At 42.2% G+C, this 129,612-nt stretch overlaps 2 protein-coding genes across 2 annotated transcripts; one reads left to right on the forward strand and one right to left on the reverse strand.

The window, feature by feature from the left end:
• Positions 1–20,061: 20,061 nt before the first annotated feature.
• On the forward strand, positions 20,062–109,437 carry LOC133967752 (aerobic glycerol-3-phosphate dehydrogenase-like). The gene is made up of 4 exons (XM_062403396.1): positions 20,062–20,190; positions 23,609–23,764; positions 108,764–108,889; positions 109,279–109,437. The coding sequence occupies exons 2-4, from the start codon at positions 23,663–23,665 to the stop codon at positions 109,324–109,326; spliced, it is 276 nt and encodes a 91-aa protein (XP_062259380.1). The 5' UTR covers positions 20,062–20,190; positions 23,609–23,662; the 3' UTR covers positions 109,327–109,437.
• nr4a2a (nuclear receptor subfamily 4, group A, member 2a) lies at positions 95,354–100,702 on the reverse strand. Its single transcript, XM_062403387.1, has 8 exons — positions 100,565–100,702; positions 99,945–100,046; positions 98,855–99,779; positions 98,258–98,387; positions 97,907–98,070; positions 97,312–97,514; positions 96,963–97,141; positions 95,354–96,835 (listed from the first exon to the last, which is right to left on the reverse strand). Exons 3-8 carry the CDS (start codon positions 99,719–99,721, stop codon positions 96,579–96,581), a joined length of 1,800 nt encoding a protein of 599 aa, XP_062259371.1. The 5' UTR covers positions 99,722–99,779; positions 99,945–100,046; positions 100,565–100,702; the 3' UTR covers positions 95,354–96,578.
• Positions 109,438–129,612: the final 20,175 nt, after the last annotated feature.

Consider the following 129,612-nt stretch of genomic DNA (forward strand, 5'->3'; position numbering starts at 1 on the left):
CTCTGTGCTCGTAACTCAACGGGTTGTTCAATACTGCAAGCACAAATACTATTTCTTTGTTTTCAGACATGAACTTGGGTCAGTACATATTCCAGAGTTTTCCTTGCTCATATGAAGAACATAGCAGAGATAGTCAGACGAGGAGTGGTGCCCGGGTATAGAGCACCAGACACATGACATATAAACCAGTCTGTGGAAATCACGTCTCTTTGTTCCCAGCACATTAGCGCCGCCCTTATCGTTAAAACCCTCTTATCTCTTTTCTCTCCACGTTGACATCTCCATGGCATCTTTGACATATATGAAACCTCTTTTTTCGCTTCCATCACATATTAGAAGCGTCATCATCATTCCCACTGCCTTACTTTGAATTGTCCAGACATTTTAAAGCTGTATTCTCATGTTTGCTCCCTAGGGGGTTTGCAGGAAGCAACTGATTCGGACATTAGCCTTCTCACATAGATACAGTACATATATTTCCTCTGGTCTTATTTTCCCCTTGATATGCAGCGATATGGTTGAGTTAACCTGGAAAAACTAGTTTGTAAAAAGACAAAGCGTTTTTCACGCAGCCCCACTCGACTGCAGGCTGTGAAGTGAGACCTCAGAGAGGTGGGTGAGCCGCCGTAATAGTTTAAACACGGAGATAATAGTGCCCACTTTAAGACAGTCTCTCCTCGAAGGCCTTTGTACTGTTCCTCTTGGTTTGAGACATGAAAGGTGGCAGAGGAGGTTGTGTGAGGAATGCAAAGAGCAAGAGAGCAAGACGGAAAATAAATTCAGGACACGCTTGCTTTCTCACTGTGGCACCTTTGGTCAATCCTGGCATGAAGTGGGTGCATATATCAGACTGTCAGTTTCAGAGAGTTACAGAGAACAGTGCATGCACCATCATTTGATACGAAGGCGATACAGTTCGAATGTGAGAGAAGTATTTCCTGAGTTCAGCGACATCTTATCTTATAGTTTGACATCATCTTCAACATCCATCAGGTACATGTTAAAGTTGTGGTACAAGATTGTGGAACCTTTTTTTAACACATCCACAACAGCCGCAGCTTGAGGAATTGTTTTCAGGTCGTTCGTCTTTTTCTCTGTTTGTTCTTTTTTTTGCAAACGTGATATATCACCAACTCCTTGAGGGATCTCAGACTCAATGGGGAACTGGCTACAGTTTGGTGGTCTGGCCTTAGCTCAAGAACTCATATACTGACTGTTACAAATGTATGAATAAATTGAAAAGATGAAGTGAAGACATCTCATAACTAACGGGTCAAAGGTCAGCTTCACTGTGACATCATTCTCGTGGTCTCATGAGGTGCAAGGGCAGTTCTGTTTGACCAAGGAGATTACAGAGACTTGTTTTGACTGAATACGGAACAATTTATATTAGTCATTTTATAAAACAGAAGGTTCACTATTAATATTCAAAAGCCCATTAAAATCACAAAATAAAGAATAAAATGAACACAAGTTTGAATTAAAAAGAGAAGATTAGGAGAGGATGTAAAAGTCCATTTAAAAGACGGGGGGGGGGGCATTACATATTGATTACAGTTCTTTATGTTACTTCCTATAGGTATCGATGAAGGTGTGTTTTTATTCCCCTTCCCTCAGACACATCCTCTTATCACTGTCTTCGTCACCTATCAAAATCCAGCCGATTTATATGATACATATTTTGGGACAGCACAAGTTGCATCTATAGACATCGCCATGTTGGACTGACCGTCAAGAGTGTGTCACTGGGTGTGGCCTCCTGAAATCTGCAGATTAGTCTCGAGTCCGATTGACGAGAAACTAAATCAGATTTCAGGGCCTCTGTCGTGATGTTGGAGCTGCAGAGGCTCCTGTGTCACGAGCCCTGGGTTTGATTTACCGAGGTGCAGGTCGTGCCGGGAAGCTGAGTGTTCACTGTAGCTCGAGGCGCTCATGATCCAATCATTCTCAAATAAGCGGGTGGTATCACGGCTTGTTGTTCAACATGCCTTCTGATGCTGAGCAGGGACGGTCACTGCAAGGGAGAAGGAAACAAACGGCATTCTAAGTATACATTGATGTACTTAAATTAAGCAATTGACCATGAGTCTCATCCATCCATCCATCCATCCATCCATCCATCCATCCATCCATCCTACTTATCTCATCCCAAACCGTTTCCCTTCCCTGACTCTGACTCTCCCTCAGCCTGGTCACCAGTAAACCCTCTCAGATCAGCCTATGAGACACATCTTCACTTCAACCCCTTCACTCAACATCCATTCATTTCTCCTCAACATCCGATACATAATTTATATTCAAACCTTTAAATCACACATATTTAGGGCGTGTCCCTTGCATATCCTGTAAGACAGGTCACCGGCTTAATACACCAACAGCCATTTACACTCACATTCACACCTATGGACAATTTAGAGTCTCCAATTAATCCCTATCTGCATGTTTTTGATACGCGGGAGAAAACCCATGCAGACCTGGAGAAAACATGCAAATGTTAAAGAGAAATTTATGAACCTGGTCAATTTAACATATTCAGATCGCAAATGATAGCAATATTATTTATTTAGGTTTTCTATGAAGCAAATTTAAGTGAACTCGGGACATTTTCCTTTTAAACTTGGTAGTCGATTTCAGATCCCCCGAAGATCTGCGCCGCCCGACGACAGAGCAGAGTGAACAAAAGGCAAAACTGACAGGGAGATGAGAGAAGTGCATTACAGGCGGCGGAGGAGGAGACCCCAAATTGGTGAGTGGGATGAATAATGCATTTATCTCAATCCTTCCAATCCTGTAAGTTTTAGCGAAATGACAGTGATCAAAGTTGAGTCTGGAAGGGATGGCATTAAGGGGGAGATTAAAATGGTTGGGAGAAGTGTAAAAGAGAGCACCAGAGGATATTTCTGTCTCTTGTCAGATCCTGTCAGGACTTGTTTTACATTTACACTTTCCCGCTTCATCCCTGAGCTCTTATCCTGGCAATACAAATAGGTTTGATGATTCAGGGTGGAAACAGCTGCAGCAGCCCTAATGCTTTGCCGATGTCGAGACGGCACGCCGCACCGTGTTCTGCACTCTGAGGTTTGCATTGGAAATCAGTACCCCCCCACACACACACCCCCGTCGCTTTGTGTATTTATATTCTCTTCAGTGTATTGATAGAAGTTTGCTTCATATACGGGAAAAGAAAAGGTGGAAAGGACAAATTACGCTAAAAATCTATGCACAGACACAAACACAGCCCTGCATATTTTTGCATGGACAGACACACACACACACACACACACACACACACATACACACATGGCCACAACAGATGCCTTCTCTCTGGTGTATTGTATTTGTAGGATAACAGGCCGGTGTGGGCGTCCACAAAAGAACTCAGTTTGCACCTGAGTCAAAATCCATCTCGGCTTCAGTCACCGACAGTGCAGGGGAGAGAGAGGCTGAGGAGGACACATCCCATTTCTGTGGCCGACGCTTTATCTGCTCCCTATTTCTCATTTGCTTTGAGATCAGGCAGCGGCTGTTTACCTCCTCTGCCAGAAAGAGAAACTGCTTTGAGAGCACGTCTTCTTTTTTCCAGCCATGGGAAGCCAACGCGTGTCAATCAGTTGATGCGAGCCTCAGCAGAAAATGATCTGAAAGTCATTAGTAGAGTAATTTGGCACCGAAGAATGATAAATGGTTTAATTTAAATCCTTGTGCGTTGTGGTGCGTTATTACTGCTTTGTGTCTTCAAACAAGCACGATTTTGACGCGTGAAAATGTATGAAACACAAAAATTCGAGTCTTGACAAATTACCCCGTCATTAAGTCATTGAAGTGATATTGCAGCATGAGCAAAAAAAAGAAAACACACCGGGTTTGTGCATGGCCACGAGGAGTGTCTCTGCAAGCTGCAGTGAACCTTCATAAATCCCAGCACCTTGTGTTCATCCATGTGGTGGATGTTGAGCAAAATGACTCTTCATACTCGAAGGGCACCAAATAATTGTGGTGCTTCAGGCAGAGCCGGTAGTACTGGAATAAAACAAGTGCTCTCGCCCAATCCGTGCCTGCTAAGAATAGGCCTGTTCAGACGAGGGAGGCGGATGCTCGGCTGCAGCCTCGGCTCCGTGGCTGCGGAGACAGAACCTCGCTCTGCTCCTCTGCGAGCACGACAATACAGCGCACAAAGACTTTTTGATTTCGCACACAACCTTTGTATTGTCTCATAAAATGATTTGGACGGATCTACTGCGAATACAGAGAAAAAAATCCATAAAGGTAATTTGTGAGTGATGCTTTTATCCCTTTTATCCAAACTGTGTGATGAAAAAAAGATCCATTACACACTTACAGTTGCTGATTGTGTTTGATTAGTCTTCAAATACTTCTATCTGTAAAATAGCAATTAATTACATGTTTTTAAATACTTCATAACAAGGGTTTCCCCTTAAGCACTTGTTTCCTAGCAACTGCTACCAGAATGCATTGCATCCGCACGTTGCCAGGACTTAACAGGTTTCCATTTCGATGTAGATTTACATTTAACCGCATGTGTTCTTTTTCTATGAGAAGGAGTCGGTAGGTTTTTCGCTACACATTTTCAGCCGCAGGAGGAAAGAAAAGTCCACGGGAGATCTCAGGGTGGTTCCACTCGGCCGGGCAAAGCCTCCGTCCTGCTGCTGGTCATTCACTCTATCATTGTCTCTTCGCTGCCATGTCAGGGTCTGCTCTGTCGGCAGAGAGATGAATATTTCAGAGGTCTACACTGTGTTCCATTTGTTACCGTGGTTGTAAACAGCGCTGGGCTCTTCCCCTGGTGGTCAGGTGTTCAGACGCTACCAACGAATACCTCTAATTCTCTCACCTACTTAGTTATTGCATAATTAAATACACCATAGGCTCACATGCTGTTAGGTATCACTGTGCTACAAAATGTTGCTCTCGGAAAAACACAAGAATCGGTTTTCTGCAACTACCGAGAACGTATCTGACATTAAAATCTGATCTCATGTTTCCTCAGTTGAATTTCTAAACATCCGGATGGCTCATGATTCAGATGCCGATCCGTCAGGAGATCCCGATGCTGAACGTCCATGTGCTTACATCCTACATGGATTAGTGAGAACGTTCCCATGCATGTAATTCATAATGCACTTCACCCACATCGCATGCATTTTTGATGCTTTAGAAAAAGAGAGCACGCTCACAGCCTCCACTTTCCCTCACAACGGGAGCCAAGCCTCCCATCGGCGTTCAGCCTCAGGGAGCTGATTGGACTAAATGTTGCAGAATGAAGCTCTGTTTTCTTTCCCCTCTGCGTCCTTCCCTGGCTCGTCTGGGTCATGCGAGCACAAAGGAGATCAATTGTCTTTCCCCGCTGTTGCTTTCTGAAGGTCCGGTGAGAGGTCGATAGGTGACAGGTGGATGGGATAATGAAGATAAAGACATGCTGAGAAAGGTAATGTGACCCTTGACACCAGGTCCCTGCTGGTGTGAGGTGTGTCCTCAGAACACGGGCTAATTCAGCGGTGCGGACGTGTTTTCTGCTGTATTAGTGAAACAGATCCCTGATTTAAAAAAAGGCTCATTGTTGTTGAGTCAGAGGAGCTGGAGATCTCCATGCATACCGATGTGTTAAAGCACAATTTGCAGACTGCTCGCTTTTACCGGCTAATCTATTAAAAAACAAAAACTCTCGAGGAGTGTTGCTGCATTAAAAAAAAAACACCCGATAATTGGTTTGCTGAAACTGACACTTGACCCATCTTCCCTATCTCTCCATCTTCACCGTTATTAGAGAGCTAGACTGAGAGTTATATCGCGGAGAAATAATCTTAATTGGGGTAGGATGGGAAGTAGGCTTCCTGGAGGCAATGAAGCCGAATGTGGGCGAGTGTGTTAGCTTTCACAGCAGCGCGTTTGAAGGGTATATTCAATTATGGGCTACTTGTCAGACGGAATAAATCATTCAGCAACTGTAATGCATAATGCAGTCAAACAAAACTTTACTGCCGAAAAAAAAAATATTCCCACACTGCAGGAGTAATGACCACGGTGGTTTGGTGGGGCTGCCGTATCATCAAGTGTCAAAACACATCATCATTGAGAGGGAGGAAAAAAATGAACATTATACTGCTCAAACACAATAGGACCTGAACTGTGAGAAGGAGTTGGGGCTTGCCATGGCCAATAACAAAAAAGATTCCACGTGTAATGCAGCTAAGCATCTCTAATAGCTAATAAACACATATCACATAGCTAACAACACAATTACATTGTGTCCTTTCAAAAAGGCACCGTAAATAACCGCATTTAGTTTTTTTTGTTGGTGGCATTCACATGAGCAAAGTGGTGTCCTACCATTTTGTCTCACTGAAGCAAACGGGTGATAACTGCCCCCTCAACAAATGCGCCTCTACTTTTCACAGCCAATAGTTGGGGGCGTGCGATGTACACAGCGGATATCAGGGTCAAGTCTTTTGTTCGCCAAACACTGTTTACAGCACGACTATTTTCTTTTATCACAGGAGTGGAATGTGTCTACACACAGCAACAAACACAAAACGCTTTTCTAGTCGTTTCGGGTCTAGACGACATTTTGGCTAATCTCTATTACCAACAAGCAAAGCCTGCTCAAACCTGATTGGTCAAATTAGAAACAGAAACCAGAAGTCTTACGGATTATGTACATTTACATGAAGAATCTTTTTATAGACATTACAGGCCCCCAAACCTTCTGGTGGGTTTAATAGCCCATATATATGGGATAGATAAATAGCTATCAAGCCTAAAGCCTGAAACATGCTTCTGCGTTTTCACGGGCCCGTAAGCGCAAGAGCCCTTCCGGGTCCCTTACGTGCTTACGTATCCCTCCTTACGTGCTGACGGGTGTCGACCCCCTTTTCTAAAATTTACGGCAAAGCTCCGCAAGCTCACTCAGCCCGCAAAGGCTGTGATTGGTCTGCTCTACATCCCTTCTGGAGCTGCATTTCCGGTTTCATGCCCCATAATACTGGCAGAAATCACGGAAGATTTAGAAGAACGAATATGGACCAAATAGAAGAGCACTTGGCAGAAGATATCCGATAGTATGATAGCTTGTATAACCTGTCACTGACTGGCGGATTTGTCCGTCAGAAAAAGGCTACAAGGAGCCGCAGTGGCTATGTAAATAAACAATCGACGAAGAAGAAAGAAGGCGTCTCTAAGGTCGTCTCGACAAAAAGCATTACTCCGCCTAGTGTTCTGGCGCGGAATTGCTTTGTAAGACGCGCAACGGTTGGGGAAGCATGAATGAAAACGAGTCTTGCGCCACAGCGGCGTGAAAAGACGCAGACGCAGTCGCAGAAGCATGTTTCAGGCTTAAGAACAGACTACTGAACCTACTTGTTCGATTATATTTGGGGGCAGTGACAGATCTGGGTTTTCTCTTAATCAGGGGCCATTAAGGAGCCACACTTTAAACAGATATCTAATTCAGGTGCACATTTAAGTAATTCCTTGTTTACTATTTGCTTTGAGTAAATTGCTTTGTTCAAGGACATTGTTTACTTAAGAACAGCTCAGATTATTTTATTGAAAAAAGACCCCCCATCAGATTTCAGAGTCCAGTCCCCCCTGCCCCACCCCTTGATTCACCCCTGTATAAAGGACAGATGTGTGTTAAAAACACCTATTCAATCAACCTATAACAAATGGTTCATAGTCTGTGAGCAGTGGACTGACAAAAACCAGGACCTTCTCTCGACATGTGAGCTGATGGGGAAACAATCTGACGTAATAGGTTTTGAAAGATTGACCAAGTCACCGACTCTTCAACTCCGTGAAGAAATGAATCGTACGAGCATCGGTTAAAAATGTATAAGGGTTTTTTAAATGATTAAATGATTTACCTCACTTGGCAGAAGAAAATCTATTAAGGCACATTACTCTTCTTGAAATGGATTAAACCCCTGAGCGCTTTCGGGAGAACTGCTGCAAACTGCTCTGCCACCTCTTATTTAAACTGACAGGCAGGTTTGAGGGCAACTGTCCCCTGAAGGACAAACATCCACCGTCTGAACCTGGAGAGCTGAGCTGCTGTAAAGGCAGAATGTCACACACACAGCAACAGCTTGTTTACAAAGGTGAAGCAAAGATCAGCACAGTGAGGGGACCGCGAAACCAGAGGGAATACATCAAAAGACGGGCTTGTGGGTGTTGGGATTCTTGCTCTGGTCTCTCACACCATTCTCACATTTTTTACATGGTTTTGTGTTTTATCAATATTTGGAAAAAAAACCTCTCTAAATGTGTTGATCCAAGGTTTGTGACACGGAGACAGAAAAAGATGTACCCATCCAAACTTCACTCACAACAAGCTGGACGCTTCCAAAAAGCTGTTGCCGGCGTTGCTGTGTCATCAGTTGGGCGAATTATTCATTCTGGCTCAGCTCAAAATATGCTTACCATCTGTTCCCTCTTATTCCAGTGCCCAGCTCATGGCTCATGTTTAATGTATCTGTGCTAATGGCTTCATCCCCGTATCGCACAATGCCCCGGCTCGACATCACTAACATCAGCGAGAGCATTAAAGGAGGGAAACCTTGGCTGAAAGAGAGCCTTCAAAAACACCCTCGTATCATTTGCTCCATCGCCCTCAGAGTTGACAATGACCATGAATAATCGTCCTTCTGAAATAAATCACATAAATTATAGGCCATTACAATCTGCAGCACCGTGCTGTACAAACGGCACATTATCAGATGTGACATGTTGGTAACATGTCAGTAATTTCCTCAACACTGCGACTGCATTTATGATCTATTTAAATCCTCGGCGCGGCAGGTCAAGTGTGACTCACTCTAATATGATTATCCCCCTGAGTTATATATGAGGGACATATGGAAGTGGAATGTGCGGTGGTCCTTTCGGGGCACGTTCGCTCATACACACAGCCATAAAATACAAAACATGCACATCAACACATACTGTCCACCCACACACATACTGCACTGTACTACGCCGCACAATGTGGAGGCTCACTACACATTTGATGGTCACAAATCAAACAGCGAACACAATTTCACAAACAAGCCGTCTCCATAAGTTGCTTGTGTGTATGTCCCTGAGCAGAATGTGATAAGGTATGAACTGTCGCTGACGCACGCTGAAGGCTTTCTACAGAAGAAGGGGAAAAAGAATGTGTACGTCTCTAAAGCCTGTCAAACGTGGAGGTCTGCATATTACAGATAAGTTGCATCAACAAGAAAGCTGGAGCCAACGTGGTGAGGTCAGGAATTATTTGACTTGCCGCCTCAGCACGACGTCCAAGTAGACTTCTTCTAATAGCTTGTTTTTTCAAATCAGCAGAATGAAATTCAATCAGAACTAGAAGCATTTTGTTGGAGAAGTAGAAAAGAGGCACATGTTTGTCCCTTGTCTGTCTTTATCTATACCCTCAATGAATGCTATGATTTTTTTGTGTTTGGTTGTGTGTTAATTAGCAGTATTATTCAAAAACTACTGAACGGATTACTACAAAACGATTATCAGGGAAAGACCTAGGTGGTGAGGCAAGTATTATTTTTTCACTTTCTTTAACAGTGCTAGACTTTTGTGCGTTTTACTGACATTTGACTGATTGCTTATGTTGACATGTATAGATTTTGATATATATATATATATATATTTAAATATATATTTGACCTATTTTACAGCTAAATTAGAGGGTTTCTTGTTCGATGCCCTGAAGACCGACACGCTCTCTCACATCGCTGTCAGGACAAATGATCCTGTTCACCCGGGCGTCACGTTTCTATCACCGCCGATCAGCCAGAGCCAATTAAAGCACATACTCATTTGACGTGGGAGTGAAGACTGATTGTACCCATAAGCCAGATGTTAGCAGGTTTAAGTGGGTTTTGGGATCTGTGGAAAAAGGGGCTTAAGTGTATGTGACTGGAAGCAGCTTAAAGGGACTACTTGGCCTCGGCGGAGGAATACGCTCTACTGAGGGTTAATCTAGTTTGCAGAATAAGAAAGAAAAAATTAGACTCTGGAGCCAAGAAAATAATTGTTATTTTGTTAAAGGACTTAAATAATCATTAATAATGACATCTAGTTGGCAGTTAATTTCCTTAGTCGGCCAAATGTTTAATCTCTGTTTCATCCACGTCAAAATAACTAATAATATTTTTTTACTTTTGCAAATGCTTTGGGACACATACAATCCTCTGTGTTGCCAAATCCTCAGCAGGAGGAATTTCAAAAGGCAATCTGTGATGTGCTAAGCCAATCTTCCGATCGCCTAATGATAGCCACTCTCATCAAAACATAGTTGAATATGTTCAATTTCATTTTTGTGATCTGCCGCTGCGCAGTGTCGGCTCTGGATGAGCAACCCATAGGGGCCACATCAAATGGCTCCGGCTTTGAGGAAGATGAGAGAGTAGCATCGGCGTAATCTCTTGCTCCCAGAAAGGGTCTTCACTACTACCTTTAATCACCTCGCTTCAAATTCTTACTGCTGACTCACGCTTCCTCGTCTCATTTTATCCTCGCCCAAAGAGAAGTGCACAGCCTTGAAAGGAACCACAGCGGACCGCCGAGGTGCCTCATTAATACCAGACAAGGCCAGGTCCAGGACATGTGCCTCCTAATGGCTTAATTAAGAAACACTGACGGGTTGCTTTGCAAATAGTGCCGGACATCTCCTGCCATTTTCTGACCTGAAATTTTAATCTACCCTCGAACCAAAGAGACATTATCACTGCGTTAATTAAAGTCACGGGACAAATACAAAAAAACGAATTCCAGTTGTTGCATTGAAAGAAAAATACATTCAGAGAATAGACGGAAAACATTTTACTCATGCTTAGAGCCATTAGTCACAGGGGTTCCAGTGTGTATGTGTGTTGTGTGTGTGTGTGTGTGTGTATGTTTAAATATAGACACAGATTTGAAGAGAATCTTATCTCAGTGGGATAATATGGTAATATCAGTGTCACATTTCCACCCTGCAGTTACTGACGCTAAATAGCGATTAAGCTTGTAAGATGAGTGTCGATTCATAGGGGGAAGAAACTGCAGTGCACACTCACTTAACATCTTTTAATAACTTAATAAAGTGGCCAGTTCAGACGCAGTCGGTGAGTAATCCTGTCGGTGTTACCTATACTGTACATGAGAATGGTTTTTTTCTGCCTCCAGCAAGTGGCGGATTTAAGATTCTTTTAAAATTGTCATATTTATCGTTAGTATTGCTAGTAGGTAGCTAGCTTTGTTTTTTTCAAGAGTACTGAAAGGACAGGGCTAATTAAGCTGCTCGCAGTCATGCACTGAACATTCTCCGGAGGGTCTGTTTGTGAGAAAGTGAGATCCTGCAGACTAAGAACTCAAAACTGCACGGAATGAACGAAGGAGCCGATGTGAGAACACAGCAGGAGATCCTCAGCAGGATTCACCACAAGTGAGTGGGTGTATGGACGACATTTCCATACAAAAAAAAGCACCAGAAAAAAACAAATATCTTAGGATGAACAATCTGTGCCAGACAAGTAGAAGAATCCAATGAGGATGTCAAGAGAGCTTTTGGTGATTAGTGCCGATAAGCTGATGTGCCGTAAACAAAATCTCGCTGCAGAATTAGCACATTGCTCATTGCTCCGCCTGCTGTGCCACCTCTCACCTGAAAGCTGTGGAGATTTCAGTGTCGTTGTGAACACGTCTGAGCAGAGAATCTCCTGCAGCATTGTTCATGTGTGAAAGGCAAACTGCAGAGAAAGTCCAAACCCAATTCTGTGCACATTCACATTTCCCTTGTGAAAATGGCTTTTTTAGAACCTTCCTAGATCCGCCGCTGCCTCCACTATAACAAAGTTTTTCAGGTTTTACAGTGGTTACATGAAGAAGAACTGTCCCTGAGTTCTTTCAGTGCAGATTCGGACTGTAGGTAGAACACTGTGCAGCAGCGAGTCACAAGACAAGCACAACAGACTGTCAGTCTGCAGTGAAGTCAGCCAGATGGGAGACAACATCTCCTTCACCTCGGGGAAAAGAGCTGGACAGAAACAGGTGAAGGAGAGGGCGAGAAGGTGAAGGAGAGGAGAGAGAGAGAGAGAGAGAGAGAGAGAGAGAGAGAGAGAGAGAGAGAGAGAGAGAGAGAGAGAGAATAGTAACAGAATAGGAACAGAATAGGAAGACATAACTACAGGTCTGATACGATGATGTTAAACGCTGCACTCATGGGTCTAGGTTAGCTCGTGATGATGGGAGGGGGAGGTTTACTAAGAGAGATGAATAAAACAAAACCAAGTGGACGAGCAGCATAGGTGAACACAGTGCCGGCAGATGTTCAGGGGCCTCCAGCTGTGCGCACAGGGGCTGCAGACCCCGGGGTTCAGTACAAGTTAGACGATGAAGTCGCTGATGCTGCTGAAGAATGTATTTGTGCACGGACATATGACTCAGGGCACTAACCGTGGTAGGGCTGCCAATACATCACCCGGGGATAAGGTTGAGGTGAGGGGGGTCGGACAAATAAAAATATAAAAACTCCACTCCTTGCCAAGACCAAAGCTTTGAGGTCTGCCTACCAGCCCACACGCAGACCGATCCCAGCACGGTGATTCAGAGGGAGCTCGGTCGCAATTTCACAAGGCAGCAGGAGTCATGATCTCCTGTCCCGCAGAATATATACTGTCTGTCAGCCTCGTGATGAGGAGCCTTTATATGGCCCATAAATTTCACAGCCGGACTCAGGCAAGAGCAGTACATGGAATGCCCGGGATTCATCACCTGCAAACAGATAACCCCTGTCCCCGTCTCAATTCCTACTGCCCTCGGCTCACAGCTTTCTATTGCGCTCCTTTTTTTTTTCTCTTTTCATACAGCCTTTGCCGTTGCGTTTGATTGCTTGTTTAATGGCGCAGCAGTGCACAGCCACAATACACCTGACAGGGGCCGTGGTGGGGACGTGTTGTGTAACACCGTGATGCATGCAGTCACCAGCCTCGTCATGACAGTCGAGGTCCCTCAGTGAAATTATCCTCACTTATTAAAAACGTCTATCAGGAGCGCGGCACGGTTAATGAAAGAGCTGAGGTCAAAGCAGTTCTTCCAGCAGAGCATTTCTTCTATTCAGAGCAATCACCGCTGATCAGTATTTTTTTCTTTCTGCCTCCACTGAATGAACCACAGTCCTTACATTCCTGCATCGTGTTGATTCTCCTGACACACACATGGGACACACACATGGGAAAGCCCTGCTGTAAACCACCCTTTGGATCTGCCCCTGTTTAACACCACGCACTGAAAGAACGGGACACGAGGACAGCACAGTTACAAATGCACCATAAATCTTTTAACAAAGCTGACATGGAAATTGCAGAGCAGATTATTAAAGGCGCCCGTGCGTCGGGGAAGTACTGTACAGTACATTCAAGAGGCGTTGCTAGGAAACACTACTGCTGGGTGAGTCAATGAGCAATCCACAGGCTCCATGAGGAGCTGCAATCGAACAGACAGCCCCAGCAGCCACACAATAACCTCAGTCCACATGGTCACTGCAATTATGCTAATTAATATCGTCCTCACAGCCGACAATAGAGAACGTGGTGTTTCGCTCGCGTACCCACGCCACCTATTTAAATCAAGAAAGCTGAGGTTTGAGAACATGCTTTCTCAGGCAACGTGGAGTCAGTGCACAGCGAGAGCTTGATAGGGCAACACACCAGTGATCACACCGGGGAGGGAAGTTCAGAGGGAGAAGAGGGAAAGGGAGAGGGTGTCACATTATCAGGGAGAATGTTAGAATGTGTTATATTAGCGGACACGCAGCAAAGGTCAGGGGATCGTCATGGTAGGTGAAGCGCTGACCTCCGTCCACGCGGCTGTCACTTTACAGGCAATTTATGAAACTGGCCTCCTCCCCTCCCCCCCGGTGGTCACAGTGTGTTTGGCTGAAAACATGATGCCTTCATAACTGTCTTGTATAGGCTCAGGAAAATGTCATATCACGCAGGCGCGCACGCACATAATAATGCACAGGCAAAACACACACACACACACAAAATGCACACACAGAGAGGAGATAATGAGTCGCCTATAATGAGACACAGTTCTCTTGTCAGTCGAGCTCTGTCAGGTGCAGAAGATTTTCCATTTTGATGTGGCGCCCGGGCCACCTCGCTCTGCAGGGGTTGGGAGGGAAGTGTTCTGCTCTCTCCTGCATAATACCTCCTGCTATTCACACTGTACACCTGGAACCCAATTCAGATTTGTGCGGAAATCATTCACAGAACACAGCACCAGGAGGATGTCAGGCTGGTTGTAATACAGAACTTGCATTTGCACGCCTGGACTAACACACATTAAAAACACATGTTAGTGTTATTTTACACACGATGGAGCTGAATCGTTTGTGCAGGTGTTTGATGAAAAATGGATGAATTTCAAAGCCTCAGTTGTCCTCACTTGCAGTGACGGATCTAGGATTTTCTTGAATCAGAGGCCATAAAGGGGCCACAGTTTACACAGAGGGGCCAATTATACTGTACATGCGCCATCCTTACAGAATGCCTTGTTTAATTAGATGCACATTTATGTCATAAGTTGTTTACCATTAGATTTATAGGTTTGAGCAAAGCCAGGCATCATCGACTATGTTGTAGAAAAGTTGTTCCTTGTTCAAGCACATTGTGTACAATAGCATTGTTAGTAGTGACACATTTTTTTTAAACTGCTGACAGGATAGAGGCACTGCAGGAGCCAATTAGATTTTATCTGGGTCCATGCCCCCATAGCCACACCCCTGGATGTGCCCCTGCTCACTTAGATATATAAGTTTATTACAACATACATCTGGCGACAGACCAAATGCTTAGTTTAACATTCATGTGGATTGTCAACCATTTTAGTATTAAACCATATGGGAGGGAGCAGATAACATGTCAGGTTACTTGATGATTTGTTATTCTTTTATTAAGATTGACGACATCTTGTTTCAATGCCAGGGACAGGAGGGCCACTCCTAGCACAAAACATGAAACATCATTATGTTACGTATTCCAATTCTTCAAGGTTCGTCTTATCAATAATAAAAAATCAATCAAAATCTAAATCTGTCAAAATCGAATGCAGAGTGTTGGGAGTGGAAATCACAGGACCTTGGTTGAAAAAGCTCCTGCACCGAATAATTAAATCGACTTTATTTCAAAGAACAAAAAGAGAAAAAACTTCCATTGTTCTGATCTCAATTAATGTTTAAAAAGCAACTACACAAAAGATGACTTCCAGTAATGAAGTCTGAGTTTCTACAGTCGCCCTGCTTCAGAATTATCCTCTCTGGACAGCTGGATTGTTTTCCGGTCTTTAGTTACATCAAATAGATTTTTATGCATTTCTATGTTTCGTCTCTAACTTACATTCAGCATCTGTTAATTCTTCGTTCACCATATTCATATAACACTCAGCACAATAATACTTTTCATCTTCCTGAATCGTCTATAACGAGGTTGTGTTGACACTTTCATTCGTCATCATAGATATTTCTAAACACAATATGTCTGCTTCTGTCTGTTCCTCTCTGAATAATAATAATAACGAATAATCCACTGGCACCGGCGAGACTCTGCGTGTTTACAGCCGCCGCTCTTCATAAAACATAAAGCCGGGGACCTATAGCGTGTGTAATAAGGAGGGGAATGCAAGATAATCCTTCAGTTGAGTGGGAACACATGGAGGCTGCAGGATGTGAGCGTGTTAGCATCATGCATCTTCATTTAAAATGACAACACCGAGCTTATGCAATATTAACTCCAGGTACAGGAAGAAAAGCAGCCGACCTGAAAGCAGTCAGACGATATCAGATGGAAAGAGATGCTCTTACACGAGTCAGATTCTATCACTGCAGAATCATGCAGTGCCTCCTGAACTGATTGGCTGTTGCAGTTGATTTATATTTTACACGTGAAACTAACATTCAGCCCAATCACTAGAGCTCAATTATACGACCAATACACAACAAGCAACACGTCCCTAAGTGAAAATAGAAACCAGCTTCAACTTGTTTATAGCAGTTCTGATGAGTGTTGGTCTCATGCTGAGCTGAGAACGCCCGGATCAGACCACAGGTTCAGTTATTACATTACTAGAGCAACAGTGCCATCTAGTGCACAGAAGATAATCTGTAAGCATCATTCCACATTTCAGACTGAGGGACTGCGAAGAAGAATTTTTCTTTTCAGTTGCAGTTATATTCTATATATATACAGATAGATAGATAGATAGATAGATAGATAGACAGACAGACAGACAGACAGACAGACAGATAGACAGACAGATAGACAGACAGACAGACAGATAAACAGATGGACAATGTTTTTTGAGAGAAGATTCCATATTCATTCACTAGACTGGCACTCAGTAGAGCTCAACAGAGCCGTAGGTTCATCTCTGATCCATGCAGCTTCCTTCTACCAAGTCGTGTGGTTATTGGTCCAGTAGTTTTTTACATAAACCTGTTGACTGACAAATCAGAGGTGAAAACATAACCTCCTTAGCAGAGGTAATAAAACCTCCACACATTTATCAAGGAAATGTCACCAACATTAATAATAATAGAAACACAACAGGAAATTAAAAGTAGAATGAAATGTTTCAGAATATCTAAATAGGTCACGGGTAATTTTCTATTGATCGACTTATCAATTCATTTATTAAAAGCTAATTTTCCCCTGCTACTTAGTCTATAGGGTTTTTAAATAGTGTTTTATTTACATTGTATATATTGCTTTTTTTTGTTGTGCACTGATTGCTGGCTGTACATCAAATTGCCCTTGAACGATATTAAAGATTGTATTTTATGGACAACTTTAGTTAATCACAAGCTGCACAAAGCTAGAGCAGCAGAGGATCCCAGCAGCCAGCAGGGGGCAGCCTCAGGACATCACGTCAGACTGTGATTCTTGTAAGGCGTCCGAAGACAAGGTTAGGAGGTACTGGGTTATTCTCTAACAATAGGTTTTTAAAGTATGTTAAATCATCCAGTATCTAAAAGCCAAAACTATAAAAGTAACTTTTAAGTAAGGCTGTCAAATATCATCATATACTCGCCTCACCTCTTGGTGATCCGTCACTTTTAGCGTCTTTTCCCACAATCCCCAGGTGCACTACGTCACACACTACAAACTTTCCTTAAAGGGGCAGGCCATACCTGCAACACAACACAACAGCTCTCGGTCTCATATACATATGGCAAGAGAAAGCAGAGAGGGATTTTTACACACTGTCTGATAAAGATTCCGACAGTGAAGGCAAGGGGTAGTGATGGATAAGGTTTTCTTTAACAAGTTAAGTCTTTCATTCTCACTTTCCACCTTAAAACTATGAAATGAACTGAACTATGAACTAGTTCAGAATTTAAATGGTGCACTGTGAACGTGAACTATTCATGGTTACTTGTATGAACTGAACTTTCAACTAGTTCATGAGAGGTGTGAACTTGCACAACACTGCTGACAGCACTGTCCCATTGGCACAACTATGAGCAAGTTGCCAGTATAGACCGTGCACAATCAGTTGTTGTCATTCATTTTCTGTCTTTCTTTTTGAGCTGAATTAGAGTTAAGGTTGACGTGAGCAGACTTTCAGTTTCATCAGATATTCAATTGGTTCAGTTTTTCCATCAGTCCTGCTGTGCGATGCCTGTTACACCAAGCTTCAGCTCGGTGGTATTTCAATACTTTTCCTCTACTGCCACCATGTGGTAAGAATTATTTTGTATGAAAACTAATGATTTGCTGTGAAAGACCTCTTTACCTTTACTGTGGAGCTAGTCTCAGGTCAGATTTGGCAAAAATAAACTTGACTGATTGCCACGTAAGATGATCACCAGCCACAGCTTGTATCAACAAACTTTACACACTTTATAAAATTGACTTTTTTAAATATTTCTTTAAAGTATTTAGCAAAACATATCTTTGGAAAGATAAACTTTCATTTATTCTGGTTGTCCATTTTTGTTACCTTCATGTGGATTATTGTAAAGCACTTGGTAGTTGTGTTTTTTTTATTTCTGTTATGTCTGTGGTTTCATTGTTAATCCGAGAGAAAAACTGGAAATAGTTTTTTTCCTTATCTTTTTTCCTCTTTACTTTTTCTCTTGAGCTATATCAGTGACACACTCTGTGACAGTCCTGCAAGACGAATGGGTTTCCCCTTCTTGGCGTTTAACCCACTCACCACATGGAGTATATACCTGATGTTGTCTCTGTCAGAACCTGGTCCTGTTAAAGCTGCTTTTGAGGCAACTAAACTCTGCCAAAGTGTAGTAACTTCATCCAGGAGCAGTTGTCCTCACAGCTCAGTCAGTTTACGGGCTTGTTTCCAGCTGTAATGATGATTGTGTCCCTACGGCACACTGACCTTTACTTTTTCTCCTTTACTTCAACACAAAATAATTGTTTCACCATTTCTCTTGTGGAGTGCAACTCTCTGTATCTAGCTTTTCTGTTCTTGATGGTTTCCAAGTTCTCATTCAGTTCTAATATTTGTGTTATCAATACAAGCAGACACACAGAAGAGATCAGACTTTATTCAACTCGTTCTTGTTTACATAACAACTGACTGTACAAACGTGGGTATCAACACCTTACTTGTTGCCAGCTTCACTAGTTCTGTCCAGTCGATGGAGACAACATGACAAAATTGTTCTGTTGAATATTTGCAATGTAACTTTCACAGAAACAGAAAGTATTTGATGATTGAGTAAAATATGAAAATCAAGACAATATTTAACAAGGTTCACTAAACACAGGAATTTACTTTCAACGCGTGTGTTATGCATTTGAATTTAAATCTTGTATATAGTGTTGTTTTAAACCCTGATAATGAATAAACTAGAAAGCAGTGAAGTTGTCATTTGAAGAGGAATAAATAAATGATGCTAAAATAAATTGGAGTCAGCTTAAGAGCAATTAAACTTGTAAGAAATACTGAAGTAAAGTAATTGAAGTGTGAGTTTAAAAGTGAAAATAGGCCGATGTATAAGTTGTTATGTAGATGGTGAAAATAATTGAAGTGCACGTACTGAAAACCATTGAACTCTCAGGTTAAAAGAGAGAAAAAAGCAGAAGAATGATCAGTTAAAGAGTTGAAGTGAAAGCACATTACATTTTATGATAAACAAAAAGTGCTGGGGATACGTAAAGTGTAGAAATGCACGTGTTGACAGAAGTGGAATTGACAGTTCAGAGCTAGCAGGAGACGAGTTAAACTGTCAGTTGAAGCGTATCAATCGGCCGATGTGTCAGTTGACATGTCCGTCCATTATCAGACTGCACCACTGATCCAATGTGACTCGCGAGGGAGCTCGGGCCGATCCCTGACATTAGTCCAGCGGTGGAGTCCACTCTGGACACGTCTCCAGAGCATCACAGGGCCAACGTACCGAGACAGACATTTACACTCTTCACACCTATGGTCAGTTACATCAACCCAACCTACAGATTGTTGAAGTGTAGTAAGATAGGGGGTTAAATGCTTTATATGTGGATGGAGTCCCTGTGAGTAACTGACTTCACTCTTTGTGGATAAATTAACCTTTGTTATGTTACATACTTGTCTTGCAACATTAACTTAAAATATCTTTAGCAACTTTCTTTCAATATTTTTTTTTGTGCACACGCATGCCTTTCATGTTGTTTGAACCCAAATGTTTTATTTGTTTGTGTCAGTGAAATAACTGGCTAACTGATTAAGAATGAAGAAGTGAGGGATGAATAAAGAGAAAGATAGAGATAAATAAAGTTGTAAACTAACACAAAATATCCTTATGACCCAACCAAAGCAGACACACAGCTAAACAAAGAAACAAAACATACAAATCACAAATATGAATAATATATATTTTCTCCTCTATTATTCTCTTTTCTCCTGTACGAATAAAACAAAATTATACATATTTAGTATTCTATAATATTACGTCTTTATGTCTGAATCAATTAACGCAATAATGTAATTGACATTTTAGTGACGCGTTTTGTAAGGGCATTAAGGAAGTACGTCACTTCCGGCTGCCTGTCAGGGACAACACCGGTCATCAGAGTGGATGTGACGGCTTTCTTTAGTTTCATGTCAAGTTTGACGTCAACGTGTTTCTTCTAAACATTTATCAAACGTGGATAAAACCCGCTGCGACGTGGAGATGAATTCAAAACTTCGGTAAGTGATGAAAACGCTGAGAAGTTCTAAGTTAGTTTGTGTTCATCAAGTGACCGCGTGCAGAGGTGTCAAAGGCAACGTTAGTTAATTAGTTAGTTAGTTAGTTAGTTAGTCAGGTAAGAATCAGTTAAGTGTTATCTGTCTCTTATCGATGTCGCTATAACCCATACCTGGAGGCCTGTCACTCACCTGTTCAGACCACCTGTGTTCAAAATGGAGGCTAAAGCTAAATATGTTACATATAAATTACTTAAAATGAAGATCACCACACCATGTGATCATTGTTTGTGTATCTTATATTGATAAAACCAGGCTGTTACAATGTTGATGAACGTGTCACCTACATTCTCAACATGGTTGGGACTATTTTAATATAACTGCTTTTGTGTGTTCAAGTTTATTCATATTTACTTTTCAAGCTTTGATTTCCAAGCACGTTGTTAACTCTGTTTTTAAAAAGGTGCAATATAAATAGTTCTATTATTATTATCAGTATATGTTATATAGTGTGTTCTTTGACTGGCTTTTAAATAGTTCTTCTTGTTACTTTCTTTTAACTTTTCCCGTTTGGTTGCCATACATGTTTCATTTTAACATCGGAACTGTGCTTTGAAAGGGGTTATTCCAATTAAGTTTATTTTTTATTGAATAAAAATTTTTGGTTCCACTGTCTACAAGCTGATAGAAATGTACCAAATGTCTTCAGCCGCTCTGCCTTTGTGCCTTTGAGCATTTTTAAAACACTGTGATTTATTGTACTTGTCAGTTCTGCTCTCTCCTCTCAGCTACTTTTCTACAAGCTGCGAAAACCCCATTTATTAAGCCTATAGCCTGAATGGCTCAGTAATTAACAGTTATTGCTCCATACTGTATAAACCCCATTCTACTCAGCAACTTCTGCTTCTCCTCCATTCATTTCACAATTAACAGTTTTAAATGTGCTCCTCCAATACTTGAATCCGTTCTTATATTGATTTAAATATTGATTCTGGCCCAGTTTCACTTCTGGTGCTGTGTTCAATATCGTTGGCTTTAGTATATTACGGTACAGCTTGAAAAAGGTTGGACTTTCTGGTCAGTGGACAGATGAAAAGCAAAATACACAGTCAAGACAATAGTTCTGCTTCAGTCTCAGGTTTATGGGAGTAGAACATAAAACAATATCATTAAAACAATATGAAATATATATTTTTCATCAACAGCAACATATCAAAAGTAAAATAATGCTTATACAAGCAAGGACCAAAGGTGAATCTTTAAACTTAAAAAAAATTCAATCTTTTGAGCATTTGACCCAGGGTGAAATCAATATTTGGTGTGAAGACCATGACAGTGAAGAAGATGATATACCACCGTTTACAGAGCCAGGCAAGATATCCTCTAGAAGCAGTCTACACTTTGTCCACTAGATGTCAGAGAGCTCCCAGAGTTCAGGATGAACATGGCAGCGTCCAGCTCTCAGTGAAATCATACTTATAACTTTAGTTTACCAAACATGACAGAACCCAAAACAATAAAGACGTATGTTAAAATATATTAAATTGTATTTTAACGAAAAAAATATCCAAGTGATTTTAATTACAACCTCAAAATCCTAAATTCTGTTTTAGAATATTATGTAAAAACACAGGCCATCCGGACCACTACAAAAATTCAGAGATGGTTAAAAATATCAAATAAATAAAGGTCTGCTATGATAAAAAGGCCCCTGTTATGGACTTCAGATGCAAAAGTGCCTTGACTTTATAAATTCATTCAATCTACAACATCGACCAAAAGAGGGAGACATTACATTAAAAATAAAGAAAACATATTTGTTCCAAATGTGAACCCTTCACAAACATGTCTCATACAAGCTCACACTTCACATCCCTTTAGATCTATACGCCACAAGTTTATAAACCCAATCGGTCTCCAGATTATAGTATACGTTCAAATATATAATTTATATCTTCTTCCTTTTTTTACACAGTTGCATATCCTCTTTTTTTCCTAAAATATAGTTCCCTTGACTCTTGTGCTATCAGCAATGTGAAATTGTGCCTTTGCTTTATGTTCTTGTCGATCTCTCTGGCCAATGCAAAGCCCTGTGAGCTGGTCCGGGGCCCAGGAGCTCACACTCAGAGTCGTGTGTGAATGCAGTCAGAAGATGGCAATGGTGTCAGGTTATTGCTCGGCTGTCTGCGTCGGTGGTCTGGCCGGGCAGCGGCTCGGCGGTGAGCAGGGCTCCTTGCTGCCTGCTGGAGATCTTGTACTAGCTGCTTGAGTCAGCCCTAAGCCGCTCTCCCCACGCAGGGCTCCCTTCACCAGCGTTCACCTAAATCTGTCACACAGATTTGACACTGCGTCACTTGGAGTGCACTCTGAGATGACATGTATATAATGTGGAATATTGTGCACATTTACAGCCCGGACTTCCCTCAGATCATTAATGTCTTTTTTTGTTTGTTTTATTTGTATTTTTTCCATTTTGTGTAGAATATACAACTCAAGATTAGCACCTTTTGTAATTTTTTTTTTAAATGAATAAAATTAAATATTTCCATGTATTAAATGTTAAATTGCATGTTCTCATATTACATTTTTTTTTTATTTTGCACAGATTTTAATGGTCAAATAAAAACAGGTAACTGAGTGTGTTAATTATGTCAGTTTTCTCAGACTAATTGACCGGTTTTACTGTCGTCATATGTCGGCTCTCACCGATCATAGGTCTCTCTTTACTTCTCTGTGCATGCTCCAAACTGTATACTCAAACACAGCAGAATGTTTAGGCCATAAACCCAGCAACCTAAATCAACTCAAATTAGCTCCACAGCTATTTATGCATGAGAAATCCCCCTTCACTCTGTCCTGGATCTCTTCCCTGAGGAAAACAACAATTCACACTGATCTGGATTTTAGAACATATTACTCTTAGCTACCTCCTTATTGACATGCAAATAATTTAAAGATATTTCCAGTAATAAATGTCTGATATATATTTTCAATACGTAAAAAGCTCTGTTGATTCAGGCCTGTGTGACAGTCTGCTCCTGCCTGTGTCTCCTACATGAGAAGCTCCCGCTTGGAGAAAGTTGTGCGTCAGGATCGAACACAAGACAGTGGCCTGACCTCTGGGTTCACTTCTTCCCCTCACATGCCTTTCGCTCTGTGGCTTTCTTCTGCAGTGCTTACTGGATAAAGTGCTGGCTACTGGCCTCGGTGGCCAGTAAGAAGGATTTTCTCTCTCCCCAGCCGGCTTGGCTTTGCCCATTTGTACTGCACAAAGTGGTTTGAAACTGGGTTGATGATGCACATGAAGTCTCAGGTTTAAAAATAATTAAGCAGTATGTATGAAGCTGTTTGTCCACAAATATGAGACTGTGCACAGTTTGTTGTGTCTGTTTGACAGAACCGTGGTGTTTTGTGTTTCCAGGAGGCCCAAAGGAGCAGCACAGTGATTTGCTCATCCAGATGTACCTGAGGAGCCATGGATGTCCTCTCTTTTGGGAACCTCCAGCCGTTTGGGAAGAAAATAGAGGTTAAAAATCTGCTAAACGAGGAAGCAGCAACCTGGATCCTCCACATGCAGGTAATGAGCTTGATTCATTTTTGACCTTTGGAAACTTTTCGCTCCTTTTTTAAGCCCCCCTTTTTTTATTCTTCCCACACTTGGATAATAAGGAATTGTGTATTACACAGGTTTTACACTGAGGATGTGAAACAGGCTCAATGTTTGCACATGAATTACAGGCCATAGTGAGAGTTTGCAATCAGAAGTTTATTATAAATACACATCCAATTTTAAGGCTTTTCAAATGTTTTTTCTCGGGATAAAAATATAATTGCATCGTAAAAAAAATATGTAAATTTACAATGTTTTAGATTCTTTCTTAACTTAAAGGGAGACTGAAAAAACTTTTTGGCCCATAAATAATAATGCAGCGGACGCTTATTTCCTCTCACAGGTGTTTAGAGATCCTCTCTCTGATAAATCATGATTTGTAAACTTTGCCATAGACAGCAGTGACAGGTTTCCTCTGATAATGTAGAGAAATGGGGAAAGAGAGGGCCGTGCCTAAGTAGAGCTGTGATTTAGAGCAGGGAGATGCAGCATCTCTCCTTTCCAGTGGAGGCCCTCCTGGGTTTGATTTAATTCTCTCCTTGCACTATTAAAAAGGCCTTCCACTCTCTTCACTGCATGCACCTTGCTGTCATAACTGGCACAAAATCATTTATCAATGCCGCTCGTAGGCAGTGCGACTAAGGCCTTTCGCAGTGTATATTTTTCCATTATTGATTGTGTGTGTAATGCATGACGAACTACAAAGATGTGTCTCCTCCTGTGTTAGAATGACCACATTAGGGCCAGGAGATATAAGGCAAACTTTTCCTGCTTCATCTCTGAATCCATATAGCGATCATCACTCCTGCTGGAAAGGGAACTTCAGCTCTAAAAAAACCCCCACTTCCCTCATTTCACCGGCGTCTCGCTGGCCGCTGAACTCCACAGTCATCCTGGGGCTGGCCGTACAGCAAGCTGTTATTTGGTGCAATAAACTGAAAGGCAGTGAATGTCAGTGTCCCCCTTTGTTGTTTAATTTATTTTCTTTTCAAAGTGAAGGGAGGTGTCCTTGCTGTGAGAGTTAGTCATTGATGTGGCTATAGTTAGTCTGCCCCCTGCTGTGACTGTGTGTAGGAGATGTGACTTCCTCTTTCCTGCCCGTTCCGTGGCTTCGTTTGCCCGAGATGATCGTCTCACCTCGCCTCGCCTCACCCGGCTCTGCTCTGCTCCGTCTGGCTGCGTCTTTGAATGGGGACGGACGGGTGCACTCGATCAGGAGCTAAAGGTACAAGTGTGAAGTACGGCAGTGCCACACTTCCAAGAGCAGCACCGCTCTCGGGTCAAACAAGGTCCCGTAACCTTCTAACCAAAGCTGGTATTCTGGAGACTCCACGCTGTCGGGAGTCGGCTGAGATCAGTGTGTCCACATCTTTTTAAAAAGTGCCAAATTTAATGATTTAATAGCGAGTTGCCTTACAAGCCTTTAGCCCGGATTATTCCCAGGAATTTAGTCATTTGTATGATCCTTTCATGGGCTTAACAATAAAGTTATTGGTGATAGGAATGAATCTTGAGATTTCAGATTAGTTAAGAAAAGGTTAAATGCTCCTGTTCCATTATGGCGGGAGTTGTATTTAATATGGAGTCTGAGTGCAGATTATTTTTGTGTGTGCGTAATAAGCTCACACATCCACTTACATGTGTATTAAAGAGCAGGATCTGCAGGGTAGATTTGACTGGATAAGCAGACACCTTACATGCTTAAATCTCCGTGATGAGCTCTTCTGAGAATATCCCATAACTGCTGGAAAATCTATCTCATCTGTGAACAGCCTCCATTTGTTTTATTTAGTTATAATGATACTAAATAGTTTTATCAACAACTAACTAATGGTCTTATCAGGAATTGATGAAACCTCCGGTCGATAAGCTTAAAGTAAATGGAAAGAATCTATTACTGGCTGCGAGCCCTTTATCTCAGCTGTCTTAAATATTGGCACTTCCAGTGATTTGTCCCCGTTTTCTATTGATTTCTTGTTTTTGCTCTGAGGTTGTGCTGTAAACAGGGTAAATGGTGACAGATTTGAGCTTCGGAGATGATCCACGCCGAGCTGGCCACGTCGCTGACACGGTTCACTCATCAGCCGTTTGACTAATGAAGATTCCGTCGAGTGGCCATTTCGGCTTTTTGTCTGTGGAGGCTTGGTCTGTTGGTGACATCTCTCAGAAGCGGATCGGGCATGTTGTCGATGCTGCAGGAAGTACGGTTGAAGTCTGAAGATGTTGATCGGAGTTGGCAGGGGACCATGTCGCCGCGCTAATTGTAATTCATAAGTCGGGTGGCCGGAGGTGTGGCTTTTGTTGGGTTCAGGGAAACGAGCGCTTGCAGGAACAGAAAAGCATGAGTCAGAAATACAGAGAAATGTTTGCTCTGCCTGCTATTAATCCATCTTAAGAGTAAAGGAACCTATTTGATTTTCAGTGCAAACACATTTGACTTCTAAACAATTTTAGAACCACGATAGCAGAATATGTCTGGAGTGAAACTGGCAAGTTTTTAACTTACTTATTTATTTGGAAGATCTGTGTCTGTGATGTCTTCCCCAGGTTTTATCAATGCTATATCACTGCCTGGAATGCGTTGGTAAGCCCGGCCACCCAGGGGCTAGCGTCGAGCTCGCTCAGCAGGCTTTGTACAGGATGAAGAAGTCGTAATCCTCAAACAGACTTAAATTCCTCCAGAAAGGCTCTTGATCCTGAATCCACTCATTTTCTTCAAACAACTCGGCCCAAAAGAGAAGGGCTATTTGGGCATGACTGAAATCCTTGATTGAAATCTGCTACAAGTGGGCACAGACACGCGTGTGCATCCACACACACGCACGCACACACACGACCCCAAAACTCATAAGTACACACACATATACCTCCCCAGCCAGTGCCGGCTGATGGTGAAAGTCCGGGCCAGGTTGTTGAGAGGGTCTCTCTGAGCTATTATTAAAAGGTAAACTTCTCTAAGGCCAGGGAATCATGTCAATCACGGCTTGTGTTTTCGCACCGAGCCAAGAGCCTGCTCTCTCCGCCCTGTCAGACGCCGTTATCACCCTCAAAGCCATATCAGAATGCTGTTTGTTCTGCGCTTTAGTTTCACCCACACAGCGGATTCAAAAAGGTACAGGTCTATTTGATAGTGTATATTTCATTGCCGGAGAGAGAGGCTGTGTTTGTCTTGCTGTGTTTGTCAGCTCATATTTGAGCTGACGGCTCCTATTAAAACTAAACACCATATCAGAGGAATATTGCCACCACCAGGCTCTTTTAAATCGCATATTGAGCCCATGTGGAGTGGGGAAGCAATTTAGTTGTAGCATAGTTTATAAGTGTGTCTCTGCGCGGCATGTTTCTGTTTACTCGCGATTCTCATTTATTTAAAGACAGTCGCCTCCCGTCGCATATTTCATATACTGTAATAATGACTTTAGTTATATTGTAGTTTGCTATATTCTAAAAATATTTCCTTGTTTGCAATTTCACTGATTTAATATCCTCCTTTGAGGATAAGGCTGGTTTCACTGAGCTGGATTTATCAAGTCCTCAAAGTCCCCAAGTCGGTTCAGACTGAAAAACTTCATGTGCTTTTTCCGTTATGCTTAATGTTCGATATAGTTCCAGTCAGACAACATGCAGGTAAGATAGCAGCTAAACAAAGGTCTCAGGTGGTGTGTTGTTTCTTCAGTGGCAGTGAATCCCCCCCCTTACCTGCTATCTGGGATTTCATTGGCTGTGGGAGCAGATGTGACAATTTTATTGTTCATTCATTGCTCCGCATTTCATAAATAGTGTTGTGAAGTCACGATCTTATTATGTTGTTCTCTAAAACGATTCTAAGAAAACTGTTTTACCGACAATTCTGATGTGTGTCTCAAGGCATAATAGCAGACCACTGATTGTATTGAATGCCAGTTTGTCTATATTATGATTTTGCATGTACAAAATTGTTCATTTTAATGTTATGAATCCTTTTGAATATGAATTTCAGTCACTCCGATGCTTTTGAGTCATTTATTGATATTTTCTTCTACAATACTTAAATTGGTAGAGAAACAGTTACATTTTTAATATATGGTTTGACAACTAGATAGTGTTTTTTCCCCACTGTAATAAATGTTGCTCTCGGAACTCTAGATCATTCAATTTCTTACATTTTCTGAAAAACACCAGGCCTGCCAAAGGGAACCATCAGAGCTTTTTAAATCTCTCTAAACCTATGTATTGATTTTCTTTATCCAAACCCCCCTATGGATGTATAGGATATAGCCCATCTTTGTATTCTCATATGATTGCTAATTACTTTAAATACCTCCCAGATCCTCCACACTCACCCACCGAGGAAAAAGGAAAACAATAGCGAAGCGGGAGAGCTGCTCCAGTCATTAGTTAGTTTGCTGGACAAACTGCAGGATTCAACACTGTGGGTGGCTGGGGAAATAAAAAGGTACTTACGCAGGTATTGACCTTGTTGCTGGACCTACTGCTGTTTGCTCTGTGGCCAACCTTACACACACACACACACGCACAAACACACACACACATGCACACAGACACACACACAAGTGATTTTGCATCCATGTCTGAGAAAAATACAGTGAGTAATGATGAAAAGTCTCAGCAGTACGTAGATTGTGTAACAACAACAACGTGCAGGCAGACTTAAACAGAGTCATTATAATCGCTTGAAAAATCCCAGTTAACTTTTCACCGAAGACACGCTTCATTGCGTACTTTCCTCGGATGCATCTTAAGTTAGAAATAAACCAAATAAAGAGGAGGAAAGCAAACAAATAAAAAGTTGAATCTGTTCATTAGTATTCTCATTGTAGTCGCGTCTGTTCAAGAATCCGTATCTCCATATGAGAAAACAGTCCAAGGAGGCTTGTGATGGAGCGCCGTGTAAACAACCCATTACTGCAACTCTGACTGATTAACATATGATTGTAATTCATCATATCACGTGCAGCCGGTGACATCTTGCAGTGGCGTTTATTCCACGATGATACATGCCTTTGGTTCCTTTCCGACATCTCCAAAACAAACAGATCGCAAGCTGCCACTACATTTGCTTTCGATGAGTGGAGAGAGTGAGCGGGGAAATCAGGTGTGTCAGGTGATTAGCACGACGGTGCGTGAGATCCATGTGGAATCACATCAGCAACTTGGTGTCTTTGGAGAAACGCTGACAGCCGAACAGACGTTGTGAACAATAGTGTCTCTGTAATCACACCTTACAAGCATTACACTTTACCAAGCATTACCAAGCATTGCCCTGATGTCGTCAGCATTACGCAGTGGAAGCTATATATCGATATTGTTTTATTGCTATTGATTGAATTTATATTGCAATAATTCTAATTTATTTTATTGTATTGCCCTAGCGCAAGGTTAAAGGTAATTTAAAAAAAAGGATAAGATGTAATCTCAGAATTTATCAAATGGCTAACACCTCCTCTTTTTTATACCAATACACACACATACATTTTGCAAAACAAGCAAGTTTGTAAAGAGACTGTTTTCCCTCTTTCATGTTGTTTTTACTGTAATATTGAAATATCTATGGGAAGCCAGAATTAGCCCTAAACTCAAACAATATTTCAAAGTGTAAAAGTACTAGGTTATAATTAAATACTTTTTGATGAACAGAACTCTGTCAAATATATCATTTTATTCTCAATATACCGTAACTTATAAATTGAGTAGGACAATAAACTCGGTTGCTTTCCAGGTTAGCTTTGATCTATAAGAACATTGTGGAATTGCTGCTGAGAAATTAAAGTTATCTGAAACGACCGCTATATGAAAACTGTGAAGCTGTCTTGTTCTATGTGACTAGAGCGATGACAACATTTCTAAAGGTTTTCTAATTCAATCAGTATTTTTTATATTGTATGATGGGTCTAGTACCAGTTTTAGTAAATAGATTAAGGCATAGAATAACTATTTAAATGAATACCCAAAATACAGAGACCTACAGAGACAGTCATGCACTTAATGGATTCTCTTTGAATTCTCTCAGTTTTAACCAACCGACGAGTTAAACCTGCGCTTCAACCACTGAACCCTGTTTGTCTCGTGCACTGCTCGACGGTGAAATGTGGGGAGCTGAGTGGCATCACTTGGGGTGACGGTGCTCTGTTGTGCAGCCGTCTCAGGGTAGTAATGGGACGCAGTCACCGGGGGAACCCCTCGAGTGTGTGTCTGTGGGAACTGAGGGAAAACTGACAGCAGCAGGAGAGAGAGAGACGAGAGAGATTCAAACGAGTGAGCAGTAGCGGGGGGGAAACAGAGGAGCACTGGTATGGTCCTCTCTGCCACTGGAGTTGTAAAATGGAAACCTATTTCTCCCCTGACAGCTACAGTAGATTTAACCCCCTTGAGTTCAGCTGCTGATGATGTTGTGTGGTGTAGAGGTGGACCGCGGGGCGTCCCAGAGGCTTGTTGTTTCTTGTCAGAGATTAGATTGAACCAAGCGGCTCTGGTTCACTCTCATGCCTGAGAGAAGCCAACACCCTCTGTCAGTGACCACAACCTCTGAGCTCTGCTCTGTAGCGCTGCATCTCTTATTGTAGAATAATGTGCATGTTACTTTCAAATAGAGTCGAGCCGCCCCGGTGCTTTCCGTGCTGCTGCATATTTGTCAACTGTACCACACTGATGCATTGCTGGCTAACGCATACACATTTCTCCGTTTTCAGATTTCTTATGATGTCAATGTTAATTTCCCACTTTTCTCATTTCCTATATTTGTACGTTTCTAATTAGTTTGCTGAGTAGTTCTTAACTTATGTTCCAACAACCACTGAAAAGGTCAGATTTATATTGTTGGCAAGGGACTTAACGGATGTCTGACGATTTATTCAACGAACCTAATTAGACAAACTTAACTTAAATTTAGTTTTTGCTTCATTTAGTGAATCTTGCATTAGAGTATTGGTGAAAATGTCTCCATGCAAGTTGATTTTATACCTCTGCCTATAGATATAACAGGATTACACAAAAACTACCCACCTATTCCCATAAGATTTTGTGGAGTGGTGGGGCATGACCCATGGAATTATGTGCCAATCCAGGATTTTTTTTAATTTTCTTTAACATTATAGAATAAGGTGTTTTTCAATACCTTCCTGGATTTCTCAATAATAATAACTCAGAAATCTTGATGAAAAAAAATTAAATAAATAAAAATGTGGCTCTAGGGATTTTTAATGTGGCTTCCTTAGGGGCCTGTTGGGCCTGGGCAGAGGTATGAGAGTGCCTTTCTAGTTCATTATCAGTTTCAGCGTCAAGTGGATCCTCTAATTCCATTATATATACAAAGGTTGTCAATCAACCAATAGAGGTGGAACTGGATGAAAAGGCAGATAGGACAATCTTACCTTAAACCCAATAAACTGTAATTAGATTCCTTAGATTCATATAACGCTCTCCCATGTGACAACAAGAAAGATCTGGCATGTTAAGGGGGACGGATATTTATGAGTTTGTACAATTTGACGCAGACCCCTGTGAAATTCTCACAGATGGACAAAGCACAGAGGAAGCACTCGGCCGCCATGTCAGCTCCAACCACAGCAACATGACAGGAACACAGCGATTTGACAAAGTAATTGATTTTCCTTCATCAGCTGGGGAAGCTGTTTTAAGGACTATTGGGGGTGTAAGAAAGAGGAATCAGTGTTGTTGTAAAATCTGAGCTAAATAAACATTATTTACAATGTTCTTAGTATGTGTAGTCTGTCATTTATCACCAATCAAATTTACCTTTTATCTTCCCCTAAAATCCTCAATATAGACTCAATATTAATTAATTTTAAGTTTCCCCGTGTAGTATCACTCTTTAGGGTTTTGGGGAATTGTATTTCACGATTGCCTTTAGTCTGTACTTGAGTAAATTGCACTGTAATTGTCTGGTAATAAAGATTTTTTCGAAAATCACCCCCTTTGCTGTAATAATCAGTTTGATGCATGCTTGTCTGCCGGGTGAGGGAAGAGGTGAGCTGTCCCCCTCAGTTTGAGACGGAGGGTTTTAAAGGAGGAGATCCACTGAAGGCATCTGTCAGTGAGCTAAAGAGCACTGACAGCCATACGTCATCTCTGCCCGGTGCAGGCCCCTGTATTTAAAAGAGAAAGAGAGTGCGGCAGTCAAAAGCCCATAAAAGTGAGTGACTCCTCAGGAGCATCTGCCACTGCATGCACGGAGGAGATTCAATGTGAAAAAGGGGAGATAATGTGCTCACTCACTAATGGGCACCCGACTAGACACAGGCTCATTTTTCACATCATGTCATCTGTAAGGTTTGAATAAAAGTAATGGCCACAATGTGCCCGGATCTCTCCCGGCCATTATGGCTTTTGCTTCCTCACTTTTATTTGTGTTGACTTGTACAGTCGGAGGAGATGACAGTCTCCGGGCCCGTGGATCAGTCAGAGTGATGATCCGCACTGCGCTGCTCTGCCGCTGACAGGTCTCCCCTCTCTGGCAGGCATGTGAGGCCAGAATGCCGCTCTACGTCACATCAAATGCTGTAATCTGACAGAATAAAGGGATTCGCACGCTGGCGACATCACAAAACTCTGTCTTTTGTAATTTTCTGACAGAGACAGAAGGGGGAAAGGAAGGGGTTTCTACAGTTTCATGTTGTAAGAATTAGTGTCAGTCAAAGTTAAGTGGCTATTTTAAGATAAATCGGGGAGGATTTCCGTGGCATGTTTTGGGGCAATGGGCTTTCACAGACTATGCTAATGTGAGTAGATACTCATTGGTCTTTGGATGTTTTAATTTCCTGAACATTCACAGTTGCAGGACAGGGCTCGTCTAAATATCCATTCTGAAAAGGTTAGTACGTAATTAACGCTTAAATTCACTGCCACTGACAACCATGTTCAGTTCAAAGTAACAACAGCTGAGATGCTCATCTTGTCTTAAGGAGGTACAGTGTATATATGTATATATCTATAAGCATATAGATGTATATGCATATAGATATTAATATGCATATAGACATGTATGTGTGTGTGTGTATATATACATATATCTTTATATAAGTATCTGTTAGTGTATATTTATATTATCCTTATGTTTAAATGCATATATGTGTAAATATGTATGTTTGTGTGTATATAGATATAAGCATATATGTGTATAATGTATGTATAATGTATGTATAATGTGTGTAAAAGCATAATGACAATTATTAATGAAAATAATGAATTATGATTAATCTCTGTTTCATTACTTCAGGCCTCTTGTATAGATTTTTAGGAAAGAACTTGAGACGTCTTGATATAATATAGCATGAATAAAGAACTGTTTTGTGTCCGGCCTTATAAATATGAGAAGATGGATGAGAAAACAAGTGATTTCCTTATTAGGTTCAGGAGTCAAAGGCCTTCTTCCAGAGCTGTGGGCTTCAAGAGCCCAGAAGATTAAGACATATATTGGATTCATGATGGGGGCCACCAAGTTCATTTTCAAAATAAAACTGAATATTATTCACAGTCCTTTTTAAAATTCAGATTGCCGGCTGACCTGTGACTTGGAAGTAGTGTATTACATTTTCAATGAGCTGCCGCTATGTCACCAGAAGGGGAAAAATCCCATTTCTTGCTCCTTTGCCAGTGGAATTATGGGATTAGACCGAATTACAGTTTAAGGAATTATGAGAGAAACAAATATATTGTAAAGTAAAATTGTTTTCCTCTCACATGTATCCCTTTATTGCGAGGCGTTAATTCTTTAAAGCAATGGAGCTGAGGCAGATATCTGTACCGAGAAAACACTGTAGAGAGGGGACACGAAAACAGTCCTGCTTTGTAAGTCAGTGGAAATCTCCAACTGGTGATATTATAAGAGATACTTGCACACAGCTCTGGCTGATTTTCATATATATTAAAATCACTACCTACTGTGGCATATGAAATTGTGCAAACCGCTAAGGCCTAAGCTTACCGTTCAAACTTCTGATTCTCTTTTTATTCAGATTCTCCTCCTGATTCTTTGACCCTGAAAAAGGTGGCCAGTAATCTCATTCACACACTGTTTGCATCGCAGACCCCCGAGTACCCGACATAAGACCACAGAAGTAATATTGACATTGTTCAGCTGCATAAAAAGTTGTCATACACAAACATTATGAAAGTGAACGCTTCCCTCCGAGCTATAGCTCCCGGTATAATAGAAATCTTCATTTAAACCCCCCTCCAGGACAATGGAGATCTGTGTGTATATGTGCGTTCCTGCCAGAGAGATATTAGTGTTATTCAGTCATAATTCAAATTTTACTTTTACAATACTGAAAGCTTTGAGAAACCGAGGGAATATGCTGAGAATAATCACTCAACAGACCTGGTTTAAGGGCTGCACCACACATGGTAAGAAAAGCCACAACTTCAGCATGGTTAGCTCATTCCTAGTACCCCCCCCCCACACACACACACACACCTCCCCTCACCCCCTTCCATCCAACCCCCCATCTCCCTGCACCAATGCCTGCCTCATCACTCCACACAAAATATCCCACCCTTAATTGGTCTGTGCTCCTCCAACATGTTTGTAATGAAAAAGCAGCACATAATTCTTAGTTTGTTGGCTGGCAGAGCCCAATTTACAAAAGTGGAGGTTGGTGATAAGCAGAGACAGTACGGCTGTGGAGTGCTAGGAACAATGAATCACCCCGCTGCCAGGGTTGAGCAGAATATAATTGAGTCCAACATCTCTGAGCACTTTCACCATAATTAATGATAATCTGTAACAGAGGAATCTGAGATTCCAGTTCACAGAACTGTTTAATTAGGCCCAGTAATGAAAGCACAGGCACTACAAGAATATGGCCGGCCTCATGATTAATGATTTGTGCTACTGAACACAAAAGTGCTGCACCGTTAACTCCAACGGATGCTACTGTGTTTCCCTGGCATTTACAGAACACCAAAATACATATGGAGCTGTTTGCATCCCCTATATAACACTGGGTAAATACCTTTACACGTCTATATGCACAGGATCTTATTTTTATTATTCAATTATCTGGTTTAGTCTGAGTTTTTTTTCACCTCCAGTGGAAATGCTACATTTCAATTTGATATTAGATGGTTAGAATATACATTTTCAGTTATACAGATAAAATATATATAGATAGGTGGATTTTTTACATGATAATAAAGAAAGTCCCTCATGTGTATTTGTGTTTTTACAAATTTAGCTTATTTCAATGTAAATATAGATTTTGTCTCATTTTAATTGAGATGTAAATGATTCCCCAATTCTATGTCAGAATGTAAGAAACTTATATGTATATACAGGATGAAATATTGAAATGTAATAAACGATTACATTTAATCTAATGCAACCTTTGAAATGTGCTCAAATGTAGCTTGAAGCTCCTTTTCAAACATAGCACCTGTGTATTTTCTTGCCTACACAGTAAAACCACTACATACTTATACAGTTGTGATAAACCTCTGTACAAGAAAGATTGGCACGTGATGGAAAAATAAAATGTGTGGTACCATTCACTCAAGTAATAAAAAAGGACATAAGAATTGAGGTCTTTTACTTAAAAGTATGGATTACATTATTGAATGAAATGCTCCAGCTCCTGTTTGTGCCTCGCAGGCATCTTTGTGGTTATTTCCTTGTAGTGTAGGGCCAGAGTTGTGCGACTTCATATCACAGCAGAAGGCAGGGATCTGCAGTCTCTAGATTGTGCTAGACTGGCTCCACCTTTTAAACGGATCTCATGAAATGCACAGTAATAAAGTCACACCATTACAGAAACAAAATAAGATTTTTGTTTGGCATGAATTGGATTTCTACTCCAGGAAAAAGAAAAAGCTATTAGTCACTCCCTGTCAGTTTGTTGACCGCTCCGAGTTTGACGTTCTGGTGCGCTACACCTCTGAAGTTGAATTTCACACTTAGTTGCATATTTTAGACTTAATGCTTCCTTTGGTGAAAAATATGGTTTGGCAAATCAAGAGTCATGCTTAATAGAAAGATCCGGCTGTTGTAAAATAATAGGAGCGGTATGCCGTGCAGGAGCCTACCATTCATTCTGTTCATCATACCTTTCAGTAAAACGCTGTCTCCATCAGGCAGATACTTGCCCGAGGAAATGACAGTGTGAGAGGCAATGAGTGCAGAAAACCAGGCGCAGGAGCTCAACCCTCATAAATCTCTGACAAAACTTTCCCAAAATTGAGAAAAGAGAACATAAAAGAACGAGAGAGAAAAATAGATGTATTCCTGTGAAGGAAACCACTGTAACCGCCCACCCCCCAGTCCCCATGTCTAAATCATGTTCAGTTCTTTAATTCTACAGTTTCTGACCTGGATCTGGCCATCGCTGCACATGAAGGAAATTACAAAAGCCTCTCAGTCACAGCAGCCCCGGCTTCCTCCTGCACCGCGGCATTTGTCATTGCCAAAACAGCAGAGTTTAATTAAGTGTTGTGAGCAGCCTAGTGAGAAACACACTTTAAATTAAACCTCAGAACATGCTGCCATTGGTTCTTTACCTTCTCAACAATCAGCGGGGTATACGGCATAAATTTCTATCTCTCAAGGGGGAAGGCAGCTGCTGCACCTCTAGCAATTCATAAACGGCTCGCCTTCCCCAAGAGCAATCTCTATTACAGCACATTTCATTATAGCCCAGGTTGGAACCAGCAAGCAGATGAACGCGATAATTAATGTACTTTCCCCAACTAAAGATTTTATTTACTCTTGATGAATTAACGGTTGTTATCAGGGTTGAATAAAAATGTACTGCGTGTCAGTGCTCTTATGCTGGTGAAAAGAATTACATGGCAAATGATCTTCTGAGGCATCAAGAAATTCCTGGTGCCAAGCAAAGGAATTAATTCGGTCTCCTCTACAGTGATGGATGGTTTTCAGCCAGTCAGGATGTTTGATTCAATTATAAATGTGTACGATATCATGCAAGTTAAGATAAAAAGATGAGATGAGATAATTGTGGGAATTAAGGTATTAGGGCCCAATAACAGTATACGTACAAGTAGCAATAGAGTAATACAAGTAGAAACCATATAATTGAGTTGAACCAATGGGAACAGCTTAGGAAGGAGACGCCAGATGCCATTGGCTGTTACATCTAAAGCAGAGAGGGTCATTAGTTTTGAATTGAACTTATTCTTAGATGTGCCCAGCTCAACAATAGAGAACATCTAGTCACAGTGACGGCTAAATTCAACATTTATCAGCACATTCAATTAAATCTAAGATATGCAAATAACAGTTTGTTGCCTTACTAATGATATAACATTATAGTGTCACATACATATCACGTTTACATAATCTTATACCACAGAGGACTTGTCCTGACCACGGTCTCTAACCAAAAGGACATTTACAAGATAAGTCTCAAGATATTCAATATTTTTATTATTGCCATCAAATCCTATTAAGACCAAAACCAACAACGTATTGATCCGACCAACAACACGTGTGATACAAAGCCTGAAATAGCTTGTTCCTCTGCGTCAGACACTTAAGTTGTCCAAACACGATTAAAAACATTTTTTATCGTTGTACTGGACGACACGTTCCTTCATTAGGACAAACACAGCCATTTTATTTTGTGCCGATCCTGCTGCCGTAAAAATATTCATTATAATAATTCCCAAAAGCACCCAGCGGTTTTAAGGGACTATATAATCTCCTTCATGAATGGAGGTATAGATTTGTAATCCATCCTTTTAAAGATTCATATCTTCTGAATGGATCTTAATGTGAATGGAGGTCGGAAAGTAGTAAGAGAAAGACCAATCAGGTTTTTTTTAAAGAGAGTTGCTGACAGCAACAAAGATACAGAGCATAGCCACCCTTATGCGTATTGATCCTTTCCTTTCTGTATTTATTTTGCATGACAACAAGGCTTTTCCAGGCTGTTGCTGTCGAGTAAACGTGAGTAATTTTGTGCGTTCGTCCGCTCGGCTCCGGTGCCGTGTATGGCCCCTTAGAGCTGCCTCATTCATAAACTCAGTCTATCCTGGAGTTCCTAAGCAGGCCGAGTTGTTAAAAACACTCTGCTCTTGTGCCCGTACTCCATCTAACAAGCCCAGCCCGGGCACAAACACAGAAACCAATCAAACTCAGCCCACATGAACCTTAAACAAAGGTGGAGGTACATCTCCTATCCATGTAGGATGACATTTTCTTGTCCTCCCCGTAGCTGCAGCTCCTACGTTTGAGTGATCAGACAGCCATTACAAGGTCCAGGTTTATTAGCGAGACCGTACAGGCCCAACGCTCGCCGCGGCTGGTGTAATTCTCCACAAAGTGTGTCAAGTGTAACTCTGTTGACTGATCCACACAACAGCTGGCTGAGAGTCTCACACCTCTGGGCACCAGCGGGGCTGTAGCCCCTGGATGAAGCCTCGACGTGCTTCTCAGAGCTGCCTTGTTCATCCCGGAGCTGACACTCGCTCATACAAGGCAATTTCCAAGGGCTAACTTGGATAATGAGTGTCTCCTCCTCACCTGCAGTTAATATATATACTGTGCGCAAAAAAACAATTTAGTAAAATTAAGTAAGCTATGACAGAATATTAGAAAATGTGGAAATCTTATGAAAATAAAGTCAAAATTTTACGAGATTAAGAAATTATTATATATATACAATTTTTAAGAAATAATGATCATGGAGCAGACACAGTCTTTTTAAAGTCCTAATGCTTTAAAATAGTGTTGTGCTGATTAGCCAAATGTTAACAATATCATTATTTACAAAACCTATACTACAGTACAACTTAAAAATAGGCTCTACATTCCTTATTTTGACGCAGGCGACAGGCTGATCTTCAGTTTTCTTTATTCTCGCAGAATTACTACTTTTTTCTTGTTATATTGCAACTTAATTCTCAAAATCAGTTTTTTCGTTGTCTTCAACATGGCCCTGGTTCTTCTCGTAGTGACAGGAGCATCAGTTATTTGTACATTTTCCTTTGATCAGCGCTTATTTGAACAAAGACCTTCTTACAGTATTTGCATTTGACTTATTTGCCAATGCTTTGTTGTTATGGTTCTTATCACGACCACTTCTCAGCAGCTAATTGTAACTCATGGGATAGCACCAGTGTTATCACACACATGTAATAAATCTTAGGTTCAAAGACACTGGATCCTGGTGGTAGATAACTTGTAATCCTTGATGCTGCAGTAACAACATGTAACATGTATCGGGACCTATCAGGGTCAGAGTTGGACCTCTTCCATTGCTGATCATTTAAGGATGCTCCTCTGCTCTTCCTCGTTGCTTTGCCAAATGATATATGATCGCTTCTCCGCCGCTAGTTAATGTACACTATTAGCTCTGTATTTAAACACGATAATGTAATTGATTCACAAATTGATTTATTGATGTTAATTCAAGTGTTTCGTGTATTAATCACAGCAAAGAAATTAATTTAGTATATTTTATGAGCTGTTGTGTGATCAACTAATGATATGAATTAATCAACTTTAATAAGAATTCAAACACTATTGTTCGGCTAATTTGTCACTTTGTTAGGGGGGGGAAAGAACAAGGGCCTCTTGATTTACAGCACATAACTCTACTGGAGCGTTTTAGTGACTTGCACGGCTTGTTTTAGGATCCTAGACGACACACTGACTTATTAGACACACTTGTACAATCTATTTCTAATCGACAAGAGCAGCCCTGTAATAACTTCATCCTCTTTTGTCCCCAAGAAGGGTTCGGACCAAATTACTGTCAGGTAACTTGTCAAAATATAGATTTCCTATCATACAGCCATATTTTTTTTATTGTTTTAAATGACCGTAGCTTAGTTTTCAGACGTGAAAGACATTTTCTTGTGTTTGCCTTTCACATAAGAAGCAGGAGATTGTCTGGGTCAGACGCTTTCACGCCAAGAGGAAACGGTCTGGAGCGAGGTGTGCTGTGGCCCCTGGAGGCAGCACAGGTTTTTGTTCACCGCCAATCGTCACCAAAAGCTTTTGACCGTTGTCTTTCCAAATTGACCTCTTCATCTGTGCCATCTACGTTTAAGGCTCTAATTTTTCATCGTGAAATATTTGTATTCTTTTTTACATTTCTCTGTCTAGCAGTGTCTGGACATAACACAACTGTATTTTTTTTTACATTACCTCAGGCCGACATTTTTAATATATTTGACCAGGGACTACATACAGGCCCCTCTGGAAAATGTCCAGAGTTCAGTGCGTGTTTGAGAGCAGCCAGTTTCTCCTGAACTCAGAGACTGCAGCACCGGTCTGCGCCTTTTGCGTGTCTCTGCTTACAGTGAATCAATCAAAGTGGTGCTAGTGCCGGTCGTATTGCAATAAAACTGTTTCCACTCTTTGCTTTGAGTAAACAGAGCAATTGTTTAGCACTCCAGAGAGCCATCTAAGTAGTTCATTAGTGGCAATGTCATGTCTTTAAAGTATTGATCTGCCCGGTCAATGGAAAAATAACAACCCTGTTATAAGGTACTTGTCCATAGTGGTGGGCAACATAAATTATTTAAAAAGGGCAGATTCACTGCGGCCATGGAGCCATCAATCATAAGATATAGCCATGACAAAAAAGCTGTTCTTCACAGGTCCCTCCTCTCTCCTCCCCCCCAGAACAATTCTATCAGCCAGGTGAGTGTGAGGAGGCAGAATGACCCGATGTCACTCACATTGTTGCCTCTGCCTTTGAAGGACCCAGCTCTCCCCTCGGCCCGGGAATGGGATGGCTAAATAGATTCTCTGTGTTTACCGCTGGCCTCCCTCCCAGTGCACACTTCAATTTGTCTATTAATAAGAGGGGCGGACAGAAGAGTTGGGAGTTTCCCAAACAATGGATGAATTTTTTATCAAATGGTTGAATTGAGTTGCGAGTGGCACGATATTTATTCATAGGTGTTTGTTCAGAGGTCTTCCGCTGAAAAGTGAGTGATACAACAAGTCTAGAGGTTTGTATTGGGAAGGCTTTCCTCATCCTGTGCTAGCTGAGAGTCCATATTATCAATGAAACATGATGTACATGTCTGATTCTAATTATAATTTATATAACAATATGTACTTTGTGTGGATCTAAAGATAGATAAAATGGCAGCTGCTCTAAAGTAAACTCAATGCCTCTCAATCAATCCCCGGTTTCTGGCTGCAGTATAGGTCATAAATCGTGCCTCCTCCATGTTAATGGGTGGGCATATCTAAAAAGTCAATGTACACAATAAATACATTTTCTCAAAGATGGTTTCTCTCATTTTAGGTCGTTCATATCACACGAATGTTTGTTCAAGTGTTATTGTTTTGTTTGTTTTTATTTGTTTTTATAGCAGATACTCCAGCCCTTGCTTGGCAGACTTTTATCTTTCAAAATCTGTAAACTGATTTTTGTTTTCTTATTTAACTATGCCCAACAATCACTCATGTTATTTTTGTATCATTTTACTGCAGTTTTTGGCACATTGTTTAATTGATTTAAAAATCATATAACTGTTTATCTAATGGAACCCCTCTTGCATTCATCTAGCTGTAATAGCAGACATCACATTTCAATGGCCGGAAAGTAGAGATTAATTAGATATAATGAAACTTAGCTTAGTAGAATTGCAGTGATTGGGTATCAAGTTAATAGAAACTTCAGTGATCTTGTGTTTACTTTAATTGCAGAAGTAGCATGTTCTGTTTCAAGCAGACAGGGCTTAACAGCATTATTAACTAGAAGAACCTTTCATTGGAAGGCCTGTGATCTAATTGGATGTCCTCTACAGATTCATTTAAGCCGTAGTAATTCATGGTCATAATGTGTGTCCTTTGTCTGGCATAAATCACCTCCCCAAAAACTGAGCCCACCCCTGCATGAAGAGGTACCTTAATAGCAACTCATCAGAAACACATAAGAGCATCGTAAATAAAGCCATGAAAAGGCGGCCAAGCAAATAAAAAACACAGGGAGATACTTAAGTGTGGCGGACGTGTCTTTTGACTGCGAGTTTCAAAACGCCACTTTGATTAATAATTGATTGTATAAACCCTGTGCTACATGAAAGGCAGGAAGAGCTGGCATTCTTGTGAGCGGCCAGCCAGTCAAACGGCACTTTGTTGTTTCAAATGCTCCCCGGCACGTCGGTGCCTTGGTCAGTCCTCTCCGCCAGCCCCGAGCCGCGCCACAAAGACAGCCTGACAGAGTGCCAGGGCTGCCCTGATGAAACGAGACATGCAGGGATATGAATGACTACATCTAAAGGGGTAATTGCCGCAGAGCAGGAGCCTCCTACCTCGTTTCATTTAGTCTATTAGCAATTTATGGCCAGTCTCACTCGACTCCACGCAGGAGGGGTTTGATCTAAATTCTCATGAGCTCTTAGGTGTGACTGGGACCCAGTGGAGAGCCTGAGGGGGAAGAAACGCCTTTCACTTGCACCAGTCTTTTAATTCTCTTTGGCTCATCATTAATTTGTTGTCACGGAAGAGAGGGGGGCATTATATATATCTAATAAATCTAATTACAGTTTATTGGGCTTGTGATGCCATTTATGAGTATATGAGGATTGTCCGTTTTTGCCTCTTTACTTAGATAATGCAAAACAAGTTGATTAACAACATTTGCACATATAATAGTGACAGTGAACTTTCCGTGTTCAGTAACGGGCGTACTCTACACACTTCAATTGCAAATGTCATTTATTGCACAATCTCTTTTCTATTCCTTATTATATTTTTATATTAATATTGTTTGCTATTCTATTACATTTTGATATTTATGCTTGCACAAAACACCCCACAGCTAATTCCTTGAATGTGTAAACCTACTTGGCAATTTATCCTGATTCTGAATATATAACCCCCTTGACTCAGAGACTGATTATTGTAGTGAATACAGTAGATATAATACCAAACGAAATTCAATGTCTGAGCAACAGCAGATTTTAGAAAGTTTTAAAAGGTAGAATTCAAAATAACAGTTTTGTGTTCTGTGACGCTTTTGGCTAAATGTGCTGCTCTGGCCGGTGGTGGACGTTCGTGGCAGGGCTTCAGGCCGAAGGTGAAGTTGTGGTTGCTATCAGAGGCCCCACTGGCTAATGCCTTGTGTCAGCCCCCCGCTGACAGGGATGCAGATCTGGATGTATTGGGGTGGGGGGTTCTGACTGGTCCAGCAACAACAACAACAGGCAGGCAGAGTGGGCAGGCTAACTCTGTGTGATGGCTTCATGCCGTTCTGGCCCAGTGGCCAGCGCACCGAGACATTGTGCTCATAATAGCTAACTGGGATATCCATCGAAGTCAGCAGTGTTCAGATGAGGAGGTTATTTGGGTTTAACAGCAAAGTAGATTCAATCTGTTCATGTAGTCACAGTTCAACAAAGTCAGACACATTAACAGTGATTGTACAAGGTCGAGTAGTGTATGACATCCACACAACTAAAGAATCTGCACAACAACTATGAACTTATCTTTTGCTTATTGACCTATATGTAACTTTTATACAATTATTACATTCATATCCACTATACACTGTGTACAGGTGAACTGAATCATTTGGAGTTTGTTATCATATGTTTTCCCAACAATTTCATGAGGTACACCAAAACAATGAATGAAGGAAAATTCTATGTAACTTGATATGAAAACATTGTTACACATCTACACAACAACATGACAACAACAACCTGAACTACAAGTTCTGGATTAAATCTCTGGATGCACACAATGTAACGGACAAATAGGACCAGCACACACATGAGGTGGCAGATGTTATTTATAAAGCAGATATTCCAGCTTGGCTCACTCTTTTTACTTCGTCAAAATGCACCTTCTATATTTCTGTTTTTATTTTCTTGTAACCCTGGTCAACAATCACTGATATGTGTTTTCATTGTTGCTGTAATATGCTGTTTCAAGTTAGCATTTTTACAAAAGTTAACATTTTTTAAACATTGTGTGATTGCTATATATGCATCTCTTATAGGACCATTTATATGGCAGTAATAGCAGATCATATAGTGTTTGTCCCACATTTCTTGTAACTTTTATTTATTTAAGCATAAAAATGAAATAAATGAAAGGTCTGTGTAACATGATATGAGAACATTGTTACTCGTCTCTACCACAACATGAAAATAGAGCAATAAAAAACTGCCTGAACGACTGGATATCCCCCGACCGCGGCCACTCCCCTCCTACTGTGCGGGACCATGTGGCTCCGCTGACTGACAGGTCCGGTGTTTGCTCTGAAACTCTCTGTGGCACCTCCCTCCACGGGGGCCACTGAACCACCAGCCCACAGGAGTGACTCCCACTGGGAGGGCCAGGCCCCGGCGCTTCCTCCCCTGGATGACCTGTGACACACCCAGTTTGCGCTTGGTGGCCTTGAAGAGACGGTGGTGGGGATTTCTCCCCGGCCAAGCAGCGGGTTGTAATTGATGTGGCAGAGACGTCAGCACTAATCTTTTGCTCTCTGACGGCCTCTCTGTAAGCCCCTCATCCACTCCACTCCGAGACCTGCCGCACCAACCTCTGAAAACTGCTACCTAGTCAATTAGATCTACTCTGCCTGTTCCCTGTTTTGTGTAAATATATCTCCTGTAGACACCCACCATGCTCAGTTATCTGCACCAGCACATTCAGGCTGATTTCTTAATGTCGCCGCATGCCGCTATCAGCAAATGGAAAGCTCGGCTGATATCTCTCCCCGTGGTGGGTGGACTGATTATATATGGAATAGGAGGACGCTGTTGATTTTCATATTTGTATGGAGGATCCCTATCTCCCTCTGCATACCTTGGGTCCCACAGTGCATATGGATATTGTAATCACACAGTTGTATATTGTGTGTCGCACCCGGGGATACCATTACTAATTTCGTCTAAGTGGTGTGAATAGAGTCCAATGGGAAGCGTGTCACAGGCACGGCTCTGTTCGGCGCTCACCCCAACAATGTCAGCAACTTTGCTTTGGAGGACAAACCTCTCGTCTCGTGAAGAGGTGCGACTTGTTACTGTCGGGGATCCACGGAGAACATCATAGCCCTCTTTGAATCTAGGCAGGAGAGAAGTAATGGTACCCTGTATCACACAATAGTATTCAAAGCTCAATAGTTGCACTACGTAAGACCTTTATTGACAAACGGTTCACTGAATCATCATGATTTGTGTTTGTTGCTGTATTTGAAAAGATAACTAAAATATAATGTGAGGGCTCAGAACCTTTGATTGCAGGTTTACTCACCTAAAAAGGTGATGTTTGTATCTTTTGACACAAGTCAGTTTATAAACTACACATTTTTGTGTTTGTCCACTGGGATTTTAAAATGAAAATAATTTTGAATCATTCCAATTTAAAAGTTAAAGGAAAAGTCCATGCTGAAACTTTAAGGAAGTGTAACACTATGGGAAATTTATTTTTTTATAACTTTGAAACCAGTTTGATGGGAAGATTGATAAAGGGCTCAGGTCTTTACAATGAGAATGAAGCCACAGCCAGCAGCCAGCAGCCAGCAGCCACATAGCTTAGCATAAAACTTTAAATGAGGAAAGTACTGAGCTTGGTTCCCTCTGAAAATATCAAAATCTCACTTTCACTTATACATTATAAATGGTTAAAACCCATTTTTGGTTTTGTTATGGAACTTGGACTTGAATCAATATCCTGTCGATATTTTCATTGGAAGCAGAAAAGTGTGAGTTAATACCTCCCTTGATACCTTGATACATCCGTTCCTCATTAAGTGAAGTTAGCAGGAAACACTTGGAGGTGGTGCATTGACTCTGAAAGCTTGTGTCGATTGAACAGTTCTGTGAGTCCAAGTAAAATAATTGGTTTCATGTGTTTCAAACCAAATCAAATCAATCTTGATTCCAATGAAAACGATTCGCGCTCCTCTCCAGGTAATCAGAAGAAAAAACAGTTCTGACGTGTGCGGTCGATCGACGTCTGCCCTTCATATTAAAACAAACTTTTGAAAGATTAAAATTAAGCACTTTTATTGTTGTGATATATTTATGTGATATTTGTGGAAGAAACATCTTTATCGGAATCTGCGGCTCACCTGAACCTCCGCCACCGCTTGCCATGATTCATTGTTCTGAAAAATATAAAATGTCATTTATTTATTCAGTTTTTTACTACAAAGACAAAAACATCAGAAAACAGGGATAATTTTGACCCCTATACCTAATAATTATGACTTAGAATCTCATAATTATTAGGAAGTAGTATATATAATGATGTTATTATTTTCCAAGTACAGGAAGCAGATTATCAGCATTAATTAATATGAAAAAGTTATGTTATAGTCAAGAGGGGTAGACTTCAAATGAAAACTTTTTGTACAAATGAATATCAAAAATAGAATATATATAATTTTGACGTCTTTTGACTTTCTGTCAGAGTAGCTTCAGAATGTGCTGCACATGACATTATCATGTATAGATTACTTTTGATTATGACATCACAGTTATTACTATTTTTGGTTACTATACAACATTGAATACTTCTCCTGTAAGGTAGATTCTCCATTTCAAATTGTGAGTTTCACGAGGACTGAAGTTCTGACATTTTCACACCACAGCACTGCGACAAACATTTCACGTCCCATTACAGTGGGAGCCGTTTCAGGACGGACGTCCCCAGTCCTCTTATTTAGTGCTACCTAACATGACCTTCCAGCTGTGGCTCTTCTTCAGAGGACTGGACTATACGGTGTGTTACTAGACAGGTGGCGGACATGCTCTCTGAACATGGTCCACTGAAAATACTCCAACCTCGAGGGGATTCATTATTGCTAATAATTACTATGACTGAATATTCCAACATCACTGTTGTGATTATATTTTTAGCAAGAAGAAGGTCAAAATGGTGAAAGAGAAGATGGAAATGCAGTAATTCGCCAAACAGAGTTCTGATCAGGATGCATGTAAACGTATCAAAGAGAGGCTCCTGGAAAACATACACAAGGTTAATCTGCTATGACTGTTAAAATTTCCATGTTATGCCAGTGGAATAAAGAATTATGATGGAATGAACCATGCTGTTTACTCAAACTCTTCTCTTTGCAGAGTAACTGCATGAATTACAGACCTTTTGTCAATGTATAAATGCATAAATACATAAAGTCAAGCAAGCACTCAGGATTTATTCTTGAAATAATGCATTATTGAAGGTATCAGTACATATATCAGTTTGCAGATAATTAACTATTTATAATTTAGAAGCTGCGTTTGGAATTTTTTCAAGCTCTGCACGTTGAAAGCATTTTTTTGGTGCACATTTTCAGCAGTGTTGCTTTTGTAAAGTGAATTAAAATCGGCTGCATATAGCAAATTAAAATGTGCATCACAGTGTCATCCGTGAGCAAACCCAGCGGCAAAGACTGACGACCTCTCCCCGCGGCTTCACTCATATTAGACCAACTCTGTCGGAGCGAGAGTCTCCTTCATGTCCTGTTGATTAAACTGAGTCATATTATGTGAGCTGGTGTTATGCATAAACACAGATATGAATGATAAACAGAGGATATGAATCTTTTCAGTGGTAAACGTGTCTGCCCGCTCCAACCCACAAGCGTTTTCCTTTTCATATCTCTTGTTTACTGTGTTTGCATTTTTCATGCTCTTGGTTGAAAGCGCCACTTTTTGACAATTCATTGTAAATGTTAGAAACTACTTTTTGAATTCATAGTTTGTTCACTGTCCTTTTCGTTGTCTACAAACTTTACATCAAGAATATTTTTTAACCTAGAAACTTTTTCACCTCTGAAGTTCAACCCACACTCATTAAAAGCGTCATTAAAGGTAATTACTCTGTATTTGATTCATGGCTTGTTATTAAATACTATTTTTTCCAAAGTCCGACAAACTTTAGAATTAATTTGTAAACCTCACAGCTGTGGGGGAGACACAGGAAGTCGAGACATGTGCTCGGTTCCCTTGTCTCAGTCTTGTCCGTGTCAATGTTTATCAAAATGTCCAAGTATGAGTCGCCAACATCATCAAATGTCGGAAAATATAATGGGTGCAAATGTCAGGGGAAATAGCTCGGTGTTCCAGGAAGCGATGCCATTTCCATAAATGTTTAATTGATTGTAATCCTTTGTTGAGGAGACATTTGCACAATGCGCTGGGTTCACACAGAGCAGGATATTGAAATATTGAAGGAAAATAATAATTTGGATCCATCTGTAGCTTAATTGTCAGAAAACGCCTGATAATGGCCTTTCATTTGGTGTGATTATCTAGCGTACATTTTATGTGGTGGGGGGGGGGGGGGATGGAAGTTGTAAGTGGAAGTTGTCAGTGACCAGAGAAAAGCTGCTGTCTAGTTAATCTAAACAGCTGAGAGGAAACGGAATGGTTAATATCAGAAATAGCTGCCACAGCCACTGTGAACGTCCTTAATTGTTTTCATATGGTCATTCATTATAGCACATGTGGTTGATTAAGTCACATGTCAGCAGCGAGCGTCCGGGTGAATGGCTGCTGAACTGTCGGGGCCGGGGGGGGGGGGCCTGAGAGAGCAGGGGGACGCAGCGATGGTAGTCACTCTCCTCTCCGGCCGGCCGGCTCGCCACCTCCACACAAGAGCCGCCGCCGCGCTCCACCTCCCAGTCAGGTTTGCGGGCAACCATCTTTGCTCGGCTCGCCGCGGCCATGACGAGAGTCGCAATTCACTCCCTTTGTTTACACGCCATCGCCCCGGCTCCGCGTCATGTCAGAGCGGTGTGGTCGTGCGGTTTTGCGGCTGACCCCCAGGGTAGGGGCTGTCTCCACTGAGCCAAGCTCAGCCTGCTGGGCGGGGGGGGAGGACCAGGTCCCGGTCATGTAATACGCAGCCGTAACAGCAGCGGCTTTTCATGCCACCATACAAATGTAGATCTGTACCATTTCATTTCTAAAAACAGCAGATGTGTTTTCTTTATTCATAACAACGTATTTAATTGTAGCCTCACCTACATATCTATAAATATTTGGCATTTTATCGTCTTTATTATACAATGGAGGCGAAGGGGAAGACTCTGCACCTCATGTAGTGACTGCCTGGATGTCGCCTACTTCTGTCACAGCAGACAGTCACATACCCCCAAGCAAATGTGTTACAAACCAAAAAAAGCTGCTGGAGGTGTCATGTAAATACCTCACCATAGTTAAAGTAATAGGCTATAAAGTGATCTTTAAGTGGAGTTTTAAGCACCCCCATAATGGCTTTAGCTGCCTCTTAGCAGACCATGTGCCTCCCCCAGAGTAGTGATTATGAGTCACGGATGGAGAGGTCCTGTGTGTAGGTCAGCCTGTAAGCATCACTTTCACCTGCCAATCTTTACTTTCCCTGATACTCAGAGAGCCTTTCTCTTTACGCAGTTAACTGTCCTACAGCAGGTGGTATCTGGCGAATTATGTCTACAAAACACTTGGACAAAACTCAGGTGTAGCCTCGAGGAATTCCTGCTGCGGGAATAAAAAGGACTCCGAAAAAAACAAGAGACAGATGGAAAAAGGAGCCGCCGTGAATTAAACTTCTTCTTCGGCATATTGTAGGTTCTGGTCATGAGACATTTTTACAGCAAAGCTTTGAGGAAGAAAGCCGCCTGGTTCTGCTCGGGCTGGTCTTCTCCTTCCCGCATTACACGAGGACACTGATGCATGGTGCTTTTTGAATGTGGCATTACGTTGGAGGTCGCGGGGCCGAGGTTTCAGGAAGTGTTCTTAATTTCACAGGGTTAAGGAACAGCAGATTCACGGGGAATACAGATCACTTAGCACAAGCCGCCGACCTCCCTGCAAGTTGTGTCTCTCTCTCTCTCTCTCTCTCTCTCTCTCTCTCTCTCTCTCTCTACACCCCCATTTGTTAACCACATCCTTGGGGCCGCTGAACCGTTGAGACGGCCAAGGTGAACCGCGCGGTCCCAGAAGGAGGCTCTGCTGTCACAGATCAGCGAAACAGTGATTCAGCTGCAGCCGTGCGCGTTTGTGTGATCACGCTCGCGCATTTTAGTGTAGCAACCCGTTCAGTGTGTGCGTGCGTTTACATGTATGAAGCGGACTCGTGTTGAGGTACGTGAGTCTCAGGGCCTCATGGTGTCAAAGCCTTGCTTGTATCGAATATCTGTAAATGTGTAGTATAATGTCCAAACACATTGTATGTAGAGAATTAAGCTAGCGTGTCAACTAAACGTGAGAAAAGTAGTCCATTTGTTTTCAGGGATCATTTTCCATGTGACGCCAGTGAAGTGATCCTCTTGTTTTTCCTCCGAAGAGACGTTCAACACAAACAACACGGAGTGATTGTACCAGAATCCTCCCATTATTTGCCCAAACTAAAAGGAATTGTACATGTATCAGTGATAATCCGATAATCACGGCGCTCCTAAGCTTTTAATTTGATTAAGTGTGTGAAAAATGGAGGGCAGAGAGTCTCTTGGAGGATAACATCACAGACAGCGTCCCCCTAATTGGTGCTGTAAATTTACATATGGATTCCTGTTTAATGTTTAACCAGTCTTTAATCCGCCCCGGCTCTGTGATGTCGGCGGTCGGGAAATATCCGCGTCTGTCACATGATGTGTGATTATGCTCCGGATGTGTTTCGGGCTGGCTTTTCATGAAACGCGGTGACAATTACTGCAGCTTTCATACAGTTAGATTTAGGAAGCGTTTTAGTCACGGCTGACAAAACATGCCCCGGCTCCTCCAGGAATTGAATGGAGCGGTGCTTTTAGAGGGCTTTGAGCTGCGATCCACACTGGCCAGATTAACAGCAGACAATCACCTCCATTATTGTCTTTTTACAGCGCGCACGCTCTCTCTCCCCATTGAAATCAATCGCCATCTCCCCTGTGCTGTGCTGAAAAATGACAGATTAAACTGATCATGTAGTTCATTGTAAAACAGAGTTAATTAAGACGCTGCACATCTTCTTTCTTTTTTTCTTTTGGTCCACTTCTGCTCGAGGATCTATCGACTTCGGACACACTGTATGTGACAATGGTGCTACACTATTTATTGGAAAACAACCAACACCTTCAATTTACAGATATTCTGCAAGCTCACACAAGTCGGTCAATCAATGGCCTTGGATCAAGTGTTACTGGTGAGTTAGATGAGGTAATATTGAGGCGAGAGATTTTTCATTATTGTATGCTGTCTGTAAAGTTTCTCTCCTGTCACCTCTCTTTATATTTCCTCTAATCCTCGACCCCCTCGTTGTTTGTTTTTCCCAAGCCTTTATTTTCTTTCCATTTTTTAATAAGCTGAACCAAACCATTTTCACTTTTTTTACAGGCGGCTTCACTCCTTCGCCTCTGAATAAATGGCGACTTTATTTCCATGAAATTCTGAAATGACATCGATTTTACTTTTGCATAAAAGCATGAAGAATGGGCCTAATATCGGCGGCATTCATCTGCTAAGTGGACATTTGCATGGGTGCGAGGGGAAAGGGGGAGCGGGAGAGAACCACTAGCCTCCTGGGGTGACAGCAGTGCAGGGGGATGACATGTGACAGCTGTGACAGTACTGAAGGGGGGGGGGTGGGACGGCGACTTGCTGCGCCCCCTGATCCAATTACGCCACACGGCCCCCTGTCAGACCCAGCAGCTTGACTCCAGCCACTCTGAGGACGGTATTGATCTCTTGTCAGGAGGACCAGTTGCCCTCCCTCACGATCCAGCACCGCTGAACTTTCCAACCACCCCACCGTCAAATCCCCACTTACACCCGCCATCCGAGCCGCTATCCTGCTCTGCCGCCAACCACCCTCCTAAATGACTGGTAAAATCGGGTTATGGCATTCAGGTGAGGAGAGACCGAGGAGGTCAATGGGGCTGGGTGCTAAATACTCCCCTAGCTGGCGCGGGAGAGTTCGTAACATCCTGCCAGCGGCGGGGCGCCCGGCGGTGATGCGTCTGTCCAGCTCGGAGCTCGGCGCTATGCTTACAGTACTTCACTAATGGTCTGAGGGGATGCTGCCTTGCTTGTGTGGAAGCGTTTGATTTGAGATGATGAAAAGGCCATTGCAATTAGCAGGCCCTGGTTCGTTTTGCCGGGGCTAGGACAGAGTGGTGGAGACAGTGGCAGCTGCCAATAACTTCAACTTACAAAGAACAGACAATTAGGCCAGGGCCTGTTACCACCGCGAGTCCCACATCTCCAGACCTTTGCACCGGCCCTACCTCCGAGCACCTGCAGGTCAATAGGCAATGATATTGTGCGGTGCAACAGCTTGGAACAGAGGTTAATCAAACCACAACCACACACATCACTTGCATTCAGCTTATTATTCTTGCCACAAAGGCCAAGAGCAGCAGAAGAGGAAAGGGAGGGAATGTCACACTCACAAGTTTCTCAGTTTCTCAATAAATCTGTGGATTTACACTCCCATTTAAGATATATGTAATAATTGATGCTTTACTGTTTATTTCAGAATCATAATTCCTGAATTATTTTGATATGCAAATATTAATATAGCATCTTTCTAGTTTTGTTGACAAACTGCTTTACAGTACAGTTGCGCCATATATACACACACACACACACACACACACACATACACACACATTGCATCTATGTGCAGTACTTTCTCTATCATGCATCACTCACACAAATCTGGGACATCGATCAAGGGCAATTTGGGGTTTTAGACACTGGGATCGCACCACTGATCTTCTAGTTAGTGGATGACCCGCTCTACCTCCTTGGCCATAGCCTCCCTATACTAACGCTTTTTAATTCACTAAAACAAAGATATTTGGAAAACACCTTCCAAAGTGCAGATTTGAAAAAACTCCAGTTTCTGTGTGTAAAACTAAGGTTGTTTAGGCTGAGATTTTTTTATGAAAGAGAGAAAAATATCACTTTCAAAAAAAAAAAAAAAAAAAATGTATGCAGTAGTGCAGACAGTCCTAACAGCTGCTCACGGAACTCGCTGATAAACTTGAAATGCTCGACTGTTTTATCATCGTCCCCGCTCTGCGTGCTAAGCCAGGTTGCCGACAGTCCCTGGAAGTAGAGAAAACACCAAATCCACCAAATCAGTGTGATCAACTGATGCTGTGTGTATAGCACCATGAAATTGGGCACAATCTGGAAAGAAGCTCATAGTCACTTTCATGGTACATGCAATGTGTATCCAATGCAGAGTGTGAACATTACCCTGTTTACTCATGCATTCAGCTGTGACACCAAAGAGGTTTGGTCAGAGGTTATGCAGAGGTAGAGTGCCCATGTCTTAGTGGTTCAAATAAAGATGGTTTTGCAGATCTGGATTCTGTCATCTTTCTCAATGTGAAGAATCTGTCTGTGGTGCAAATAAAAAGATAAGCTGCACTATAAACGTTTGCATGGATTGTTTTAATGCCTCTCAGCTGAATAACCCCAGTCAAGAAAACAAACGTAACCGATGACCACTTTGAGGTTTACACTCAACACTGAAGTAGAAATGCCAATCAAGATTTCACACCCTCAATCGACATCGGTCCCTTAAATCTGTCAGAACCATGACTTATCCCCAAGGAAATTGGTAAAAAAATGCCTTGTCTTTAAATGTTAATGAAAGTAAAGAAACATTCCTGGGTCTGTCCACCACGTTCTGTTGTAAGGCATCCAGTAGTAATTTGTGTATTACTGCTGACTTAAAAAACAATGCATATGAGAAGATAGCACCCTTATCTGAGATAATTATTCAACTTAAACATTTAAGAGAAACTTAAACCGCTTCCACAACTTCTTAAAAAATGATTCGCCGCCTTATGCAACGATAGATTAATCACTTTCTATATTTGGGCTGTTGAAAGAGAACAAGGGGAATTAGTCCTCCTCCTACTGAGCTTCCTCTTCACAGGCTTCAATTTCAGCATCAAATTTCCATGTTTCCCCCTCTAATGCAATACTTGCATAGTGAGCAAAAATAGGCTGTCTGCACCATTGGCTTGTGATAGGCTGTTGTTGTACAGCCAGACTCATGTTCAGTGGGAGTGATGCTGTTACGAACAAAGTAATCAGTCATGTAATTAATGTGGAGGAAAGTAGAGAGCAAAATAACCCAGATGCATCGCAGGAACACTGAGTCGCTCCTCTGTGATATTTGATTTAATGTATTTTGGGACAAAGGGATGCAGGCGCACGGCTTCTCGGTGCCGGACATAAATCAAGAGGAGGGCTTCAAGGAAATGTGCAGGACTGTAGCTGTTGATGTTGATGTTGTCCTGTGGATGATGTGTTCCTCATTCAGACAGTTTAAACCCTCTGTGGTGTGCAGTGATCAATTTTAACAAAGGTGCAATTCCTGCTGTCCCATTAAAAGAGTGTATTACCACTACTTCTACTTTTACTTTTTCCTCATATCGATGCACCCACTATATAACATCCACCAATGAGGTTATGATCTTGTCTGGGCTTGTTTGTAGGATTATGCAAAGTAACACTGCAGATTCAGGTCAGGGGGCAGATTTAGGTATTTAACGCTTTGCAAGATTTTCGTTGATTCCTCCCGAGATTAAAAAATCAACATGTTTAGGGGACTTGACTGAGGTGTTGGCTCTGCTCAGTGTCACTCTAGGTGTGCATCATTTTCAGTTTTTCAACAGATGTTGAAACCTTTTGGACATTTTGGGGAAAAAAGCATCAGGCCTCAAGGTGGGAGCGTTTCTTGACCCACATTTGAAAGCTGACTTTAGTCTCATCAAGCACGACTGAAATCCAGATCCTACAAACGCTGACACACACTTAAACCCTATTTTCTAGCAAAGTTGTGTAGAGTCACAACATCAACATTTGAGAGGAATCCGTTGCGCAGTTTGTAGCGTCACTCGGAAAGTGGAAGCTACTTAAGAGTGAATCACCTAAACTGGACATTTTCCGTTCATGTCATTTCAAAGCCAGCTGAGTCATTGGCAGCTTCCACGCACTCGGTGGTGGGTTGTGTGTGAATGAATATAAATATTATTTTCAGTTTGGATTTTATTTTGTTAGAAATGAGCTGATAATAGCCCACACTTCATTACGTGTTGGTGTGTAGCTGTCATGAAGTGGCTAAACTGCACTTATTGGCAAGATTTAACTTTTTCAGCAGCTATTTGAATCATTACTTTTACAAAAGCAACACTTGTCTGTCAAAGTGAAATCTGTTCTTCAGATGTGATGCCTCTGTAACAATACCAGACACAGTAGCCTTCTCTTAGGGACACGTCAGTGCAGCGTGGACCCAATTTGGACACTGCTTCCCTTTCGTAAAGTGCAATTACGAGTGTTTTTTAAGACGTCCCAGTGACACGTCGTCCGTGCACCACCACACCACTCGCACTTCTGAACCAAAAGATATTTGTCACACCTACTGTAATGCACCATTGACTTGCTGAAGCACTGGGTCCTCTGGAAGGGGCCCAGGAGGGGAATCGAGGAATCTGTCGGATTAATACACGCGGCGAAGATTCCCCTGTCATCTCGGCTCTCTTTTACCACTGGCTTTTAAAAGCCATTTAAAGGCAGCAAAGTGAGCGGGACAGACAAGCTTGACAGCGACTCCTGAAAAAGAGCATCTGTCTCCTTTAACACTTAAATAAACCATGATACATATGAGCCTAATTTTAATTAATGAATTGATTTATGTTGTCAGCGTCAAAGCCAAATTGTTTTAAAGATGTCAGAAGCAATCTATATATTTCCAGTGTATAACGAACACGCGCCCGGCTTTACATCACTCAGCGCTGTCCTCCTAATTAGACATTACAATTATAAAGCATTAATGTAGGTGCTTATATGCAGTGTGATAGGACTTATGTTTAACTATGGAAACATATCCTGTGATGTAACAGCTGCAGTTTGATACATCGTGCTTGTATTAAAAAGTTGCATTACATAGATGAAACCATGGACCTGAGCATCAGTGTAGATAAATAACTGTGAAACCACAGCCTCCACTTGAACAAGCTGATGATGACTGCTCCCTTATTTATCTACCTTGCCTTCCACCAAACAGCTGCTTCATTGTGGCTTTCCAGACTAAATAGATTTGCTGTTCAGTTACAATTGCTCGCTGCATTTCATATCCTCAGATCCCTTCTTGAAAAGGATGAGCTGTAAAAGAATAAAATCATTTATCCGGGATAAGGAAGGAGATCTACATTTATTCCATCTCCTCCGCCCTGCTGTAAACTACCTGACAATTGTTCATTAATGATTCCCAGTAAATTCCTTAAAATGGTAATTTGTCATCCTGTCACTTCATTTGTGACCTAAAATTCCTCACTAGAGGCATCATCAAATAAATTAATCACTACCCAGGATCCATTTCTCCCTTGTGCGTGCTATTATGCCCGGCTCTCTTGAGTTTCTCTTCATTTACATATATTTAATGGCCCAGTTGTGGCTGGTTGTGCCGTGCGCCTCGCACGGCTCGTGTCAGGTGAAATATTCCAACTGCCACAGTCTTTAACAGTGCGAACCATGTCTTGTTCATATTTCCTTGAATGCCCAAAACACAAGAGAGTAAAGAGAATTACAGACATTTTATGGCAATGTGAAAATCAGACATGCACGCTTTGCAGGCTGCAGCGAAGGCACGTAGTCAGACACAAATATTTGCTGTCCATGCATTTTGATTTTAACATGGCTTTGAGCAAAGATTTCACCTGCATAAGTTGCCTATACAGTATGTATTGATTTTATCGCATCTCATTGCAGAAGGTAATGTGAAAAGCACAATACCCATCGATAGCTCTGCCGCATTTTGTTTAATTTCAATCGCTCTTTGTCTAACAAACTTCCGATTTGCACATAATACAGCTTAATTACAGATAGATGGAAAAACATTGATTAAAAGGCCAAAACCCTAAAGCACATTTCAGTAAAGATGTTATCTCCTCAATCAAACTTGTCATGGTAAAATAGATATTTACTTATTTATCTGGAGATTTTCATCACATTTTCACAAGAATATAAAAGCTATTAAGTTGTATTGTATCAAACTACATTTGTACACTTGACAATTTATTGTTTGTGTTTAAAATACCATCAAAATGTGCCGAGCTTCCTCAGAGCATCCTGGCTGCACCTCCGTTTTGCCTTAAACGGGATGTTTTTAACTGCTTTTGCGAAATTTGGCAGGAACACATGCAAATGAACAACACAAGTGTTTTCAATTTCTTTATTTAACGGGGAAAAAAGCAGCCCAATTATTTTTATGAGGCGATGGCATGTCATGTCTGAACTTCCATCCTCATTAAGGGTCCCTAACACCAGAGGACATGTGAATGTGCTGCGAGCGTTACCAGAGAAAACAACAAGCTCATGCACGTCGCCAAAGGATCCTCTCTCTCACCCAGCCACCCTGTTAGAACCTCACAGCCCATTTCAAATGGAATTAGCATAATTAAGAATTAACATGCATTAATTGTTGTGCTTAACGCAAACTGAAGCCAAATGTGTCACTTACAGTCGAGGAACTGCTAAACGCTTTGTCACCTCCTGCTCACAGAAGTGGGAACACCCCATGTGTTCACAAATAAAGAGCCACGGTGAACACGAGGCGCCATCGGTGACACGCATATAAACAAACACCCCCTCAGATGTGAAGCTTGCCTAGCATAGATGCTCGGGAGTTGAGGGATACATACAGAAGTGTTTTGATCAAGGAGGTATTTGATGTCGGAAAGATGGATTTAGGGACGGGAGATACAAGAGGTGCAGATTGGTTTAGCCGAGGCTCAATCTGGCAATAAAGGCTGGCATTTGGACCGAGCAGAGGATGCAGGGGGTTATTCAGTCCTGTGTCACTTTGGGTGGTGGAGGAGCTGTCCTTTTTACTTTTACTTTGTGGTCTGCCAGAGGAAGGATGATCAAAGCAGATCAAACAGATGTTGCTGAAAACCTCAGCAGAAGGCTGGTGGAGCAAACCAACATCACTGCAGCGGGGGGTTTAGCACAGGAGGACTGTACGGGCATGTCTATTTTCAAATATCTTGCAGTGAAGTCAGAGTTTGGGGAAAGACTAGGGATTGTTATATTGTATATGTAGATGCTTCTAAGCAGCAAACTTCATATTTGAGACTCTATCTTACTCCTGGAGCTAAGCGGCACCAAGTGTGATGCAAGTGTCTCTGCTAAGTTGTCATATTCCCCAAATCAGGTGTGTTGTTGAATCAGTGATTTTGCTTTTGCCAACAAAAGCCTGTCCTGAAGTCAGTAACAAAGGGGAAATCTGTTACTGAAATAGCAATTCACCAAAGTGCAAGTGCCACAGGCTTTTAGAGGGAATGGGAGAGGGTACTCCGATTGGGTTATTGCATTTTATGCCAAAAACACACCTATGATTAATTTTTCTCCAATTAAACCAGAAAAAGTGGATTTAGACTCAAGTCCTAAACACTCTTGTCACAAGCTTTGGACCATGCACTTAGTTTGTTTAAATTAAGCCTGTAGACTCTAGTTTTAGTGTTAATGAATACTTGGATTTGTATAATTAAAAGGTATATATGAAACCAAGCAACCAAAGACTGTTATTTTTTATTATTTTCAATATTTATTGATTTGTAATTTATGTTGTATAAAACAAATTCATCTTATATCAAATATAAATCTTGAAAACCTCATCACGCATTTTGAGAGCTCATGGGAACATTGTCATATGGTTCAACCAGAAGTCTAAAACAGTTTGTCCAAATCCCCAAAATTCAACATTCATGTTCCCCTGAGGATGAATCGTAATGACCCTGGTGAGCATCATTTGTAATTTGTGTCTTTTGTGTTACACACGCTTCGTACTAACCTAAGATGGTAAGTGGTAAAAGTAAATGTCCAAACTGTTAGCATGTGAGCCTGGCGAATTTAGCCTTTAGCTCAGAGAAATAATGTGTGTACAAGTAGAGCCTTGTTCCCAAATAATTATCAGTGGGAAAAAAGCCAAATTTAATGCAACTTAACCAACATTTTAAACTTTTTATCCTCGGCGGCATGACTTTCCTCTGGTGACAAGATAACCACTGCTCACCCTTTATTTTGGACCGAAAAATAAACTTGTGATCTTCCATTGTTCCATTTAACAATTTCACGCCTCTTGAATTCAGATTTTTTATTTTTTTCCTCAAGTGGACCGCTTGTGCTATTTTCCCTTTTGCTGACAGAGGATCACAGCTGTACGTTTACGAAAGGGCTGTGATGTTTTCCACATTAATCTACATTTAATATTAATTTTCTAAATACATTTTCCCGATTAATTAAAAGTAAACCATGTATGGTATGGTACATTATCCCCCTAACGGCCCCATGTGGAGATTATGGAGTGGAAAACTAATGGTGTAGACTTTAGCATTTGGGTTGTGCCTGAGTCATTTACATATCTGTAAGGGGACGTCGATGTATGTGCAAATAAGCAGAACTCTGTGTGTCCCATGCTTTCTCTACCGCCGCCACCCCCCCCCTCCCCTCGCCCTCTCCCTCCCCTCCACGGTTTTCCGAGGAAGTCAAAGAAGAAGTGTTGCCTCTCTCCCCTCAGCTAGAGGAGGTAATGAGATTCCGTGCACCCTCTATTACGAGGAGGATGAGAAATCTGATTATTAAGGAGAGGCATGTGGCAGTAAGAAAAATCTCTTTGTTTTTTTCTTCTTATTGTATCACCCCAAGAAACAAAGGTGACCCCCATGTTCCGTTCATTAAATCTCGCCTCCTCTAATTTATCAAGGTAAACTATCACAGTTTCTGCTGAGCTAATCAGAAACCGGGCAAACTTGTTAGGTGTGCCTCAAAAGGACACATCTCGGGATTGGGATATCACGTCTACATACTGAGTGGGGCCTAATTCATGCTTCACACAGCACAATGGATGCTTTATGGACATTAGCATTAGGCTGTTGTGATATTTCTTTCTTCTTGAACAGCAAAGTTCAGGACAGGGAGAATGAATTATGACCTCCACAGCAGTACCAAGTGTAATTATTCCAAGGACACAGCACTGCAGGTGTAGCTTTCTGACGCAAATATCACACAAAGACAATATCATTTGTGCTGTATATTTTTGAGTTGCTAGTGATTATTCTTTATATTATTAAATTTCAATGGACAAGCAATACTTTATATTAGCAACTTAATATGGGCAACTGCATATCACTTAGGAAATCCTGTCAACCCTTGGGATACTTTTCTTCTGTGTCTTTTGATCATTTTAGCACTTTTATCCATAATTATATTACATAAAGACGGTAATATACACTTTACTGTGAATTCATCGCTAAATCTTTTGGACGAGTATTAGTGCTCTAACAGAAGTTTGTCACGATCCCTTATGTATTTTTTCCCTTTGTAACATGTACATATGTTTTAATTTGTGCCCCTGGGAGGAAATATGAAGAGAATCTTTCTTCTTGTTGTCTGGGAGTTGTTAAGAGCTATTTGGAGTTGTTTGGTGTGCGTGTGTGTTTGCTTGTGTGTGTGTGTGTGTGTGTATGTATGGGGGGGTTGCCTGGAGAGATGTGAGAAATGTCCCACACATCGGCGAGCTGAGTCACTGCTGTACGTCTTAACCAGCCACGACTCATGCCCGTCCCTCCTCCCAAATGTCACATGAGCTCTCGTCAAGCAGCACTTGTGGCAAAGGCAGTGCACAGGAAACACGTTCAACACTGTGATGTGTTCTTTTAAGAACAGGTTGGAGACTCGCAAAAGTGGGAAAAGAACAATGAAACATTTGTTTTTATGCTCATAGGTTTTAAGAGCATAATTTACAAGGGTTTTCATTCCCATGAGCTGTTTTCAGACATCAACTCAGGAAAATATCCACACAGTCGGGTGCCGACTTTCTCCTGACTTTACTTTTCACATATGAAGAGTGAGCAGGAGATTCTCAGGGTCAGACGTGTTCACAACAACACATTAATCTCCGGCCTGTTTAGACAAGTCGTTGGCGCAGAATGCAGATGGAACATTTAAATTCCACTGTGGACATCATGGTTTTTTGTCTTTGTTGGCGTCCCACGTGTATTGGACCACTTTGATATTTATTTTTCAGCTCTGCATTAATCACGTGTTTAAAAAACGTCATCAACTTGCCTACTTGCTTGTGGGGAACCCTCCAGATAATTCCCTGCTGTATTCTAACACGGGTTCATTCAGACTCACTCTCACTTCTAGGGTACTCACATACAGTCCCTCGGGATAATATCAGGAGAGTATCCGCACTACAGTGCATGTCTGAAAGCAGCTATACTGGTGCAAAACCTGCTTGTGTTAAAGGTTTGTAGAAGTATTGGGAATAACTGGCTGTTCTAACTTTCTAATCTGTAATAAACACAGTCTAATAGGCGTATTTTAATCCCATTGTGAACCGCTAAGACGCATGGGTTCTGCATGTTCTGATGCGAAATTGGTATTTATTGCTGAACGGGTAATCACACCAGCAACCGAGCCCTTCAGCGCTTTGCCTTGTGGCTGAGGCCGTATTGTGCACAGCAGGCTCACACGACTGCATTCCCCGTTCAAATGACCCAGCTTAGCTATAGCATGGCTGCTGTGACCCTAAGATGACAAAGCCCCCGTGTAATTAATATGCACGCTGAAAGGCTGCCCTCCTAAAGTGCCTGGAAACGTGCACATTAAAAAATGTAATCGTGGATTCTGCATGGTGACAACACTTTAGTCAAGCAGCATCCGATTTTGTCTTTTCTTTTAATGTTCCCGATGATTGAGACTTTCCCCTCAAATATGCAAATTAATCTTTAACACTGGACATTTCCCAACATGGGCGGCACAGTGGGGCGACTCCGCAGCCCACCGAGTTCATTTAAATCCCTATGGGCAATTATGCCTTCAAATGATATCCCGAAGTTAAATCATGTTCACACTTAATTAATTTTAACCCTGCGTGAAAGTCGCCTTGTTCTGCTCGGCACAAAACTGTTGTTTAATCGGATACAGTAGCCTCCGCGATAAGGAGATCTTTTATTTATTATGTACTCTTCCTATTTAGCTGGCTATGCTCATATCTCTGTATATATACGAGGAGGTGGCAGTGATTTAGATAAGACAAACCATCAGGCAGTAATACACTCTGATGACATTTCCTTTTCTTTTCTTAACTGATGGAATCCCATGTGGCATTATGAGCTGATTGTCATCAGGAGACCAGCAGCATCAGACATGAAACCCTCCTGTGAAATCTATAGTTATACTCTTCAGACGCAACAAAGCACGTTATCCCTGTGTTTTCTGAGAGAATATTCACCAGTGTGCTGATTCTGTGTGAAGCTAAAATGTTTATCTTTGCATGCTGCCTCTGTATATTTGTCTTTTCTAAAATGCTGAGTTAATTAATGGTATGTGTGGACTATTCTTTCTCATTTTTATAATGAATGCATTACTGTACTGTCGCTGAGTCCATTTTGACAAATAGGTGGGTGGGTGGATATAAAAAACAACATACATTGGTGGCTGTCAAGGGGTTAGATTCTGAATTAATTGAGGGAAATGAATTCAGCGGTAATAGGCCCTGACAGCAGACGGTGGCAGTTCTGATGCCGGTGATTGATGGCTGATGCACACGCCAGCTTATGACAAATAATGCTTGTTTAGCTCCCGGTGAATTTTAAATTCTACTTGTGTGTTCATTAAAAATAAATACATCAAGTGAGAACATAAATATAAAGATTAATGGAAATAAATGAATGAATAAGAAATCCTTTGTCTGTGAGTCTTTTCACAGGTTGGCAGCGAGCGGTGTGGAGTGTCGGTGCTTTCAGGGAGGTGGACCGGCCGCCTCCATCCCTGACCCACATGAGCGAGGGAGCCCTATCACCGCTCCCATCACGCTCCTGTAGTCAGAGCCTTCTGACAGTGGCATAATGCTGATCAGATAGCCGTGTGGAGTCATTGCTTACATGTGTCATAACCGCCGTCCATGATCATGTCAGAGTCATGCTGGGCGCCAGAGTCGGGCTCAGGGCTCAGTGGACCTGGCTGGTTTCGCGGCTGACATTTCCCCAGCATGACCGGGCTAGCGGTGCTCCAGTCACAGCCCCGGCTAATGTGCCTCTCCTGGGCCCCGCAGCACAGCGCTGGCAGCTGGAACGGGGGGGCACAGGTGCTGCCAGTCCCTGTTAGATTTACAGTACCTCCCGGTGAGTCACAAACAATCCCAGCGTGTTGCTGCTCTGATACCTCCGCTTATTAAAAGTCTAATGAATAAACAAGTCTTTTGTGTGCATGGCCGTGGAGGTGATAGTGGAAACTTGTATTCTCTGGGCTGTCTTTGATCGTTTGTATCAAGCAGCAGTGGCCGCTCTGTGGCATCACCAGTTATGACAAATTCATAATTTTTAATTAGCTGGAAGACGGAGAAATGTTAGAGAAATAATAAGATGACATTAGATACTACTACTGTTCTACTGTTGTTGGAAGTAGTTAGGTGTATTTGTTTCGTTCCTGCTATTCAAGTATTTCAGTTTTATCCAAAACAACAAAATATCGTACACATTAACAAAAAAGAAAAACTTATATTAACCTGCCACGTTCATCTAAATACCATAACATGAAAACAGATCCCAGGGTAACACTAACCCTAATCAACTATTCATTATTATATGAATCATATATTCCGTAGCATGAATGTTACCTCATGAGGTCATGTGGTTTCATAATTTTTCTACATTAATGTTGTTGAGAATTGAAGTCAAGTTAAATCCACGGTTTCGTTCCATAAACACAAACACAAGTCTTCTTTGATGTGGATGTCTGAAATTACATAACAACTTATTTCTCACTTGACTCCTTCTCACAGCACACACTGATGTTTTTTGTTGATAGAGCTGAGCGGAGGTCTGTAAATCGTGGCTGTTAAACCAGATTGATTTATTGGTTCTATGGGCTGGACGCGATTATCTCCCCACTCTGGGGATCAGCTGACTTATCAAACAGGACCGGGTCCTGCCACACAGTCATGACAGCTAAATTGTTATACTCAAGAGGTTGTCCCCTTGTCCTCCTTACCTAAGCCACTTGTTACTAGAGAGATATGGTATAATTGTACCCTGAGGAACTTGTAAGCCTATATTGTGAGTCTGTTTCTCTTCAAGAGCACAGTCCTTTGTGGCACTTAAAACCTAAAGGAGGTGGAGGGTAGGATGTGTGTTGCCTCTTTGTTCGAGGCAGCACTGGATTCGCGGTTTCGTAAAGTAGAGCACCGTTTAGAGTCACTAGTTTCCTCCTGAGCTTTGTTTGTCCTCTCGCGGCAAAGCTGCAGCACTTGTTGTGTTGCTTGTGTTTAGGCAACAACACATTTCATAGGCATGATGGATGTTTTGAGTTGTGGAACACAAACCCCAGATTCTCTTGTAAACAATTGCTCTAATTTTGTATCTATTTTACAAGGTTCGAATAGAATTTCTGTGAGAAAATCAAGAGGTGTCTTCTGTGACTGCTAGAGCTGCACATACCCGAGCATCTATAGGTGTAGGGGAACACGTTTGTGAGAAGAGAACACGAGACAACAGAGAGGAATATATACAGTATATATATATATATATAAAATCTAGATAATTGCACCTACTCCTTTGGTGTCTGCGGTGGTGGTGTTAGGAGTGTGTGTGTGTGTGGGGGGGGGCGGGGCTTGGTGGGCGGGGGTACTCACTGACCATTAGTGCGCTCAAGTGCAGTACATTCTATGGCCTGTCAACTCCTCTACTAATGTGTGAGGAAATAACTCTATTTCCTTCCCCAGTGAAAATCCCCCGGCTCTGACATGACTTGGAGTACACACTGTTCCAAAGATTTTTTTTTTTTTCTTCTGTTGAATTTGCTACAAAGCCTCATGAAAGGACCGTTAAGTTAACACAGTGTAACAGATGTCTGCAGTTAATCCCCACGGAATAAATCACATGCAAGGATTGAAAACGTGTAATTTTTCTTTTTCAGATGAGCACCTTTCAAAACAGGGTGTATGAATGGTTATTAAACATCGATAATAATATTCAACTTAGATAAAGCTTGGAAGAAAAATCTTTAAATTCCCATTATAATGCGAGGAACCGGTGTAAATATATCAACATCTGTTTGCCAATGTGCTGGAAGCCTCCTGACTCCCTCTCTTATCGCTCTGGTTTATTGTGTAATACAGATTCGCAGTCATACACAATTTTTTAAGCGCAGATAATCACGCACAAAAAACACAATTGACTCCATTATTATTAATATTACAAATTTTCAAAGGAGTTTGTCATTCTCTCCTTTGAAACACGCCTGAAACCTCGCTGTCTTGCCAGTGTTGTATCTCGCACGATAGAAAGACACAATTGTCGTTGCACGTTGTTCCCAAGATGTAAAAAAACACAAAAGTACACAAAGGTGAACGGCTCTTAACACGTCAACGCCCGGACGCTCCAAAGGAATCATTGTCTTTGAATAACTAAGAAAAATTTGAAAGGAAAAAAAATTGTTGTCTCAATGACATTCATATGTGTGCTGGTAATAGTAGACATATTACATATTGTCAATAAGCACTGATACTTAGTTATGATATCAATTTTAATCATGAAAGAATTGGGTAACGCTTTAATTCTCCCCACATCACAGTGATCTTCATGAACAATCATTTAAAAAAAGCATTGCTGAGCGGCGTAGAACCAACATATGAGGCTTTTCTCCGGCCTGTTCAGAGGAGCAGGGAGCCGAGCAGAGATGTGTGTGGTGGGGTTAACCCCTGCTGTTCCTGTCTGCCCAGCACACCACCACCGCCTCACCTCCGCCCCACTGCACACCCTCCTCCTCCTCCTCCTCCTCCTCCTCCCCCCTCCGCTCCTGCACCGGGGCCAATACAAACAGCATTATTTATGCTCGGCAAAACACCCCTTAATTACTCATGAACCGGCGAGTCCACCGCTGCCTACCACCCACCAACAGCCATTAAACAGTCCCCTAAAAGCTCGGCGTTTGATATTAGCACACTTGAGCCTTTGAGAAGGAATTAAGAAATAAATAAATCTGCGAGTGATTTACATATGCACAGCAGCTGATATTCATACTCGGCAGTGCGTCCCTGAAGGGCCCCGTCTTATTACCTCCGTCCTCGGGTCCTAGCACAGAGACCAGCCGAGGCAGGCAGGTGATTAATTCTGCGCTCGCGAGAAGCCAACGAATCCACAACAACGAGCACAGGAGGATTTCTATGGGGCTTTTTCTTTTAGTGGAGAACATTCGGTCTCTTTTACTTTATGGTTTTCGAGGCTGTCTATTTTCATATCCACTTTTATTGTTCCCTATTAGGGGCAGCTTACTCGTGATTAAGTGATAATGTTGAGCCGAGTACACACGGTGCTGTACGTGCACCGGCGGTTTATCGGCTGACAAACGGTGGGTTTACCGTGTATGGGATGAGGTTTGTGCCAGAGGATTTAGCTGCTCCGCGAGTCCCTGTGAAAAAGTATTGCATCTTTACATGTTTTGAGAGCAATCGGCGCGTTGTGGTTGTGGAGATGCTCTCGAGCGGCCGAGATAAGCGCTGCATGTGTTTGTACTCGTCGCGACACCGAGATCAAAAAGTCGACTGAAGCCTGTCGTTGCATTTCCATCATGCACCGCACATGCTTCACCATTCTGAGACTGTGTGTAAGAGGGCAGGCATTGTACAGTATATAATACAATGGACACTGTTCAGTCCTCGGTTCAGTGTTGTTGTTTTTTCCACTTCCCGTCACAAAAACATTCATAACTTGTACATCTTGCTTCCAACAAACCTCGAGCTCCACCTCCATTAGTTGAACCCGCCAAAAACACTGTGTTCAAACTTCGCCTCTAATTACATCATCAGATTCGGAGAGTCGAGCCGCAGTGTGTACTATTTAAAATCCCTCTGTCTAATTACTGCTTTAGTCCCACATCCCTGTGACATGGCAGTGATAGATCATTATTTTTCCCTGCAATTTGTTATATTCTTTGCAATATAATTGGATCAGATTAATTATCATGATTAATGCATTCTTGGGGCTTCTGTGTGTAACGTGCAGGATCCTCCAGGTCTGGAACAGGCAACATATACACAGTGAGGCTGCCAGACCGATGGAAGCCGTGAAGTCCGGGCCTCTGGTGCGTGTCCTGCTTCCACACTCTCCCCTCAGAGGCTTTATAGTGTTTTTGTGTAGTTCTCTTGCGTGTTTTAATTTGTTAACAAGGTGCTTTAATGCTCCAGAGTAATTTCTCCCAAAGACTATTGAGATCTGTGTAATGAAATATATATTTTTTTGTGGATTCACCTCCATCATTTTCTTTCCATTTCAATTTCCATCTCCGTACGGTACATCTTCATGCACTCGGTGTAAATGAGAAATAGCTTTGTCTTTTTAATCCTGTCGACAAGCATTATAGCGGTGTCCCTTTAACGTTGAGCACCACTCTGTATTCTCCCACCGCCCCGACCAATCAGTTCAATTCCAAGTTTATAACATGATAGTTCATTAATGAGGAGTGAAACGGTTCTCCGACGCCCTCGATCTATACGGTGGCGGCGGCGGCGGCGGCGGCTGCAATTTAGCTCTTCCAAAAAATACTGTCCAGTTATGGCGGACGGACACTAGTCAATTCCCTGTGCATGGGAATGGCTCATTAACGGGGCCGAGGCGAGCGCTGTGCGTTTGTATATGGCTGCCGCTGGTCGACATGCAGAATGGATTTATGGTGTCACTCAGCCCTGGAGAACGACTAATGAGGGTGTGCAGGCTAGCAGCGTCCGAGTGGGGTAATTCCACCCACCATCCATCCAGTATAGGAGGGGTGGGGGGGTGGGGATGGGGGGGAGGGCGTAGCGAGGGAGGAGGGGGGCTTGTGGAAGGAGGACACATCCCTCATTACGTGAGAGTGTCTCAGGAGGTTCCTTTAATATTTTAATAAATAACATCAGCCCAACAAGAAATTAATGAATAGTATCATTAATAATGAGCCTGAGCCTTGTAGTGATAGGACAGATATTAAATTGAACCACTGTGGGGAGATCTCCTGAGACGCCGGATTCTTCCAGAAGCAAACAAGGCCGGTGAATGAGGCAGCCGTCCCTCCGTGCCAACAGCTTTTACAACAGGTTGAAAGTAATAAAGGAGGATTTTCCCAGCGATAAAGTTAAGCCCTCGGAAATCTGCTCATGTAGATCGCTGTGAGAGGCACAGCCAAATGTGATCCTTAATTAAACTTTAATCAAGATAATGCTGTTTGCAGGAGAAGTAGTTTAAAAAAAAAAAGGTGTCCCCAGCCTCCTTTTCCATCCAGTGAACCCCGCCGCTTCATATTGTAGCGGTCATAACCCCACTTATCTGCTCCTTAAACTTCTGCGTGTTTGTTTGTTTGTTTGTTTGTTTGTTTTTCGCTTGTTTTCCTTTGCAAAGCCGCGTATCCTTCCGTTGTATGGTTTTGATTCAGCTTTACATTTGTCAGGATTTCTCCGTATTGTCTTCCTTTATCTCCTGTTAGGAGGATTTGCCCCCACAGATTAGACCGAACAACAAATATCTCTGCACTCGAACTAGCCAGCACATCGCACTGTACAAAAAAAAAATAAAGTTATGTAATTCTGTCTCAATGACAGTTTAGAAGAATAGGCAGTAGACACAGAGGTCTTATTTTTTTGTACTTAATATTATCACATAAACCTTTAATCTGAAAAATTACATTTGACAAAATATGTGTATTTACTACAGCTTAGTAAGAATAAAATGGCTTTAGGAAATATACAATAAGCCCCCCCGGGTACATTGTGTGTTTCATGGATTAAGAGACTGAATGACTGAACAACTTGCTGAAGCTATCGAATTAGTAGCATGGAGCTCACAAATGACTAATGACATTTGTTTTGCACCTTTAAAACACTATTATTGCTAATAGAGTAATATTAATGCTTTTTATGGAAATCATTTAGTGGGAGAAATGCTCAGCGGCTTCATCTTAATGTAATTCATGCCACTTTTGTTTATCTCCAAAGTCTGGGCTCTACCTCCCGGTTAACGTATTACACAAACAGCATTGTGGAAATGCAACATCTTATCTTAAAGGTAAAATACATTAATTTACACCGAGCATATTTGGGTCATGTCACACTCATTTACATAATAGTATGCATTATCAAAGCAGCTAGAGTGTACAGTGTGAGGCAAAGTGCTTACACTTAATCATCGGTGTGTTACCTTATTACATGAGGAGTTAATATATGTCTGCAGGATTCTGGATCATTGGCAGAATATGCTGTTTTCTGCTCCACCAGCTTACACTGGATATTACACAGTGTGGCAATTTGCCTCAGTTTACTTGTTATATCATCTAACAGACTTTGCCCAATTTTTTTTTAATGAGATGTTCACATGTATTCTTCCAAATGTTGGTATTGGCTTGAAATCTTTGAGCAGTAAGCCAAAAATACAATGCAACACTGTACCTGAAAATAAATATTATAAATCATATGATAGATATAGAAATAGAAATAGTTTGAACATAGAAATTGTAATTATAGGCCAAAACAGGTGTTTCTTCTATAGAAAACAAAATGTTTATTATCTGATGAGTTTTAGAGCTTAAGAATAAGAGCTTAACCTCCGCTCATTTTCTGATATATCCAAGAATGTCCTGAAGTTAATGATTTTCAAAACTGTGAAATTATTTCTATCTTCCTGAACTGCTGAATTTTGTCTTTTGGCTTTTAATATCTAAGCGTGTTTAGACCATATGTCCCTGCCATCTACAAAACTCCTTCATTCCCCACTGTATAAAGAAATACCAGTATTTTCTTGATAATAAAAAGTGGATTACTGTGAATCACAGGGAAGCGTCACCAGCTGTCACAGAGAAATGAAACCAGCCTGCCCAATGTCTATGATGATTTAAAAAAAACATTTTGACATTAACGATTAATTAGTTCGTTGTTTTTTAAGGTGCAGGGCAGTAGTAGTAGAACTAGTTATTATAACAAATATTATTTCTATAATTTGTTAAGTTATTTCTGGTATATAGTTATATTATAAGTAGTAGTCGTACTGCTTTTTTAGGAATGTGACATTTTATTGTTTGTAAAATTTGTTCAACAGGTGGTACAACGTAAAAAAGTATCAACCATACATTTATACTTTTACTTAAGTACATAAAGTATCAACATTGATGCATTGGCCACAACTGTTCATTCTACAATAGCTCTTTTATTTATTTGCATTTAATGGTCACTTAAACATATGTGGCATTTACATATACACCTTATCTGAAGCCGAAACATTTGTATTTCTCCATTAATTCAAATTTATAGTTTGCCTCGTAACTTTTGGGTCATAGAGAGGCGTGAGGGATATACATGTTCTCCTGCTCTATTAAAAAAAGACCCTGCTACTTTTCTTAAGGTAAAACTGCTGCACCACCTGAAGAAGCCGGAGTCGGGTTTGACTGATTACGGCGCCACCATCGCTTGTTTGGCCGCCTCCCCTAAAAGCAATACTCAGCAGAACATGGCTTTTTCTCTCTCGTGTTGTGCTTCCTCCATGAGTAATTACGGCCGTGATTTCTGAGCTGCACTTCTACAGCTTCCACAGTGGAAAAACCCAAAGGCTGAAAGCGGCTCCTCCTGTTACCGTGCTTTTTAAAATACTAAATACAACTCTGAGCCATAGAACCACAATCAGTAAGGAGGGCGTCGCATCTTTACTTCTTCACTTCATGGTGTTCATTTATCTGCGCTTGAGGACTGCTAGTACCTTGAGTTGCTCCTCCACAACTCCCACAGAATACTGTAGGAGGCTGAGCGGACAGAGACAAATGGCTCGCTCTCCGATTTCCATAGTGCTGTACATCTTTTAATCATAAATACTAAACAATGAACAACACTGGGGCTCGTGGCGCCGGATGGACAAGAGCGGTGAGCCACCCCCCCTCCTCCTCTCCTCCTCCGTCTCTCTTCATGCTGCCGGTGGAATGACTAATGCATTGAGGGTCATGGTGTAAAACCGCTGCCCCAAGGTCAGCGTACTGACACTTAATTGTTTGTCCTGTCATCTGTCACTTCCTTGAAATTTCATATCTGACCCTTGTTAGCCCTGTGTTTCTGTTTTAATCCCCAGTGTGACAGAAAGATCAGGACTGTGCTGTGATCAAGATGTGTCAGATTACTTGTGTTGGGTCCTGTCATTGTGATGCAATCCAGGCCGAGGATGCCTGTCTGTCATGTGAGGCCCGGGCGCACTCTTTAAAGTTGTTTTCACCCATTGGTTCCAATTATTTATACATTTCAATTGAACCGGGGGAAGAATCTTTCCCTCTGATCTGATCTTTAAACTCTAAAAGTTGTACGTGGTCAAGTTGATCCATATTTTAAATCACAAATATGAAGAGTTGCACCGAGTGTTACAAACGTGTGGTAATAAACTTAACAGAATGTATAATGTAGGTGTGAAAACGCCTTTGTTTAATGTCTGTAGTTTACTTCACTCAGTATATGTAGCATTGGTGTACTAGCTTTACTAGCACCGTACCTTATAATTGTGAGGCGCTTTGGGAATAAGTGAAAGCCAATACAAATTAGATTATAAATGGGAAGGTACATCAATCACAGCCGGATGTAATATTGCTTTTTTTTTTTTTTTTGTCGACCGGCTGCTGCAGCACAAAGAAGCTTCACTGAAAACGAACTGTGGTTGGTTTAATCGTTGATATATGGCAGGTAGAAAAGAAAACCTTATTTTATATGTAAAGATATTTTTTTATTTTGAAATTTTTATTATTGCACAAAACTGTTCTTTATAAAAATCCACTATCACAGCCAAACTTAAAATGGGTCCTTTTCCTTAGTTGTATGTCCCCAGCCTTGTCATGTAAGATAAAGGATTATTTCACACAATGTGTTTGCTTGAGTCTGATAAAGTGTCTGACTTGACTGTTTGTTTCATGCCAGTTAGATTTCACTGTACTGAGGTGAAGCTGTGGAGAGAAAATTATTTTATAACCCTTAAAATAGAGATTATGGTTTTAAAGGCTTTTCGAAATGTGCAACCTTTCCTTTCCTGGACGCACTCAAGTTTTTAAATCCATATATCATTGTATGAAAAAATCTAACTATCAGTTTACAGTTGGTATTTCCCATAATATTGTGTAGTTAAAGCCCTGACAAACACATTTAATGTTTTCTAACTTACTTTTATCTATTGTTAGAATCACTAGTGCTAATTTGCAGCCATATGAAGGCAGCAGAAATAAGTATCATGCCACTTGTATGCTCGTGCATGTGTTTTCTTTTCAGGACACATTCAGTGTTTTCCACCAAACACTAATATGAAGGCTTATAAACATTTAATATCTTTCTAACCAACGTGCATTTTTTAGGCACCAGTGGTAATTTGCAGTATTGCAGGAAGCACAAATAGGCATCATGTCACTTCTATGCTTGTGCATTGCCTCTGCATTGCCTAAAGTTCCCTCGGGATCGATAAAGTATCTGTCTATCTATCATGTGTGTCCTTGTGTGCCTGTTGTTAGAAAAAGAAAATATAGGACTCATTCAGAGAAACGTCATCCACAGATTTTATAATTTTCATCTAAACACCTGACAAGTTGCCATTTACCTTTAATCAGTTGTAAATTAAGTTTTAATAAGCTGAAAAATGATCGTTAAAAGAGTTTTAGAACTTTGTGTCCTTTTCTTTCCAGGACACGCTCATATTTGACCTATTTGAATACACTCTGTAGCGTTCAATGAATGAAAAAAAACAAAACACACCCACTCTACCCATTCATATACTACAAATTACTCTATTATCTGTAATTTATGGCGTCTTTTTTTTCTCAGTCCTGCGGCTTCCCATGCGAAACAGTGCCAGGTTATCGCCCAGGACTTAACAAATGATGTGCTTGTGTTTTGTATGAATGTATTGATCAGCGCTCCATTTGGGCAGATATCTTTCTTGATTTAGGATGGCAGGCTCGCGGGCGGGAGCGCCGTCTCCCTCCCTCACGCCATGTTTTCTGTTTTTTGCCTCACTGGCTCTCCTAACTGCTCCGTTTTATTGAATAAATTCGAGCTGTCACTTCCCATGCCGGCGGAATAACTCAAGCTCAACATATAGTAATACAGGAAAAGTAGGATAAAATAATCTTGTCATGGCTGTAAAAGTGATCGCTCGGAGCCATAGTTGGCAATCAATACACTAATTCCGTAATTTATACCCGCAGCAGTTGAGGAGGAAGGAGGCTCTGATGTGGTATTTCTTGGCTCACTGACCAACTTTGACCTTCAGCAGAAGTGAGAGTGGGATTATTGTGTTGTTCGGCTTAAAAAAATCACCTACAGGAGTTGAGAGGCAACGCCTGACATTTTATGTTCAGGACCAAAACCTAAACTGATTAATTCTTGGTAAGCACCAGCTCTTGAGCTTTCACTATCTTTATGACGGCAAATCCCTGACACTCAGCTGACAGTGAAACATAAAAAGCCGGTCAGTGATTTCCGCCAACTTATTTCTTTTATCCTTCCCTCGTTTTTATGGAGGGGGACGTTCCTTTTCTTTTTCGCCCCCCGGGAGCAAGAGGATCTTTTTTTTTCCACCGGAGCCAGAACTCATTATCAGCTCCTTATTCTGACGGCTTCACTTTTCAGCACTTGCCAATCATAGGCCATCCTGTGTTTCTATTAATCATGTCTTTTTATGGGTCATTCGTGCCAGCTCTTTATGACTAGGGCTGTATGCAGAGCAGTGCCTAAGTAGCTCTCGCTGTGTGTTTTACACGTTTCAGCAGATCTGCACTCGGTGGCCTAGAACGTCGCGTTTCGGACCAGAACCGCAAAGCCCCGTGTGAAATCCACCGAGGGCCGAAACAATGGAAGGCATCAGAAGTTTCTCTGATAGGAAGAAATTGATCGCAATTAGCAGGGAGATTTTTTGTGTGTTTTCCTGCCCCCCTCTGGTGATGCTAATAACTTAATGATCCTAAATGCATGCAATTTGCCTCAACTGGATTTAACCATATTGTGTACGTATGTGCTAGAGATTTCCAATCACTGATTGAGCACCGGATTATGTTTGGTAAATAATGGCATCAACTGGCAGGAAACACCACGCCCATTCTTTAATGACTGGATATTATGTCATAAAACAAAGCTATGAATTAAAGATGGACTCGGATATCCTCTTTAAACTTCAGCCAAACTTGTTGCTGCATGTTTCCCAGGTCACGTTCAGGATGTTGTAATTATCTCTGTAGGCTTGTTGCAACACTCGCTCTTTGCTTATCTGCTCTGTCCAGCATCCCAGGAATCTACTGGACAATTCTACAAGCTTTACATTCAATGCCAGCGTTCAGTGCCAAACCAGGAGGTCATGCCCTTAATGTAATGAGATTTTGGGTTAACACACTTTTTAAACCCAAACCACAATCTTTCCCTGACCCTACTCAACCCTAGGTGAAATTCTTGGACGTTTTAGAAATTGAAAATTTGGAAATTCTTGGCATCCTCCACTCATCGCCAGTATTGTCTGGACAGCAACAGTGTATCCTAGAATATACTTTTAAATGCAAACTGCAACAAAGTGTCAATGATTTTTGTCGGAAACGTAACCATGACTGGATTGCATTTGCTACTAACGTTATGTTTTTAATTCAAGTATTGACGAACCACAGATATGTTAAACCTCAGAGTCACAACATCATAATGAGACCATTAAACCAGCTCCATGCAACCAATTACAAAAAAAAAAACATAAACAGTGAGAGTGTATAGTCTGAATGTCGGTAAATAGAAGGTGGTCTAGACGCAGCAGGCGGGCAATGGCCAGTGGGCCCCCCCGCTAAGTTATTGGGGACAGAAGGAACTGGGGGTCTCGTAATGATCACTAAACGTGTGCAGTGTTTAGCTGCAGCAGGAGATTGGTAAGGAGCTACGTGACCTTTGCTACATTGACCTATTGGTTGACTCCTCGCGGGGCGCTGCAACAGCACGAGAAGCACGGCTCAAGAAGCAAAGAGGACATCGGGCAAGAAGAAGTTTGTACATGTGACCGGGAATGAACAGATGTACTTATTCATAACTGCATCTTTGTATGCATACCCGTGATGCCTCTAGTGTTTGCGTGTGTGTGTGGAAGTGCAAACAGACATAGTGTGAATGTGGTTTTTGGGTGAGGTGGCGTGGCGGTGGAGCGGGGGTGGGGGGGGCGGTTGTGACAGACAGACAGAGGTCTCACCTCACACTTCATGTCCCAAATAAATTAAAGGAATTTTTTTTCCCAGATTCTGCCTCTCCCACTGCCGCCTGGAGCCGAATGAGCACTTGTGAGGATAATTAAAATTGATGATATAGAATGACAGAGACATGATTTCTGCCTGCAGCAAGAGGTCTCTGAAGACGGTCTAACCAAACTGTCATGCCACCGCTCTTCTGTTTTACATGACTGTTTCACCTTACTAAATTGATCGCAAGTAAATACTGCCTATTGAATTAAAGTGTGATGTATCAGTCCGGGGACTCGGGGGGTTACCTTCTTTTGATGGAGGCTGTCCTTAATCATGGTTAGGTCCATGTGAGCGATTCCTGTGGCACCAGTGTGGATTTTGGTCTCTGGTTTTAACAGTTCACCCGTCTAGATGAGGATGTTCAGTAGATGAGGATGTTACTTTATTTTAACCCAGTAAAATTCAGCATGTGTACAGAGAATATCAACTCTAAATAATAACCGGTTTTAAAAGACCTTAATGTAACGATGTTGAAAGCAGAAAGATGTTTATTATATATAGTGTTTGTTTATTAATCTGTTTATCTGGGCTACAGACACAATTGTAATCTTTTAAACTATGTTTCATATGGACATAGAGTCAGACAAATATATATATATATATACATACCGGTCGTATGCTCATTCACATTTTGATTCACGTGTTTTGTATTTGTATTAGTTTTATTGAATCATAAACTTTGAATATAACATTTGATTTATTGATTGATTATGTATTTAATATTATTTATATTAAGGTTTGTCTTTCTGTGACAGCTGTGCAAAGTCCCCACACTAATGAAGGGAAAAACTGCTGCTGAAAACGATGTGAAAAAAAAAGGAGTGAGTTAAGATCATATTTTTCATTTTATGTAATTCGGTAGGACTGGTTTTTCTAAGCTTGGTTATACAGCACTATCAATCATAAATTAACTGATTATACAAAAGTTACAATATTTTTCCTTCATAGATGGAAGGATAAATGATATAAAGGTTTTTATGTCTGCTTACTAATGCATGATAATGGGTTAAGGATAATTCATACACTTAATATACTACTTTAGCATGCGGAGCCGAGTTACTATAGAAATGTATTCATTTTGTTTAAAGTCTTTTCTTTTGAATACATTTTTGGGGGAATAATGCTTGTTCCATATATATACACAAGATACAAAGAGTCGATCATTCTCTGAGTATGTGTTGCTCCACATGTTCCACTTGTGCACAGGTGAGAGGATAATGTCAAACTAATTATCTAAGTGCAGAGTATCAGAAGAGGAGAGTGCTCAGCCTTTGATTATTCATGCCTTTTTTTTTTTATACATCTCCGTAATATCCCAAAGTGTTAGTTTATGAGCAAATGAATATGCCGTTTTAGAATCATAGTTAATTATTGCGCTAAGCACACAATGAGGGGCAAGTCAGATAGACTCCTCCAGTAAATTGATCTACATCCGAGTCGGCTGGACTTGCTCGACATGTATTGTGCTGGCCCAACATATTAGGGTCATTTTATTATTCCTCAGCACATGTCATTTTTTGTCCTGAGTGGGAACAGCTTGCTCCTGTCTCTGGTTTGTTTGAAGGAGGTGAACAGCTGTCAATGAGGAGTGCACAGGGACATAGGGCTAGACAAGGGGCAGGGTGGGGGGATGGTGAGCCGCTAAACCCCCACCAGGGTCCTCCTAAAGATAAATATTGATTGCGGACAGTTTTAATTACTTCTTTAAATTGAGCAATTTTGGTTTTCCCAGTTGGCTCCCGGCGAAAAATCCATGTAGGATCCCACACTGAGGGAGAGGGAGAGTGTTGAGCATGGCGTACCATAAATCACTGCAGATACATAATTCATTGGAAGCATGTGAAAAGGACAAGACAAGATGCTTTGGATCATTGAAAACAGCGTTTCCAGAGGTGTCTCCACGTAGTGTGATCTCCCCCCTTGTTTGTATTCGAATTTGATACCTTGTTCAACTTGCGCTCTCATCTGAATGATGCTGAATGATAGATGTGCATCCTTTAAGTTGAATCTATATGCATTTCTTATCAAATCAATATAGAAAGATACCTGAAAAAGAACAAATGTCAATATCCTCATTTAACACAGAAAAATATCCAAACCTAATTAAAGAATAGCAGCAGATTTCAATCATGCTAGTGTCTCTCCGGTGACATTACTATTAGTAAACATAGTGAAGTTACTAAAACCTTATTATATTCTTGACGTGCTTCTGTCCACTCATGTTCGGAAGGGCAAGGTCAGTGCTAATCTCTCCTAATGTGAGGGCTACTCTTGATCTTCACTCATCGTTTAAAGTGTCATTTCTATTACAGCGTAAGAAACGTTCTCTCCGGCACTTTGTCAGTGTCTCGATTCCGGGAAGAGATCACGTCCTTGACATGTAAGCAGCATTATTGTCCTGCTATTCAAATAGATGGCTGCTAATAGGTTCAGTGTCAAGTCTTTCAGCCAAGATATGTATCATGGGATGGAGACGGTCACTCTGAACTGCCGGTGCAATCATGATCGGAATGTATCTCATCATATTAGGGTTATCGAGCCTTCACCTTGACCATCTGCGAAGCCTCGTTTTTCCTTTTTACCCTGTGAGAAGTAGTCCAGGTCAAGGGGATAATTTGATTTGACTTTTTGGGATTTATCGTCCTGCTCCGTGACACTTCAGCAGCTATAAAGGATCGCGGTGAGATGCCAGGCGAGATTCTTCAGCAGTCGATGACAAGAGTCTGCAGACATGCTAGCAGCTCTGTGAGGCTGTAGCTCTGAGCTAAACATTAATTAAGGCGTGTTAACATGCTCACAGTGACAACACTAACATGCTGAGGTTTAGAAAATACGATGCCCATCTTTGTAGTTTACATTGGTATGCTAACCCTTGCTAATTAGCATTACACACAATGAACTAGTGAGGCCACTGAAAAGAATACCCTCATTTTACAGGTCTCTGACAAATTATAAATTGGACTTTATGATAATGAGAGATGGAGATCGGGGTTACGGGAGTTAGAACTATTAATTCTAAGAAGAACATGAATGTTTGTGCCAAGTATGACCGCAACCTTTCGCAAAAATTCGGTAATTTCACAAAAAAACATAACTATAATTTTGATTTATCCCCCGGGAACCATGATTGCCTACACAAAATTTCATGTCAATCTGATAACTGTTGTTGAGATATTGCGTCACATCTATAAATGTCGACCTCATGCTGATGCTAGCGGAAAAGTCAGGAAATCACTGAAGTCATTGGGATTCATCCTCAGGGGATCATGAATGCCTCAACAAAATGTCATGTCAATATATCTAGAACTTGTTGAGGTATTTCAGTCTGGACAATACACTGTTTATATAGATGGACAACGCGTTTCCATTTCCTGCCACTATCCAGAAATGAAGTCGATCGTGACAGTTCAGTCAGTTTTAATAGCATCAAATAACTAATAAATGCTGGATGATCTAAAATCACAGAAAACTCAATTGAGAAACACTGAGATTGATTTTACTTTAATGTTTGGTCCATGTCCCATCTTCTCACTTAGAGGATGGAGGATTTATGACCGATTCTGCAGCAAGCCACTAGGGGGCAATCACGATGCTTTGGCTTCATTTTTTGGGAGCGGTTTTGTCGTCCATCTTTCTACACAGTCTATGTGACTGACCAACAAACTGCCATCCCTGAATTTGCGTTGCTGGTATGGCTGAAAAAACTATCTGGCAGTTCTGGAGCTTTCTGTCATATCACATGATCTTCATCAGCAGGTGCAGTTAACTGGTTGTTATGGAAATGTACGTTTTGTAGTATTGTTCTGATCACGTTAAGGACTTTTTGCTGTATCCCACGTGTGGCGGCAGGTCTGTGACGGCAGCCTGTAAATGGCAGCTCCCACTCCTCCCCACTCCACTCAGACATTCAGCGTCTCTTTGCCTCACCTGTGGGAGAGGCGGCCCAGCTTCCCTTCGCTCATCTGTCCCAAATTCACATCGCCGGACCCCCTCTCCTGAGACCAGGCTCTCCATACCGCCAAATAGATTGGTGGCTGGAATTACACGATTGAGGTTTTTCCGAGCAAAGTATTACTCTGTTGTGTTGCAGGGACCCCGCATTGACCTGTGCACGGAGGCATACCAGGAGGAATTTTTACACTCAGTTCATAAGAGGCGTCACCGTAACGATTGGCTTGGAGTTTTTCCCCCTGTCCCTTTTGCTGGTATTAAACAGAGGAGAATGAGAGGTAGCTGGGTGGTGCGCTGACCTTAATCTGAAGGGTTGTGCTGTTATAAGCAGAGGTGAGTGTGGTCAGCTGTGCTGTGCCAGGCCATTGTCAATCTATAACACGATGGCTCGAGAGTGGACACAGACTGAAGCATTAGGTGTGCACGCCCCAACTGTAGTGTCTCACTTACTCCAGGAGTCCAATGTGGTTTGTCTCTTTCACAGAGAGGACAGTGGTCCCTTTTTGTTTTTAATGGGGACGTGTAGAAAATGGTCTAAAACAATACGCAGAGCAGATATTACACAGGCAGCAATGTCACAGTCTGAGTGCATTTCTCATGCATTATCCCACATTATTAAAATACAGCAAACACACAATAAGAGAGGAGGGCTGTGTGGTGTGTGTTGTTTGATGTGTCTGATGTGATGTTTTGTGCAATCCGGCCTGTTTCACATTCGTATTCATGCGAGCGGATCAGCATATATACCATACATCAATAGAGTAAACACTTCCTGCCTCAACCCTGCACACGAAGAGGAATGTTCTAAAACAAACTCAAATGAATAAATAATATGTCAAGGAAGTGCTCATTGTCAGATCCATAAATTACCTCCGCAGGCCCCACGCTGTCCTCCGTGACACCGAGTGAGTGAGAGTCCTGCCTGTGATTGCGTCCCCTCTCCTCCTTATGCACCAGACTGACAAGCCCGTGTCGCAGAGACAAGCCCCTCGCCTCTAAGCGCTAATAGATGATTGGTGGCAGGATAGGAGGCTTCAGTTCTCCCTTTTCATCCTTGCCTGCTTTTGACCTGGAGAGCCGGCAGTAATCGGCCCGGCAGAGGGGTAATCATTCCCTGTGTGCCGACTCTGATAAGTGGGAACACCTTCCCTCGGCGGCGGAGGGAGCTCCTGCGGCCTCCCCGGTTATCGCGCTCCCCGGCACCCCTTCAAGAGGCTGCATCGCCTCCTCTCCCGGGCTCAAAGGCTCGATCAGCAGCGGCTCTCTGCTCGGCTTTCATCTGACAGAGCACATAAGCCGCTGAAAGGGAGGAAAAAAAATAAACTGGGTTCTATCTCTCAAACTGTGATCTTATGAATTCGATTTGGCCACTTTTAAAAATGTAACCGCACAATTTGTTATTTTCTCCTGTTTCCCTTTCTCTGTTAATATCCGTGGTGATAAATTGCTTCGATTGACAGGCTCTCTTCTTTTTTTTCTGCGGTTGTTGTGTACTTGTGTGTTTGTGATAAGGCTGCAAAACCGTGGTCACCTGAAGGAGGGGGGGGGGGGGGGGGGTGGTGGGAGAGGGGGGTGAGAAGTTCTCCGAGGCTCGAGTGCAGCCGCTCAACACCTTTCATGTGAACTGCTGTGAAAATTGTTTGGCTTATTTTGTTGAGGAAAATCCCCGTGTTTTGCTTGATTACATTTTGTTATGGTTTTTCTCCCATTTTTCAGAGAACTTCTTAAGCCTGCCGAGATTACTGTTTAATAGGGATGATATTGTGCTGGCTTTATTGGCTATTTGCAGCTGCACCGCCGGCTCATTTAATAGCCCCGTTGGTTGTTAAAGGGATTACACAGCTGCCACACTCGGCTGTGTACAGTGGGCCTCTGGTGGGGAGAAAACACTACGGCCTGGTGGAAAGACGGGACCGGGAAATAATTTTGTTGTTGTTTTTGCAGCCATGTGTGATCACACATGCAAAGTTTCCCTGCCGCATTCAAATTACCTGCTTGGCCCTTTGTGATCTGGCTCTGATGATATCCCATTCCATATCTAAGTGACCTTTAGAAGGCCAGAGGCACTACCCAACATTGATTAAATAAATTGATCCCCATGCATTCAAAGGATATTAATTAGACATGGAAAACAAGTGAATGAACACAAATAGCTCTTAGTTTAAATGCAATAGCAAATTAAACATTGAGGGAGGGAGGGGGGGTGGGGGGGGTGATAAAGACCAGTGACATGTAAAGTCCTGAAGTTTCTTAATATGTGTTTAAAATGATGAGAAACATCACTTTGTGGACTGATTATAAAATCATTTTTATCATAACATTGTTTTCCTGGGTTAATATGACCGTTTCATGGCCTCATGTAAATTTGTTTTCATCATAGCTCTATTTTGTCCAAGGGAAAACAAATCAGCAATAATACTGATGCATTATCTTCTTAGGATCAATATGCAGCCAGACTGAATGTGTCATCTTTGAACTGGCGTCGTCCTTCTGTAGCCTGTGACTTGTCCGTGTCAGCAGCAGCTGCCAAATAGGTTTCAGTCGAGAGGGCAGAGTCATACAATATGTGCCAAAGCTAACAGCTGTTAACCACACAACCTGCAGGCTATGAACTGCAGCTCTGTCCATTGTCAGTCTCTGCACAGTTAAATATTCCAGGAGGAATTTGTTACTACAAGACCATACATAACGGGTGAAAACCCCTTACACCAATATTGCTCTCAAAATTGGCAGCATGAGAAGGAGGGACATGAGGGATGCTTGAGAGTTGTAACCTATCCCTCTCAGCCCCCTGGGAGCCACTTGGCCAGCTTTCATCCACATAATTATAATAAATTTGACATTTCATAGATATTATTGATTTCTTTATTTTAGCATTTCACCATAGGTGACAGTCCAGTGTCAAGAATGAAATTTCTATTGATCTTCTGCGCATTAATCCCTCATGTGTATGTGATCATTTTTATAAGACCTTTTACTGCACATAAATCAATATTTCATATTTCCAGCCATGCCAGAGGAGATGTCATATTTGTAAACTGTGTCTTGACACTAGCAATTCCTTTCTTGTTCAGCTGCAACTGTGCAAGACCAGTCAATTTGGGGTGGTGGGAGCAGAGGCGCGAGGGAGGAGGGGTGGAGAATTTGCAGTCTGCGGCTGGGGTCTGGCTGGGGAGGAGCTGAGCCCTTCCTCAGACACACACTGCAGCACTGATGATGAAATATCATTTTTGGAATTAATTAGCTTCCAAAGTGATGGGGGCTGTTAATAATGAATATAAACTGGCAAATCATTTCAAATTGATTGGCTCAGTGCTGAGAACAGGATATTGAACACTTCTTTAAATTGCTTGTTAATTTCTCTAATTTCTGGCCATATTTTTTAAAGAGTATGATTAAATCCCAACACAGTGCTAATGGAAACTCACTGTGGATCACAATGTACTTAACTTTTGAGCGATGAGGGAGATTTTTATGTGACTTTGGTCCATACCTACATCTATTGGCGTGCACATTTTTACAACTAATCTTAAAAAAGATAAGCATATGGAATATTTTAAACACACTATATCAATTTGCATGTGCTGCCTGTCCAGCGTCTTGGAAGTGTCAGAATGAGTAACATGCTTTCTGCGGTAATTTGAAATAAATTCGGCGTATACAGGAATTTTGCTCTGAGCTGCAGTATAACATGACAATAGCCATGGAGAATGCACAACTGTTTGGTGAAAAATATGATCACCTGAATGGTGCAGACACCTGACCTTTTCCCAGTCTCCCTTAACATGTCCCTTCCATACAATCAGTGTGAGAGCGCCGCACAAGAAAGGCCAGTCCATTAAGAGAATATGCTAATTTTGCCATCCACTCCTAATTGATGCCATTTTACCAAGTAAACAAGACTTCTGTCTACAATGGATGTGTTTCTGCCAGTTAAAAGGAAATTTCAGATCGGCTTTTTCCTGTAATTTTCTCCCCGAGAGCTATTGGTGTGCCATTATTGCAAATTATAAGTCTCTCCTTCTGAAGAGAGGCGCTATTCTTGTCGTGTTTTTTCTCTCCCCCGCCTTAAAGGCCATCCACTATTTTTTGTCAGTCACTGGAGAATCTTCAGTCACGTGAAAAGGTGTCAGTGCCTGACTGTCTGAGCACAATGACAGACACCCGGCAGAAGTGTGAGTGACTGCCTGACACCATAGAGGTTTGTCAATGATGTCAACGGCACTCTGGCAGCTAACGCCGTATTGTCCCTGACACTCTACAGGACAGCAACATAATATGGGACGCGGACGGGGGCGTGATGTGTTATCTCCACAACCTCTTTCCCATCGTTCAGGCCGTGACTGAAGGTCTGCGAGGATCCTCGATGCGGCGGCTTGCCTAGATTCATCTTCCCTGTCAGCCATGTAATGCTGTATGAGCTTGTTCCTCCATTCAAGTAATGCTGATGAATCTGCTGTCCGGGCGGCTGGCGCTCCACTTTGTTGAAACGGGGGGATAGACCCATCACAATGTACCTTTGGGTTTGACCATACGCGATCATTTCTCCCCATCTGCTGCCAAAGAGGCTCAAAGCGTGTCTGTGTGTGTGTGTAAGTGTGTATGTGTGTGTGTGTGTGTGTGTGTGGGGGGGGGAGGGCTACATGGCCGGGCAGGCGAGGTTGACTGGCACTCAGTGCTAAGCTGTCTCTCTGAGGAAAGGCCTGTTTAAAAGGCAGGAGCTGGCAGCGGAGCAGACCTCTCAGCTCCCTGTCTAAATACTGCCTCTGTGTGACTGACAGCAAAGCAACAGCACACTGGCATTCTCCTATCAGCCACTCAGCAACCCTTTAACAAAAACCACAGGATTTAACATAAAACTCCGAGCAGAGTGTCACCTAATGCAGCATTGCAGCCTTCGCAGCCCTTTTAAATTATTTAACATGACAAGCTGTCCTCTTGTTGCTGTTGGTGTGCAAGTGATATGACGCCGTCAGTGCCACGACTCAATTGAGACGATTTGAATAATTTTCCACTTTGCGTAATTATAAAGTCATCCTCCACGTGATATAGTTTTTTATGTCCCTAATAATATGAGCTTATGAAGACTCTTTCATTGTTCTTTGAATCCAATCCCCTGGAACCCTATTTGATTTATTGTTATTTGTTTAGAGTCTGACCTTTCTAAATTCAATTTTTAGATATATAAAATGTTCTTTTCCCATACAAGCCGGACAAACAAGGGTCATCAACAGGCAGAAAAAAAGACATTTCAAATGTTGCAAACGCTTAATAGCACAAAATTAACAATCTATGTGGTTTTGCTGGATTCAATTAGAGGGATATGATGCTATTTCATGATGCACTTAGAAATGACAAAGCACAGATATAAGTATTGATTTTTTTGTATGTCCATAACCGGATAAACAATATGTATATCTGGGTATTTGCGGCACAAATTGAATCAAAATGCACATATTACATCGAGGACCCTTGTGGACTGACAGCAATTGAATTTGTCAGTCAAGAATTTGGTTAAAGAGTTAAAGACCTTTGAACCAGCGGCGGCCAAAACAATATGATCGTCCAGAGTAAGAGATATTTATGGCTTTGTTACTGTCCCCCTCCTTTTTTTTATGGGAATCTCTCTTTCCATAGTCATTTTCACTCAGAGCTGCATGTCTGCTCCTCTCCTCTGTTTATATACATGTGCGGTTTTGTTTTGCATCTTTGCGTTTGTAGACGTCATTGTCATGCTTGTGTGTGTGTGTGTGTTTGTGTGTGAGAGACCATGTGCATGTGTGTCAGGGCAAGTGTGAAGAAGATTGTCTCCAAAGTGGCAGAGAGGCAGCAGAGGGAACGGTGGCTATGTTTGTGGATTAATAACTATTAATTCTCCTTTTGACTGTAATTGATGCTTAAATCTGCGCTCCCCCTCCCCCCCTCGGCAGACCTCTTGTCCCCCCGTCAATTCTGTCCTTCTAATAAGGGCATTATTCCAAGGGATTTCATGCATTCTGGTAAATCAAATTAGAAGGGCCGGTGACTTAGATAGATTGCAGCGAGTAATTAGAGAATCCTCGATGCCTTCCTCGCTGCCACTCATTTACAAGAGTCGGCTGCTCTCTACCTATCTGTGCCCAGCATGAGGCGTTGTGGGTTTGCATCACTTTCCCCCCTCTTAAAATTCCTTCCTTATGTCACTGGAGAGACAGATCCCCCCCGACCATACCTTGTCACCGGAGCTCGCGCCCCGCACAACGGACAGCGCAGTGGGACAGCCATTAATTGGAGCAACTTGGGTTGGTAAGTACCCACGTGTGTGTCAGTGACATGCGGGAGCAAGGAGATGGGCTGACACATGGAGACAGGGGACACCCTGGGCTGGGCTGCCGACCCCCCCCCCCCCACACACACACACATCCTACCCGCCCCTACCTACACACACACACACACATATGGACACACCTTCACATGCCCCCTCCTCTGCCCCCTGCACACTCTCCTTGCCCTCTGGAAACCACACCATGTTCTGGATACGGAGTCAGTGGTCACTATCCATGTCAGGGGAGCAGCCTGGGTTCACACGCCACCAATGTTGTGTGCTTCTCTGATTGTGTGTGTGTTTGGAGAATTAATACAGTGATTGTTTTTGTTCGAAGGATTCCCATGTTATATTTGTTATTAAAAGAAAATGACGTACACTTTTGAAAAAGAAAACCATATTTACCATATTTACTGATTTTAGTCACATGAACTTTAATGTTTTAGTTTTTCTCTTTCATTCTATTTTATACTTCCTTTACATTAATTAAATCTACATTTGTAGATTTGTAGCTAATTAGTTAAACTATGTAACAGATTTTTGCAATTGCTAACATTAGCTGTACACTGAAAAAAGTACATTGTTGGACCAACTTAAAAAAAATTACTTAAATTGGTAACTTACGTGAAATTAAGATTGTTGGAAATTAATTTAACTAGTTAAACACAATTGCCAACTTTAATGTAAAAAAACTTAATTAATTTGGATTGAATTGAGGTTGTTATCTGATTTTCTTATTTCAGTGTATTTCCACTGCTAAAAGAAACATGATGCTCGATACATCCAGTCTCGATGATTATACAATGCTCACTTAGACATTTTCTGCTTTTTTAATACGTCTATCATTGATACTTGATACTATACATTTTCAACACTCAAGATATCACTACAGTCAAGACCCATACATTTTGTACAACCAGTAGAAATGTCAAAAGAAAGTGCATCTCGTAATGTTAAAGAAAGTGATACAAAATTCCCTGTATCCGCCCCCATGGTCAGAATCACAATCAAAATAGGTGGTAATGATAATAATACATTTACTTGATATTTTCAGGGCAGGAGTTTCCATTATATTTTAAAATGTCATTTAAAATACTATTAGGAGGCCTTCTTTTAAGGAGCCGAATGTTTGCAATTGAAAATAAAATGTTTGTGAAAGCGGCAGACAGAGGAATCAGTCGGCAGAGAGGAGCGTCTGTCTACCTCCCAATCATCCCACAGTCCAAAGTCCTGACAGCTGCACTCCTTCCTGATCTACCGTACCCCTCCGTGGCATTTCTCTTCCTTTCTTTTCCACTTCCCCTGCCCCCCTATCACAAAGCCGCCTGACAGAGTTCACTTTTCTCCTTTAAGAGGATGAATGAAGATAAAAAGCAAAGCAAAACGGAGCACGAGAGGCATCACTTGCTTTGATTCATGATGGCTGGGATGTTTGGACGCTCCTTTACGCAAGCCCTGACTGTTTGGCCGGCCGGCTGCTCGCCTCCACGGCTGCTTCTTCTAACGGAGAGCCGCGGACTGCTCGCAGTCACATCGTCAAGACATCAGGAATGGCTGATTATGGTGCTAAATATTGATCTCTGCCTCACATGTGTCAAAATTCCCCCCACCCTTTAATTAGAATTTCCCCTCCGCGCCATACAGGAACTAACTGAATATATTAGAGCACTTCATGAGGAGGAGGGGGGTGCAGCTAGTGGGGCATAATTGTGACCTCTTGTCTTGCCTCTTCCCTCCTGAGTTTTGAGATGACTCCCAGCCTGTCTAATGCTCCCGGCCTCTGTGATAATCAGACTTATTTTCCCCATCTTATCACAGGATGATTGGCCTGGCTCCCCTCGTCTGTGTTCCCCTCTTCCCTCTGTCTCGTCCCTTCTTTCACAACGTCTCCTTCCCTCTGCACCGTGTCCTCTCCAGCTGTTTCCCTCTCATCTCTTTTGCATGGGCTGTTTGAGAGGGCTGTCTTATAAAAGGCAATTGCGTTTAAAGGTCCAGTGTGTACGATGGAGTGAAAGGGATCTATTGGCAGATATTGATTATAAAACAATCCTAGTGATGTTTTCACAAATGTTAAATCATCTAAATTGTAAGAATTGTGGTTTTCTTTACCCCAAGAACGGACCCTTTATATTTAAATACTTTATATTTACATCAGGAAATGTGCGGGTGTGCTCTGCCGAGGCCGCCATGTTTTTTTTACAGTAGCCAAGACTGGACAAGCTAAACAGCTTTTGAGTTTTTATTACAAATGAAGGATACGACTCATGTTTGGAAGGGGAGGGTGAGGTGGTGAGGTGAGGGGTTTTCATCTGCAATATGCAACTTTACCACTAGATGTCACTCAATTCTACACACTGACCCTTTAAACACGGCACTCCTATAACATTTGGTGCTCACAATTACCCGTTTAAAAAAATGTAAATCTCCAAATTGATGCAGTAGAGTCGGAGGTAGTGTAACTTTTTTATTCCATGCTTTCTCCTTCCTGGTGCACGGTGCCTACCCACAATACAACTCTGCTCCATTTGCTCCGTTTGCGGATTTTAGTAGTAGCAGCTAATGAAGCCTTGAGCAAATGTTGCTCAGGTAGACATGAGGATCAGGCTTGGAGTTATTGGACCGAGCCTTTGACTCAAGTGATATCACTCGAGGCATGTTAGCAGATTTTGCGCAGCGCCCTCTAGGGACAGTAGAGGGCAGTTGTCCTCATCAAGACGTGTCAGCAGACGAGACAGACTAGCACATGCAGTCGGTTGTCAGTCAGCTTATTATGACCGTTATTTATGTTTTAGTGGCCAGATGTGACATTATATAGGGAAACAAAGTCAGCATTAGGAGAAGGTCTGGATAAACCAATACATGTAACTTTGTATGTATCTTTGATTTTCACAGTATAAGAGAAAAACACCCTGACATCAGATCACAGTGTTAAAATCCCAAACCCATACGTCAGTCACTGTTTACATCCGATTTTTGAAAATGTCCTTTCCTGCAGGTCCGATCATTTATATTTCTTATCCCACTGCACTGTCATATGTTTTTACTCTTCAATAATACATTTATTTTTCACAGCAGGGGGGCTGTGCTCATGTTTCAGAGACCTCACTCCTCACCCTCTTCCCCAACCCTCTCCAGCTCTTAATTCCACCCTTTCCCCGACTCTCTTTTCTCTCTGCCCTCCGCCCCTCCTCTCGTCCCTCTCTCTCCATTACTTGAGGTATAGGAGGCGCTGGTCGTTATTAAAGGACGGCGGCAGGCTCGCCGCCAGTTGCATTCTGGCGAGAGTCAAGTGCCACAAGGTGCCTTTTTCTATTTGTTTGTTTCATGCTACACTGCACCAGCCACTGACCTGTGCTAGCCATGTCGAGCAAAGAGGGAGGCGGGTTCATCCAATCAAAGAGCGGCTGAAAATTAACACTGATCTTTTCCATTGCTGAAGAGGGACCGTGGCAAAAGGCAATTTCATGACCATGGGGTGGACTCAGGTTTTTTTTTTTTTTTTACACTTTTATTGATCATTATATATTTTTGTATCTGTTTACACACACGATTCATTTAATGTTTACACCAAAGACATCAGGTTTGTGTTATAAAGCACAAAACACTTTTCAAATCCCTCAAGTTATTTAATCTCAAAAGCATTTTTTTTTTTCGATTCTCACTCTTGAAATATGATTTTTTTTAATATCAGATTTTTTTTCACAGTGAATTCAATCGGACCCCCTGCAATTCACTACATGCAATATTCATAGTTGATCCATTGACTGCTATTCAAGCGGGAACTATTTGAAGAGGGAAAGTTCATGTGCATTTTTGATGGATTGTGCATGTCGTCCCCTACTCTATATGGATAGAGAGCTTGTTTGAAGGTCAGTGATTCTCTTCTGTCAGAGTCTTCCCTCCACACTCCTTTTTGGTCGGGAAGAATATCTCCGGTCTTCACTCCATATTTCTCGAGTGCTTCTAGGATGACTAGGTTGGATGACCTTGAATCCTGGTGGAGATGAATCTCTTTGAGTCTCCACCCTGTCCTTTTCTCTGGGAACTCTGTCATGAAGAAAGACAATGACCTTCTCCCATCGAGCTTCTCATGTAAAATATCTACTTTTCCCGGCTCGCAACCTTTTCATGTCTTTGATATTTTATGTTTTTCAACTGTATGTGTTGAAGTCCACTTTCCTCCAACGCAACCTCAATAGTCAAGTTGCCTTTGATTTATTCGTCCGTTTTGTCTGACAAGTTTCAATGTTTAATGCGGTTTTTTCAATTGTCTCCCTGTGCATTAAGATAGAGGGTCAATATGTAGAGGCGTGGTCATTTCGGCGTGTGCATACCTTGAGTTAACGCGTCGGAACAAGGGCTTGAACAAGGGTTGAGTGGATCTTGAGAGTTGGCAGGTGCATTATTGCAGCAGGCTCTGCTTATAGCTTGACATGTGTGTGCTGCTAATCTCCCAGTGATATGACAAAGCTGTGTGGGAGTCTGGGCTGGATCGCTTCTGTCTGTTGTGACACACACACACACACACACACACACACACATCATAACCCCTCCCCCTTTCCTTTTGTCCAACACACACACACACACACACACACACACACACACACACACCATATTCCCCTCTTGACCTTTCAAGTATTCCACCACTTTACCATCTACCTGCACCCCCTCCCTGTAAATGTGTACTTACATGTGCTGTGGTAGATTTGTAAAACCATCACTGCATGCATCTGTTTGTGCTGTAAGTAAATGTATGTATCCAGGCACACACAGAAATCCATGCAAACCAGAGAAGAGACGTGTGCATGTTTACCAGTGTGAATGCTGGCTTAAAAGCTGTGATTCTTATTTTTTTTTTAGCTACAAACAAATCTCTTTTTTGCCTTTTTGCAACAAAACGGTCTTTCAATTTGGAGACGCAACATTTCTCTGGGTCTGCTTGTTTAATCCGAGGGTTACACTGCAGCCCGGCGCACAAAAGAATCAGGGTTGTTGTTGTTGATCATTTTGCTGTTTAGTTTTATTGTTGTCCTAATGAAACACACAACTTCTGCCATTTCTCTATATTTCTCACAACATAAAAAGTATGATTGTGATTTCTATTTAATACCTTTGAAATATTTAATTTAAATTTGGTGCATGTATCAGACCGTTATTTGGAGAGCAGACATGATTTGAGAGCAGAGACAGAGAGAGATATGCAACACTGTCCCCAGGTGGAATCAACCCAGGGACGTTTTCGATCGCCTTCATCTGCTCGGTTACCGGGTCGCGCATGTACCTGCTTTTTAATGTGGATCGCAGATGATAGAAGACCACCATACACACACACACACACACACACACATGATTTGACTCCCGGACATGAACAGATTACATGTGCATGGGTGTGTTATTTTATATGTTTCACTTCACATGGAGCAGTGGCACAAACCATAACACAGGACGAGGGCATATTCATGTGGGAACCGAGCCAGTGCATCTGACCATGTTGACATTTTACACACGGACACTGATGAGGGGATGGTTTGCATCTCCTGCACTCGGTCACATTGTCGCTGTGGAAGGTGTAATCGGAGGGAGGGTAAAACAAAACACGGGTAATGATCAGCATTTTTTCGACAGAAGGGATTTAAAATGTAGTAATTCCACCAAATGTTTCAAATCTGTTAATGAATCCACATAAGTGTAAGGTGGCTGTGATAACATTATGTAGATGAGATTGTCATGAGCCTTGTTGTTGGTCGGTGATACCCCACGTGCGTCATCAACACCACATCCTTCTGCCAGTGTGTTTTTACAGTTTGCTCCTCGGTCTCCTCGAGCTTCGCCCCAGAGACCTAATGCATCATTTGAGGCTCATACAATTCATTGCCTCCCCAGCCACTGGCTCCTACCCGCCTGATGGAGGCATTTTGCACCACTCAGAAACACGCACTGTGTGTCTGATCCCTTCCTCCTTAATATGTCCTCTATTACCATCAGGCATTTATGCCTGTTTTTTTCTACTCCAGTAACCACTGAGCACTGGCTTCATTAAAACTAATTGAATCGGAAACACGTCTGCCCGAGGAAACATTAACTCTTTCCATAAAGGAAATTTCCGATTTCATTTTGTCAATAAGGTCAAAGGACTGAGCCCATGTGTTCAATACTGATACATGCAATGCCCATAAACTCAGACTGTACGGCTATTTAATTTAGATAGACGGAGCATCTATCAAGAGCCGGTGTGCTATTTGAACTCCAGTGTTTCCTCCTGATTATATGATAAATATCTGATGTTTTTTTTTCTCTGCAAATAAACAGTTTTGTGCAGAAACCTGCAGAAGTCCCTCTCTGCTGTCGTCCCGTCAGAGTCATTGCATTATTAATTTCTTGTGGTTAGCATAATTGAGTGTTGGTACAATAATGGTTTTCACTGACCACACTTGAAACAATAATTTGATGGCATCTGTCAGAAATCAATGTGCGATCGCCGAGCACACACAGCTGTTTAATACGAAGTAAATATTTATGAGTGATCTGACAGGGAATCAAGTTCAGTCAATCTTCTTTGAGAGGATCTGTGCGAATGATTAACCTCATTTTACTGGTGCTGTCTCCACTGGTAATGGCCATTAGAGCTAAGAAGGAGTGAGGCCTTTGATTTTTGGCTCCTCATCATTCACAGCTTGTCGCATCCCTTCATCCTTCATACATGGCTGCTGAATTGATTGTCTGTTTAGTCCTATGAATGATAAAGCCGCTCTGGGCCACAGGCTGAGCGCGGGACAGACACGGCTCGCTTCCATCTATATGCAAGGTGGATTTCTCCTCCCGCCTCGCCGCTCGGAAATCAGCTTTTTGCATTATTTATTGGACGATCATCACCATTTCAATATGGTAAATCAAATAGTCACAGTTATACAACTATAGACAGTCGTATCCAAAGGGCCATCATTCCGCTCATTACTCATTCATTTTGTTTAGAGCTGTGGTCGGCGGGATTCGTCAGTTGTGTAATCAACGTGTTATAGTGCCGGCTCGTCCAGCAGCCGCCTGCCTGAGCCGAGGGGAAAGGTAACCTGGAAAAGAAGTGAGTCTAAATGTGGGAATGTGCACGGACTAGCAGAGGAATCATAGAAAGCTGTGGAGACAGGTGGGATGTAACCTCGACGGTGAAAAGCAACATGTCAATCGGCATACTAAACACTCAGACGAGATCTTTAAATTGCCTTAATTTGGAAGAAAGACGTTTAATAAGGAGGAGGATTTGCATTTCTACTCATATAATTCTACTTCAGGTCTTGCTGACAAGTTTTCTTATGGCATCCTGGTGTCACAGTAACTTTTAATGCACCGTATAGGCTTGATTGCATCCAAGTCTGAGAAAACGACATGTTCTGAAGAGATTCTCAGTGTCATCAAGTCAACATGTTTGGACAAAGTAGCACAGAAGTTTGCAGCATGTGTATTCCACCTCCATCTTCTTCCACTGGCTGCCACTGCACTTTTTGCTGCTTCATTTAAAATAAAACATTTCTCCTCTTAGGTTTGAGCAGCTTTGAGGTTTCTTCTCCAGATGCCTACCAAGTTCTTGCATGGTGCAAAGGTGAAAGGTCAATTCCTCCTCAGACAGGAGAACCGGCTAAAGCCAAGGCCGGGCTTATCTTCCAACCTCACACATCAGACCTCCACACTAAACCTAAGTCGTGGCCAACACGGCAAAAACAATCACGATGAAAATAATGCCCTCATTCCGTTTTGCTGCTGGGGACTGGCTGCTGTCTGTTAATGTTAATGGTCGCCTCACACGTCCTCCTGCAGACGGTCACCACACTCAGCTACAACACTCCTCTCCTCGAATCCTCCCCACACACACACGAACCTGTCAGATTGCATCACAGAATTAGGCAAAAGTGCAACAATGTGCAGCTGTGCATGCCACACAATCCATGACAGTCACAGTGTGCGGCATGCATCTAATAGCGGCCGCCTACTGTGGACGTGGAGGAGCGTTCTCTGAAGCTCACACGGGCTCACTCTTATAATGTGATGCCTTTTTCTCACTTTGTGCACAAGCACTTAGCAGCAGCCTGGCGAGGGGCCACCTTCACCTGCATGGCGCCGGTTTGTTGCCCTCCATCCAGGAGCTGGAGTCAAGAACTATTCCTTTTTCTTTTTCCTCTTCTCAACCCTGCTAACGCCGACACCATCAGGACTAACCTTCTGCGGCTGTCGAGTGTGGGGAGAAAATGAAGCTGTGGGCTCTTAATGAATTTAGACTCCGAGTCCTCCAGCACATGTAATCATGCACAAACACTGACAGGAGTCTCGGCTGCACGTGTCATGCTTTATTGTGTGGAGATAGACATGTTTAAAAACCACAACTGTACTTTGAGTCAATAGAGGGAACTTGTGACAGTGTAATGCACCCCTTTCAGCAGATCTGCTAAATGTCAGCAAACTGGTTCTGAGTGTAATCCCAATTTGCCTTGGAATTAGCTGTTTCGCACGTGACGATCTAATTATTTAGACAATTCGCTGCCTGTCGCTAATATCTCGCAAAATAAGCTGTTCCCTTCATCTCGATCATGTGATAAATGTTGGAGGAGAGGAGTCCCAGACATGCCTCGGAGCCTGGCCTCACTCCCCCCCCCCCCCCCCCCCCCTGACAGGACGAGAGGAGAGGCGTTGTGACAGCCGCACTGCTGCACTTGGCGCGGGCCCATCACCGCCTCTCTGTGAAGCACTTTCACTCCTGCAGGTTTGGTGCGCAGCAGCCTCTCAGAGTGCCTTAAATTGTCGTTGCACGGGGACAATAAGTAAATGGGATTAAAGTATATGATGTAGGACTTATTCTGGTATTTATTTATTTGTTGCCTGGCTGTAACCTGTGTGATTTAATGGCCGGGGAAGCGGGAGGAGTAGCGGCAGAGAATCAGAGGACTCCCCCGGGGAGGTTGGTGGGAGGTTGACGGTAACAGGCTTACTATTAAAGTACAATAAAGCAAAGCAGGTTACTGCTTCTTTTCATCAAACCACGGCGCCGGTAATAAACGTTTTGATTTTAGACAGAAAAGGGCGCATGTATGTGCACATCGTCTCGTTTCCTCTTGTTCCCTGCAAATGCACAATTACGCAGACAAGTGCACAATATGAAGCGGTGCCACCTGTGCACAACCAGGTCTCACGTTGCACAATAAACGTAGCTGTACCATGAAGGTGTTTTCTGCTCATTTATAACGACAGGCTGCAGGTATTTTTAATTTGAATATGAATAAAAGTGTTAAATAGTTTGTTTTTTCCTCGGGTCTGACTTCGCTGCAGGTTTGTGACTTTATATCCTAAATTATGCGTTTTGAAACATATATATTATGTTAAAATGGAAACGGCATGTTTAATCCTTATGAATTATAAAATCCGACGTTTTCTTTTTGCCATGCTCGTCCAAGAGAATAAAATCCACTGTGTGTGGGATCCAAACGAAATACGAAGATTCCTATATTTAATCCGTTGTAACCTTTTCATTTGTCAAACACAAACAGACGTTGAAAATGAAAGAGATTTCAACAGCCAGGGGTGGACTAAGAAAAGCGTCTTTTTTTGTACATTCTTGACATTTTATGAATATAGACACGCATGCAGTGGGAAAAACTTTGAGCTGCTCAACAGATTAAAAGTGATTTAAATGTCATTTTGACGATTGAAATATTCACACAGCACTGTGCTAGAATAAATGTTCAAATATAATAGAAATGTGCATTTAGACAGAATCACAATCTTAAAATAGAGCATGAGTAGGCCTGCGCAATATTTGCAACATATAGTCTTTCGAGGCAAAAACGTACTTTAGGTATTTAAACTAAATACCTATCGATAATTAAAATTCAAATGAAGTAAGGTTTAGTAAAATAAAAAAATCTATTAATTTGTAAGTGTTTGTTTTCTGAGCACACAGGCCTGTAGGTGCTGATACTGAGAAAGCAAAGGAGTTTAAGTTGGACAGTAGTATCTCTTATATCTTACCTCAATGTTTAAAGGGCTACTTGATTAATCAGAGAAATTATTTAGCAAAGAATTGATTTAAAAGTTTTATTCGTAAACATTAAATATTTCTTTCTCTCTAAAGTTTTTTTTTTTTTTTTTTAATTCGGCACCAAATGCGTTACAGAAGTTGTCAGCAGGTACATCATGATGTCAAAAAAAGATACGGGCCTATAGATCACACACTCACGAACCTCCGGATAGAAGATGGTCAAGTTGTGTCCCTCCATTCCTTTTTCCAAACGTGGTAAATCATAACTATACCTCAACGTTTATAAAGACATAAAAACAACAGACAACGTGCTCAGCAATGAAACTCGGATGGTTTGGAGTCGTTTAAATTGCACCATGCTATAGTGTAGCTCTTTGCAATAGAAATAATAAATATATAGAAACGTTTATATTCAACAGCAACAATACTTACAGCACATACAAACAAGGAATGTCTGACAGTTTTACAAACACCATGGGGTCCCTCATTGTTCTATACAGATGAGATATTTTTCCACATATGCTTAATACATAAAAGGAGTGCCATAACTACGAATCTGTATCAAATCTAGCAGACTACATAGTGTCCGGTATATATTATATATAGACATCACCTTAGCAAGTGCCTATAAAAGAAAGCAAAGAAAAAAGGGGGGGAGAGAGAAAAAGAAAGTAAACTAGAACATGCGTTGTCTTTTCTGGATACTTTTTGGGATCCTGTCAGAAACACATAGGCACGAGTCAGAAAAATGAAAATGAAATATTTTTTTTTTTCATTATAACAAACTTTGTACACGTTATAAACCGATGCATTGGAGGCATCACATAATCTATCGTAATATACAGTGAGTGTGCGTGTGTGCGCGTGTGTTCGTGTGTGTGGTCATATATATATATGTATATAAATATATATAAATGGAATATATTACATCTGAGTATGCTGAATCAGTGGAGCCGATGTTAAATAAACAGTAAGTGATTGTAAAACTGGATTAACTTTGTTGACAGTTTGTTTTTGTTCACTGGAGAGAAAAAAAAAAGAAAAAAAAAAATCCCCACTCGTTTGGTACAACAACAACAAAAAGAAAACAATTGTCAGAGAATTAGAAGGCCTACACAGCAACCACACGTTCTGCCTCTTTATCTTTTGTCTCCTTCGTGAAACCTAATGGGGGAGTGTTGTTCTATTCGCCTACGGAGCTTGAAGATATTTCCCGAAATAATAATAACACCGTTTAAAAAACATCTGCCACGTCTGACTCGAAACAGTGTCTTTTTTTTTTTTTTGGAAGTTCTTTGAGGTGTCGCCCACCGAGGAGTCGGGGCTCAGAAAGGCAGGGTGTCGAGGAAAAGTTTGTCAATTATTGCCGGCGGAGGGACTAGGTCTTCTAGTTTTAGGTAAAAGATACGCTGCAGACCTTGGGTGCAGAGCGTGCGCAGTTCGGGGAGCTTCCCCAAGAGTTTTGACAAGTAGTTGGGACGATTCAATCCACCGCCACTGAACGTCACTTGGTCTTTTAGGCAGTTGACGATCTTGTTTTGGAGATCCTCGACTCTCTTAGGTTCCTTGAGCCCGTGTCGTTCTGGAATATAAACATACAAAAGAAGATATGAGATGGGGGAATTATTTCCCATGCATCAACTGTCTGTGCTGCATCGCATTGTTTAACGCCGACGGGTTCCACAGGCGCAGCAGCCGCCTTTACGCACCTGTTACCATGGCCAGAGCTGCGATGCAGGAGAAGGCTGAGATGTCTATGTTCATGCTGTGTAAGTTTGAGGAAAACTCCACGATGGCGTCCACCCACTCTCCGAAGCCACGGACGCACTGTAGCCTGTGTAACACAACTCCGTTACAAAAAATAAGCTTGCCTTCCACTGGGTTGGACCTGCAATTAATAAGAAAACGACATTAATTACGCTCGGAAATAGATGGGAATTTAAGAGCCGTCTAATTATTTGAGCAGCTAATAAAAGCCAAAGCAGTGAAGCTTGAAGGGGGAGCTGATGATGATCTAAAAGCTCGGGTTGTTTTGTTTGGCACAATCGCGCTGCTCACCTGTACGCCAGCCGCAGGACAAACAGTTCGAGGAATGCGGACTCGAAGAGCAGATCTTGATCCTGCTTCGGTAAATCACAGAAGCCGGGGATCTTCTCCGCCCAGCCCCGGATGATCTCCATGGAGCCCGTCAGGAGATCGTAGAACTGTTGGATGTGCTGAGTGTTGTCTCCAGTCATTTGGTAGTCAGGGTTTGCCTGGAACTGGAATTTAATTTAAACAGCGTCTTAATGAGGTCCTTTAAAATATATAATCCGTGAAATTGCAAATGCCCATTTCGAAGAGAGGGAGAGAGAAAAGGAGAGCGTCCTTCTTTTCTTTTTTTTTTTACTGTTAAATTCATGTCTTCTTTTTATTAACTTCTCCAATTCAGTGCAATTTACTTAGGGGAAAATATGCCACATTAAAAGCCCAGACAAAGTTAGGCATTCGGCGATTTATTCCAGCAAACTTTCAAAGCAATAAATTGTCGTCTGAAGCAGGAGCAAATTAAAAATCTCCATCTTGTTGAGCTTTCTGTTTGAGCCACTATCCTTTTTTTTTTCTTCCTCTCTTCCTTTTATGCGGTTGTTTTATTTCTGGGTTCTTTACTCACTCGTGAATAGTCCAAAGCAGACATGGAGGGGTTGGAGTCCACATGGGCCCGAACGAGTGCGCTGATGAGGCTCACAGGCGGCGAGGGTGGTGAGGGCTCCTGGGGACTTTTGGGTTTGGACGGTAGGCGTCCTCTCCGACCTTTGAGATTATCCGTTCGGACCACTGCGTTTGGAAAAACACACGTCATATGTATAAGTCCACATTATGTATCCCATATTGTCGTGCGTAAAAGTTTAAATGTGGATTAGATAACATTCCAACGCTCAATTACGCACACGAACTCCCTGTGTGTCAGTGAGGAAATATCAACTATAAGTCTAGAATAATTGAATGCATGGCTTAAACATACCTTCTCTCACCATTCCGACGACCATGCACTTCTGGAAACGGCAGAACTGGCAACGGTTTCTTCGGCGTTTGTCAACAGGACAGTTTTTATTTGCTAAACACACATATTTCGCATTTTTCTGGACGGTGCGCTGGAAGAAGAAAAAAGGAAGAAAAACACATGTCACTCCGCAGGCCTATCACTAAAGCCATACAACATGTCGTACATGGACTGTGCATGCTTGCTGCAGAAGGAGAACAGATGAAAACGATATAATATCTGTATCATCTCCTGCACGAACCAACAAGAGGGAATAGACTGTCAGAAAAATACATATCCGTGTTCTGTCATATTTTACTTGCACCTCCGAGATCTATGTGTGGACGAGTATAATTTTCACGTATAGATATTTAACAGGTACAAATTAAGCTGGTGCTGGAAGATTCATGTTGTAACTCGCAGTGAGGATGTGGTTATGATACATGTTTTGGCTGCACCGTTATTATTTTCTAAGAGAATTGGACAGTGTTTATTTTTTCCTCAGGAAGCAGTGCATGAGGGGCATCTTTCATTTAAACACACTAATGGTGATTCATGATTTCTGTCATGTGAGCCCACCTTGAAAAATCCTTTGCAGCCCTCGCAGGTTCTCACTCCATAATGCTGGCAGGCTGCGTTGTCCCCACACACAGCACACAGACCTTCGTTTGACGGAGATCCTCGGGACGGGGGCGATGGCATTTGGCTGTCCACCAGCTGGTGGCCGTGTCCGAGCTGCAGGGAGTGAGGAAAGGCCAGGCCCGCCTGTTTCCGAATGGGCACCGCGAAGCTCTGGCCGTCCAGGCCCCGGTGGCCGCCCGGGTTGTCGTGGTTCATGGAGACGTGCAGCGGGCCGTCGAACCGCATCTGACAGCTGGAGACGGGGGTGCCGGGCGGGGACTGCTTGAAGGAGAAGAGCGAAAGCCTCGACACGGGGTTCTTGCGTTGGTCTATCATGTGAGATGTGGCCGCAACATAGTTCTGGTGGAAACTGTGGAGCGAGCCCGGGTCCTCCCACATGTGATTAGGCTGAACTGGGAAGTTTGGTGTGCTCGGGGCATGAGGCGAGGGGGGTTTGAAATACATAGGCCCAGAGTGAGCCATCATTTCCTCTGACTGAGGTGGCAGGTGGCCCTGCTGATGGTGGTAGTTGTGCATCTGGACGTCCTCCACCTTGATGGAGGACTGCTCTCCGGAGTGGGGCATCTGATACAGACAGGGCGGTTTAACGTCGTAGCCTGTGTTATAGTTGTCCATGAATGTACTGAAACTCGGGAGTGAAGTGGTGGCTGTGATCTCGGTGTTGGTCAAGTCCATGCTAAACTTAACAAACTCGGGAGTTAGGAAGTCGCAGCTGTACTCTCCGGCCGTGTGGTAGCTGTAGCTCTGGGAAGCAGGACTAGCTCCTTGAGGTGATGATCCATACTGAGCCTGGACGCAGGGCATGGCTGAAAACCAAACCGGGAAATCCACACGGTCAGAATTTCTCCAGTAAATCTTCGAACTGTGAATAGAGAAAGTTTTACACTTTAGTTAATTTCCTCTCATTTCCCTCAGAACAAAAAAAAACTGTATAAACAGTACTTGAGCGCTGTCATCTTAAGATAAAACAGCATTACACATTTATACTGTGTGAATTAAGTATTTGTAAATAATTGTCATATCATACCTCAAGTCTCCTGACAGTCTTTCGGTGACACTTGAAATGGATAATGTCAGGAGTTGTGTGGGTGTCCGGATTCAGAAAGGCGGCTCTGTTCTGGATCGTCCCCTAATAAAACACACAACTCTGATATTTACTATACATTGATAACAAATAAAAAACATTCTAAAAATGACCAAAAGATTCCCTCTTGTAAATTACGCACAAACGAAAGCAGATTTCTTATTACGCACAGGATTTGGGGAAATTTTCGTTAAAATTATTAAATAGATTCGGACAACATCCCTCATATAGAAACTGATCAGCATAAGTTGTCTTTTTATTTTATCACTATTGTGTGAAATATTTGTTCTTGATGAACAGATCAACTTCGCGCACTGGACATCCGTGACAACTTGTCTGCAAAGGGTGGAAATTCCTGGTGAGGCACCGGTCACATCAACAGATCGGAACCACTGTGAGAAAGATTCACCTCTGTATCATTTCAATGTTTGAGGTGGAAAAAAAAAAAGTGAATCCGAGAAATAAAGAAAGAAAAAGATCCGAATGGCTGAAACAAAAATCTGTGCAAGTGAAGCGCACACGCAGATTATGTTGCAAAGGCAGAGAAGAGTGTGAAATCTTACCTCTTTCACATCAGGATCGTGTCTTTCAATCCATGCGATAAGCATGTAGAGGGTATTCATCAATTTCGGTAAAGGCTCCAAACCATGAGCGTCGGATACCCAACAAAGCCAAGGCAGGCAAACCCGTGTGACTCCGCGCACTGACAGCAACACGAGCTTCGACTACCCAGTCTGGCCAATGTGGCTTTGTTTATGTGAGCTCTGGATGCCGTGGCCCACGTGTTTCACGGCGCGACGTCATCCGCGTCGACAGAGACACAGACCAATCCGCACGGGAACTTTCTCAAGCCCCGTTTTTTTTTCTTATCCGGCGAGTGTGTTTGGCTTGTGATATGTGTTGTATGTTGCTTCCCACATGGACATCAGCAGCGAGGTAGTGGAGGGTAGTCCCGCCTAAAGTCTGTGCAGACACACATGTGTTGGCCGGGGACTTAAATCAGGCTTGTTTTAAATTGGCATTAATCTATGGGATGTGATTTCGTGGCTTTTTTTTGGTAATCCCAGCTCTGCAAAGTAGATCAGGCAAATTGTGATTATCTGGTAATTTCTGCTTCTCGTTATTATGGTGGAATGGAACTTTTGCCCATTTTTCTCACCACATTTCTCTGGCACAACCATCCATCTCTTGGTTGCAGCAGCCAATATTTATGCTGTGGTCTCAAAACACATCAGAAAAGTGAGAAACATCTCAACTGACTAGTATCTAGATAGTTTATTACCTTATTGTGGTTAATTGACTGTAAACGCTAGTGTACGTTGGCACATGTGGGTTATGTCACAATGAGGCTGATATGCCAGATTCACTACACTCATATGAAACAGCCCTAATGAAGCAAGGGGGGGGGGTACATTTTATTCTTAGTTATCTTCTGACAGGACTTTAGTTATTCAATTGTGTTCCAAATTTAGATCTCAGATTGGGGTGGGGTCGTGCCTATTCATAGAGCTGGTGTATAGTGTATGTGAGCTGCTGAAGGAGGAAGGGGGGGGGGGGGGGGTAATTAGTGGGCCTGTAGCCAGTTGTCATTGGGGTGGTGGTTGTGAGTGTGTGTGTGTGGACGGGGGGGGGGGACGTGATAGGAGCGCGCAGAATGGAGAGTGACGCAGAAAAACGCTCAGGTGACGCAGTCGCCAAAATAATCTCTGGGGCCTTATTGTTCCGCAGCGACGGAATGGACCGATCTCAGAATAATCTTACACCAACACATTGTAGCCAATCGTGATGGCCTACGTTTCACTCCCTTCCCCCCCCCCCCCCCCCCCCCCTCCGCTAACATATTGGCCCGGGCAGCAAGCCAAAGGAGAGGGCACATACATGTGCTGCATGGGTCCACTTGCGCGTACAAGCAGCCAGAATCACATGTGGCAGCAGCGCCATGTGTTCTTGCTACAGGACTGCTTCTTTATTATAAGAGCAACAGAACAGCCACCACTCTCATTGTTTTCTTTTTTTTGTTTTGACTGTACTCAGAGCACACAAGGACAGCGTGTGCACAGGGGAGGGAGGGAGGGAGGGAGGGGATGCACTATATCTGTATATTATGGTTGCTCTCACCTCTAGAGGACACTATTGTTCACCAGCCATACATCAAGCGGCCCCTGTTTCTTACAATTAACCTTCTTAATTAGCCTAACCCCATTAAGGCAGTGTGGTCACGCCCAGTCGTTTCGAGGTGCGCATCGGGGCAGGATTTGTAAATTACATATTCCACTCGTCATAATGTGAATATTCAGAAGAATAGGGCTCTTGTAAAAGTTCTGGCGTGTTCCTTTTTAAGTTGTAATTACCTTGAAAACACCTCCCCCCTTTTTTGTAACACACTTCAGTTGCATCTTTAACGGGAGATTTCCAGTTTGACGTGTGCGTTAAACCTCTGCACTGTGCGCTAAAATCTCCATGGCGCACATCTGCATAAGAAACGCAAACTGTGCTGTCTGAAAACACCTCTGCTAACACGGCCACGACTGTCTGTGTGTATTTACTGTTATCCATTCACCATTAAGAATAACAATTAAAACACAATTAACAGTTTAATTGGCCATTTTACCGAAGAATAATTAACTTCCCATTTATGTGCGCAATTAATTGACAGTCATTTGAAAGAGATCAGCCATAGTTTTTAATCACGCACACAAGTTATTTCCTGGGAGTGTTTTTATTTTTTTTACTTTGAGGAGATGTTTACTGACAGTATTGCGCGCGACCATGTGCATGCGTGTGTGGGGGAGAGAGAGAGAGAGGGGGGGGGGAGGAGAGTGTGCATGGTTTTACATTGGCTCACATGTTGAAGTTCACTTTAGGTAGCTACAATCTGGGAGTGTATACAGGAAATGCACGTTATTAATGGTAAAGGCCCAGTCCTCATCTCTAAGTCTCAGGATGGCCACTGACTCACAGGTTGAGGTGAGAGCATGAAACTAAACGTGGTCATCCACCATTAACCACATTTCTACTGATTTGCCTCCAGATAGTAACTTGACTCCATGTTTATTTGTCACCTCCAAAAAAAAAATATCTGCACTTATGTCTGCAGCCTCGAATTCGCAAGTGGTGCACAGCTTCTGGTCCTCCATTAAGTCCACTTAACCTCTGACCCACATGTAATAGTCAAGTCTTCTACTTAATCTGGAGACAAGGAAATCCATCAGTTTCAGACAACGATGCAGCTGTAGACAATCTGTGGTGTGCTGCATCCTAACTTCTCAACATGTTCTGTGGTTACCTCTACACAGTTAATGCTGTTATGAGTTATTCATCTTTGAGGTGCGTGACTGAAAATGGCCATTCATGAGTATTCAGATACTCGGCTGATAAAACTGATCAGTGCTGCATTTGAGTAAAATTGTGAGTGTGATAAGATACAAAATGGTCTCTATAGTGTTACTCAGGACACTCAAGTACTATATTTAAGTATGGTCAGAGGGAAATATCATAAACAATGATATGTGACATATTGAACATTATTCTATTAGCATCATTGTGATCAACTGCAGCATCAGACAACTGTCATCATGTTTGTGCATTAGTGATTATCCAATAATATACAATGTCATCATTTGAATACCAATGTAGTCTACCTATCCCTCATCTGCCCCAGTGTCACCGGATTGGCCCACGACCCTCGCGACCCTCCAGGATAAGCACTATAGTTAACCGAATACAATTTTGAAAGCTGCTTTTTCTTGTAATGGCGTATTTTAAATTGTTTAGTCTCATCAAGAGTACTGAGTATGCTGTGTCTGGTCCAGGTCGTGCAATAAGCAATAAATGAGACAGGTTTTTATATCGTCTGTGTGTCGTCATGTACTTAAGCTATTACCATGGTTTGTATGCCAGACTGTGCTCGTGAGCAAACTCTCCGAGTGAGATAAACAACATAGTGGCTGATTGGTGTAAATACAACACAAATTATGAGCTTTGTTTGAGAAAGCAGAGAGATTGTGATTTACTAAAATTCTTTAAAGGCCTAATTATCGATCCATATGTTACTTTACATGGTTTGTTTCAGTTACACTTTTTTCTGAAACTGGAGGAATCATGTTGGGAGTTGTTCCAACCCCGCTTTAATTGTAGGTAGTTTGTGAAACCCGGTGGCCACTCGCTCCCACAAACCTCATTTCATTTCCAAGCACCGGCAGGTATCAAACTTTCTGGGAATTGAACAGCCCGACCCTGAAGGCATCCCTTTGCTCAGTGTCTTCTTTCCATTTCTAGATTCTCACTTTACAAGCTTAAATGTCTACTTAATATGCTTTAATGCCTGCTCTTTAGAGCCAGGGAGCACTTCATCACTTTTATACACCTTTATATAACACACTGTTAACTAGCAATGCCTTATGGAACAGCTTGTCTTGCAGCTGGAAGGCGCCTCCATGGCATGATGGAGGTACCTGTCCACCATTCACAATGAGACAGTAAAATGGGAATGGAGGCCTCTGCATACTGCTGCCGTCTATATCAGTCAACGATGAATATTCATGAATCACGGTGTCATGACATGCTCTGTAATTGCCAGCAACATTAGCAATGACACTGCTGGTATCAAGCCCCTGCATATTCATGTGGTGGGGCAATATTTTCTCGTGGTGCTGTTTTTCTCCCCCTTCTTCTTTCTTCTCGCTCCTCCGGAAAGTGAAAATGTATTCCGAAGCTGCAGGTGTCCCTGATGCCACAATCAATTGCTGGCTGGATTGTGCCCCGGTGAAAATCAGACAAACCATTAGTTTCTGTGTCATTCTCTTTGATTAATAACATATCTGAATTATAAAAAGGCTGACATGGACGCCAAAGAGTGTGAAGTGCATCTCTTTGTAATAGTTATGAATGTGGAGCTTAAGGACTCTTGAATATCTTTTCTTTGGCTATAGTGGGCTTTATTGGTCACTTTTAAATGTATTGATTTAATTCAATAATAGGCTTTAGATTATTGAATTTGGAATGTGCTTGTTTGTCTCTTATCTGAGTTGTTCGAGGTGTGAGTAGATTTCGCAGCTGCAGGCGTGGTGGAGAGCGCGGCAGATTTCTTTTTGTGCTGGAATTTGCTGAAACTCCATTTCGGCCGCTCTAAAGTGTCCTAGAATGGGTAATGAGGGAATTGGATGGAGCTTTGCCTAAGTTGCAAAGCTTTCTCCTCAAAGCAGCTTGATGGGAGGACTCTTTCCTCCTTGAGGCTTCAGTCTGGTGCAGCGCAACATCTGAGCTGTGGTGTGAGGAGGTCGTCCTGAGCTCTACACCCGAAGTGGAGGCAGCGTAGAGATGGTCGCATAGTTTACACAGAAGTGAATTTCAAATAGGCACAGCAGTAGATGTGTTTCCAGTATTCGGATACTTTACGTTAAGATATAATATGTAGCAAATGTACATTCAAACCACTAGACTTATGTTGTGTAGTTTGTTTTGTGTAATTACATTATTCAAATTGTTTCAAACACCCCCAAGTTCCCCAAATACTCAAGGTAACATGATCATTTTATTTTGGTTGCTGTTAAATTGGGTAATTTCCGCTCTCCCTTTGGCTTTACCCATCTGTGCTATGACTTCCATGGTAAAGGATGTATGATCAAGGAAATCCACACTGATAGCCAATTAGCCAGTCTGATTATTTCCCCCTCATGTTTGTATTGATCACGATCATTCATTCCCCTTTGCTGTGTAACGTGAATATAACTTTAATACATTACCATATCCGTGAAAATTTGAAGACCCCTAGTGGCACACTGTTGTAATCAATACAACAGTGTAAAAATGTTCCTGCTTTCAAAATCCTACAAGAGTAAAAGAGTATAAATATCATCAGCAAAATGTACCTGAATTTACAAAGTACTTGATCTTCAGTAAAAATACAATTTGACTACTTCTTAAGTACAGTACGTGAGTAGATATACTTTACAATCTTCCACAATAATTTTTCTTTCCTAACGTTAACCTTTAGAAAAACTTGGAAAAACTACAGCCTGTGTATTTCGAAATGCGACTGAAGTGTGAAATAAGGCCCAGTGAATTCAGTGTGTTTCAACAATGGATCACTTACACTGAAATCTCTGCTGTTCTGTTGCCTCCTTTTTCCTGTTGATCACCAGCTGAGCTGTATCTGCACGGAGCAGTAGGAGGCATGGCATTCCACGAGGAGGTAATAGAAAGGCTGTCGCTGTCGAGGAGGGGGCTGTTTTATTTTATTTTATTGCCTAACTGAAGTGGCAGCATATAAAAGAACACAGCTGAGATTGTCTGAAGTGTTGCAGAAGAATGCTCAGTGATCTGCATTATGTGTTCGGGTTGTCAGTCCATCCGTCTGTTCCCAGATCGCCTCGACGGAATCTCTTCAAATTGTGTTCATGTGATAACTTTCTCTGTGGCCTTACAAAGCAATTATTTGCTCTTGTGAACGCAATATCTTAAGAAGGCCTCAAAACTGCCCCTTTCAAATTTGGTACAAATGTTCGCTTAGACTCACAGATTAACTGATTACATTTCAGTGGTCAAAGGCCACAGTGACCTCAATTGAGTCTGAGTACAAATGTAGAGTGAAACTGCACTGGTTGGCGGATGCGTACATTCACAGGGTAGAAATTCTAGTATAAATATAATGAATTTAGTCCTTGAATTATGTTTTATGATTACAAATTTAGAAAGTTTGGTATATATAATCTTATATTTGTATCACAGTTTCATTCTATGGCTCCAAGACGTTGAATGGGATAAATAATAAGGAGCAAACTGAAAGGTAACTTAGGATATGCTGCATCCTCTGTAATATTTCCTCCTCCTTCTAATAGATGGCAGATTGTATGGTGCATCTGTAATGAGCACATGACTAACAACCTCTGTGAATTGGAGAATGGGTGTCATTTGTCTTTTTCTGCTTTGCTTATTTTAGATTATCCTGTGCCATCATCTTCTTTACTAACCACCAAGTTTTCCAATTAGTCAGATTTGTTAACATGTCTCCGTCCCATTCATCCGTGTATATGTGTGTGTGTCTGTGTGTGTGGGTGTGTGTGTGTCTGTGTGTCTGTGCCACATGCAGATTTCGTGATTAATCTGGAGAGACAATATTTTTGAAATGGTATTGGGTGTGGAATATAAACAAGCATGTGATGTATTGTTTTTTATTGCTTGACGGTGTCTGACAGCTTTGTCACAGAAAATGCATGGCTCCTTTCTTCCTAAATCCATCATGAGGAATATAAAGACATATGCATAATAATGAAACACATTTATTAATATGTACTGTCCCCCGGAGTCATATGACAATGAAATGGATGACTGGTTTTCTTTTGCATGGATGCTATAGGCCTGTGTGGCGTGTGTGTGGAGGCCGCCGAACAGGTAGACGCTGTGTACATGGATGAGCTCTGACTTCTGTGTGCTCACAGGCAATAAGTTGCTTTTTACCTTGGTTTGAGCCAGAAGAGCTGGAGTTGAGTACTTCTTCGGTGGGAAGTTCAATTATACTGGTTGTCTTTAGGACCTGACCTGCTAAACACAACCTTCATACTTGTGCTGACAGAGGCACGACTCATTGGTTCACACTGTGGGCTTTGCCAGCTCATAGAGATTGTGCGTGGATACGAGTAAATTACCCTTAAAGGACAGGTTTGATGATATAATATTTACTTTTTTTCTTTTCAAAATCCCTTAAAAATCCCAAAGTCAATATACATACATATATATAGCTAAAATACTTGGTCCATGTACTGTTATTGTTTGTTTTTGTATCTAGTTGTCGCCAACAGAGTGTATCTAGGGTTCAGTAGCAAACAAACTGATGTGTTCCATATTTTTCTTCCAACACAAGCGCCATTGGTTGTTTCGAGGAGCCTTTACAGAGGTTTTTTTCATGGCGGACTCTTGTTCAGCCTCGGCTTGCAACCACAAATGGGTATTCTCCATCCTGATGTTGCATAACCTCCCCACCATTGTGATGGAGCTGCTTCCAAGCCGCCTCTCTGGGGCCTGATCCGTAAGGCGCTCCACATATCTGCTGTGAAGTCTAGAGCAGCAGCGTGTTTGGACTGGGAAGATTTCCGCCCATAACAAGTCTGCGGGCATTAGTCCAATCACCGCAACAAAAAAGAAATATGAATGATATCTCTTTTATTCTCCTCCTGTTCGCGAGAGCATCCTCTTGTGGTTAGCATCACATACCAAATCAATTATCTACGCTGCTGGTCGGAGGCTTCTTTTAATGTGTTTTTTGCCCCTTTTATTTACTCAAGTTGTCTAATGGTGGTGTAGAGGGGGTTTTCAAACCCTTTCTTCTAATCCTCCGCTATTCTTCCTTTCTTCTTTTCAAAACTGGGATTTGCAGACCATCTGGGACAGCAAAGAAGCTTTTAATAAGCAAGGAGAGATTTCAATGTTTTTTTTAAAAGTCAATAAAAAACTCATGATTTCTCTCAAATACATTTGTTAAAAATGTTCTTGAGAAAACTGATGTTTTCTAGATCTCTGTTTTCCGGATTTATTTTCTTTTAGTGTGTTTTGCATGCAGTTCCTTTTTGAGATTCATGCTGTCAAACCGGCGGAAATGATTGTTGTTTTTAGCCAATGGAATATGTATGGCCCCGCTATATTGTTCTAGTCATGAATATTACAGTGGAGGCTTGTGCATATGTGAATAGTATCTTGATCCATTCTAAAGATTTGGGACAATAAGTATCCAAATGTTGATGTGCTCCTCTGGTTCCCATCGTCAGATCTCAAAACTGCCCCTGTGCCGCGGAGACAATTTCTCATCAGGCACCAGCAGCCGCAGCACCGAGCTCATTCACGGAGGAGTCCGATATCTACAGAAAGCCATCACGAAATTGGATTACAAACAGGTAAATGCTTCATTTTTTCTCCGCAGCTGACACTTATCCGCAGAATTCCTGGTCCCTCTGGTCATATTGCTTTATTTACCCTCCCATGTTCATTTTTCATTCACGGGGAAGCAGTGACATGTTTGCCTTCAATGACTGCCTGCCCGGGAATTTTCTGAAGTTATTTTAAAGAAATCTTACAACTTAGCAGACCTCAGCCGGCATCATACAGTGAATTAATTCACGAAATTATCCCCCTCGGTAATGGCTGGAATGACGCCCATGTGTCCTCCTTTGTCTGCGAATTGTTTAAGACGAGTCTCCAAGGTTCAAAGTGAAATGTCACCATTTTCTGTTACATTTCACCGTATTTGAGAAATCTCATTATTCTGGGCTTGTGTTTTCTTTAGGAGCCTTATTTTGCCATCTGTAGGAACATGCGAAGGTCCTGGAGGTGAGCAGCAGAAGAGACCAATTAGTGTGATTGCACGAATCGCAACTGCCTAGTCAGCATCTCGACAGTAAAATGTAGGCTGTGCTGTACGTCTCGGATGAAAAAGAAGGGCAAATTAAAGCGACTTTGTTTGGAGCTGGGTATTTCATGCTTACAGTCACAATAATATGCTCCCCCCAAAACCTATATATCTCATTCAGGTCTCCAAACCTACCAACAAAACAGCCGGAAATTACATCTTGGTTGTTGTGTAGTTCTCACGCCAGCAGGACGAGGATATCTGTGATAGGTCATGGCTGTCGTTCATAGTTGCACACAGATTATGTCTAATTTATGACTTTAAATCCACAGATAAAGATGAAATCAAAGTTTGAATTCAAATTTAAGGTGAAACTTTTGGATGATCAAGTCAAAAATGACCCCCAAGTGTCACTTGTTCCAACCAAAATCTGAACTATTGGTGCTTTTCTTATTCTTCTATGAAGGTAAAATGAATATCTTTGTTTTTTGTGTATAGGATGAGTCCAAAAAAAACCTAGATGCCACCTTTTCTATGGTTTTCTGACACTTAGCGGCTCAGGAATCAGGGGATCTGTTCAATGATGGATATAAAGAGTTATTTCAGGCCTAATTAAATAAGTTTTACTTCTGACAAGTTTTCCATTTCAACTCTCCTCTTCACGATAGTGAAACTGTCCAGTTTCTTGATCACACCTATATCAGATGTCGCTGCAGGTGTTCAAGTAAAACGGACTGTATGTTTTTCCCTCATTCTACCTATTCACTGATCATTTTTCACCTCATAAACCAGAAGCAGCAGTAAACCTTTCCTTAGATAAAGGCTTGGAGTTGGGGAAGATGGAGAAGTTCAGCCGAATGGTAGTAAACTTTACAATCACCTTTGGGCTGAGAGGCCCATTGGAGTGTAAGGGAGACGGAGGAGCGGTCCACGGCGTCTCTGCACCATCTCCCCTCTGCTCTCTTAGACTTGGGTGAACTCAGGGGCCCTGATTTGATTGGTGCAGCTTTGAATCATAAGCTTTAATTGTGCCTGACATTTAAAGCTTCTCTCTGGTATTTAAAGCAGTGTACAGGTGTGGCTCATTACTGCGAGGGGGGGGGGGGGGGGGGGGGGTAGGAGATTTTCTGATTTCTCTCTCATTGCTGATCTGTGGCGGCGTCTTAACTCATCACGCTGCCTGTCAACATCCGCGAAACCCCTGCCCCGCTCGCACAAAGCCACACGCGACCCGGCCATCATCAGTCAAACAGGAGTTCAGGCCTATCATGAAATGATGGCCACCTTTTTCAGTGCTGCAAACACTGTCAAGGAGCGGGAGGCTGCACGGGGAATAAAACGAGTGGGACTGTTACCTTGCACTGGTTTCTTACCCTTCAGATGGTGAATCTTTCATAGTATTACAAGGTTGTGATTCACATACTCTGCTGCGCTCATCCAAGACAAACTGGTTGTTTATTATGATGCTCGAAGCCTGAAATCCTTCCTTGAACAGTTTTAGGTGTTCTGAGAACATTATAATGCACCATGAAAGTATTCAGTACCAATCACTTTGAGCAGTGTTCCAAATTGTAGCACTTATCACAGCTGGAGATGCAGCTAACAGCGGTCTGACTGCAAAATGTAGTTTTCTCTGGCCTTATGTGAGCAAGTGTGAGAAAAATGCATTTTGCTTTCAGAAATATATAAATTTATTGTGCAGTAATTTCAACTTGTAACACATCTATAGAGCTGAATTGTGCATTTGAAAGCCTGCTTTTTGCTTTTTTTTATGCGATGTGTGACAATTCTTCCTTAAAATGTCTGAAATCGACGAGACATTTTAAGATTAAGATTAAGATTACCCTATGTTATGTATTCTGTTGACTTGTGTACGTACATTATCCAAAATTATCCCTAGAGCCGGGCAGACGTTGAGATCAGTGTGTTCCGGCACCAACAAGAAAAAGTGTAATTAAATACAGGTTTTTTGTTATTTGTCAATAATCATAAATTCTGCATCAGTCTTCCCCCGCGGAATATCTTGTGTCTCACACAGCCGCGTAATTGCTGTTTATGTGAGCGTAAACAAATGAGAAACAACGTTCTTAAAGCAGAAAATAGCCAGTGGGCATCGCGTTCCAACCGGTCCCAGGATCCATCTATCTGCGGGCCATATGTGCCTCGTGTTGGCATCAGAAAAACAAAGCATATGTTGATTGTTAGCCAGGGTGTACATAGCATGTCCTGTTCACTCAGGGTCTCCCTTGTAGCTGCAAACTCCCAACTTTGTTTCTCTAGGCTATCTGTCAGACTTCATTTAGCATTTGAGGATATGTGGATTCCCATGGACTGCAAAAAGGCAACATACTTCTGAGGGAGCGCGGCCACTATCTGAGCAGTGATCTGTCAACCTTATTCATTTAGCAGAAGTAAGTAGGAGAGGGGGTGTTTTATACAAGCTATTTATATTTGTTCACTTTAATACCAGTAGATGGTAACAAAAAAAAAAAATACTTCTACAAACCAGGAGTATCTGGGGGAAAATAACCGAGAAAGCTTTTGGTAGAATTTTCTATCTAATTATATAGTGCTGCATTTGATCCTAATTGGTGCAGAGAGAACAAAGGGATGAAACAATAAAAGCATTTGACCACTTACACGTATTTAATATTTCCTCAAGCAGTCTTTTCCACCCCTATTCCCATACGCAACTGGGTACATTATGGCAGTGACATTTTCTGTCCTGACCTTCTTTACTGGGGATCGGGCTTTGACTGCTCGGGTTCATCTCCTCAGGAATTTTCAAGCCATCACGGTCAGATAGTTTCAAGATGTAGACATCCTGTAGCCTCAGAAAATGTAGTCTTTGCAAACATATAATTTAGCAAGAAATGGCAAACAGGTTCCAACGCCCCCTTGCACGTAAAATCGTGTTCTTATAAAGGGGAATTTTTTTAATATTCACATTTCACTCTGTAGAGTTATAGATGTAATAAATGTGAAACTTGATTGTTTTTGCACTAGATTCAAACTTTTTGTACTTTTGTCGCGTCCTTACGTGCTGCTCATGTGCCCCATCGTCATTTTGCCGCGGGAGTAATTGACAAAAGCATCTGGGATAATAACTCCATCTCCCGCTGTACCTGTAACAATTTAATTGGACGAGTCAGCCCAGCCAAGCATCTCCGGCTCCATGACTGGGAGACATGAAATTCATTGTCATTATTGTCCCTGTCATTTTGCAGCATTTTGTCCGGCCGCAGAGTTCCTCTCACTCCACTGAGCTTCCTACCTCCAGGAGGCTGGAACGAGTGGTATGTGTGAGCCGAGCCGAGGCAGGGGCTGGATGGGAGGGGGCCAGGGAGGAGGGGGAGGGTGTTGTTGGTGGTGGTGGCAGAGAGAGGGGGTGGGGGCTGGCTCCCATTCCTCCAGGGAGCTCTAATGCTCATTTAGCTTTGGTCTGTCATTCGGCCTTTTTGGCTTTTTAATTGCTGATGATAATTATCATCATCATCATCATTATTGTTATCTTCATCAGTGTGTCAGGTTATTATAGCCGCGCTCGGCCGTTCATTCATAAATCCTGCTGCGCCGCGATCTGACTAATCCTTGAATTCCTGACATTTAATGTAGTATTAATGCTCCTGTTCTTTGCCCGGTGCCAATCTGTGACAGGCTCACAACAGAGAGCTGTGAATCACGGGGTCAGAGGTCGTCAGGAGGCTCAGCAATCACCGAGGATCAGACACTGCCTACTGGTGCCTAGGCCCCTTTCAAGCCTGTGTTTATGTGTTTGTGTGTATGCGTGTGCACACACCACCGGTGGCATAAGTTTGCTGCCCATACACTGTAATGGTCACATTCACCCAACAGAGATGAAGAAGTGGATTCCATGGTCTTCCTAATACATCATGGCAGGGTGCATGCTCTTGTATGTAATTCATTCTAAAATGTGGCCTTTAAATCTGTTGTTTTCCTGTTTTCTTTTTTTACTTTTTTGCTCTCATCTTATTTATTTATTTTCCCCGTGGTGGGGGGAATGGCTTGGAGCATGCCGTAGCATTAAGCAGAGCCCACCAGCTAGCTAGCCTCAAGTCGCTCAAACGTAAAATAAATCAGGGCACAAAGGACCCCGCTCATTCCTGCAAAGTAGCAACATTTTCCCCGGCCAACAATGAGGACTTGAACTTCCCCGGCAATAACAAATAGAAAGAAAGTCACCCGAGACACCAACATTAAAAGTGATTAATCATCTCTATTCTCTCTTTACTTCTGAACCAAGGGATTGTCCGGCAATAAATCTTCAGAGATGTACATAAGAATCACTTCCTAATGAAACCCGGCTTTGTTCATTTGTCACCTTTTAGACCCTTTCATCTAAATTACAAAACTTCTGACCTTGTGACTCTGGATATAGATCTTTGGTATTTTAGAGCTGAAGAGGGATTAATCCATAAATCTTGATACTAGATTTCTCTGTTCATTAGGAAGGATTCTGCCAGAAGGATCTTCGGCTGGGAAAAAAAAAGAGGAGCAGATCAGCTGCTTTCGAGAGCTATTTACTGTCACATTGACAATCTGAGAAATGTAATTATCCCGGGGAGGAAGTGGTGGTTTCCAGTGATCACTAGATGTGGATTCTTTTTTTTAACGGAGCTTGTTTTTATTCGTATTCGTATAGTTTAACAAAAAATGTGTTATGTGGACAAGTAGGTTAAAAGCCACACAAAAAATATATATATATATTAATGGTAACTGAGCAGACATAAGTATACGTGTGACACTTAAGAGCAAAAAAAAACTAAACAGTCTCCGTCAATCAGCTCCTGGTATATTTATGCCGTTGATGCATCTGCTCCTTATCCCCACATTCCCCTTCCTTGTTTTCCGAGGACCTGCTCTCCTTCCCACTGCAGCAGTGGGGAGGGGCGGGGCGGTCGCGGGGCCCACACTCAGGCCAAAGGGCCACTGTGGCTTTAAGTGTGCTCCTCGTGTGGCCGGAGCAGCCATCGCGCTGATGCAAAGTGACAGGGACAGATGTGACATATCGGTTCCGACACACTTCCATACCACCAGTCACAGGCTCGGGGTGACTCACATCCCCCTGCTCTGGTCCTGTCCCCCCGCTGCAGGACAACACGACGATGCTCGAATGAACCTCGCCATCGCCCTCACTGCTGCCAGGTATGGGGCTGCCATAGCCAATTACACTGGAGTGGTGCACCTACTGCAGAGGGCAGACCCTCAGACGGGGAAGCAGAGGGGCTGCCGAGCACACTGCAGGGATGTGATCACAGGTAAATCCAACGAAATCCGCCTCACTCCATTCCCACTCTTTCCAGCCGTCACAACAACAGGGGCCTTTTCCCAGCGCCTCTTACTCACTGCCAGTTTGCACATAGTCATTGCACATCTAATGCAGCAGCTTTTAATATTTTATAAGCGTTTTATGGTGCAGAGGGCTGCTTCAGATCTTGTAAGAAGGAACATAAGACGGAATTAGGGTACTCCAAATGGCCTTACTTACCTTTTAAATGTCATGCATAGGGCCGGCTTTGGGAGAATAAAGCAGTTAAGGGTAAAAGATGGTATTCTGAAAGATTTCATGAATAACCGAGATTTGAGGGTCTCAACACATGACCACCCCCTGATGTTTTAAAAGAATGAAGTGTGCTCCTGGAGGAGATGTCTCACTTTAATAATGTGAGAGGAGGGCCTCACATGGGGAGGGCTTAGACTGAAAGGATAATAGAAACAGTTTTGAAATCACTTCTTTTTTCTTTGTCCCCCCCCCCCCCCCCCCCCTCTTCCTCCTTCCGAAAAAAAAGTGATTTCAGGCTTTCGAGCCATGTCATTCCATTTCTCTCCCCTCTCTCTCTCTCTCTCTCGCTCTCTCTCTCACTCTCTCACAGAGGTGGCAGCCTCACATGTCAAATTAGAAAGGGTAGTCCGCCATTCACCTTGTTTTCAAAACAGATCATTTGCCGTCCTCATGGTATCTTTGGATATGCGTCCCATTATATACTGGAGCTCGTCAGCATCAAGCATCACATTCACAAACATTTCCCCACCGCAATTTCAAAAGGCTCCCTCAGTCACTGCCACCGAGCTACTCTGTGACACAAAGAAGCAAGAGGGAAATTAGGTATGTCTGTTTCCTATTAATTACAATCCTGGGAAGTCTCCCATGGACACACTCGAGCCACTCTATTACAGAGAGAGGGGGGGGGTTCGCTGATAAATTAATAATCCGGCTTGTCACCAGCCACAGATGAATGGCCCCTGGTGATTGATGCTGTTTTCTTTCATAGGGCAGGAATTTGATGTCGGAGCCAAATGTGTTATCAATGCCACGGGACCTTTTACGGACGCGCTGCGGAAAATGGATGATCAGAAGAACCCCCGACATCTGTCAGCCCGGTGCTGGGGTGCACATCGTCATCCCGGGCTGTTACAGGTAACTAACGGCGGGCTCCTACGTCTCTGTCACTGTATCTCCTGCTCCTTAGCGCTGGCGTCTCATCAGTTCATTAGCCAGCGCCGGCAGAGAACACTCAGCCTCTGGCCACAAAAAAATAAGAGACAGGCTACGTCTGGCAGCTCTGGATGCTCTGGGTGGCTCGGAGCAGGTGTTTAGTCGAAATTTGATCTGCAGCTGAGGAGCGTCGTGGACCATATTGTTAACTGAAAGAGAAGATTTACATCCTCTGTACAGCGCAGTGGTCCGGCCTGATCAAACATCATTTCCTCTTGCAACCATGTTCATATTGGATTCCTCGGCCAGAGCTGGGATTTCTGCTTTCTTGTTGATGCATGTTATTTGTGTTTGGCTACTCCCGTGACCCAGCCTTCCCCCCTCAGCTGAGCCTGCGTTAAATTGAGTCACAGCCACATGCATGTGTTTTAAACAGGGCGATGTGTGCACCCTGGGTTGCGGAGGCTGGAGCGGCGGCTGGAATTGAAACCAGCTGAATTAATCTCCTGGAAACAGCGCTGACAGGAGCCTGATTATGGGGTGTCCCTTCAACCAGCCCGGCCCGCTCGTGCCCTCCCCTCCCCAGCAGACCAAAGGTTAATGCAGTCTTCTTGTTTGTTCCCCTCCCTATACCCCTGCACCCGCCCCATGCACATAAGGCACACACACCTCCGCTCCTGGAGCTCCTGGAACCCGTCACGTCATCTTCCCACTGGCCCGGTGATCCCGATGATGCCATCCCATAGAGGAGGAGGACGTGGACTACAACCACTGAAGTTCCACAACCACCCAGCCGCCTCAGCCCGACACACAAGGTGATTATCACACTGATGCACCGACAAAACCTGTTCAGCAGGTGTGGTCTTTGCACGTGGAATCCCAGAACTTGACTGGAAGCTCGATTTTGCTCGTCCCACACACACAACATGTGCGTCTGCCGTGAATCTCCCAGTGTGTCGGCGTACACACAGTTGTGATGCTAAGGTGCAACCAGCTCAACCACGTCAACGCAACATTTCTCACGTGGAGAGAAAAAAACAAAAAAATGAGTCATCACTGTGCACGTACACTTGCGGCACTATAGCCTGGATGCTTTGAAACAGACCTAATTCATAACAGCCATTTATGATAATAAATACACGTCCAACAATCTCAACACCACCCCCCCCCCCCAATCCACCCGCCCACCCTCTCTGATTTACAAATAGCTGATAGAGCAAGCAGCTGACAGAAATAAATGAGCTAATCTGATGGCTGTGTAGGACTTCCACCAGATATTAATTCATCAGGAGGCCACAGAGTGCAGACAGATACAAATTCCTGCTTTAATTATGTATGGGAGCTGCGCTGGGAGCAGGAGACACCACCACTACCAGGACTATTTCTCAGAGCAACTTCGTGAACCCCTCTCATTCCATCGTTGTTTTCTGTTAAATATAATGTGTGTGGCTCCCGTTTTCCCCCAAACTCTGCAGACGGAATAGATTTTTGCCCCCCACCCCCCGTCATAGCAATGCTTTCACATGGGACATTTGATAATGAACAAGTGGAAAAATAACCTTTGCCACATACAATTATATTGTTTTCGATTTGCAATTTTTATGAGGCCTTCCTGGAGCCTGTGTGATGTGTTCTGCTCCCACTCGGAGACTCCAATGGCCCTGCGACTGGCGGGCTTATCAAAACCCACCGAGGCTTTATTGAATGAGTGACCAGTGGGTATCTAAACAGAATGCAGGGCTATTGATTTTGGAGAAGTGGTCTAATTGTTTCTAGTAGACAAGGGCTTGTCCCGATTATTTGATTGATTAGCTTGATACTGGTCTGCTTCCTCATCCTCCTCCCCTGGCCAGTTAATAGCACTGTAATCCCAATACACTGCTGTATTTCTAATCCATCATCATTATCATGGCTGTACTCAGCACAAGATTAGTCCATGAGGGTTTTTTCCTTTTTTTTTTTTTTTTTTTTTTGCATTCCCCAATATTAGCTCCGCAGTCTTTATGCTAAAGGAGAAAGAAGTGAAGGAAAAAGTCGGCTGATGCAATTAGTTCTACTGGGATGTGCTGAAGTTAAAGAAAGATAAACACGTGAGAGATACATTAATGGAGAAATTAAGAAATCTGTGGTGGAGAGTATCTAAGTACATTTTCTTCAGTGCCGTACTGATGAGCAATTGTGATGTTTTAATGAGAATATCAGTTTAATATAGCTACTTAAATGCATTCTAGAGCTGTCACAAGATACTTTTCACATTAAGGGTTTTCCTACGATGCAAAATGTGATGCGCTTATAAAATGCAATGTAGTTTTGAGATTGAGATTAAACAAGTGGTTTAACCAATATGTTTGGTTTGTTATAACTAATAGAAATGAACACCTCATCAGCTGCTGCTAACACCACAGTCGACTCTTAATCTTTTTACCTCCACCGAGGATGTTCTGTTTTCACCCCTGTCTGTTTGTTGGTTAACTCACAACCCCACAGATTTGTCATGGGACTATTTGGAGGTGTTTGACTTTTAGGTTGGTTAACATAGCACTAAACTACAGTAGGCTAATTAACTTTATATACAGTGAGTAAAACTAGATACAACTCAACCAACGTATAGAACGTCATTTTAAATGACTTGGAAGCACATCATGCTGTTGATGTGTTGACTGATTCTTGTTGCCTCTGCTGATCACGTGTGATGGAAGTATGTATTTGATACTTAATGATTTTGTCATTAATTCTTCATTTAAATTGTAAATATGTATTTCTGGAACTTGGTCATTGTGCTGCTGCCTGTGTGTGTAGCCACAATGCTGTTAAAAAATGGATACAATAAAGTAAAATAAGATTAAATATATTAAATCTTTAATATTTAAACATTAGTGTTGTTTTTTGGTTTGTATATTTTTTTTTTCAAATCATATGTGTGTTCTTCAGTAGGATTTTGAGTGCAGTTTTTTTATTGTGTTGTGCTGGTACTCAAGCTCAAGGAAAGGATCAGAGTGTGTCCTCCATGTCTGTAAGAGGGACAGAATAAGACAGAGAATTGGTTGTTGGATGTGTCACAGTAGTTCTCCAGTTCAAGCTTCAGACTACATCTGGCTTTAGGCAGTGTGGCCACAGACGCCAGGCTGACATGTGGCGTATGTCTGGGCGAGACCCTGGTAAAAGTCCTGTAGTCACAAAATGAGCAGTGAGAGCCTGAAGCCTGAGAAAAGAAAAGATAGAGGAAGGGGACGGGGGACAGGGGGGATGGGGGGGGGGGGGGAGAGCGCGGGGGATTTAAGTGTGAAGTGATGGAGCGAGAAGCCGTGACTGGTGAAGTCCACGCGCTCCCCGTCCTTGCCTGTGGTAGTGCCCGGGCCGGGGTCTTCACTCATTTGTCTAAGAACACGTAAGGAAGGGGGGGGGGGGGAGAAGGAGTGTGAAGACGGGTCATACCAGAGGGGTTTGTCACATTGTGTGGAGGTGACACCTCCGAGGACCTACTGGCCTCCACAGTGGACAGACAGTGTCTCCCGCAGTCCTTCCCTTGAGGGAGAGGGGGGGGGGTCTCCATGGCTTCTCACAGTCACACCAGAGTCTCTGCATGTCTCGCAGCAGATCTCTACTCCACTGTACTCAGTTTGACTTCTACTGGACTCTCAAGTGAGCGGACGGGCGCATCTCAAGACCCTCTTTGTTCGGGTCCCGCTGCCTGCAGTGGACTCTCCTCTGTTTTGGTGGTGAAGTCTTTCCACACCACACAACAGTTCCATTCCCCAACCATGAGTCAGCCGAACAAAGGAGGCGTCAGTGTTCGCTGACTCTGCCCCTGGAATTAAAGAATGAAAAACATTTCTGTCACCGAATATTTCCAGTCTCACTTCCAGAAGAACTTCTCCTTCTGTTCCCCGCTACAGTTTACATTCAGACTCCACAAGATATGTTTTATTATCGCCATGCAGTCCCGGCTATACACTGTACCGATTTGTAAGTGCACAGCAGATGTGTTTGTTGAACCTTTTCACCCATTAAAATAATCAATTGGACTTTTGAATCCATGGTGCCAGGTCTTCCAGGTTAATACAACTCTAGAGACGCTGTTAATCATCCATAAGTTTCATTTTGAACAATCATAAACGGGCATTGTCTTCATCTGCATGCTTTTTATTGCCCATGCGAGGCCTTCTGCTCCACAGCTACTCAGCTGTCATAAATGTTTAAAAAATGCCCTTTGATAACGAGTTTGTCATTGTTTTATTCAGAAATATCAACCGGCCCATTATAGTGTCAGGTATTTTTTCAATCGATACACAAAAGTGCATTAATATTTAATTCTTTATATGTCACTGCAATATAAGAAAGAGTGAATTGTTGAGAAGCACCAGCTGGAGCTCATTTATTTTCCTGCTGCAGCCGTGAAGAAGACAGGAGAGACGACTCCCTTAACATCCGCAGTCGTATATCTGCAGGAGTTGTGTGTCTTTGTGCCGTAGGTGTCCACATGTTTACACGCCAGTTTGTGCCGGAGAGGAGACGTGTGGTCACCCTGCAGTGTCTGTTGTCCTCTATGCATGAAGCCAAACTCCAATGACACTTTATCCTCAGACTGATACTGACATGTGACATTGGAGCCTGTGTCTGTTAATGCAGGAGCAAAATATTCTGTTGGTTGTTTTTTTTCCAATCCAGAAATACAAATTATCAAGGCAGATCAGTATAATTATGATAATGCTCATATTTGATGTTGCCTACATAAATAAAAAGATATATATCGGTTAAGAAAATTACACTTTTCTATCTCTGTTTGACCATTCTTGAAATCCAAGATTCTTTTCCAATTCCAGCGTTCTGTGCGAACAGCAATTTAAAGCTCGGGTTGGTAATCCTAGAAAAGCTAGCAAGAGTAGGCTACTCTAAAATATGCAACCGCTACATCCTCCCATTGACCCTCTAATCTAAACTACGCCCTCACCCAAGAACTTCTGATAAACATCTCTGCATCAGAGGCGTATGTGACTTCACCACTTCGGGCTGAGGCCTCATTGCTCATGGGAACTCACAGTGAGAGCACAGGCAGGTGTAATGCAGGTATACGCACGTGGGCTAGCGACAAACAGGTGCGACAGCCAATCATTTTGTCCGGTCCGAATGAGATGTGTTCATCGCAGTCCTGAGAAGGCCACAGGCGCCGTCTACTTCCTGATGGCTAACAAGAAATGGATTCCTACAAATATGAGTAATATCAGTTATTCTGCCTTTTAAAAGTTGTTCACCTTCAGAGATTTCATTAATTACCACGCCACCGAAACATGACAAATATCTGGCAGTTTTTTTTACAGCAAACATACACAGATGAGACATGCGTAGGTGCTGGACTGAACCACCGGGACCTTGTGAAGTGACCAGATCCTGCTGTCATTCCCGCATGCTGTCCCTGTCCTCCTGACAATGCGTCCACATCGCCAGGACGGTCCGCGCCGTGTTAGACTTCAAATGAACTGTACAATGACCTGCAAATGACAAGCGCAGAGAGTTGCAGCCCCCAGCGACTTTGGTGTGAATAAGTTTTAACCCTTTGTGTGGCGCGGAAGAGGGGAAGAAAGCATAATCTATGATCCCAATGTTTCTGGAATGTTTAAAAAGGTCAATATGCTGATATTTTTGACAGCGCTTGACCTTTTGTGAAAAAAGTAACAAAACCACTGGAATTGAAATAACTTCTTTGTTTAGTTCTGGCACATAATGTATCACAGTCAAAGCGCGCTGTCTCCCCGCAGCATCTGCCCATGAGTGACTTGACTGTTAATCCAGCGTATTGATCTAATATCAAAAGGTGCTATTTAAATGCAGCATAATTCCCCGGGAGCCATGATCCGTCAGTGGGCTCTGTTTGGAATCTGGCTGAATAACTAATGCCTGTTTTTTGTCTGTCCCAATGTCCAGGTGGCCCAACATCTGGCTGGGGCCGACAGAGGTGTTTCCTACAGAGCGGTCGAGAGGGGCTCATGTAACCCTGGAAGAGCGAGTACGTTTATCTATTCAGGACGTTAAAGAGCTGACCCTGCAAAATGGTTCACAATAAAAATAAACAGTTAACATGGGGAGAGTAAAAATTGAATAACTATAAAAGGAGAGAGTTATTAAGTTAAACGTACAGGAGGACGGGGACGTGTCCTGATCTGAAGACATCAGACACATACTGGTGATGTGGGGCTGCAGCACTGGGGCTCTATCACAGGCAGGTCCCTCACCCCCTAGATTGATGATGCCAAACAGGATCATAGAGGATCAGGTAAAAAAAAAAAAAAAACTTTTGATCTTCTTGGTGAGAAGGTACTGACACACCCACTGCTCACACAGTTTAGATAAAAATCTCCATTCTAAGAATAACGTAGATATATTTTCATACTTGCATCAGATTAATAAGACCATCTTTATACCCTCTCACTAACCTTGTTTCTCCTACACAAAGCAAACAACCTTATATTCCACATTTAACATTGTCACAGGATCTTCTGCTTTTGTTATCTAGAAACCAGGTAGGTTATGTTTTCACCCCTGTTTGTTGGTAAGAGAGATTACACAAAAACTACTCGATTATGACAAAACTTAATCAAAGAATGTGGAATGAGTCAGGGAAGAACACATTAAATGTTGTTGGTGGGGGGGGGGTGGACTCAGTTTCTTAAATGTGGTTTCATGAGGTACTGCTTGGTCTTGTTAGCGATATAGTTTCCACTGGTTATTATAATATCAGTTATTATAATCTCGAGGGATTGGTATTAGTGCTGTTGATCACAATGGTTCAAGCAGATAACTGTCATAACTTTATTTCACTCACCACAATTTACACAGTTACTTTGTTGGACTGATAAGTGGCTGTGAGTTCCAATGTATCTCCTTAGTGAGAAGTAGAACATGTAATTTGTATAGCAAAGTGTGTTTTAATACAACACTGGGGTAGCATCACCAAACAGACTCTTCACCTGTTTCTTCCCATGATCCTTTGATTCATGCGAGAATGAAACCAAGCAGTTGTGTTTGATAGTGTGGAGCCGGAGAGGGGTGTAACCAGCAGCCGGGGGTTCCCAGGGGACCCGCGCGTCCTGGAGAGCAGGTTTAGTTCCCACACGGCCTGTTCTCTGAATGCAAGGGGAGAAAGAAAACAGAAGCCACATTGCATCACAGACATAAAATCCTTTCATAATGATGCTGAAGTTTAAATGTAATTATATGAAATTCCTTGTAAATATTAACATCACTTCTGCTCCTGTGAAAATGATCAGGTTAGTGAAACGCAGTGGAAATGCAGGGCCAGAATCCTAGAGGCCCTCACATGTTGTTGAAAGTTAAGTCTTAAAGTTCCTGCAGTGGAAACACGTCTCGCTGTGTACAGTCCTGTGAAGGTGCATGGAGGCACAGCCATTGTGGCAGACGCTGCTGGGCTTCCTGAGCATGCAGGCAAGCAGACGAGGCTCTTCCTTGAATTGTTGACCTCACGGCAAGGCATGCGGACTAAGTAGAGACCCCCTGACCCAGGTTTCTTTTTCAAAACTGACACAGTCAATGTTAAACACAAGCAGAACTGCTGTCTGTCCTCTGTGTAGCTCCCCGGATGTTGTACTAACCAATTACTCAGTCCACAAATATGTTCACAATATGTTCTGTTGCTGTCGAATTAGGCTTGTGCACAGTGTCTGTTTAGGATAGATGGGCTTGACAGCATCATTCACTGTGGCAGTAATCCTCTCCCCAACCAGCTCCTTCAATTCCAGCACTGGTATTCCCACACATGCATTAGATTGACCTCACATTAACCCAGATACATTTGATCTTTAAGATCCATAAATTGGCTTTTGTCATTACCATAGGTTAATTACTGAGATTTGCTCTGTACCGTTGCTACACTGAGATTGCAATAATAAGCGCCACACAAAAGCCATTCACGCTGCCTGCGTGAGCAGCAAATGGGCATTGTTTTGATCTTTCTATTCCTGTCGGGAGTTTTGTTTGTATTGGTCTATTATTAGCCGTCTACCTAGCGCTACTTTTGATACAGTTTGATTCTGCTGAGCTTAGTGCAAACCTTGCCCTTCCTGTCATTCTCTCCTTAATAAGTCAGCTGACGTGCGGCTCAGATGGGGATCTGGCTGCCGGGTGCACAGCAGTCCCCACAGCACCTTGTGTGCATTGGAAACCGAATTTCTAGTTCCACACACAAATGTTCTTTTTAATTACTCAGATATTCTTGCATTGATTTCCGTGTGTTTTATTTAAAATAGAAGCTGAAAAATTGACTATGATGCATTTATTGTCAGCTGCTCTTGATATTTCCAGAATTGAATTCAAGGCCTGGCTTAATAAAAGTTAAATATTGAATGAATACAAAATAAACAATATTAATGTTGATAATGAGATGTGGCGTAATGTCTTTTTGGTAGAACCCAAATATAAAGTAAGCAACTTGCTGCTTGTCTGTCATTTAAAGTCATTAACCATACATTTAATAGACATTTTAACCCCCACCGTGTGAAACTCTGTGATCATTCATCCGTCTTGATTTCTCCTGTCACATGAACGCTCCCCGATTGTAAACATGAGAATCCTCTCATCACCACACGCCATCCCAGGGGGGGCAGTGTACAGGCTCTGCTCTTTACTCCTAGAACAGGTACAGGAAGAGGTGTGTGTCTGTGTGTGGGGGGAGGTGTGTGTCTCTCTGTGCGTGTGTGTGTGTGTGTGGGGGGGGGGGTTCATCTGTTACACCTTGCAAAGTGGTGTAAATAAATAATGAATTGCATTTTGAGAGGGGTGCCAAAAATTACCCACAAAAAATACTAATTCTTACATCACTGGGGCTTTAATAGAAGCTCAGAGAACCGTGACACTCAGATGCTCTCAGCCCGATGTGCAGGATCAGTGACATCAGTCCAGATGTTGACTGGAACAGCACGTCCATGTTGTTTGATTCATCCGTTCATCCGCAAGATATTTCCTCTCCCCGCTGAACTCTGTAATTATGGCCAAGTCTGAGAAAGTTATGGAAATGATGAAGAACGCGCTGAAATAGGTTTTCCAAAAATATAATGGAGACACTGTAATGTTTCTACCACCTACAACATAACGTGGAACCGGTGCAATAAAGTCAAACAGAGGAAATACGAACTTGGATGCTGACAAAAACGGTTCATGAAATTGATGCTGTTCTGAAAAAGTCATTAAAACGTCTGCACTGCGCTGTTGTGTGGTTTTGCAGCAGGAGTGTGATCAGTGGTGTTCTGGAGCCGTAACCCACAGGACTATATGTGGGTCCTGTTGTGTGTCCAAGCCAGTTCACCTGGGCTCGACAGAAAAACGTATGGATTACCTGTAAACCCGAGATTCAGCCAGTGACAGGTCTGTGAAAGTGAACCACCGCGGCACCACTAATTGAGCCGTGGGTTTGCTGTAGGGGCTCGTGTGGGAGTTTCTGTCAACGCAATTTCTAAATTAAACACATTTCAGTAATGGCAAACACTGAGGTTTCAAATTCATAAGATTTTCTCTCATAAAAGAAAGGCCTATATTGTTCTCCATTTAACCTGCTTGAAAAGATCGGTTTTGATTGTTAAGATGTGCTCAAGTTTCTTATAACTCAGGAACTATTCAGTTTCACTTCTGCCAGTTTGTTCTCTCTGGAGTTTTAAATATAAAATTCAATCATTTGAGTTAGAAGCAGCGGATAATACCTTAAAGCTTCCTGTCGTGAGCAGGACATGGTGGTTTGTAAATGAGAGCAAAGCAAAGACATTAATATTTATCATTTCGAGAGAGGAGGACGAGCAAACACACACACACAGACAAGAAATACTCAAGATGACACAACTGCACAACTGAATTTCTTTGATTCTTTTTCCGTTTTTTTCAAATTGTGACAGATTTTTTGTGATAATTGAAAATAAAATTAAGAAAATATTGGTGTGAAGATTAATGATTCCTACTTACAATAACTTACCTACACACACATATGTCTCTCTCGCCGTCTCTCCATACGACACACACATCCACACACACACACACACACACACACCCTCACACCCGCCTTCCTGTCCTCGCGTGACGCTGGCAGTCGTCTCCCGCTCGGTGACAATGATGAATGCAGAACATGAAACACATTAATGCAGCGGATTCTGGTCAATGTCAGCCCTTTCTTCACCGTGTCAAGTTAAACAAACAAGATCAAGCCACGGCGAATGGTAATTGACCCTCCGGAGATAACACCCCTGTCACTGGAGAGGGAGGTCATGGGAATCTCAAGCCGTCCTCAAACCACGAGATGGACACACACTCGAAGAAACACTCCGCTCGGCCTCCAAATGGTCACACTTTTATATAATGCCATAAGCTTCTCCCCTCTCTCTCTCTCTCTCGCTCTCACAGAGGTGAATTATAAGAAGGCGTCCTGTGTTATATACTTCCTCTGCACAGTGCTTCCTCAGCAATAACCTGTCATTGTAATAAGTGGATTCTGCTTGTAGGAGATGTCTGAAACCTTCACGAGACGTGTTCAAAGTGTGGAGGCTTCTGACATTTTAATGATTCTTTCCGGCGAAATCAAACTAATTAGGGGATTTTTTGATTTTCGAAACCTCCCGTCTTAAATAAAAGAAGCTTGTATACTCACTGTGTGTCCGTCAGCGTTACAGAGTGCGCTGCTGACGCTGTGTAATTGGAGGAGCGTGTGATAGAAGCGTGGAGGTTCACCACGTTGAGAAAGTGATGAATTTAAGGCCAATAGATGAGAGGGGATTTCATTGTACTCCCTTTTAGTCCATCAATAAAAATGTATTGGGTGTGATTGGGGTTTGTGTTTACACCGGAGCCTTTCACGTGTGTGTGTGTGTGTGTGTGTGAGAAGACGATGTTTGATGAGACCCTGTGTCCAGTCGGTTTCGGGTTTAAACTAAGTTACACACTAAGAAACTAGAATGACACTCAGGGCCCTACTTCACCCAAACAGTCCCATCAAATCAAGCTACTGCAAATTGTAAACACTCAGATATCAGTCCCCTAAATATGTCTGATTTAGATTTTCATCAATATCCATAAATTACTCCCTGGAAAAACTGTGAAAATGTTGATAAATACTTTTTAAAGACGGTGAAAAAACATCTTGTACCGCATCCTTCGACCAAGTTTTGTGGTAATCCATTCATTTGTTCTGTGTGTAATCTTGCTTACAAGCAAACAAGCCAATAAACAGACAGGGGTGAAAACACAACCTTCTTGGCACAGGTAGGAACAACATGCCAAAGCGACCCAGCAGCAGGTGTAGTGTATCTATATCTCTGGTTCCAATCATTTGTGTGGCTCTTCTGCTGCACACACAAACCACTGCTAAATCAAACATTGAATAGTGTGTTGGCAGCTGTAAATGAGCAGCTCTGCCAAAACACACACATCACACTGTGTGTGTGTGTGTGAGCGATCCAAGTGTACAACGTGTTGCGTGAGAGGAACTGTCAATAATGTGCCAGTTCGGATTTAACAAGAGTTATTTTGAGGTTCATCTCTTGAATGAGTGATTGTTCCAGCTGATAAAAGAAAGAAATAACGTTTTTTTTTTTATTTGCTGTTTCCAACGTCTGAACCTCAACTCAGTTTTATTCCTGCAATAACCAATAGCAAAGCAAAAGCTTATAAAAAAAGAATGGATGACTGAGCAGGTTCATGCAACTCAACAGAAACTAAATCTGCAAACTTTGATTGTCAATAAAATGTGAAATGTCAGATTTATGTAAGATTTTAAATCAACATGTTAAATTAAATATCATTTGAAATAGATATCAGAATAGCATGTGTATGACTTGCTACTGATTGGGTTTAGCAAAATAAAATTATCAGAACTAATTGGAACTATAGAGAATCTGTTTCTCATTTGTTTATGTATAACTCAAAGGCTCAACCAAACTTTCCGCCTCGACATAAACATTAAATCTGGATCTATCTACTTGGCAGAAAGTAGTTATCAATGTTTTTAGTGGATCAAACTAAATAAACAGTAAATGGTCAATGGACTGTGTTAATATAGCGCTTCCGGACTGCTTTACAGTACAAGCCTTTATTTACATCCTATCATAATGGTTGTTTAGTGTTGCAGTAGCTGTAAAAATATTCAAAAAGCTCAGCACCACATTTAAACCTCTGTGTCCAAATACCATTGGACCACCTTTGAATTCGGGGGGGAAATTGCAATATGAAAGCTTCCTCCACTCACTGGCATCGAGTTCTGACCATCATCCTCCCCAGAGACTAAATGCTTGATATTTATTAGATTAATTCAGTTGGCGCCGGACGAGATACAAATCAACATTAAACGTATTTAAATATCCTGCGGTGTAGGTGCATGTGATTGGTTCCGAGAAATGTAATGGTCGAGCGTTTTATGAAGCTGAATGCCTTGTTGTATTTGACGCCGGCTTTTAATTTCTGTATCTGTCCGTGCAGTTGCTGTTTTTATTGCTATTAATTTATCACTTGGGTTTTGTCTGCTTGGCCACTTGCATTTATAGAGTAATAAGGGAATGTATTTAATGCGGCCTGCTTTCAGTTGCAGAGGGAATTGTTAGCATGAATCAAGGGCTTGATTAAACCACACTGTCCAGGGCCTTTAAGTGTGCTTAATTTCACACCATCTATAAATAAAGCAATTATTTTGTCATGCACACTGTCAAAGAGCAGCCTTCATATATTTGGTTCTGCAGTGACAATTGTATATTTGAAGGCGCCATCAAAGAGTTATTCTCCTCTTGTTAATCCATTTCTAATGTCGACTATAGGCTGCCTCTTTTCTTTTCGTCTTTGACAAAGCTCAAATTATGAGGGAATTGTATTTCGACTGTTCCCATGAAAGTGTTAAAGCCAGGGAGTTCTAATGCATATTTTTGTTGGGCTTAATCTACAGATTGTTGTGTCCAGCCCCGTGGGAACTATGCAACGCAAACTCCTCAAAAGAACACAAACGGGGAATTTCTCAAGACCGAGTGTGTGGGAGGGCTTATCCGAGTGTCTGCTGCCAGTCGCGGCACTGGAGGATTCTTGGTGTTCAATGGATTTGTGCTTTTATTTTCTAATCTTCATTGTCTCTCTCGTGCAGTTGGGCAGAGTCTTGTCTTGATCCTGACCAAAGCGACGAGAAATGAAGTGAGCCGCGGCTGCATGTGATCACTTTGAGCCTCAAACTGCAGAATTCAGAGACCGGTCGTCGTTAGTTTTGAACATTTCACCTTCATCTCCTCTCACTTTGTCGACGCTGAATCAGTTATTTTTTTTTTAAAACACATAAGGACACTAGGCCACGAACACGATGCCATTTGGCTTCAAAAACCGCTTTGAAAATAACTCCTTTGTGTACACATCCAAATGGCACTGTGTATAATCATGCATGCTGGAGGACCTAAATGCATCGTAATTAGAAAATAATGGGCTACCGTTCATGGATGGGAGGTTTCTACTTAACATTTTCCCTCGCAGCAAATGGGCTGGAGTCAAAATCAACCTGGACAGAGGTGGTCAGACTCCAGAATAAAAGTGGATCTTGCCTGTTAAAAGAGAGGTGATGGGGGGGGATCTGTGCACACAGAGGTGTAATGGCCACGCTGTCTCTATTAAGGCTAACAGCTCTCGTCTCCTTCAAGGCGGTCATTTAGTGGTGCTGCTCATTCAGCCTAATCAATGGTTGAAGCCGCAGCGAACCATTAAATAAAAAAAGAGGCCAGAGATGAGGTGCCTCTGATTGGGGTTAATTGGATGTAATTGGAATTTATACTGTACAGTGGACGACTCATTAAGAACAC

Source organism: Platichthys flesus, chromosome 13 (assembly GCF_949316205.1).
Source record: "Platichthys flesus chromosome 13, fPlaFle2.1, whole genome shotgun sequence".
NCBI lineage: Eukaryota > Metazoa > Chordata > Actinopteri > Pleuronectiformes > Pleuronectidae > Platichthys > Platichthys flesus.

Excerpts from the sequence above, each read along its gene's own strand:
- LOC133967752 (XM_062403396.1), top strand. The coding sequence starts at position 23,663 with ATGGATGTCCTCTCTTTTGGGAACCTCCAGCCGTTTGGGAAGAAAATA. Across the intron at positions 23,765-108,763 it reads CCTGGATCCTCCACATGCAG|ATCTCAAAACTGCCCCTGTG; the intron begins GTAATGAGCTTG and ends TCCCATCGTCAG. Across the intron at positions 108,890-109,278 it reads CGAAATTGGATTACAAACAG|GAGCCTTATTTTGCCATCTG; the intron begins GTAAATGCTTCA and ends TGTTTTCTTTAG.
- nr4a2a (XM_062403387.1), bottom strand. The coding sequence starts at position 99,721 with ATGCCCTGCGTCCAGGCTCAGTATGGATCATCACCTCAAGGAGCTAGT. Across the intron at positions 98,388-98,854 it reads GCTGCAAAGGATTTTTCAAG|CGCACCGTCCAGAAAAATGC; the intron begins GTGGGCTCACAT and ends TTCTTCTTCCAG. Across the intron at positions 98,071-98,257 it reads CGTCGGAATGGTGAGAGAAG|TGGTCCGAACGGATAATCTC; the intron begins GTATGTTTAAGC and ends TTCCAAACGCAG.